This window comes from Borostomias antarcticus (genome assembly GCF_949987555.1).
Source record: "Borostomias antarcticus genome assembly, chromosome: 9".
Classification (NCBI taxonomy): Eukaryota; Metazoa; Chordata; class Actinopteri; order Stomiiformes; family Stomiidae; genus Borostomias; species Borostomias antarcticus.
In genome coordinates, this window is record NC_140242.1 from 18126004 (window position 1) to 18270182 (window position 144179).

General features: G+C 46.5%; 2 protein-coding genes and 1 long non-coding RNA gene across 3 annotated transcripts; 1 reads left to right on the forward strand and 2 right to left on the reverse strand.

Annotated features, from left to right (window-relative positions):
- Positions 1 to 45035: 45035 nt before the first annotated feature.
- LOC311313143 lies at positions 45036 to 46298 on the reverse strand. Its single transcript, XR_014630597.1, has 4 exons — positions 46211 to 46298; positions 45782 to 46110; positions 45235 to 45446; positions 45036 to 45155 (listed from the first exon to the last, which is right to left on the reverse strand). It is a non-coding gene; the product is annotated as an uncharacterized lncRNA (long non-coding RNA).
- An 8874-nt stretch (positions 46299 to 55172) lies between these two features.
- On the reverse strand, positions 55173 to 113805 carry LOC311313554 (hemicentin-1-like). Its single transcript, XM_084443702.1, has 11 exons — positions 113717 to 113805; positions 97340 to 97468; positions 94622 to 94927; positions 92917 to 93010; positions 86007 to 86155; positions 77810 to 78178; positions 76802 to 77105; positions 75380 to 75473; positions 56459 to 56564; positions 56131 to 56149; positions 55173 to 55848 (listed from the first exon to the last, which is right to left on the reverse strand). Exons 3-8 carry the CDS (start codon positions 94914 to 94916, stop codon positions 75446 to 75448), a joined length of 1239 nt encoding a protein of 412 aa, XP_084299828.1. The 5' UTR covers positions 94917 to 94927; positions 97340 to 97468; positions 113717 to 113805; the 3' UTR covers positions 55173 to 55848; positions 56131 to 56149; positions 56459 to 56564; positions 75380 to 75445.
- Positions 113806 to 122841: 9036 nt separating this feature from the next.
- LOC311312859 (NAD(P)H dehydrogenase [quinone] 1-like) lies at positions 122842 to 126957 on the forward strand (the record flags this gene model as incomplete). Its single annotated transcript, XM_084442866.1, has 6 exons — positions 122842 to 122863; positions 124467 to 124634; positions 124800 to 124930; positions 125083 to 125196; positions 125414 to 125515; positions 126658 to 126957. 6 exons carry the CDS (start codon positions 122842 to 122844, stop codon positions 126955 to 126957), a joined length of 837 nt encoding a protein of 278 aa, XP_084298992.1.
- Positions 126958 to 144179: the final 17222 nt, after the last annotated feature.

A 144179-nucleotide genomic window follows, 5' to 3' on the forward strand; every position in this document is an offset into this window, starting at 1 on the left:
GCCGGTCTCCTTTTTATCCTAATCTGAAATTGCAGGAAACAGTAGGTTGTATAAGACAGTTAAGAGGGCTTTTATTTTGAAATGCCACATCTAAATGTCGTGAAAATCACTGTGTGACACCTTGAGGTGGTCTACTAGTACTCTGACATGGAAGTGTTGAGGCATTATGGGCGGTCTCCTTTTAATCCTCATCTGAAATTGCAGGAAACAGTAGGTCATATTGCACAGTTTAGAGGGCCTTTATTTTGAAATGCCACATCAGAATGTCCTGGAAATAACTGGGTGACACCCTGAGGTGGTCTACTAGTACTGTGAAGTGGAAGTGTTGATGCATTATGGGCGGTCTCTTTTTAATCCTAATCTGAAATTTCAGGAAACAGTAGGTCATATAGCACAGTTTAGAGGGCCTTTATTTTAAAATCCCACATCAGAATGTCGTGAAAATCACTTTGTGACACCCTGAGGTGGTCTACTAGTACTCTGATGTGGAAGTGTTGATGCATTATGGGCGGTCTCCTTTTAATCCTAATATGAAATTGCAGGAAACAGTAGGTCGTATAGCACAGTTTAGAGGGCCTTTATTTTGAAATGCCACATCAGAATGTCCTGAACATCACTGGGTGACACCCTGAGGTGGTCTACTAGTACTGTGACGTGGAAGTGTTGATGCATTATAAGCGGTCTCCTTTTAATCCTAATCTGAAATTGCAGGAAACAGTAGGTTGTATAGGACAGTTAAGAGAGCCTTTATTTTGAAATGCCACATCAGAATGTCATATAAATCACAGGGTAACACCCTGAGATGGTCTACTAGTACTGTGAAGTGGAAGTGTTGATGCATTATGGATGGTCTCCTTTCAATCCTAATCTGAAATTGCAGGAAACAGTAAGTCGTATAGGACAGTTTAGAGGGCCTTTATTTTGAAATGCCACATCAGAATGTCCTGAAGATCACTGGGTGACACCCTGAGGTGGTCTACTAGTACTGTCAAGTGGAAGTGTTCATGCATTATGGGCGGTCTCCTTTTAATCCTAATCTGAAATTGCAGGAAACAGTAGGTCGTATAGGACAGTTTAGAGGGCCTTTATTTTAAAATGCCACATCAGAATGTCCTGAAAATCACTGGGTGACATCCTCAGGTTGTCTACTAGTACTGTGAAGTGGAAGTGTTGATGCATTATGGGCGGTCTCCTTTTAATCCTAACCTGAAATTGCAGGAAACAGTAGGTTGTATAGAACAGTTTAGAGAGCCTTTATTCTGAAATGCCACATCAGAATGTCCTGAAAATCACTGGGATATACCCAGAGCCAGGGGTGGTCTGCTAGCTCTCTGGATTGGAGTAGGTGCCGCATTATGGGCGATTTCCTTTTATTTCCAATCTGAATATTAAGGAAATTGTTATGACAATTTAGAGGTCCTTTATTTTGAAATGCCACACCACAACCGCCTTTCACTTCTTTAATCAAACCATAGTTATTTGACTTCACTACTTGTCGGTGAATGCGACGGTGGTAAGTCCTTACAAGAGAAATAACGATGTACCGTAATGACGCTAATGTTTGCGCAAAGGGGAATTGGCTGTGGCCCACATGACTTGTATTTCCAAATTGAAGGCTGGCTTGACCGCAGTAATAAAAGCCACATTACGTTGATAACACAACACGACAGGAGCCTATAGGCTTATCATAGTAATGATTCCGTATGTCGATGGCCTACAACTATAATAAGGCCTATACCGCACCAAACAAATGTTGCATTCGGCGTTGAAGTATATTTATTCAGTTAATCATTTATTTAGTTAATTATTCGTATGTTTAATTATCCACCTATTCATTTGTTAATGTATTTATGTATTTATAGCCTATATTTGATTAGGCTTTTATGTAAACCCGAATCACCACTGCTCTCCGCTCGGCTCTGCAAATTGACCGACTGACGTCTGTTTTAATTTAATAATAATTAAAAAATTATGTTGGGTGGGATATGTTTGCAGCAAGTGGATTTCAAGATCAATGTTGTGTTATCGGCAAATGTCATAATTTATGTGTGATGCACTCGGATCATGACTCGGATGCACTCAAGCACTGTGTCACATGAGACGCGGTGGACTATGGGTATTTTCTGCTCCTAAGTCCGCGAAATTGTAATTAATTATACGAAAAATTCTTTTCGTACTTACTTAGCTAAGCAAACTTAGTTACGTGGATTCTACGCAACGTTTATAAATGAGGCCCCTGGACTATGCCGATGACATCAGCCTGATATCTAACCACGTGAAGCACAAGAGCTCCTGACCAGAGAGGAAAAGAATGTGCCAAGATGGGTCTTGGTCTGAGCGCCAAGGAAACTGAGGTCATCACCTCACTTGACCTAAAAAAAGTCACATAAATGTCACAGCCAGATATTTACACCATAGAGAATCCTGCATGAACATATTAGTAGGCCTACATACTGTGTTGAGAATGAGTTGTGGGACTGGACTGAGCATGGATTCACTGATTGACTGATTTGATTGGATTGAACACAGGTGGGACTGATTGAAATGTAGCTGACAAAAGACAAATTAAAAATATTGTTAAAAATCATGTCACACAGAACAATGGAGTATGCATTCACATTTTTATTCTGAATCCCCCTGGATTTGAACTCTTGTTGAGCTACCTGCCATGTGAGAAGCCATAGATAGTTTCACACTGACTTAAACATCACAATCACAAGGGTTGCATGTAAATATCACAGGGGCATGTAACATGGAGGTTTCAGCAATTTCCACAAAATGTTTATTAAAATTAAACCAAAACCAAAGACTAAACAATAAAACCAAGGTATACATTCAAGTGGAGAACAAAAGACAAAGCTTACCACACTTACAGGTTAGCAAAGGACAGCACCAGGGACAACGCACAGTTACAGCAAATAATGAACACACAAATAATAAACACACCAATAATGAAGACACTAATAATGAAGACAATAATGAACACACAAAAACAAGAGGGGAACATGTAGGCTATATACACAGACTAATCAGACAGGTGGAAACTAATCAAACAATCAGTGGCACAGGTGTCCTCTCAATCAAGTCAATTTAGCCAGTTGTAGTCCTAGGGTCCACTATTGGGGCAGGGTTGCCAACAACAACTTCTATGATTGGTGGAGACATTACCGTTGCACTATAGGATTGTGGGCAGTGTATTTTTTCCTGTATGAACAGCAGTAGTTTGAGGGGACAAATGTGGACAGACTTCAAAATACTGTCAAAAATACAGGCCAAACATTTGTTTTAGACCTAGGCTATTTGTTGTGCAGTAAAAGGAGACTTAAAGGAAAATGCTCGTTTTTGACAACCTGGACCTTATTTACGACATATTATAAGAAGTTTGACTCACCGAGATCACTTTGGTGTAGTTCGGAGGCCTGTAGAAGAAATTTAAAATCCAGCGCGAGCCAGTATATCCATGTAATGACGGTGGACGGGGCAACGAGAATGCTGTTTCTCAAAATCTATTTTCGGCCGCTAAACGGTTGTTTTCATCAATCAGATTGGATGAATCGACAGTTGAGATTCCTCAACGCGAGCCATTGTAGTGGTTTTCAAATACGGGGTCTTTAGCCTCTGTAATATGATCTTTACACGCCTTTCCCCACTTGCTCCAGCACGCATGCGCACAGGCCAGCGCGCAGACTGGCTATTCTCCGGCTCACATTCTCTGCGCTACGATCGTTGTTGGTGCCGAGAATATTGTCGTCGTCATTCGTCCGCAACAATCCGATCGTAGCGCAGAGAATGTGAGGGAGAATAGCCAGTCTGCGCGCTGGCCTGTGCGCATGCGTGCTGGAGCAAGTGGGGAAAGGCGTGTAAAGATCATATTACAGAGGCTAAAGACCCCGTATTTGAAAACCACTACAATGGCTCGCGTTGAGGAATCTCAACTGTCGATTCATCCAATCTGATTGATGAAAACAACCGTTTAGCGGCCGAAAATAGATTTTGAGAAACTGCATTCTCGTTGCCCCGTCCACCGTCATTACATGGATATACTGGCTCGCGCTGGATTTTACATTTCTTCTACAGGCCTCCGAACTACACCAAAGTGATCTCGGTGAGTCAAACTTCTTATAATATGTCGTAAATAAGGTCCAGGTTGTCAAAAACTAGCATTTTCCTTTAAGATTGATACAGCAGAGGGAAGAAGGCCAGGAACCCCTCTCCCCTCCGCTATGAGCCTAGCCTACAGCAAGGTTATTATAGTTAACGAAAACTAACTAAAAAACGAAAACTAGGTGTGAAAAAACATTTTAGTTAACTGAAATAAAAATAAAAACTAGACTTTACAAAAAAACGATAACTAACTAAAACTGTATTGTGTGTTTACAAAACTAACTAAAATAAACTAAAATGATTGAGAAAATGTCCTTAGTTTTAGTATTTTTCATTTCATACATAAGCCTAGTATTTTGGGTGGATATGAGATCTATCCTCCATTTTCTTTAGCTGTGCTCCTGCGCAGAAGTAACCTGACGTGCGCCAGATGGTTTGTTTCACACGGAGTGAAACAACATGAGCTCACGAGATCAGGATGGTCTCACAAGGCTAGCACAGAAGAATAAAAAACTAAAACTAATACTGAAACTAATAAAAACGAAACTAAAACTAAGCATTTAAAAAAACTAAAAACTAAACTAAACTAGCAAACCTGCTTTAAAACTAATCAAAACTAAACTGAAATTGAAAACAAAAAGTTAAAACGATATAAAAATAAAAACTAATGTAAAAAGCAAAACTATTATAACCTTGGCCTACAGTGAGGCAGAAATCACATGTGCATTTCATATACAGAATATCTATTATCTACTGTATACCACAAAACGGCTTTCCTAGATCAATTGTATTAACTGAGATATCCGCTGGAAAAATGTGAATTTTTCCCCCGTAGTCAGATTGAGCTCTTATGTCCACAAAGATGCTTCAGTGACCGCAAAAACATTTCCTTGTTTACTGCTGCCCAACACTCAGCAAAGAAAGGAAAGAGTTCAATACCCAAAAGAGTTCCTCACGAAACTGGCGGATGTTGGTAAGAATAAGTTAAAATTATAATTTGTCTCATGAGGTTCACCTGTTTGTAAATTTCCACGTGATTTACAGGTGGCTGTTCTTGTGCATGTCTATTTTGGTCATACAGGTTACATGATGGAGAAGTGTGTTTGCAGCAAAAAAGGTCCCCAAAATGTAGAGAGAGTGAGTGAATGCGCACTTCACTTAATTCCACAAATTGCACAGAATTTGAGAATGTTGGCATTGTCAGTGTTCTATTTCGTGGATCTCCGCCCCATAGGGCTAGCTCCTATTGGCTAGTGAAACCTTGCTAGCTTCAATTGACTGAAGAAAAAAAACGATACACGCACCTGTGTTCAACCAGGTAGGCTACACCTGTAGGTTGTCGCTAATCGGTCTGTGTGAAAAGAACAAGAACGTCCTCTTTGACCCTCCGGTAAGTGAATCTGGTTGTTTGGTTCAGCTGTTACATGTCTAAATAGAACATAACATGCCCTAACAACCGGCTACGTGGGTCCAGTTTGAGCTGCAGAAGTCCTCCCTGCGGAAACAGCATACGTGACGACCGCAGGCCTCGCCGGTAGTGAGTATGACGGCAAAAAGGACTCCAGTCCCATCGGAAAACTGTGATGAGCTCTAATCGAGCTGTGATGTCTTTTCCTGCTAAAATACCAGACCTGCAGACCGCACTGCGATGAGTCCGGCTCGAGCCGCGGAGTCTTCCCTGCGGAAACGGCAGATGTGACAACCGCAGGTCTCGCCGGTATTGTACTAAATTGCCTGTTAACGAGTACGACAGGACCGGGCCGGCCAGGGCTCCGGTCCCATAGGAAAACTCTGAGGGGTCCGGCACGAGCCACAGAGTCTTCCCTGCTGTTACAGCAGACGTGACAACTGTAGGTCTTGCTGGTGAGCCGGTTTCACTTCTGAGGGACAGCCAGTGTGAGAGGGGAGAATTGATGGCAGCCTCGCCTAGACATGTCAACATCAGCAGGTTCCGCTCCGCTCCTTGGGTGTTTTTTTGGAAAACTGACGCTCAGCCTTATCAACAGTAGGCCTGTTGTGTGTGGCGGTGTTCTCGCTCTATTTCACAAATGCACGAGTCGCCTAGCTCATGCTTAGCAGCTCTGCATGATGCATAAGATGGGGAGGTTTTCCCATGAAGCATCAGGAATGCTCATACTCTTGTCTGACTCTCTCATGCGTCACTGAATCTGACGGGAGCCACAGTCTCAGCTAGATAGCAAATGAGAGGACAAGTTTCCCAGAATTATCGAGAATGAATGTGGCTCTCTCTCTCTCTCTCTCAGCATGCATGCTCCGGCTAGCTCGCACGCTGCCGGTATGCAGAGCTTCTGTGAACTGTCTGGATGTGTAACTCGACTCGAGCGGCAGAGTCTTTCCCCGTTTTTTTGGGCAGGTAGAGCGGCTAGATGCCGGTCGTGCGTGACTGTCTTTTGCCCTACCCACCACGCTCTCGTAAGAGCAGCGGTGGCAATGTTTCCATGCGAGGCGACAATCAAATACAGTTGATTGTATGTAATATTAGTTTTCATGCGCTTGCTTGTGATAATGTACAGTTTGCACCTCATGTTGAGTTTAGGGTAGCTGACACATGGCGGAGCCGTGCTGTAGCTCCTTTGCACAATGGGAGAGGGAGGGGGTGGGGGCTGTGAGTATGACAGGACCGGGCCGCTCAGAGGAAAACTCTGAACTCTGTGTCCGGTTCGAGCCGCGGTGTCTTCCTCTACTGTCAAACTAGCAGATGTAACAACCACTGGCCCCAACCGTGGCGTTCAACTAGAATCGTTGATCAACCGTTGCCTTGTTTGAATGTTGTAGCCTATCCTCGGTTTGGGCGGCAACATGCTTTTCTGTTCCTACGGCAGCTAAAACATTTACGCTTGCCGACGGGGACAGAGTGGGAAAGTGTCTCACGGCATGCATGACTCAACTAGCTAACGCTCAGTTACTCTGCGTGTCGTTGTCGACACTCTGGTTCTTATTCAAATGAGATGATAAGTTTCCCCGAAAATGTCGAGAATAAAAGCGGCGCTTTCTTTCTCTCTCACAACACACATGCGCCGGCTAGCCCGCACCCTGCCGTTGAGCATAGCATTTGTGAACTGTCTGGGCCCCATTACTTTCTGCCTTCTCTAGCAGCGTAGAGCGCTGAGCACACGAAGGCTGGATATGCTAATGTTTTGACGAGATTCCCTGAACTACGAGGCTCTGTCGCTTTGTCTGAATGGGCAAATCGACAGCGGGTTGTCAGTAATGCGGACCCTGTAGATTCACCTCCTCATTTTATGAATGAAGTGCTTCTCGGCAGGAATGCCATTCACCCTCAGTGTGTAAAGCTGCGGCGCCGCTTTGGGATTTGCTCTTGGTTCTGAACCAAAGACATATTACCGAACGGGCCTACCGGGCCCAGGCCCAGAGGCCCAAGACCTCAGGGGGCCCTTTGCATTTCTTGTTGCAGGGACACCGATAGAAATTTAGGGTAAGATTCCTTACACAAACATTAATATTTTGAACAGTTTATAGGGGCCCACGTCTTATAAAAAAAGAGAGAAGCTTGTGTCAGCTAAATATTTTCTATAGCCTACTCGTTAATCTAATGGGTGGGAATGTAGGCTACCTTTCCATAGATAAGCTTTAAAGCTAGTCTATAGAGGGCACTATTAAAGTTTGTGAACTCGAGACAGATCACACAGGTGCAGGTCACAAGGTCAATTGATTCAATCTGTTTTATCTTGACAAAGAACCGTACATGTAAAATGGAGCACCGTCAGCAGCAAAACAAAAGATTTGAAAAGAAAAAGAGGCAGTAAGATGCTTTAAAGCAGGTTCCCTGCATTTCCAGTTTTTTAAAGAAAACAAACTGAGAACAACAGTGTTGCGGCGGAGGCTTTATGGGGGGTGGGGGAGCTGGTGGGGAGGGGGGCCCCTCTACACGTCCAGACGCAGGGGCCCATTTTTTCATGATCCGTCTATGTTCTGAACGCAGTATGTTAAATGGAAGTTTGAACCAATGGAGCAAGTCTCTTTCCAGTGGCTCTCTGTGAAGACCGCGCTGCTCCTTGCGCTGACATCGGGCAAGTAGGTCAGTGATTTGAGAGCGCTGACCGTTTCTCTCATCACGGGTGATGGGAGCAAAGCTGTTTTGCGCACGGATCCATCCAGCGAGGAGGAGGCCCGCTTACATTTATTGTGTCCTGTGTGTGCGCTGACAATGTTCAGCACACGGCTGCGGTCAGTACTACCACCCCCCCCCCCAGCTGTTGGTTTGCCACGGCCCGGAGAAGGTGGGTTCACTGCTGTCTAAACAGCATCTCTCCCAGTGGATTTGTGAGGGCATCTCTGAGTCTTAGGAGACTACGGGTCGCCCTCTGCCTGGGGCTGTTCGGGCACACTCTATGAGGGGCGTGGCCACGTCGGTTGCCCTATTCAGTGGTGTGTCTGTGGAGGACTTTTGTGCGGCGGCGACTTGGTCGTCTCCGTCTCCTTTTGTCCTTATTATCTTTTATCCATGTCCTCTGTCTCTGTGGCGTCGTCGGTGCTAGGCACAGCCGCCAGCACGGGTCAGCATTAGACATGGTGTCCCAGGGCGAGACCGTCAGGTAAGTGATGGTCCGCTCCTGTCTGTGGGTGAGGCTAGGACGGGTTATGTTACGCTGTAACCGCTTCCGGTCCGGCTCTCCCCTCACATACCGGCCTCCTCCCCCGAATACATTTTTAGTGATTTTAATATGCAAATTATGCTTTTTGGAGCGTTTTGAAACTAGAATTTCTGTGTGCGAGTAGATACATGGCTCTTGCGAGGCGCATAATATATCCATCCCAATTACAACCCCAAATACAATTATGTAAATATCCAGATTCACAGTGGAAACATTTTTATCAGAATTTCAATGTTTCTTTTTCCCTACAGATATCTCATAAAAAGTTAGTTATTTACTTAAGCAACCAAACAATTATTTTTTTACACTTTATTCTCCCTGTTGCCTCTCAAAAAAAGACAACCAACCTCCATTGCCTGAAATGCAGGTAAGAATGAGACAGGGAGACATGATAGCTTTTAGGGATGCTCCGATCTGAATTTTTTAGGCCGTTACCAATCACCGATTATTTTCCTCAGGATCGGCTGATACAGATACCGATTTATAAAAAAACACACACAAAAAACGACTTCTCCTCTTAGAATGGTCTTAGCCATATTATTGTATCGATATGATGACACTGTCTTTGCTTGCATATTTTTAGATTAAGGTTGCCCATTATTATCACTTATTAACTGATGAATAGGCCCTCCAAATATTACTCTGTATATATCAGATTCAATAGACTTCACACTTCAGTATACAGTATACCATTCGGACCAATGCCAAGTGATTAAAACCAGGCCAGGTCAAGCCTGGTTTATGTGTGTTGGCTGGCTTGTTTCTGTGCGGGACTGGTTGGACGGTAATGTTTGATAAATAAAGATAGGTCTTGTCACCTGGACACATCAGTTCCAATACTTCCAATGCTAATCCAGTACAATAAGAGCGGGATAGCCAGTTAGCTCATGGTCTCACAACAACTAGCAGCAGCTTCCATAACATTAATGGTAGCGGTCAGTGGCGAAAGCAGTTACACTGATGATAACATAAAGTCATCCCCACCAGGAAGCCCGGTCTCCTGGGTGGGAGTCCAATGCTTTCACCACTACTCTACTTGTGCAGTGGAGATCGGCGGGTGGGTTTTGGTGTCCTTCTTCCAGTCCCTAGTGTGGGTTGGGGTTAGAATATGGGTTGGGGTTGGGAAAGGATCTGATCTATAAGGCAAGGGGTAAAGGTTGGAGTGAAAGGATGAACATGTGGAGGTTTGGGGTATAGTCCCATAAAGTCATCCCCACCGGGTCTTCAACCCCAGTCTCCAGGGTGGGAGTCCAATGCTCTCACCACTACTCTACTTGTGCAGTGTAGAAGGTAGGTTGATTTTGGTGTCCTTCTTGATTTTGGTGTGCTGGGACTACTGCCTCTTGTGGTGCCAACAGAGAAATGCAGGCCAACATTGTCCGCAGTAACGGAGGGGAGGGAGGGAGGGAGGGAGTGATGACCGGACGAACGCTATACTAGGTGCGCTGGCACTGTAAGTCATGCACAAAAAAGCATCAATACATTAAGCTAATTTCTCCATCACCACCTAAAGCTGTGCCAGTCAACAGTCAGTCTAATCACTGAAAATAAACCACATAGGCGTAGAGCGACTGGTGCATCACATCCTATACAAAAATTAATTACTATAGGATTTGAAGTGTCCTACTCCTATTGTAATGAGGACTGTCTGTCTATAATGCAGTAGCGTACCGTGGGGTCTTGCACAGGGTCTTCTCCGACATTGTTATTACTCCCAATGCCCCCCAACCCCCCCCCCCCCCTGCACACCCCGTACACACACGCAGATAGGGAGAGAAACTATGCATGTAGGGGTCAGTGGAGTCTTTTGGCTTTGATGTTCTGGGACTACTGCCTCTTGTGGTAGCAGCAATGGAATTGCAGGTCAACAACAGACCGCAAGACGCACGGACAAAAAGGATTCCCTCTCCTTGGTGTGTCGGCTTACAGCCAACACACACAAAAAAGAAAGTTGTGTTTTTTGTTGTGTAATTGTTTTCCGTGACTTTTATTTTGGAATTCCTTGAAAGAAAGCTCCCGGACATAAGTTTAGTTTCTGCTTGAGGGGCAACTATTAGTGTCCTCTATCCTAATTTTAAACCGCAAAAATATCCAAACTACAGCTGATCATAGACCTGGTCCAGGGCGATATCCTACGGATAACTCCCTGTTACTCTCAATGCAATTTGCCTATGAAAGCGCTCCATCGGCCCGGTCGTCCGAGTCTACAGACAAAACCGTTTCGTTACTCACCAAAGTAAACACATCGTTGGAAAGATGAACGCCTTTTCTCCTAAGTCGCTACAGTTTGTAGTCCCCCACCTTTCAAATAAAAGGCAAATTTGTACACTTAAATGTTTTGTATCCACAGCGCATCGACTGTCTTCTTCTACCGGTGAATCGGCGCTCTCCGCTTTGTTTAGCCTACTCACTGCTGCCGCCCATGTCGGGGATGATGCATTACATCTTAAATGGTGTTGAGAGACTTTAAGACGTAATGATCAGAGATTTCGTTAACAAGTGCAAGCAGCAGCAGCTTTGGAGATATTTGGGCTGTATGAAAAAACGCTGTATGAGGAGATCCTGGGAGAAAACTCGCGCAATTGGAATGGATGTTGGACGCTGTTGACATGACGTTTACGTTATTCAACTGGAGATCAAGCAACGTTACATCCAACAACAGGAGCTGTATTTATACCCTCGTCTGCTGAGGTTAGTCACCATTTCACGTTCTGAATTGACCCACCACCCAACATTTAGCTTGTAGCATCCAAGTTTGTACTTATATCTATGCCAAGCTAACCAGTTAGTATTATCCAATAAGGTTTATTCTAGCCTGAACATCAAACGCAGTCACTCTCACCCCCCCCCCTACCCCCTCCCTTTTTGGAAAACTCCCCGGATCTGCACGATTCATATGAATGACCCAATTGACAAAAAAAACGGCGATTGTAGCCGAAAGGCGACTAGTTTGCAGGTATGAAGTATTGTCCAGTTGATACTTTTTCATGTGGTGGAAAAATGACATAAGTTTGTTTGCAGCATTCACATACGTGAGTGGTATCCAGCAGAAGTGCCGGGTCTTGCGCGGCCTTATATTCAAGCAATGCACAGGTATGACGCTTCCAGGGATGTGATTGGCTAACCCATTGTGCACGTCATATTAAATGGCAGGCATCATCAACAGTGGTCGAGAATACAGACACGTGACATGAGAAAAGGCGGTAAATCTTGCAGGGACAATGGGACAAAGGATGGTTATTCTGGAGCAGACAACGTCTAGGTGTGTTGACCTCCTGGAGGTCATCCTGTCATAAATTAGATTAGCACAGCTATGTGAAAGGTTGAGGGAGTTGGTGAGGTGGTGAAACTACAATTTCTATGACAATTCCCCCGTTTGTACCTAACCAGGCACATAAAAATATAGAAATATCAAATATAAAATCCAAACACAAAGTGTAAACATTCAGCTATGCTATACATGTGGAAAGGAAGTAATAGGCTAGCAGCAAGTCCTCCCAAGTTAGTTTTCGAGATACCCCTACCCGAGTTAGAACAAAACACAACCATGCTTTTTCATATCCCCTATGTGTCCCATTAATGAGATGGATGGTTGTGGAACTTTAGTTTTGTGGAAAATAAGTTTTTGGGGCTATTCTTTAGACCTACCCCAATATCTGAAAAAGAGCCAAATTAAGCCTGTCCGATTAGGGGTGAGGTGACAAAAAAAAACATAATTTGATAATACTCACTCAGATTTTTTTTGCTGTGGTATGAAGTAGGTACCTGCCCAATATAACCAGAGAGTCAAATTTGTATTTTTATATAAATAAATACTGATATAAGCTCATGTAAACATAGCTTTAACTTAGGCGGAAATTGTATTTTTGTGGATAGGACAAGAGCACTCCTTAACTTTTCTCTTATTCATCGGGAAAACAGATTCCCATTGGATATACTGTTACTGGTTGGCCTAGGGTGCTGTTGAACTAAAAACAGATGGTTGTGTGGATATATATTTTGTTTTTTCTTGCAAACAATGCGACTTAAAGACCTACTACTTCTCTGGAACCAAACAAATTAGATGATTACAAAATGCTCATATTTGGAGAGGGAAAGGCCAGGTGCTGTAGGCTACACCAAACAGTCAAAGTGTGAGTGTATAACCCAATAAAGCTTATTAAAATTACAAACATAAAGATCCAAGGTGTAGGTAGAATCATTTTTTTTTAAATAATCCATTTAATTAAGAACCAAGAACCTACCATACAAAAATAGAACAGATGCATAAAATAAAGTGTGTGTGTGTGTTTGTGTGAGTGTGGAGCAAATGCTACTACTCCAGCCTGTTGCTAAAGTATCTCCCCAGTGCCTCAGTCTTGCTGCCCCTAGAGTATCTCCCCAGTGCCTCAGTCCAGCGGTCCCTAGCTCATATTCTCTGTGTCCTGCGCTGACGTCCACTCCCCTCATGCCCGGGTGGCCTTCTCCCCCTCACTCCTTGATTGTTCTCCTTTTGAAGCTTCCATGTTTCCCTGTGTCTTTGCCCAGTCCTTTTTTGCTCCATGCTTTTTGTGATCCCCAGCTTTCTCCAGTATTTTAGTCCCTGTGTTTGTCCAGTCCCTGTGGTTCCTCTGTGCTTCTGTTCCTTGTTCGCCATGCTCCAGTCTTCCTGTGTGTAAGTCTGGTTTGTCTTATTGACACGTCTTTGTTTGTTTTCCCTTTGTTTGTTGGTTGTCCATTTGTCCTCTCCCCTAGTTCAGTGTTCCCCATTGACTTTCCAGGATGTTCATTGAAAATGAGCCTGTCTCCATAATTTTGGACCAACTTTTCTTTGAGTTTCCATGACTTGTATACTGTAGCTGATTCTTCCACTTTACTACATAGCTCTCAGTTACAGCACTCAGTGTTGTGACAGTCATATTATCTGAAAAGACTGTCTCATTTAACTTTATAAATTAGCTATAAAATAAGTAGCTACTGTAGACTATTAGTTACCATTACAAAAAAAGCCTGCAGGAAGTCTAGCTTTTTTATTTTTTATTTTATTTAACCTTTATTTAACCAGATAAGTCAATTGAAAACCAATTCGCATTTGTAATGACGACCTGGCCAAGAGGCAAAACAGAAAGCAAGTCTATACATAAAACATAAGTAAAATACGTAATAAATAATCAAGTAATTAAACAACAAGGATCAGGTTTAAAAACATCACAACATCCCAAAATATACAATATCTAAACAAAGTATAGAAACCACATAGGTCAGTTTAAAAACATGACAACGTTTCGGCAAAACTGTGCCATAGACCAGGGAGGTTATTTCAAAAACAGGTACAGTGATCAGAGATTATTTCAAATAAAGAGTTGTTAAAGGAGGGTAATGAAATGAAGGTGTGGAGTTTTAGTGACTTTTGTAACTCGTTCCAGTCGGTAGGGGCAGCAGACTGGAAAGAGTGACGGCCAAAGGAGGTGCGGACTTTGGGGATAACCAAGGTGATGAGTTTGCAGGAGCGTAGAGTGCGTGTACTGGTGGAAATGTTCAGTAGTGAGTGGAGGTATAGGGGGGTATTACCGTTGATGGATTTGTAAATGAGCTGGTACCAGTGTATTTGTCGTCTGGTGTGGAGTGATGGCCATTCGATAGATAAGGTTAGCCAGCTAAAATCTCTGCCTTATGGCTACTATTCATTAAGTCATTATATTACTAATTAACATTGAACACATAATACACAATTGACTCATCCTTCCAATATCAGCTTTTTATAAATAACCTAGGTCTGGCAGCAGTAACGTTAGCACTCCTGGGCACAAGCTGCAGCTGTGCGGCGCTGCGGATGTCAGGGACGGGCCGCCGGTTGCAGCATTGTCGATATAAGTTCAGTACCCTGACGATTTTGGAATTTTGCTCAGGAGTTCAGCTTCTCAAACTTCTTTTTCTTTATTTTCTTTTAATGTTTGACATCCACTGAACATAGCGTCTGCTACTAGGCTAATAGTTCTGCGTTAGATCAGAACCGCAGATGGCTCAGCAGATCAGAAGCCAGATCCCGCCCAGAACTAAACTGTTGCTGCCAACCTACTTAACCGGCCAACCTTAAATTTAAAGGGGTCCACGTTTGCAAAACTAACTTTTTCATTGTTTTTGCATATACATTTGAGTCTCTGATGGGCCTACTAACACACAAAGTATGAAGTGAAACAGTCATTTTGTTGTGGTCAGCCGAAATGAAAACGGGAAAAAGTAAGTCCCAGCAAGCCATTCAAATCTCCCTTGTCAAATTACGTCACAGTCTTGAAACTCATTATAATAATCCCGCCCCTATTTGAATACCTCCAATCATCTGTGTTAGTTTACCTGGCTATAAAGGCTGACATTATTTGCAGGTCCTGCTAGCTAGTATAATGTCCAGAACCGATGTTGATGTTTGTTTTCTAAGCGCACCGCCTACAGTATGATGCTAGAAGCTAGACTCTCAAAAAATAGATAACTGAATCAATTTGCAGCCCAAAAAGGCTGCTAAAGATAATACTTATTTACATAATAAATCACTACTCCTACTCCCAATTCCTCCCTTCTCCCTGACGATTTCACCAACTTCTTTGACAAGAAAGTTAACGATGTCAGATCCTCTTTCCCCCCTCCCCCGGTCAACACTCCGTGCACCAACCTCACCTCCCCGCCCCCACCCTCTCTTCCCTCTCTGCTCCCCCCCTCCTCTCCACGCCCCACCTTATCTCACTTTTCTCCCCTCTCCCCCAACGAGGTCCTCAACCTTGTAACATCTAACCGCCCCACCCATGGGCAATTTTATAGGGGGGGCAAGGGGAGGCAATTGCCCCCCCTGATTGGCAAGGAAGCTAGCACCAGCAGGCAGTTGCAGTTTGATGTTGTGATGTTAAGCTTTCAAATCAAAGCTTATTTGTACAATGCATTTCATACACAGAGGCAACACAATGCACTTTACAGAGAACTAGGTGGGCATAGGTCCCACCCCTATATATTCCAGAGGGAAGCAAAAAAAACAGTATCACCCGGGGGCCAGAAAAGTGAGCTGTAAAAATTCTTCCCTGACCCCTCTCAACAAGATGATCGAGCAAGCTCCTGGAGTATGTTTGTCTAACGGCTAAGAACATTTATTAAGCAATAAATTACATAAAATTGCATTTTCAGAGTAAGAAAGGCAAAAAAACATCATAGGAGAGGCATGGCAAACACTGGTGTATGTCTGTGTGCGCGTGAGTGTGAATGGGCCCAGATAGAGGCGAATATAATAATCAAATATAATATCTGAAAAATATTAAAGAGAGAAGGTCAAATATCATTTCTGAGCTCAGTTGACAGCCATAGCGCCCACAGAGCCACAAAATGCATTCATGGGGCTCTGTGCTCTCAGTTGTACTTGAGTTGGGGTGTCCTCACACCCCTCATTTCATAACTTTCTCCTTCCTCTTCTGGGTTTTGTGTAAGTTGTGTGTCTGACACTACTGAGTAAAGAAACCAGGCACTTCCCCTTTCCACCCCAATCCCACAACTCTCACATCCCCTGCAACTCATTGGGAGAATTGCTCAACTTCCTGCTTGGAAGAGCACAGCTCAGCGGAACACTACGGAGCGCTCTCCTCACAAGGCCACATGTAGGGTCTGTCCCTAGACGCACTCAGCTTCAGCTGCATCGTCTGGCTGAATCCCGGACCACCCCCAAATAAGGATGTGACACTATACTGTTACTGAAACACCAAACCTTTCTTTTCTTTTTTACAAAGCAAAATATACTTGGCAGTGCAGAAAAGTCAATTGTGGCGAGTGCCCCCAGGCTCTGGTACAATTTCATCGGGTGTGGGACAATGAGGCTGATGTCTACTGTACTTGTCATGGTCACAACACAGCAGCGTGTAAATGTCTGCTTACAGCATACTCTCGATCTCAATCAATACTGTAGGTGAAAAAAGCACTGGTGGAGAAAGGAGCGTGGCTATAATGTAGATATACTGTATGTACTGTACAGTACAGTATATCAAAACATCACTGACTGGACTGATCCGGCTTAAAAAGTGGCCTGACTGGGGCTACATTTCCCGGCCTGAATTGTTTCCCCATTCTGCCCCTGATGTTGAGTATGGCCTAGTGCTCGGTCATAAAGTCATATTGACATGCTCGTGATGTCTAGATGAAGTTTGACATCTCGGAGTGGATGACGACACATCACCTCAAGCTCAATCTGGACAAGACTGAGCTGCTGTTCCTCCTGGGGAAGGGCTGCCCGCACCGGGACCTGGCCATCACCATTGAAGACACAGTGGTGACCCCGACTCGGTCTGCGAGGAATCTGGGTGTGACCTTGGATGACCAATGGTCGTTCTACGCACATATCACATCTGTCACACGCTCCTTCAGATTCATGCTCTACAACATCAGGAGGATTTGCCCTTTCATCCTCACTGATGAAATGGCGCAGGTGCTCATCCAGGCCCTGGTTTTCTCCCACTTGGACTACTGCAACTCCCTCCTTGCTGGGGCCCCGACGTGACAACGTCAGCCATTAAACCCCTGGAACTTGTCTAGAAAGCTGCTGCTCATCTGGTGTTCAACCACCCCAAGTTCTCCCACACAATTTCCCTTCTCCATTCCCTATACTGGCTCCCTGTAGTGGCTCGCATCCAGTTCAAAACTCTGGCGCTAGCCTACAGGGCAATGAAAGGAACAGCCCCTTCCTACCTCCAGGCCATGGTCAAACCCTACACATCCTCCCGACCGCTACGCTCTGCTACTTCGGGGCGACTGGTTGCCCCGTCACTCCCAGGCCCCTGCGGCCGATCGACACGGTCACGGCACTTCTCTGTCCTGGCCCCACAATGGTTGAACGAACTGCCCACTGACATCAGGACAGCTGTCGCTGCCCATCTTTCGTTGTAGGCTCAAAACCCATCTCTTCAAGAAGTACTACCACGATCCTCCCTCTTAAGCACCTATTGTATTTGAGATTGCTATTCTATACTTTGCCTTCAGCACTAGAGTACGCTTTTAGTCACTTGTTTTAGAAAGGAGATGCACTTGTGAGTTCTGGCAAGTAGTAGTACATTAGCTTTTCCTACGTTAAATGCAATTATTGTTAGTCACTTTGGATAAAAGTGTCTGCTAAATGACTGTAATGTAATGTAATGTAACATAATGTAATGGCGAGGTTAATGTAATGGCATCACTACCTATCACACCGACAAAAACGACCAAAGAACATGTGAGATGCAAGCGATGCACGACACAAGAAAGAAACTCACGACGTGGACTTTTAGCCTATCTATCCGGAGATGACACTTGTGCAGGTCCATTAGAATGAAATAGAAAGTTTATTTGCATAGGTACATTGAAATTGTTATTGTTATCGCTTGTCCTTTCCGTGTCTTATCAGCACTTATCAATTCATCATTCCAGTCCTAGGTACGCAACTAAACATTAAACTTCTTGCTCTGAAATGGCCAGTGGATGCCCCATTGTCACCAGCAGACTACCCAGAGTCCGATAGATACCCCGGGTCTGCTGTGGATGTCGTAGAATTTAGTAAACACACACACACACACACACACACACAGACATACACCAGTCCACTTCCGGCTTTAGGCCTTGACCTGGGCCCAGTCCCCCTTCCCCTCACCCTAACCTGGGTCCGTATCCTTTTCCTACCCCCACCCTACCCCCGACCCCTGCCTCTACCTGGACCCATGCACACTCGCAGACACACAGACATAGACCAGTGTTTTCCATGTCTCTCCTATGATGTTTGTAGCCCTTCTTACTCTGAAAATGCAATTTAATGTAATTTTTGCTTTATAAATCTTCTTAGCCGTTAGACAAACATACTCCAGGAGCTTGCTCGATCGCCCCTTTGAGAGGGGTCAGGGAAGAATTTTTACAGCACACTTTTCTGGCCCCTGGGTGATACTGTTTTTTGCTTCCCTCTGGAATATGTAGGGGTAGGACCTAATCCCACCTCCCTTGTTCTCTGTAAAGCGCATTGTGTTACCTCTGTGTATGAAATGCGCTATACAAATAAAGCTTTGATTGATTTATAAAGGATCCAAAACTGGCAATTTACTATCTTAGTCTAGCAGTCTAATCCTCATCTACAGTAGCCTTCTTATCCCATCTGATCACGGATGACAGTGTCTGTGTCGGCAGTGCAATTAAATAGGCTAATATTCAAGTATACAGTCATGCGGCGTCATTTGTTGTCTATTGTATAGGCAAAATCAATTGTTATTGTCTTTCGTACAGGCAAAGTGTTCAATTCCACCTCTGAAGGTCATGCCTGCATGTTATGTTGTGTTGATGGTAGATAGCAGTTTACCTGATGTCCATTGGAAAAAAAACCTCTCAAGGCCACTTCAGGTTATGATAACGAGATAATTTGCATGTTGATGAGATCCCCATTACAATCCTCAGTTATACTATTAAGTTGTGGTTAATAAGTAGATCACAATGGGACACATACGTCTACTTTGTTGTAGATAACAATGAGACATGCTGAGTTGGATTTTTGCTTTATTAATCCCCTTTGGGAAATTGGCTGTCCACCCCAGCTCACAAAAGACAAATGTACACAGACACAGAGAAAACAATGTTTTTTAGTTCAATTTAATTCTATTTGCAACATCCTGTAAAATCACAGAGCCAGCTGTGTGGGCTGTCTGTATGATACTTATACAACATGTTTTATACTTCCATGTGAAAATAACATGAGAAAATAATAACATCTATCTAAAAAATCTAATTCATAATTAGATTCATGTTCTTCACCTAAAACAAGTGGACCAATATTATTGTCTTCCCCCTGTCCTCTCTTCTCTCAGGGTCCTCTCCTGCGCTCTGGGTCCTGCTGGGGGTGGTAATAACTCTCTGTCTGGTTGCTGCTGCTGCTGGCCTGGTGTGGTACTGGAGGAAACATGGAACTCTGCCCTGGTAAACTCAGACTTCTACTTCTCTCTCGATATCAACTTCATGGTAAACTCAGACTTCTACTATCAACTTCATGGTAAACTCAACTACATGGTAAACTCAGATGTCTACTTCTCTCAGTATCAACTGTAAGGAAGTGACATCATTACACCTGGTCGTACCTGACTGCAGGTGCAAGAGAAATTGTGTGAAAAGTGCAAGGAAAATATATAAAGAGAGAGAGAGAGAGAGAGAGAGATTGGTGTTTGCATTGTAATCTATTGGTTTTAATTTCTAAGGCATCTAATGTGTTATTTTCCCCTGTTCTTCTGCTCCGGAGCTTGGACATGGCATCACAGGTTAGTGACTAGTTAATGTGTATCTAGGCCTATCTAGCTAGCTAATTCATCATAGTTCTGTGTTGAAAGTATCCATCCATGCTACAGGTACCTCATTTCAAAATAGCACACACACCACTCCTGTGTATGAGATGTCTGTGAGAAACCATGTCTGTCTCAACACACACCACTCCTGTCTATGAGATGTGTGTCAGCAACCATGTCTCTCTGAACACAGGGTGGACCTTCTTCAGCCAGACATAAGGAGGAGGAGGAGGAGGAAACATCGATGCCCCTAGAAGAGGTTGTAGGGACCCTCTGAAGAGAATTAAGCATCATGACATAAGATCAATCACTGAGCTATGAATATATTTTAATTAAGCAATAACACACTCTAAGATGTGCTATATCATGAATCTCGGAACAGCTCTGTTGCGATCGTTGATTTTAGTGAACTCTGCCAAGAAAATTATTTCCTAAAACTCTCTTGTTGCTATGGAGTTTGAAATGGTGATCACAAATGTGCCATGTAATAGGAAATTCAAATCTGTTTATTCTCTGATCAAAATGTGATAGGGTGATGCACGCACATTCGAACGGATAGTTACAGGTGCTCGACTAAAACATGACATGAGTAAAGAATAGAAGTCTGCACACTGTCTTAATGCTCCCAAGGGTGAATTTAATGGCACAACGTTTCGGCCGATGTGGCCTTTGTCAGGTGCAATTGCACCTGTGGTGACAGCTAGCGACAGTATGTCATGTGTTGTGCTTGTGGCTCTGCGTCTCTCTGATCCAGGAGAAAGTATGTCATGTTTTGCGCTGGCGCCTGTCTGTTGTGGTGGAAAGTCGGTGTGTGGTGGAGATAGTTTGACACGCATTAAGAATGCATTGCCTCAAACACAATGCATGTCCTACCTGTGTTGTGGTGGTGTATCATGTGTAATTCTTGCCGGTATGTTGGTCTCTCTCTCTATTGAGGAGGTATGTGCTATATGATGTGTTTGGCTTGTAATAGATAAATTCAAACAAGATATTGTCATAGGAAATCTTTAATTCTCTAATTTGACTCCTGTGTGTTATACAGTGATGCAGCTGTCTCCCGCTTCCCCAGGCCTTAAGTCTTATGGGAGGAGCCTCCCCCAGGGGTCTCTGTTAATGCACAGTTCAGCTGTTGACCCTCAGACCTAGCCTACTCACTGATAACTGGTTAGTGAAGTTTTGCATATGCATGTATGGGTTGTACCCACAGTGTTTATAAAGTTCTGTTTTGAGGATAATATTTTCTCTTGGTGGATTTTCCTTTCTCTAAGAGCCCGGTTTTGCAAATTCGTTAACCATTTGGAATAAAAGGAACCAGCTTGGACTTGCAAAGATGAACCTTGGCATTCTCAACTACTCTTTTCTTAATTATTAGAATAAACCCACGACAGTGAGGCCTACAGCCACCGGGCGGTCTGAACAGCAGCAGTAATGGAAGTACAATTATATAATTTTTCCACAGCCTCAGCTTCTGAAACGTGAAAGGCTGTGCCCTGATTGGTCAGATACTCCCAAGTGGAAATAGAAGGTCCTTACCTGTGACACTATCAAGTAAAGGATGACTTCAACATCTGTTAGGCATTGGGTCAAGTCAGGTGATGAAAGGCGGAAGTAGAATTATATAATTTTTCCACAGCCTCAGCTTCTGCAAAAATATCCTTGCAAACGAACATAAATGAGGAACGGATCTTTCACCAGTAGGACATGGGTTAGACATAAGTCATCAACACAATAATAGTCAGGCGAGTGTGAGGAACGACTGGCTCAGGTACAGGGCTGGCTCAAAGTATTTGGGGGCCCTAAACAAGGTATTTGGGGGGCCCTTTTTTGTGTGAGTGTGTGTATGTGTGCGCAAGCACAAAGTGTGGCTTACGGGGGGCTTCTTCTGCCGGCACCAGATGGGCTAAAACCTACTGTACCAGTACACAATTATGCACCAGTTTTGTACCAATCAATCAATCAATCAATCAATCAATCAATCAATCAAAGCTTTATTTGTATAGCGCATTTCATACCCAGAGGCAACACAATATGCTTTACAGAGAACAAGGGAGGTGGGTATACGACCCACCCCTACATATTCGGATGCAATACCATGTACCATTACAATTGTGCACAATATTGAGCAGGGGCAATGTCTGTTTATCATAGACTACATAATTTAAGAAAGAATGAAAACACTTAGGCCTATTGAGCATAAACTTTTAATAGCCCTATCTGTTTGTGTGTAAAACCACCCAAGCCCCAGACAGCACCAATAGAAATATATTTAGATTAATGAAGAGGGGGAAAGCATTGTTTTTTTTAGGAACATGTTTATTTAAGGGGAGACACCCCAGGTGAATAGGAAAAAAAAAATCCTTAATAGGTATCACCATCAAACTCCCCCAGTTTGTTAGGTACATTAAGGAGCATCTTTTTTGTATTAGTTTTCTGAAATCTTATGGATTAATATGCAAATTAGGCATTATATGCGCTAAGTATGCGCTAATTTGCATAATTTTGGGACATCAATTTTTTTAATTGATTTTTGATATCTCTTTTCTTCACTTCAGAAATCAGAAAATACTGTCAACAGTCATAAATAGGACCAATTTTCGCCATGTTTTAGGGATAAACTGTTATATAAATCAGGCTATTAATTAAATTTAAAAAATCCCCCTTGGCCAAACCCTTCAGAATATGGATTGGAACAAAACTGGAAAGTAAGGTGTATGTAGGTGCTACTCAAGTGGTGGTTTTGATGTCCCAAAGATGAGAAATAACTCATTTTGAGAAAACAGGCTTTGAAAATTTGTATTGTAAAAAACCATACATTTGCATTGTAAACCAATATTTACAAACACAATATCCAATCACATCATTAGTAACAACATTACACAACATCTGAAAACACATAGAAACTGAAAACTGAATAACACAGCATGTTGTGGATTCAAAATAGTCCAGGAGTAGACATTTTGTATAGAGAAGCAAGACCTGTTTAGTTGGAAGCCCACTCACCACGTCAAGGAACAGCCCACGAGTGGGGTGTTAGTAAGACGAGACTAGAGACGAGACAATGTTAGTAGGGAAGAGAACATTCCCTTTTAGAAAGCTTGTATTATTTTGTTAAACAGATCATGGACAAAGATAGACACATTTGACGAGGACATGCATGAGAAAACAGATTTTCTAACTTTTTGTGTTTTTTTAAGCGTTTTACATGGAGAAAACATGAATGAATGAATGAATGAATGAACATGAAGAGTAAGCTGATTCATAAATACACAGGACAAGATGTGGTAAACAATGCAGGGTAAACACCAATAGAAGCTAAATATAGATTGCCAAACAAAGAAGTGATATAACCATCGTCAAAAGCAACACCATAGGAGACATCAAGCTACGCCGTCATAGGTCTACAGAGTCACTCCTCAGATGGCACCACACTAGCTATCCACAAAACTGTTCTAGGCAGCTAGTTTGTAGAACCCACTCAGCTGCAGTTCACAAAACTGTTCTAAGCAGCTGGTCTGTAGAACCCACTCAGCTGCAGTCCACAAAACTGTCCTAAAACCACAATATGTTCCTGGTGCGCATGGGGTTGTCATCAGTGAAGCAGACTACCCCATATTGCCGCCTTCATGTTGTCCACTGAACGCTGGTTATGCGTTCACGTTTCAATAGACTACCTGTCACCCTCTTGTCATGTTTCTGATACGTTTTCAGATGAAGCCCTGGGATCCAACACTTTACTAATCTTTTGGAGAGCTGCATACCCCAACCCTAACTCGTGCGCTAAGAGGACCATTCTTACATTTACATCAAATGCAACATCATTCCTAGTTGTATCATGAAGCCGAGTCGATGTGTAGACACTTTTGCGATAGTCATTTCTCACTAAGAGCTAAGTACTACAGAACCCACTATTCTGAGGATCTATGTTAATTTTAAGACCAGTCCCTGCACAATTAGGACAAATCAACCTAGTTATCAGCTCATTAAAACGCGCCGCATCTCTCTGCTGCTCACTGGACATGCTAACGCTAGCCTCATCTCCGTGCTGCTCACTGGACATGCTAGCACCGGCTAATGACAACTTGCGCGAATAGGCACTTAATATCTCATCAATGTAAACCTTTCCATTTAGTTTCTCTTGTTTTCTGTTCAACCTTGCGGGCAAACACCGTTGTCGTTGTTGCTTATTACGTTTAGAACGCTTTACAGACGGCATTGTTTGGATTAGATATAAGGAAGTGGAAACGTGTCACATGACGTGCTGAACCAATCACGTTCTCAGAAATCAACAACAGCCAATGAGATTTCACGCTTAGCATCAAACCCGCCTTTGTATTTCCACGATTGGTTGCTGATAGAAATGAAACTATCAGGTTTGGTTGCGATAACATTGTGCTAGAGAGCCAGAGCTTTCCAATGATACCTCACATGAGCGGATCCAAAAGAGGGCCGCGGTCTGGTTCGTTGCGAAAAAATGCTAACTTTTGGTGATTTTAGGAAGAATCTACAGACGCAAACAGACTAAATGAAGTAAAATAAACATCTAAATGCGTATTTTTGATGTTTTATTTCCACTAGTATGAAAGAAGACATGTTATGGAAGCAAACTAGCACAAAATCTCAAATTTGACCAGGGTGTTGAAAAACTATGTTTTCACCTACCGTGTCTCCCCTTAAAACTATATATATTAAAACAACTGAACATGAATTAAATTCTCAAAATTTGTATAGTGCAAAACTGCCAGGAAAATTTCAAATCAATTAAAAATTGTACCCTGATATATATATATATATATATATATATAATGTGTCCGGGAAGATTAGACTTTTACGGACAAACTGGAGAAATTCCAGTCATTATATTATAATATAATATTAGGCCTATTATAAGTGTTTGTCGCGGTGATTGGCCGTTGTGTAGCTTATATATGTCATTTATTGTCTTATTTTGCATCCGTATGATTAAATGTGTGATAGGCTGTCATGATTACATGCGCTAGGCCTATATGTAATTGCACAGCCACAAAAATAGTCACCTTTGTATTGTGACTGTAGGCTAGAACATGAATGTTTATTTCAATTGCATATATCGGATTTGAGGATGTAGGCTAATTGGTTTGGGATACGGACAGTAATATGTGTTTACTAATTTCTCTTTCCAGTTTTAGCATACCCTTTTGATCAATAAAACAGCGTCATTATAACCACGTACATCGCAGTAGGCTATGAGGATGAGGAGGACATAACTGTTGAGAAACAACTGATAGGCGGGCTGGGCTAAATGAAGAAATGCCACAATGTATGTCTAGATATATAACATTTTTATTTAAACGTGCAAGAGGTTAGGCAACATGTAGGCTTCTCGTAACATTTTAATTTAAGGCCTACGGCTGCGCTGATTGGATTTCATAGGCTAGGCCTATAGCCTAATTTCGGCCTTTTATCAGATAGGCTAAAATAGAACAAAACTCTTTGAAAATAAATATAGCCTACTTAAATAAAGTGTAAGAACTTAGAACGTGCATAGGCTAATTTCCATTCGATATTAATAGGCCTATGCATTTTCGCCTCAAGCTCCGTACCTCGATCGGGCTCCCTCTCGCTTGCTATGGTGGCCCGCTAGCCTATAGGCAGGTTTATCTTACGGCTGTTATTTCATTGCATAGGCAGTAGCCTACACATTAACAGAACAAAATGTATATATATATATCAGTGGAGGCTCGTCCATTAAGGCAGGGGAATACAGTCCTCCTCAGTTTTTGGAGAGAAGAGAGGAATTAAAATATAAATATATTAATTTATTTATTCATAATTAATATTATCTCAGTTTTGTTCATAAAGCAGGTTTTCCCTATGGATAAAAACCCATTATTGAAATTCTAAAGCTCCAACAGTGACATCTATAACATGCAGCTGGAGGACCCATAGATCAGTGGTTCTCAAACTTTTTCTGCCCAAGGCACACCAAAGGGCAAGCCACTGTTAATTTTTATTTAATGCCTATTTGCTAATGCCAAACAATACAAACATCTATATAACTCAAAATATTTATTAACAAAATAATTCAAGAATTAATTTAAAGCTTTATAGATTTAAATCAAAGCAGTAATACACTCATTTAACCAGACAGGTCACAACATTAAAGTGAGCTCATGGAACTTAAGAGGAAGAGACAGAAGTGCGTGTGTGTGTGTGTGAGCGAGAGAGAGAGAAGGAGAGAGAGAGAGAGGAGGAGTAGATCTGGCCTGAGACAGCAGTAGGCTTATCCCTGGTGTACAGTATTCACTCTTTACAGAGAGAAGGCCTGAGAATGAAAACTAATTTGTATAATAGGAACTACGTCTAAAATTGTGTGGTGAGTGTGCAGGTGAGGCAAGCAGGATGAACTGAAATGGGATCCTGGAAGCACAGCACAAAAGCACAGAAAAGACTATTAATCTTTTAGAAAGTTTCAGAAATATATCTTATTATCTATTCATCATTTATATGTATATACACCTTGATGATTATTTAATTATTAATGAATAGTTATTGAAATGAGGCTACCAGATCCTTATTATAATGTGTTACCAAATTTTAGGCCTAATTACCCTATAATGTGTTAAAGAAATTCTAAATGTAATTTAAAATTGAATCAGTAATTTTTTTTTGCCTACTTACAAGTGTAGTATATTATTACATCAATACATTTGTATTACTCTCATGTAGTAATTGTAATGGAAATTACTGATCTAGTAAAAAAGGATTTACCAAGATTCGCTCAAAAGGTTAAGTCTGGTTTATTGTGAAAACATACGAGCGCAAGGACTTCCCGAACAACCCAACAGAGTGGTTTATTCAGCGAAGTGCCTGCTCTGTCTTTTGCTGTGCCTTATATGCAGTCAAACCACAGGTAAGGTGCTTCCAGGATGTGATTGGCTACTCCATTGTACGTCATATGAAATGGCAGGCGTGGCCAAGAGTACAGACATGTGACATGAGAAAAAGGCGGCAATTGGGGACAAAGGATGACAAAGGATGGTTATTCTGTTGTAGACAGATGGCCTTCTGGAAGCCATTTTGTATGTTAGCACAGCTATGTGAATATTTGGGGGAGGTGATGAATTACAAAAGGAGTGAGAGGACAAAGGTTTAAGGTGTTTGGATGTAAATTCCACAACATAATCATTTTATTAAGAATAATGAATAAACTTCACTTCAGGTAGAACTGTGTTAATTAAGGAGTTTAACATGTGGGTTACAACAGATGTCCTGTCCTGAGTAAGCATTCCTTTGTCCCTGAGTCAATAAGATAACACCTTTGAAGTCAGTTAGCCTACAGTTGTAACATGATCCCAGGAAGGACCCAGCAGCCTCGTGTCCGAAGAGGGGGGCAAAGACCAGCTGACACCATTGATCATTTAGAACATCAGTTGACCGTTTGTGACCATGTTTATATCTCTTGTATGCAAATTTGTTTGTCATGTGATTCCTGGCCTGGAGCCAGATATAAATTCGCCGCCTCGTCAGAGGAACTTTAGTAATTTGATCCGTGTTAAGGCTTGCTCAATAAATTGTTGATTCGACCGCATTTTTCTCCTGAAGTACTTTTTTACTCAAAGTTGTGCATTTAAAATATACGACACAAGCTAGTGATACACATGTGCCTGTCGCTGGCCGCAGATTTTCTAAATCCTTGGTGGTACTGAAGAGAGGGCCACTCGCAAGTCCTGTTCAACAGAGAGGTGCGACCTGCTCTTGTTCTTCATATACACCAGTGTAGAGAACGCCAGCTCACACAGGTAGGTAGTGGGGAACTGAAGAAGTTGCTCAATAGCGTGGCTGGAGATGGTCGGGTACTCTGATGCAGAAGCCAACCAAAACTGATCCAGAGGGAGCTCTCTCAATTTGAGTTTCAGTGTGCGGTCCATACGGAGCTCTGCGCATTCCTCTCTCTCTCTCTCTCTCAAAGTGAGATTTTCTGTTGATGCTTCCTGGTTGAATGGGTCATAGTCCTCGATGTCGTCCACACGTGGGAAGTAGCGCTCAAACCTCTCTTTTAATGTCTTAAGGTGCGCGGCAAATACAGCGCGCTCTCTGTCTGCCTGGGGCGCGGCTGATGTCAGTGGGAACATTTTGAATTCGATTATGAACTATTCCAGCCAATCCGAATCGAATATTTACCCAGGCCATGAACTTATAATATAAAAATAAATAACCATTATAATAATTATTTATTTATTATTATTATTTTACATAAATTGTCACAAAATTGCACGCCACACCCGGACTTGCCTCACGGCACACCAGTGTGCCGCGGCACACCGTTTGGGAACCACTGCCATAGATGTCTATGGAAGGGAGGCTAGCCTCCCTTAGGGAGGGTTATTTTCTCTTAAATCAATGTACATAATGCCTTTTTTCTTGCTAATTTGTGATTGGCCAAAACGCTGAAAAATTACCAAGGGAGGACAGGCCCTGTCTGAACAGGATTCAGATATTGACATTTTGTTAGTCAAATCACATTCCAGATTACAGATTTACCACAGTGAAGGCCGATTGGGTCGGCATTGATGTCTGTGTTTCTCTTCCCTGTGCCATTGGAGACTTTTTGTGTGTTTGTAACAACATAATATAATACATCCAAAAGTATTATGGGACATATTATACATCAAACTGTCTATTTGTCTTGATTCTAGCCATCTAAATATCTAAGCTGACATAAATACTTTTTGAGCTAGAGCTGTCTGAACACGACAGTTCCACTGGCTGGCTATAGCCGGTAACGTTAGCTACGAGGTGCACGTCAGGCTACAGCATAGGCAGGCGCGCAGATTGGCTGGAGGCGCAAACTGTCGGCAACTCGTCCAAAACATTTCTAGAGACTGGGTCACAACACCGGATCGGAGAAATCCACAGCCTGTCTCCTGCTTGCGTGAAAATTGATCGCTTTGCTGTGCTTATTCCTCATCCAGTGATGGATGGGTGCAGCGCCGTTGTTTAGCGGTGAAAGGGGATGATGATTATAAGGGCCCACAAGCAAGCAGGGCCCACAAAAAAACAAGAGGTCCCTCTTTCTATGACGAAATTACTCTGCATGTAGATCACTCACACTAATGCTGCATCAGAATTCAAATTAAGCCACAAATAATGCAATACAGATGAAAAAAGTTTTAATTTTCTGAGCAATATCCCCCTTCTTAAATGGTTTGGTCCATGGCATGGTTCATGCTGGTAAGTCTCACCTCTTTTGACATTTAACGTCACTATACCTGCGGGCTGTCAAATACTAGCACTAGCCTAACGTTAATTCATAAGCACCAGAAAAGAGTGGAGAGAGAGGCCAGGAGAAAGGGCAGCAGAGCGGGAGCCCGGCATAAGAAAGGTGAGAGTAGCTATGTTAAGACGGTCGGTCAGTTGCCCGCGGTCTCACATTAACGGAACTAATGGAACGAATGAATGAAGTTCTACTCTGTCAAGAATTGCGGAAGTAGTCTAAGTTTGCTGCGCTCGCCAGCTCTCCCAAAGTGTATTGTTTTATCCAGTTTTCTCCACTTGTATACCATATCTCTGCGTTTAAAATCGCGCACTTCCATTGGCTGTACCCTATAATTCGATTTTTTGGATCCGACGTTTGGACCTCGATCCCCAAGTCTAGATCAAACAGCTATGTTGCTGCAGCTAGCCGCGGCTAGCCAGCCCTAGCCAGCTTCTGACTGGGATAGCCCATTAGCCAACAGGGGACAGCCGTCCTCTGCCTTTCCAGTACCAACCCAACACACCGGAGGCCTTGCCCTGCTCCCAGTAGATCGCGTGAGTATTACCAGCACTACTAGGTAATTAGCCCCCACTCTCCCGGCTAGCACTGCTAGGTAAGCAGCCCCCACTCCCCCTGCTAGCACGGCTAAGTAAGTAGCCCTACCTCCCCGTTAGCATTACTACGTAAATAGCACTCCCTCTCCCCGCTAGCATCGCAGGTTCATTGCTATTTTCCAGTTTTATCCACCTGCATACCATACCTCCGTGATCAAAGTCGCGCATAAACATTGGTGGTACCTGAGAGTCCGACGTCTGGATCTCGAGGTCTGTTGTCTTTGGTTTTCGTTTGTTTTACAGTTTGCTGAGCGGGATTTACAAGCCAGCAGCTGAGCCTTGCTTTTAGCAAGTAGACTAAGTTTGTTGTCTTCTGGTTTTCGTTTGTTTACAGTTTGATGAGCGGGATTTACAAGCCAGCAGCTGAGCCTTGCTTTTAGCAAGTAGACTAAGTTTGTTGTCCTCTGGTTTAATTTGTTTACAGTTTGCTGAGCGGGATTTACAAGCCAGCAGCTGAGCCTTGCTTTTAGCAAGTAGATTGGGTTGTTTGTCTTCTGGTTTTCGTTTGTCTTACAGCTTGCTGAGCGTTGTTTTGCTCAAGCCAGAAGCTGAGCCCTGCTTTTAGCAAATAGATTGGTGGTTCTTATCCTCTTATTTTAATTCCGCAATCATTTTAACGAGTCTTGCGATGGCTCCACACCCTGCTGCCCCTAACTGCTCGGGTTGCCTCCAGCGTAGCCAAATAATCTCAGAGTTGGAAGGTAGGATCTCTACTCTACAATCTATACATCAAGCCGAACATTTCCTGGACTCACTGCTACCCGACCCAGACGTCGGCGTCCAGCCTCCCACTGCTCCACCGTCGGCGGCACCCGGGGGTGGGGATGTGGATTTTGTTTTTCTCCTGAGTGAGGAATCCTGGCCCATACTCGAAGCCAGACCCAAGCATTTAAGCTCCACTCCTTGGACCACTGTTGGGAGGAAACGAGAAAGGGAAACCTCCAGGGTCCTCTCCCAACCATTCCGACGATGACACCCTCCAGCTGAGGAATAGCTTTGCTCCGCTGGCCGAGCCTGTATCCAAGAGGTCCAAGGATACTAGCAGCATCAGCTCCTCGGTCTGGCTCCCTGCTGCTGGGGCTCATTTCACACCTTGCTCTACTCAGTACCATACCCATACTCCGCAGCCCACCCACACCTCTCTGGTTGGTGAGCGGCATAATAGCCAGGCTAATCAGCCTGCTCCCCGGCCTGAGCACAGTCCAGTCCACCGAGGGGACCCCCGGCTCCCACCCTCTGCCACTTGGCCTTCAGGTGTGAGGCAGCAAAGGAGGCCCCCTAAGCCCAGTGGGCCCGCCACTGATCCCGCCCTCCCATCTGTGCTCGTCATCGGATCATCCATGGTGCGCCATGTAGTGGTCCCGAAAGCCCGGACCTGCTGCTTCCCAGGAGCTAAGGTCTCGGACATCAGGACTGTTGTCCCATCACTCCTCGCGGATTATCCCCTGGCCTCATCCATCATCATCCATGTCGGAACAAATGACATCAAGCTCCAGCAGTCTGAGCGGCTGAAGGAGGATTTCAAGGCCCTGATCTCCACTGCTCAGGCCTCAGGAAAGACCTGCATCATCTCTGGCCCGTTCTCCTCTCCCCGATATGGTGATGCCAAATATAGTAGGATCCGTCAGCTCCACATCTGGCTGAAAGGCTACTGCTGCCAGTTGAAGCTTCCTATCATAGATAATTTCACCACTTTCTTGAACCGCTCTGACCTCTTCGCCAGGGACGGCCTTCAGGTGCCCGTCTGCTCAGTCTGAATATGTGATTTTTCAGTTTATTACAGATTATGAAAGTGCACATTGTAAGCTTTCAAATGAGGTCTCGTACATTGAAATCTGAACATAATTGAAGAAGATATGCTTATTTGAATGCTAGTACTGCCAAATCAACTTAGCTGAGAAATCTCCCTCCAAAGTTGTCCAACATTTTCACACCTCTGACTGCCAGGTAATGGGCGTGAACAATAGCCTGTTAACCCCACCCCCAGCCACTCCCCCACTGGACGATCTGTCATTATCTGTCAGAGTGGCTGTCAACTTGGGGTATTAACTGAGAGTGGCAGCCAAGTGGGGTGCTCTCTCACTGATGACCCCACACTCTTTGAGTCAGTATTAATCTTGTGTTGTGAATGCAGTTAAGAACAATATAAGATGAAGTTCAAATTTAACGTTCTTTATTGTCACATACATGATATAAAGTACAAGCATAAGTAGTTAAGTGTACAAAAAAAGGCAACAGTCTAAGTGTTAAAGTGTACAGTCAGTTGTCTGTTTTATAGACAAGGTGCATAGTGTTCATTGTGATCAAGTGTACAACAAAGTAATAACAGTCCCCAGCTCAATACTCAAGGTAATAACAACAGTACTCAGCTCAGTATTCAATATTCTAACAATGCAGTCTGTGCAAGTGTGGGCAAGTCTGTGCAAGAGAACAAGCAACGCTTCAGTATACAAACAGAAAAAGGCTGTGGCCTTTCTCCTGCAGTGCTGTCTGTCCTGATGATCTGCAGTGAATCTACAAGCGGACAGTCTTGTTCTGAGCTGCTGTGGAGTTTGGCGGGGGACATGTGACGTCTCGTCCCTCATCAGAGCAGAACTCTCTGATCTTGTCAAAGAGATACGTCTGTCTGGCCATGTCCAGTCCGGGTGGGGCTTGCACAAGAAGACCTTCTCTGGGGGGCAGGACATCAGGCTTGCGCAGCAGCTGAAACTTGACTGCCGGTGCATCACGGTGTTCTCTGGCCACAACCATGCCAGGTCTCTCAGCATCAAAACTGCAATAGAATAGAAGGAGGAAAGTACATTAAACTATTGCCCACAGTACTGGCACTCCATATAGATAAAATAGTACCAGAATGTGTTGATTAAATAGACTAGCTGGCTAGTTTAGGAACAAAGGGCTAGCTCACTAGCATGTTAGCTAACGTTAGCTAGCTAGCCTTTGTTAGTTAGTGCTAGTGCCTTTGTTATGCTAGCTAGACTTAGTCACTTGTTTAGAAAGGAGCTTCTGCTAAACGACTAACGTTAATGTAATATAAACAGCACAGATAGTATAAAGATCAGCTTACCCCAAAGCAAAGCAGAATGCTTGGCGGTGGTGTGAATCTGGTACGTCGTTCGACGCAACTCTGCGCTTGGTAGCAACTTGCTTTGTTGATACAGTCATCAAGAATAAAACTCCGTGTACGAACGAGTCCTGCTCTGCTGGAGTTTTAGCTGCTCTTAAAACTCTTTCCATGTCCTGGATGCCATCCCCGTCTTCTCTTTAGCAAAAGCTGTAGCATTCATGGTTGAACTTGGGACTGAATGTAAACAAAGCCGGCGTGTTGGGGAAGGGTGGGGGGCGGAGAACCCGGAAGCAATAGCCAATGAAAACAAATCATGCTAATCGATCTGCCCGCCCCCAAGCCCGGCTCGAAATCAGCTAAAAACGAGCTTAGTTTGCAGACTAATTATACGTATTTCGTGAACCTAAAACTGTTGTCTGTTATAGTAAGTGGGTTCTTCACAACTTCAACTTTGGTAATACAAAATAAAACAAAAAACGAAAAAAAAACGTTTTTTAATTTATTTTGCCCTCTAGCGCATTTCGGGGTTTGCCGAGTTGCGGACCAAATCACCAGCCGCTGTCACATATGGACCTGACGCTGAGATCTTCCAGCGTCTGATGTGGGGTTAGCCTGACCCGTCTCAACCACCCTACTGCCAAACATAAACCTCCTGTACCCACGGGTCGGGCTACACAAGCTCCATCTCACCAGCGCCCTATCACCATAGACCTTGATTCCCTGCCCCTCACTGAGACCTGGCATAGCGACGTTTATATTTCTATAAACAAATTTTGCCCACCTGAATATGCCATTCAGCGAATTATCTCCCACCGCACCCCTATTACCATAATGAAAGTCAGGTGGATCTAATATGAAAAACCTGATATCCGTTCCAGTGAATATACCATCCAGGCCTACTAGTCAGGCGAGCCAGCCCTTTTCTCCGGAAGCTATTTCAATGGTGATCCTGAATGTCAGGTCCCTACCAAGCAAAACTTTTCTCATTAATGATCTTATATGTGAACGTAAATTAGACTGTATGTTCCTAACTGAAACCTGGCTAAATATAAATGGACCAGCAGCCCTCATTGAAGCCTCTCCTCCTAACTACAGCTTTTTTCAATCTATCAGAAGTGGGAAAAAAGGTGGAGGAACAGCCACCATAGCTACAGATGCCCTCAGCTGCAGGACCATCTCCTTTGATGATTTCGCCTCTTTTGAATACCACGCTATTGTCTTAAAATGCCAGCCCCCAGTTCTGGCAGTAACCGTGTATAGGCCTCCCAAACAATGCCCTGCCTTCTCTACAGAATTTTCAGAACTCCTGTCCATCATCCATACAAATTATGATAAGATTATCATCATTGGAGATTTCAACATACACGTAGACACTGAGGCGGACTCGAAAGCTAGGGACTTTATCAACCTTCTTAACTCCATGGATTTTACTCAACATATCACTGAGCCAACCCACAACCGCGGCCACACCCTTGATCTAGTTATTATTAAGGGCCTGACTATCACTGTCTCATCTATTAGTGACCTCGCTCTCTCCGACCATTTCTGTATCTTCTTCACTGCACTGGTTCCTAAAGTCAAAAGTAGTACTGAGCGCTTTATCAAGAAACGTTATCTTACCTCCGCAGTAGCCGATAGTTTTAGAGAAATAATGACCACAAACAATTTATCAACTCCAGAAGTGGGGCCGTTAGGAACTATTGAAGACTTGGCAACCACCTTTAACACCAGAGTAAGGGCAGCCTTGGATTCTGTAGCACCTATTAAACTGAAAAGGATCACAACCAATAACAAAGCTCCATGGCGAAATGAGGAAACATATCAACTAAAGAGAACCTGCAGAAGTTCTGAGCGTATATGGCGAAAAACCAAGCTACAGGTCCACCATGATATTCTCAAAGAACATCTCTCTGCTTTTAATAAAGCAATAAGAAATGCAAGGAAAGACCACTTCTCAAAATTGATATCTATCAACCTAAATAATTCAAGAGTGCTCTTCTCAACAATTGATAGCCTAATAAACCCTGCCGTAAAAACACCTGATAACCTGCTCTCTACCTCCAAATGTGAGGAATTTGCAGCTTACTTGAAAGGCCATGCATCCCGTTCACAGATCCTCTCCCTCCATGTAATGGACATATGTGACCGCCGCTGGTAATTTGGTCCTCAACTAGGCATTTTCATTTTTCAGTTTTTTACAGATTATGAAAGTGCAGATTGTAAGCTTTCAAATGAGGTCTCATACATTGAAATCTGAACATATTTGAAGAAGATATGCTTATTTGAATGCTAGTACTGCCAAATCAACTTAGCTGAGAAATCTCCCTCCAAAGTTCTCCAACATTTTCACACCTCTGACTGCCAGGTAATGGGCGTGAACAATAGCCTGGTAACCGCACCCCCAGCCACTCCCCCACTGGACGATCTGTCATTATCTGTCAGAGTGGCTGTCAACTTGGGGTATTACCTGAGAGTGGCTGCCAAGTGAGGTGCTCTCTCACTGATGATCCCACACTCTTTGAGTCAGTATTAATCTTGTGTTGTGAATGCAGTTAAGAACAATATAAGATGAAGTTCAAATTTAACGTTCTTTATTGTCACATACATGATATACATTACAAGCATAAGTAGTAAAGTGTACAAAAAAAGGCAACAGTCTAAGTGTTAAAGTGTACAGTCAGTTGTCTGTTGTATAGACAAGGTGCATAGTGTTCATTGTGATCAAGTGCACAACAAAGTAATAAGGTGCATAGTGTTCAATGTGATCAAGTGCACAACAAAGTAATAACAAGGTGCATAGTGTTCATTGTGATCAAGTGTACAACAAAGTAATAACAGTCCCCAGCTCAATACTCAAGGTAATAACAGTACTCGGCTCAGTATTCAATATTCGAACAATGCAGTCTGTGCAAGTGTGCGCAAGTCTGTGCAAGAGAACAAGCAATGCTTCAGTATACAAACAGGAAAAGGCTGTGGCCTTTCTCCTGCAGTGCTGTCCATCCTGATGATCTGCAGTGAATCTACAAGCGGACAGTCTTGTTCTGAGCTGCTGTGGAGTTTGGCAGGGGACATGTGATGTCTCGTCCCTCATCAGAACAGAACTCTCTGATCTTGTTAAAGAGATATGTCTGTCTGGCCATGTCCAGTCCGGGTGGGGCTTGCACAGGAAGACCTTCTCTGGGGGGCAGGACATCAGGCTTGCGCAGCAGCTGAAACTCAACTGCTGGTGCATCACGGTGTTCTCTGGCCACAACCATGCCAGGTCTCTCTGCATCAAAACTGCAATAGAATAGAAGGAAGAAAGTACATTAAACTATTGCCCACAGTACTGGCACTCCATATACATAAAATAGTACCAGAAAGTGTTGATTAAATAGACTAGCTAATGCATGATAATTACCTGAAGTGCTGGTAACTCGAAATCTGTGGGAGTGCCCGGAAGTAGGGTTTCAGATGCTCTTGCCAGTTGTAGCATTCAACAAGCACAGTGCCGTCTTCCAAGCTGGGGGATGTTGACGTGCTTCACAGGAGAGCTGTCCCTGACGACTCCAGCAATGGCAGACAGAGTGTCCACTCTGGTCTTCCTGAAGCTCTGCTTGACCAGGCCGAAGCACCAGTCAGGGCCAAACTGTAACCAAAACAAAAAACAAAGGTGTCAGACTAACATACCTCTCATGCTCTCTCATTCTGTTTCTCTCTGTAATAGCTACCTAGCTAGCTAGCTAGCTAGATATTAGCTGCCTCGCTGGCTAGTTTAGGAACAAAGGGCTAGCTCAGCTAACTAGCATGTTAGCTAACGTTAGCTAGCTAGCCTTTGTTAGTTAGTGCTAGATTTGTTATACTAGCTAGACTCAGTCACTTGTTTAGAAAGGAGCTACTGCTAAACGACTAACGTTAATGTAAACAGCACAGATAGTATAAAGATAGCTTACCCTATAGAAAAGCAGAAAGCTTGGCGGCAGACAACCGTCGTGTGAATCTGGTACGTCGTTCGCCGCAACTTTCTTCACTACCACATTCCGAGTTTGTACCATCGTCAACATCCATGTAGTCCTTTAGGTACGAATCCATAAGTTCTCCATTGTCGAATCGTCGAGCGGCGTTGAGCAGATCTTTGTTCAGAGCTTTCGCAAAAGCTGTAGCATCCATGGTTAAACTTGGAACTGAATGTAAACAAAGACGGCGTGCTGTTGTTATGGGCCCGCCCCCAAACCCGGCTCGAAATCAGCTAAAAACGAGCTTAGTTTGCAGACTAATTAAACGTATTTCGTGAACCTAAAACTGTTGTCTGTTATAGTAAGTAGGTTCTTCACAACTTCAACTTTGGTAATACGCAAAAAAACAAAAAAATTTTTTTTTTAGCTATTTTGCCCTCTAGCGCATTTCGGGGTTTGCCGAGTTGCGGACCAAATCACCAGCCGCTGTCACATATGAGCCTGTTTACACTGATGGACACAGAAATGTTGAGAAAAGTAGTATCCAAACTTAAATCCTCCACATGCCTGCTGGATCCCATCCCCACCGATTTTTTTTTAACTATTTTTGACTCTGTATCCTATGACATTTTATCCATTGTTAAATACTCCCTATCTACAGGTGTCTTCCCACCAATACTTAAAACTGCTTTGGTGAGACCCGTACTGAAGAAAAACAACTTAGACACTTCAGTTCTTAGCAATTTTAGACCAATCTCCAACCTTCCCTTTTTGAGTAAAATTCTGGAAAAAATTGTTTTCAAACAGATTAATGAGTTCCTAGCTACAAGTTGTACCCTTGACCTTTTCCAGTCCGGCTTTCGTGCCCATCATAGCACAGAGACGGCATTAGTCAAAGTTGTAAATGACCTCAGAATGAATGCTGACTCCAAAGAGCTTTCTGTTCTCGTCCTCCTGGACCTGAGTGCAGCCTTCGATACTATAGATCATGCAATCCTCATCGAAAGACTGGAAAAGTGGGTTGGCCTCTCTGGTCCAGTCCTAAATTGGCTTAAGACCTATCTAACCGGTCGTGATTTCTTCGTTGCCCTCGGTGAATATGTGACAGCGGCTGGTGATTTGGTCCGCAACTCGGCAAACCCCGAAATGCGCTAGGGGGAAAATAAATAAAAAACCTTTTTTTTTTTTTTTTTGTATTACCAAAGTTGAAGTTGTGAAGAACCCACTTACTATAACAGACAACAGTTTTAGGTTCACGAAATACGTATAATTAGTCTGCAAACTAAGCTTGTTTTTAGCTGATTTCGAGTCGGGTTTGGGGGCGGGCAGATCGATTAGCATGATTTGGTTTCATTGGCTATTGCTTCCGGGTTCTCCGCCCCCCACCCTTTCCCAACACGCGGCTTAGTTTACATTCAGTCCCAAGTTTAACCATGGATGCTACAGCTTTTGCTAAAGAGAAGACGGAGATGGCATCCAGGACATGGAAAGAGTTTTAAGAGCAGCTAAAACTCCAGCAGAGCAGGACTCGTTCGTACACAGAGTTTTATTCTTGATGACCTGTGATACAGAGATGACTGTATCAACAAAGCAAGTTGCTACCAAGCGAAAGTTCCAGATTCACACCACTGTTGTCTGCCGCCAAGCATTCTGCTTTGCTTTGGGGTAAGCTGATCTTTATACTATCTGTGCTGTGTACATTACATTAACGTTAGTCGTTTAGCAGTAGCTCCTTTCTAAGTGACTAAGTCTAGCTAGCATAACAAAGGCACTAGCACTAACTAACAAAGGCTAGCTAGCTAACGTTAGCTAACATGCTAGTTAGCTGAGCTGTCCCTTCGTTCCTAAACTAGCCAGCTGCCTAGCACAGGGACATGGCTATAGCTAGTGAGCTAGCCCTTTGTTCCTAAACTAGCTGGCAAGGCAGCTAATATCCAGCCAGCTGCCTAGCACAGGGACATGGCTATAGTTAGTGAGCTAGCCCTTTGTTCCTAAACTAGCCAGCGAGGCAGCTAATATCTAGCTAGGTAGCTATATTATAGAGAGAAACAGAATGAGAGAGCATGAGAGGTCTGACACCTTTGTTTTTTGTTTTGGTTACAGGATGAGCAAAAAGTGAGGATTTGCAGCTCTCCCTTGGCCCCTCCATACCAGCCAGCAAGAAGATCACTATGCACTACAGCTTTGATTTTGCACAACAGGTGAGAATACGTTCATCCTATCATGCATTAGCTAGTCTATTTAATCAACACATTCTGGTACTATTTTATCTATTTGGAGTGCAAGTACTGTGGGCAATAGTTTAATGTACTTTCTTCCTTCTATGCTATTGCAGTTTTGATGCTGAGAGACCTGGCATGGTTGTGGCCAGAGAACACCGTGATGCACCGGCAGTCGAGTTTCAGCTGCTGCGCAAGCCTGATGTCCTGCCCCCCAGAGAAGGTCTTCTTGTGCAAGCCCCACCCGGACTGGACATGGCCAGACAGACGTATCTCTTTGACAAGATCAGAGAGTTCTGTTCTGATGAGGGACGAGAGGTCACATGTCCCCCACCAAACTCCACAGCAGCTCAGAACAAGACTGTCCGCTTGTAGATTCACTGCAGATCATCAGGACGGACAGCACTGCAGGAGAAAGGCCACAGCCTTTTCCTGTTTGTATACTGAAGCGTTACTTGTTCTCTTGCACAGACTTGCCCACACTTGCACAGACTGCATTGTCAGAATATTGAATACTGAGCTGAGTACTGTTGTTATTACCTTGAGTATTGAGCTGGGGACTGTTATTACTTTGTTGTACACTTGATCACAATGAACACTATGCACCTTGTCTATAAAACAGACAACTGACTGTACACTTTAACACTTAGACTGTTGCCTTTTTTTGTACACTTTACTACTTATGCTTGTACTTTATATCATGTATGTGACAATAAAGAACGTTAAATTTGAACTTCATCTTATATTGTGTTGTGAATGCAGTTAAGAACAAGATTAATACTGACTCAAAGAGTGTGGGTTCATCAGTGAGAGAGCACCCCACTTGGCAGCCACTCTCAGTTAATACCCCAAGTTGACAGCCACTCTGACAGATAATGACAGATCGTCCAGTGGGGGAGTGGCTGGGGGTGCGGTTACCAGGCTATTGTTCACGCCCATTACCTGGCAGTCAGAGGTGTGAAAATGTTGGAGAACTTTGGAGGAGGAATTCTCAGCTAAGTTGATTTGGCAGTACTAGCATTCAAATAAGCATATCTTCAACTATGTTCAGATTTCAATGTATGAGACCTCATTTGAAAGCTTACAATCTGCACTTTCATAATCTGTAAAAAAATGAAAAATGACCTTTGCCTAGTTGAGGACCAAATTACCAGCGGCGGTCACATATAGCTCAGGAAAGATCCCTATGACCTGTGGGGTGCCCCAAGGATCGATCCTAGGACCTCTACTCTTCAGCCTGTACATGCTGCCCCTTGGCAGTGTCATCAGGAGGTACAACATTAGCTACCATAGTTACGCAGATGATACCCAACTCTATATTTCCGTAACACCCAGTAACTACAGCTTGGTTGACTGCCTTGTCAAGTGTATTACAGATATAAATGTATGGATGTCACATAATTTCCTCCAACTAAACCAGGACAAAACAGAAGTACTGATCATTGGAGAAAAAGCTGAAAGAGAGAAACTAGCTGCACACTTAAAATCTCTGGAAATTGACACCAATTGCCAGGCTAAAAACCTAGGTGTCATACTTGACTCAGATCTTAATTTCGAAAACCACATCAAGAATATTACAAAGACATCCTTTTACCACCTAAGGAACATTGCCAAGGTGCAACCCTTTCTCTCTCAGGCTGACACCGAAAGATTAATGCATGCTTTCATCACAAGCAGGCTGGACTACTGCAATGCTCTACTATCAGGCCTACCAAAGAAAGCAATCTCTAAGCTACAAATGATACAGAATGCTGCAGCACGAGTCCTCACTAAGACTAGACGAAGGGCACACATCACATCAGCCTTAAAATCACTACACTGGTTACCAGTCAATTCTAGAATAGACTTTAAAATACTATTACTAGTCTATAAATCTCTCCACAGTCACTCACCAGAATATATTTCAGACATGCTTGTTAAGTACATGCCCAACAGACCACTCAGATCCTCAGGTACTGAACTTTTAGTTCCAAAAGCCAGGACCAAGAAACACGGAGAGGCAGCTTTTAGTTTCTATGCCCCCAACCTCTGGAACACCCTACCGGAGTGCCTAAGAAGGGCCGAAACAACGGAGGTCTTCAAGCGAGACCTCAAGACGTACCTTTTCGACCTAGCCTACAATCACTAGCTAGGACCTTGAGACACAGAAAGGCAGCCTCAAACCTACCTGTGAATCCTCTGTATACATTGGTATTTATCCTGCTATGCACTGTATGTATATCAAGTAGTGTACAGAAGCTGCTTATCCTGAAACAGGCTTGTTCTGTTCTGACAGCTGTGTTGCTTCAATGGCTCAGTGTGCTACTAACTGTTTTCTGCCTCCCCTAGTGCCTCTCTCTCTCCCTCCTATCCTCTAACCAGGTCCAGTGTCAGCTGTGGAGCTGTGGATATCGTAGTATTTAGTACACACACACACACACGTACACACAGACACACATCAGTCCACATCCGGCTTAGGCCTGGACCTGATGCTCTTAGCCTTTCTTGCTCTGAAAATTTTATTTAATGTAATTTATTGTTCTTTAAATGTTCTTAGCCATTAGACAAATATATTCCAGGAGCTTGCCCCAGGTTGCCTGTTTCAATATCTGTGTGGTCTGTATGGCTCCTTGTGCTACTAACCCTGTTCTGCCTTCCCTTTCCCTAGTGCCTCTCTCTCTCCCTCCTATCTTCTAACCAGGCCCAGTGGATGCCCCACTGTCACCAGCAGACCTCCCGGAGTCCGATAGATACCCCGTGTCTGCTGTGGATGTCATAGCATGTCCGTAGAATGTTCTCTCTCCTATGATGCTTTTTAGCCTCTCTTACTCTGAAATGTAATTTAATGTAATGTATTGCTTTATAAATGTTCTTAGCCGGTAGACAAACATACTCCTGGAGCTTGCTCGATCGCCATGTTGAGAGGGGCCAGGGAAGAATTCTTACAGCTCACTTATCTGGCCCCCGGGTAATTACTGTTTTTTTGCTTCCCTCTGGAATATGTAGAGAGTGGGTCGTATGCCCACCTCCCTTGTTCTCTGTAAAGCACATTGTGTTGCCTCTGGGTATGAAATGCGCTATACAAATAAAGCTTTGATTGATTGATTGATAACCATGACAACGAGAGCCGTTAGCCTAGTGTGTGAAGAAAGTGCTAAGCTAGGTAGCTAACGTTAGCTAGTAAGCTTACATTCTGGTAACAACTCGATCTGGTTAACTAGCTGCTAGCTAACGTTAGCTACCATTAACTAGACAGCTAGCTACAGTGCTATCAACCAGCCAACTACTGTTCTGGTAAGCTACTGTAGCTGCTAGATAACGTTAGGTACCATTAACTAGACAGCTAGCTACAGTACTAGCAACCAGCCAACTACTGTTCTAGTAAGCTAGCTGCTAGATAACGTTAGTTACCATTAACTAGACAGCTACTACAGTTCTAGTAAGCTAGCTTTCCCTCAACCACTGCACTGTTCTAGTGAGGTGGCTATTGTTAGCTAGTTTGCCAGCTGGCACACTTGCAAATACTTCCTGTCCAAATAAATACTTAAAAATCCAGTAGCAGCAGCCAGGACACATATTTCCATTTTCATGAATGCTTAAATTATAATGTGCTATGCTAGCTAGCCGGTCCTGTTGACATGTCTTTTTAAAAGCTTTATGTGCTGCTACTCACAGAATCAGATGTGGCCCCCTCTGATTTAGACACCCACCCCCAGAAGATGCTTTAGATAAGGGTGTCAAACTCAAATACACAGTGGGACAAAATTTAAAACTTTAACAAAGTCGCGGGCCAACATTGAACAAATGTAAATTTGAATATGGACCCAAACAAGTTTTGCTTTAACATTGAATACAGATTGGTGGCAAGATCACATGTGCGATCAGCTACTGTGTTTCTGCTCAGGCTCATGTTTGAAAAAGCTTGCTTTTTCTCTGGGCACACGAGGTCACAAACTTTCATCATGCACTTTTTTACAAACTCTCCCTCATTCAAGGGCCGGGCTGATTTTGCGATCTCTGCTGCCACAGTATAACTAGCCTTTACAGCAGCCTCACTTTGTGATGTGGCTTTTTTGAACATATTCTGTTGTGAAACCAAACTTATTTTCATCTCCTCTACTTTCTGGCTCCTTTGAGTCATGTCCAGGTCCTTGAACTTGTCGTGGTGTTTTGTTTCATAGTGTCGTCTAATGTTGTACTCCTTAGTTATAGCCACGTTGGCTCCACAAACAAGGCAAACAGGTCTATCTTTTACATATGTAAACAGATATTCTGCCTCCCACCTGTCCAGAAAGCTTCTGTTTTCTGCCTTTCTTTTTGCCATTTTTAAGAAGGGGCAACACGGCCACAGTTGTAGTATGAGATTGCTATGACTACTGTCACAGAAGAGGGCGTTTCTGGGTCCTGTCTTGATTGACGCGCCAAAACAACAGCAGAGCATTATGGGATTTGTAGTATTAGCGGTGAATGCGCTGTATAATACTGGCGGGCCAGCTCTAGTAGTCATTTGGTATTGCCTCGCGGGCCAAATATAATTACTCTGCGGGCCGCTTAAGGCCGGAGCACAGAGAGACAGCGAAAAATGCCGATCATATATAGGCTGCGATCTGCGGATAACTTGCAAGGTGAGTCTATGGGAAGATCTGGCGACGAGTGGAAGGAAAACCGGGGTTCTTGTACCCTACTAACACAATCAGGTTGCAGCAATGTTGCAGAAACGTGCAATTTAGACTTTTGTATGGTCCACTCAACGTCAAGTTAAACGTGCATGCAACGCAAACGCGGTATCTGCACACAAGTTGCTGCAACGTGCAGGTCCAACGTGTCTGCAACGTGCCTGCAATGTGTACACAACGTTATGATTTCCGTGATGATTTCGATGTATATTGCTGCAACGTTGTATACACGTTTATATATTACTTTGTTACGTTGCTGCAACGTGGTCTACACTTCCGTTGGCTACATATATAATTTGCATTACAAAACAAATCAGCTCCTTGCGCAAGCTCCACTACTTCCTGAAACTCTACAGGCATATTTCTTTACCGTCCTATACTATTGGATGGCAATTGTGATGAATCCGGTGTGCAGCACACCTGATCAATCACTTCCATCCACTAGTATAGGACAGGAAAGAAATACGCCTGTAGAGTGTCAGGAAGTAGTGGAGCTTGTGCAAAGAGCCTATTAATGTCATAGTCAATGCAGCAAGCAAAATTATGGTACAAAAGTTATGACACAACACCATTCAGTCAAGAACAATTTATTTTATTAAAAAAGTACACAATGTCTGGCCTGCAACATGATAAACAAGTTTAAAAACAAAAAGGATTAAAAAAAAAATACAAAAACAGTTATTTACAAAAAAAAGTTATTTACAAAAAAAATGGCAGGCTGTGCTCAGATAGGCTGGCGGGGGGGGGGGGGGCTGTGCTCAGATGGGCTGCGGGTGGGCGTCAGATGGGCTGGGGGGGGGGGCTGTGCTCAGATGGGCTGGGGGGCAGCTAGGAAGGGAAGTCTTCCTCATCAGAATGCTGGGGAGTGCTCAGATGGACTGTTCTTGGATGGGCTGTGCTCAGGCGGACTTCTGCAGATACCTAAAGACACAATGAAATGGCCGTAAATACACAACGCACATACATGCACAAAAAAGTGGTACACAATCTTTGGAACCATGCAGTCACACTGGGTAGGAGAAACCAAAAAAAAAGACATCACTTACCCTTCTGCATTTAGCAGGGGCATGTTTCAATGTCTCCTGCAGCTGGGCGGCCACCTCCGCCATCGTAGCCTTTGGCATGGAGACCATCACTGCACCTTTAAGTTATCAAGAAAGGTAATGGTTTCAATTCACATCGGTCATGGAACAAAGACGATGTATTAAAAAATATTCAAAATATGAACCATTTCTTACATGTTAGAACATTGAAGAGTGTCATACTCTTCAGTGGCTTCTTCCCCTTCTTCCCGTGCACACTGTAGGCGCTCCACACCGCATGTGTGGCTACAGCTGACAGCACCCGCCGGACTGTGTCCGCCAAGTCTCTGCCACCAATGGCACCTAGGTATTGTGTCTGCAAAACAAAGAGTCATTTACTGTACCCTTCCCTGCACTGCAAAAATAAGACAAAGTTCCGCCCTGCAGACACTCACCATCTTCCTCTGATGTTCCCGGTCCTTCAACCTGGCCTCACAGACCTGCAGCTCCTCGTCCGTTTGGGCAGGGTTCAGTACATCCAGCACTTCTCCCTGGGCTCCAGACTCCACAGGCCGCGTGCTCTGGGCCAGTTCCCTCACAGTCCGTGCAAGCTCACGGAGTTGCTCCCGCATCTCTGAGAACTGCTGATGTACAGACCTCTGGAAATCTAGATAAACACAGATGTGGCTATAAGTACATTGACATAAAACTAAATGAAACTCAAAATATATCCCTGCATGCAACATGAAGTAGTCCCATACCAGCATCTGCAGAGCAGCATCGATTAGGTAGAGGGGTACATGGAGTCAATGGTGCTGGAGCCGTTTTATTGGGCGACGGCATCACAGACCTAACTGAAAAACAAAAGGGATAAAGGAAAGGGATGAGCAGGAAACTGTATGGTGTTGGCAGCATGCTTTGGCTTCTGGCATTTGAAGGAAAATAAATTAAGACATTAACAGGTAGACATCACAACACCACAGCAGTACATGCCACTCTTACCTGGTCTGGCTGGGGTGCTATACATGAAGCCTGGGCTCGCATGGTTTTCGCTCACAGGGGATGAGCTCGGAAAATCTGCAAGATGAGTAAATGGTATTCAATCTAAAAAAGCCAATCACAGAGCTAACTGAATGGGATTAGCAGGAAACTTTATGGTGTTGGCTTTGGCTTCTGGCATTTGGAGGGAAACTAAATAAAGACAAGACAGGTAGACACCACAGCAGTACATGCCACTCTTACCTGGTCTGGCTGGGTGCTGTATGATCTGGCTGGGGTGCTATAAATGGGGCCTGGGCCCCGCTCGCCCACATGGGACAAGCTTGGAAAATCTGCAAGATGAGTAAAATGGTATTCAAAATAAATAAAAAATAGTCCAACTATCAGTGTGCAGTAGGCATAGACATTTCATTTCAACACAAACATGCATACCTGGATTGTACAGCACACGTGGATTGTACTGGACCGCTGGCAGAGGCCTTTCAACTCCGGCACCTGGTCTTTGGCCTGCATAGTGGGGACCAATGGCTGCCCGGGGCTTGGAATATCTAGTGGAATATCAGTAAATTAGCTCAGACTACTCGATTTCAAAAGTACTACTCTTTTGGGACTGTTGAATGCACTTTAGTATATTACCTTCGTCACTGGAGTGATAGCGCGTGTTGCTCCGTCTCTTTCTAACGTCCTGGCACTCGTCATCGACGACTGCTGCTCAAAGACTTTTGCCATGAGCCTGGCACCTTCGTAATGATCTGTGTGCATAAAGTACCATAATCAATACATTTCAGCCATCCTGTTTCCTCAGAATAATGAGTCATGATCTTTTTCCCCCCCGCCAGTATTTTTTAACAGCTTAAAATGCAAACAGTACCAGTTGTGGACTTGGGGAAAACCCGGACTCTGTGGAGCGCCCAGCCAGGGTTAGGTTCCACGCAGCTCTTTATCCGTTGGCTGAATTTGTTCATCGGCGAGGAACACATCTGCAACTGTGAGTGAAACCATGTTAGTACCCGCTTCCCTGTACTATTGAAAAGTAGCACCAATCAGAAACATTGTTCACACAAACATGTTCTTACCCCATCCTTTTTGGAGAGCCAGGATACTGGGACAACCGACAGTGTCCTCCCCCAGAAACTCCACACTGCAATACAGTCTGCCCAATAAACAAAAAAAATTCAGGTTGTAAACACAAGGACCCTATGGGAAAGTAGGCAGAGGGGAAGAAGCGACTAAAACAACAATTCAACAAGTCATTACAGCCGATAAGTAATTAGTGACACGCCACTATTCTATCCTTTTTTTTATTTATTTTTTATTCTCTGCCGGCATCTGACCAGGACAGATGCGGTCAATGGCGGCTAATCATCAGTGTGGGAAACAACAGCTAGTTTAGGCACCGCGATTACCTCGTGGGTGGCAGTCTCCCACTTTACAGACAAATGGCAAATATATAAAGCATTATCTTGGCTTCGCCTTCACCTTTGCCTATGTAAAATTAACCTAAGATTCGTGATGGCCTTAGAAAGCCTGACACTAGCGAGCTCCCAATGTCTCAAATTCAGCAGAGTCAAACAAACAAACCATTCACATGTCCAGCGGCCATTTTAGAGTAAGGTTAACTAACACAAACTACCAGCTCAGACCGTTCGCTTATGTTTCTGAAAATGTTCGCGGCGAACACAAAGCCAGCAGTAACAGAAAAAAGATTTGCAATAGTTTGTCGGAGTATTTTCAATATTGTCTAAACGTTAGTCAAGTTCGGGCCTCGACTTAGCTAGCATTAGGTAGCGTGTTAGCTAGCATTAGGTAGCGTGTTAGCTAGCATTAGGTAGCGTGTTAGCTAGCATTAGGTAGCGTGTTAGCTAGCATTAGGTAGCGTGTTAGCTAGCATTAGGTAGCGTGTTAGCTAGCATTAGCTAACGTTAGCTAGCTAGCATTGGGCTTCCAATTCCTGAACTTAGTTTAGCGTGCAGGTTATGAGTTACTTCTGTTTACTTAAATTATTACCGGTAAGTAAACAAATAAATAGCTAAACCAACAGTCAAATCAATGTAATTTGATGAGAAAAAACCCCGAGGTAACTGGTATAACTTACCAGAGATGAGTGCGCACCACACAAAAAAAGTGTTTTAGTCCCCAATCTGTTCTCTTTATGGCTTTAAACCACAGCTTTCGACGGTTCCTCTGAAAAGGGGGACATCTCAAGGGGATTCTGAAGAATCTGAGGCAATCATCTTGTCCTTTTCTGTTTGTACAGTTCACAGCAGCTTTGAGGCATAATTAGCTACACGAAACGGAGCTACTGTGGCTAGCGAGTTCGTTCCTCGTTCGCTCGTTCCTTTTTCCCAAAGAGGCTGCGTGCGCACCCCGCTGTGACGTAGCGGCGAACCCATCTATAGGGAGGGAAAGTGATCTCATCGCCCCCTAGTGGAAGTGTTCCATAATGCCGAGAGAATGAATGGGATTTCTCGACACGTCTTTTGAAAAATGATATCTTGGTCGACACCGAAACGTTAGTTTTAATTAATGAAAAAGCATTAAATGTTAACAAACAGGGAAATATACAATCAATAACATTTCTAAGATGAGTTATTCACCTCAACATAGTACAATATGAAGGATATAAGCGAAAATTTAAAAAAAGAACAAAAGACAGGAGCAGTTTGGCAAAGAATCCTGCCTACTTTAACTGTGAACCAGCAAGCAGTGACGTCACGGGATAGCCCGATTGCAATCCTAATGCTAGCCTAATAGGACTTTAATCCAACGTCACAGCAACGTTATTTAATGACGGGGACGCAGGGACCCATATTGCCAATGTTTCTGCAACGTTGCAGAAAAGTCTAATTAGACTTAGGAGGGTAAAGTTATTTTCGACCTTAGATGGACGTTGTCACAACATCGCCTGATGGTAACGTTGCAACTTACCTAAGTACAACTTATGTGCAACGTTGCTGCAACCCACTGTGTTAGTAGGGTAGGCAGCAGAGGAGGGTGATCAGTGGTGGCAGGTGTGCAGCGGCCTGGCCGTGAGCTCGTTCACTCGTCAGCACAACTGGTTGCAGCTGTGCGACGAAGCGCACGTTGTGCACGAGCAGAGGTGCTGGGTGCCGGCTCATCAGGGGCGTGCGCGGCAGGCGGGTCGGGGAGAGGAGGAGACCGTGGAGGCGCAGCCGTAACATGAAACAGTTACATTACATAAAGAAAATCATGGTTAATAAATAAATAGTGTTAAGTTAATTAATATAAATTCATATAGAGTTGATTTCTTTTTAAAAACCTTTATGTCCTGCTACTCACAGAATCAGCTGTGGCCTCGTCTGACCTAGACACCCACCTCCAGCCCCCAGAAGATGCTTTAGATGGTGAGTGAGTGAGATAGACACTGGTTGGCTAGTTAAACTTATTACTGAACTACTGTACTGAATATGTAGATGTAATCCAGGTTAAAGGACAATGCTCGTTTTTGACAACCTGGACCATATTTACGACAAAGCCTATTATAAGACGTTTGACTCACCGAGATCACTTTGGTGTAGTTCGGAGGCATGTAGAAGAAATGTAAAATCCAGCGCGAGCCAGTATATCTGTTACGGTCAATGTGAGAAAACGGGGAATGTGAGCTTTTCCCGGTTATTGCGCACATTGGAGAAACGTGCGTTTCTCACATCTCCCGGGTAATGTGCACATTCCCCGACCTTGCGGGAGATGTGAGAAATTGGTTAGTATTTCTCACATCTCCCGCAAGGTCGGGGATTGTGCACATTAATCGGGAAATGCTTACAATTCCCGACCTTGCGGTAAATCTAGCAAAGTCCAACCGTATGCAAAACCTCTGCGCAGCCGGGTGGTGGGAGAGGGCTCGTGCGCTTAGAATGAGAGGCGCTTGACATTTTGCCCATGGTTTTCGAATACATAGCATCAATTGCATTAATGGAAACATTAAATTGGGTCTAATTATACATGTGTTGAAAGTTAAGATAATTAGCCTACAAGCCGCGAGGCTACGCAACACAATAAGCAAAACAATCTCACTGTTTCACTCGTCCCTTTCCTCTGTTTCACTCGCCCCGCACGGCAGGGACAAGAGAAACAATGCACATCTTCTGTTCTCGGCCGTCTTGAATTGATCCGTTACACCACAGAACGAAACCTACAACTAATAGGTTAGTAAAGGACATGTACAAGTTGTTTGTCATAATTTTTTTTTATCTCCATCTTTATTAATTTCTGTGTTGATCAAACCAAAACGTGTTTCATTCGTCCCGGTCCTCCCCTACAGTTAATAACAGTCTGTGGTCTACCTTGAACAGTAATATAGCCTATGCTGCACACAGTGTAAGTAGTATTAGGAGGATAGGCCTACACTGGTGATCAAGTTAACAAACGCAAAAGGAACATTGCAACAACAGGAAGGTGGGAACCTCCAAAGGAACCCTACACGTTAGCTAGCCGAAAGACAGACGAAAAGACGAAAAATCTCTCACAGGTGTGCGCCAGTAACGTTAGCCCAACTACCGTGGGTGCCTCTTATGGTGCACGCCATCTGAGGCGTCACATAAGCCCTCTCCCACCACCCGGCTGCGCAGAAGTTTTGCATACGGTTGCGCTTTCCTAGATTTACCGCAAGGTCGGGAATTGTAAGCATTTCCCGGTTAATGTGCACAATCTCCGACCGTACGGGAGATGTGAGAAATACTAACCAATTTCTCACATCTCCCGCAAGGTCGGGGAATGTGCACATTACCCGGGAGATGTGAGAAACGCACGTTTCTCCTACATTCCCCGCGAGGTCGGGGAATGTGTGCAATAACCGGGAAAAGCTCACATTCCCCGTTTTCTCACATTGACTGTAACATATCCATGTAATGGCGGTGGTGGGGGCACCGAGAATGCAGTTTCTAAAAATCTATTTTCTGCCGCAAAACGGTTGTTTTCATCAATCTGTCTTTATGAATCGCTAGTTGTGCTTACATAGAGCGTAGGCCTGTTGTGGTTGTTCACATGCCTCTGTAATATGATCTTAAGAAACGTCTTTCGAAACGAAATAGCTTCCCCACTTGCTCCAGCACGCATGCACACAGCGCGCAATCGTTGCTCCAGCACACTGTGCGCATGCGTGCTGGAGCAAGTGAGGAAGCTATTTCGTGTCTAAAGATGTTTCTAAAGATCATATTACAGAGGCATGCCAGTCCACTTAGGCGCTCCTGACCCATGGATGACCTCAGGTAAGTCTTTATTAATTTCAACTTTGAAAAGCTTCTCTCTGCAGATGCAACAGAGACAGGAAGAGTGCATACTATCCTCAGTGCTAACCAGAGGTTTGGGTATAATTCAGATAGCTCTTTTTCATGGATAAAGGAAAGCAGCTCCGTTGCTGTTATTTTGGGTTTGGGAAGGTCTGGAAGACTCTGGATTTCCTTCGCTAGCTCTCTCCCATCAATGCCACATGTGAGGGTTTCCTCAAGTTGGATGACTATGCTTGCAAGCTTACCTTATTCCTTTTTTTCTTTAGTTATTTTGTCCTCTTCAATCTGTTTCTTCTTTCTTTTTGTTGCTCCTGATGGTGGATATGTTCGTTTCATTCTGTAAATGCGCTAGCTACTGCCGGTTACCACTCGGTGAGCGAGGCATGTTATGCAGTGCCGGATCGGTGAATTGCGAGCTTCTGGGGCCCCGAGCTCAATCAGCCCCCCCAATCCACACATTTTTATTACTAGACCTCCAGACAGCCGGAAACCAGGGGAGAGTTTGACCAGCAGGCCGTTTATTAACTAATAGGGGAAATAACTGTTGCCACAAAACAAAGGGGGAGGTGAAACAGTGGGGGGAATGTATGGTGCCATGTGTGTAGTGTAATGGCGTGTGTTCTTCAGCAGGGGGTGTCTGTGTGCGTGTCTGCGAGTGGGAATGAGAGAGGTGTGTGTGGAAATGTGCGTGCGAAGGGAGAGGGGCTGGTGGTAGCGTGGTCTGGGGACCAGGGCGAGAATAGGCGAGGTGGAGAGGCAGGAACCAGGGAGGGGCGAGGAGGCGAGGGGACGTGGAGCAGATGGGCAGGCGAAGCACCAGGAGCGAGGGGTCGGCGTGGAAGCCCGAGGAACCAGGGAGGGACGAGGGAGAGAGGAGACGCGGAAGCCGGGGAGAGGGGGGAGTAGGCGTGACAAAGGTCCCGGGAGAGACAGGGTCGGGTCTCGAAAAAAAAAACTGGAAAAAGGAATTAGCTCAGCGGACAAATAAACGAGGAAGGGTAAAAAACAACGGCAGGTCACAAATACGGTTTTCTGTATAGTCAGCGACAGCTTGTAGTTTACCACAATAGCAAGAGTTAAAATATCAATCTTAATGTGTTTTCTTAATAATGATTATGACACTTTTTAATAAATCATCAGTTGATCAATAAAATCCATTACAGTAGCTATCGTTCCAATACTACAGGCCCCAGTGTTAGTGATCAAAGAGTGTGTAATCAGAAAAGAATCAATACTGGAATGAGTGTCTATTGGAGAAGAATGTATAATCACAATTAGTCGGATTAATCAACCTCCATACATCAAGTTGGCCGCTACCTTTACAGAGGGATTTAATTGCTGTCTGGGTTCTGGAAGGTCTGGTTATTCCGGATTTGGACTTGTCTATAAAAGTGTCAAGAGGGTGGTGAAAATCCCCACCCAGGATAACTGGGAAGAATTGTCTTAGTTCCCTTATATCCCCATTTGGCCGGAAAAATTTACCAAAAGCATACATATGTATGTTTGGAAAATAGGATAGAACCCCTGTAGTGTGTTTTGGGGTTAGAGCTATGACTATGACCGGTCTAATTTATGATTATACCACGGTTATCACCAATATGAAGGAAAATAGATTTTATCAACTCGTATGGGGCACCACCCTGTTTTGTACAGGGAAACAAGATAACCTTTATCAATAGTCTTAATTATTCATCAATATCATTCTTTAGGCAGAGTCCTTGACTCAATCAAGTGACTTAAGATAATGTGATGGCACTTGGACGTAGTCAAAAGTTAATGTTTATTGAAGTTAAACTAATCAATTATTAAAATAATATTATAACACAATTCAAATAACAGATGGAAAAACACGTGGCAATATGAAAACACAGCAGAAATGAAAAGAATTATGTCAGAGATTATCACAGCCTATCCTAAATCTTCTAAGCTTAAACAACACTTTGGCATCTCACACCACAATCATAGGCGACTGTTGGATACAACCTTAGTAGCGGTGTGTGATTGCGCGTTGTCCGGGCGGTGTTGACTGGCTCGAAGCAAGGAGGAGGCATGTGACTGAAGGTCGCTCGGTTTGATGAAAGGAGGCAGCGCGCCTGCGCTCCCGTTGAAACTGATAGTAGTGATCTTATCAACCGGCACAAACTTAGTTACTGGAGAGTTGAGAGCACACAAGAGTGGGAAAACAAGAGAGAGCTGCACGAGTGTGAAAAACAAGAGAGAACAATGGCGTCTCACAGCTTAAATACCTGCGGCTTGTCGGGGGGTGGGTGCTTGTGACCCCAGTTCGGTGATTGGCCAGTTGATTCGTGACCCCTCCTTTGGGGGGGTCTGAGAATTAAACAGCAATTTTCAGGATATGTTTTAATCTGATCTCATTACCAACACATTGGAAGGACGTTAGTAAAAATTACATTATCATATTCAGTACATTGGCTGGAACATTTAGAATCCAAACACTTGCATCTTTAAATCACACCCACACGTTGGATTCACAATTTTAATACTGCTCTGAGCCCGTTCGCTCCCCAAACCCCGTTTATTCACAGATATGTCCCCCATTGAAGAATAAACACTGGCACTGGGAGCATGACTCAATTTCATGGCTAGGATGGCAGTTTTCTTATGAATGCAGGCTCTGGAATCCTCCAGACACTATTGTGTACTGCAGTTGGTGAGAGAGAGAGAGGGGAGAGAGGCAGAGAGGAAGTGAGAGGGTCGTAAAGTTTGGCCTGTTCCGGCCGAGTCCTTTGAGGTGGAACCAAGACGTTGGTGTGAACAGCCCCAGTTCTACTTTTTGCTTACACCGGCCCCCTTACAACAAAGGGAGCTTGTGGATGAAGTGTAATCCGACCCTGTAATCCGACCCCACTTAGCCTAGTCAAATTAAAAGTCATATTTTATTAAAGGTTTTGAAATAATTTGTTCCAATCCAAAGGTGCAAAAGAGATTATCCACAAGATGAGGTTTGACACCGCGCCTGCCACGAGGAGGAGCCATCTGCACCCCCAGCTGAAAAGCCATCCCGTTCCACAGATTGGGAAGATGATGCGGCCTCCTCCGTGTCAGAGCCAAAGTCTGCCGAAGATGAAAAAGCAGAGAAGCCACACCCAGACAACGTGCCTAAATGGTGGAAGTTCAACAGAGCGATAGTATCATGTGGGCGTGTCCTGGAAGGCACGAGCCTGGCACCAGAGTCAATCAACAACCTCCTCTTCCTCCATAGCAATCTTAGAAAGCCAAAGAAGGAGAAGGCTAAGACAAATTAGTTTTGTTCATTTTGTAGGCCTATAATTGCCTGTTTTGTGAGTCATAGGCACGGCAACCAACGTTACGCTTATATAGACTAGCCTATAATTCTGTAAAAGTGGAGATATTTTTGTTTAAGGGTATTGCTGTTTTATTCTACAGAATGGACCTTTGTTTTGGGTGTCATTCACTTCTTTTCGTTTGTTACTGTTCATTTTGCAACAATGTCAGGGTCAACGGTCTAATGCCCAAAGCTCCGTGACGTGATCGGGGATGAGAATGTGTTGATAATGCGCGGCGCACGGACACCTGCCTTAGGCTATATGCCTAGTTTTTGCAACATTACTCCTGTTATTACTGTTGTTTGCTGTGATTTTCTATTTTATTTTAATCACTGATCAGGAGTGGGTTGGTAGGCCTAGGCCTACGCTATGTCATTAACAATGCTTTAATTATATTATCAGCATCTTCCTTTTAATCGGGAAGTCTCTTACAAAAAGTTAGAACTCTGCAAGTCTGCATCGAATAGCGATGGCCTATTTTTTTTTCTATTTTAGGCCTAAGTTTTAAGTGAAGAAAATGGAACTTGTGCGTTATTTTATTCAAGTGAAAATAAATAGCCTACATAACTTATCAGCTTTTGATGGGAGGGAAAACAACTAAATCACTTAGGCCTACCCATAATCACGGTAGCCTACTATTACAGGCCTACCCTGTTGGCTACAAAATCAAATAGGCTACAAAATGAACAGCATGTTTCTCAAGCGAATAACATTAGGAATATTTTCCACAACTTTATTCAAAACATTAGTTGCCCAATAATTAACAAACATGATCATAGCAAAAATGAAGAATAAAAAAGCACAATTAACTCGACTGTACAGTTTAAGCTTCTGGCTTTCTGCTCCTCTCCTGACGCTCCGTGGCAGCGCGGGACCTGTCAGAACTCGGGAACGGGTGGGACTGGGAATGAAAAATTCCTCGTGCACAGGGCTCTACCGCGCCACCGTTCTCCTGGATCAGAGAGACGTGGAGCCACAAGCACAACACATGACATACTGTCGCTAGCTGTCACCACAGGTGCAATTGCACCTGACGAAGGCCACATTGGCCGAAACGTTGTTCCATTAAATTCACCCTTGGGAGCATTAAGACAGTGTGCAGACTTCTATTCTTTACTCATGTCATGTTTTAGTCGAGCACCTGTAACTATCCGTTTGAATTTGCGTGCATCACCCTATCACATTTTGATCAGAAAATAAACAGATTTGAATTTCCTATTACATGGCACATTTGTGATCACCATTTCAAACTCCATAGCAACAAGAGAGTTTTAGGAAATAATTTTCTTGGCAGAGTTCACTAAAATCAACGACCGCAACACAGCTATTCCGAGATTCATGATATAGCACAGCTTAGAGTGTGTTATTGCTTAATTAAAATATATTCATAGCTCAGTGATTGATCTTATGTCATGATGCTTAATTCTCTTCAGAGGGTCCCTACAACCTCTTTGAGGGGTGTTGATGTTTCCTCCTCCTCCTCCTCCTTATGTCTGGCTGAAGAAGGTCCACCCTGTGTTCAGAGAGACATGGTTATAGACAGGAGTGGTGTGTGTTGAGACAGACATGGTTTCTCACAGACATCTCATACACAGGAGTGGTGTGTGTGCTATTTTGAAAATGAGGTACCTGTAGCATGGATGGATACTTTCAACACAGAACTATGATGAATTAGCTAGATAGGCCTACTGTAGTAGACGCTGAAGTCACTGTTGTCTGCACAGTCCATTTAATAAATAAGGCAAATGTTCATCAGATGGAGGTGAAGGTGATGACACACTAACTAGTCACTAACCTGTGATGCCATGTCCAAGCTCCGGAGCAGAAGAACAGGGGAAAGTAATACATTAGATGCCTTGGAAATTAAAACCAATAGATTCCAATGCAAACGTGATTCTCTCCCTCTCTCTCTCTCTCTCTTTTGTATATTCCTCACACTTTTCACACAATTTCTCTTGCACCTGCAGTCAGGTACGACCATGTGTAATGATGTAATTTCTTTACAGTTGATACTGAGAGAAGTAGACGTCTGAGTTTACCATGCAGTTGATACTGAGTGGGAGGTTGATGTCTGAGTTTACCATGAAGTTGATACTGAGAGAGAAGTAGAAGTCTGAGTTTACCAGGGCAGAGTTCCATGTTTCCTCCAGTACCACACCAGGCCAGCAGCAGCAACCAGACAGAGAGTTATTACCACCCCCAGCAGGACCCAGAGCGCAGGAGAGGTCCCTGAGAGAAGGAGGGAAGACAATGAGGGGGAAGACAATAATATTGGTCCACTTGAATTTTAGGTGAAGAACATGAATATAATTATCAATTTGATTTTTTTTAAATATTAGTATTTTCTCATGTTATTTTCACATGGAAGTATAAAACATGTTGTATAAGTATCATACAGACAGCCCACACAGCTGGCTCTGTGATTCTACAGGATGTTGCAAATAGAATTAAACTGAACTAAAAAACATTGTTTTGTCTGTGTACATTTGTCTTTTGTGAGCTGGGGTGGACAGCCATTTTCCCAAAGGGTATTAATAAAGCAAAAATCCAACTCAACATGTCTCATGTTATCTACTATGGTAACAAAGTAGACCTATATGTCCCATTGTGATCTGCTTATTAACCACAACTTAATAGTATAACTGAGGGTTGTAATGGGGATCTCATTAATATGCAAATTATCTTTTTATCATAACCTTAAGTGGCCTTGAGAGATGTATTTTTTCCACATCAGGTAACATCAGGTAAACTGCTATCTACCATCAACACAACATTACATGCAGGCATGACTTCCAGAGGTAGAATTGAACACTTTGCCTGTATGAAAGAAAATAACAATTGATTCTTGCCTATACAATAGACAACAACAAATGACTGGACGACTGTATACTCGAATATTAGCCTATTTAATTGCACTGCCGACACAGACACTGTCATCCATGATCGGATGGGATAAGTAGGCTAGATGAGGATTAGACTGCTAGACTACGATAGTAAATTGCCAGTTTGGGATCCTTTATCAATCAATCAAAGCTTTATTTGTATAGCGCATTTCATACACAGAGGTAACACAATGCACTTTACAGAGAACAAGGGAGGTGGGCATAGGTCCCACCCCTACATATTCCAGAGGAAAGCAAAAAAACAGTATCACCCAGGGGCCAGAAAAGTGAGCTGTAAAAATTCTTCCCTGACCCCTCTCAACGAGGCGATCAAGCAAGCTCCTGGAGTATGTTTGTCTAACGGCTAAGAACATTTATAAAGTAAAATGTACATTAAATTGCATTTTCAGAGTAGGAAGGGCTAAAATCATAGGAGAGACATGGCAAACACTGGTGTATGTCTGTGTGTGCGTGAGTGTGAATGTGCCTGGGCCCAGATAGAGGCAGGGGTTGGGGTAGGGTGGGGGTAGGAAAAGGATACGGACCCGGATTAGGGTGAGGGGATCTGAGTCCAGGACTGGTGTATGTCTGTGTGTGTACGTGAGTGTGCCTGGGGCCAGGTAGAGGCAGGTGTCGGGGGTAGGGTGGGGGTAGGAAAAGCATATGGACCCAGGTTAGGGTGAGGGGAAGGGGGACTGGGCCCAGGTCCAGGCCTAAAGCCGGAAGTGGACTGGTGTATGTCTGTGTGTACGTGTGTGTGTTAACTAAATGCTACGACATCCACAGCAGACACAGGGTATCTATTGGACTCTGGGTAGTCTGCTGGTGACAGTGGGGCATCCACTGGACATTTCAGAGCAAGAAGTTGAATGTTTAGCTACGTACCTACAGTAGGACTGGAATGATGAATTGATTAGTGCTGATAACAATAACAATTCCAATGTACCTATGCAAATAAACTTTCTATTTCATTCTAATGGACCTGCACAAGTGTCATCTCCGGATAGATAGGCTAAAAGTCCACGTCGTGAGTTTCTTTCTTGCGTCGTGCATCGCTTGCATCTCACATCTTCTTATGCCGTTTTTGTCGGTGTGATAGGTAGTGATGCCATTACATCAACCTTGCCATTACATTACAGTCATTTAGCATACGCTTTTATCCAAAGCGACTAACAATAATTGCATTTAACGTAGGAAAAGCCAATGTACTTGTGAGGGTTTGGTTTTGGGACCCAGGCGCAACAGGAAAGGAGGAGGCAAGGAACGGTAAAGCCCGGAGGGGCGATTTAATAAGATCAAAAAGGGGGATGTGGTAGTCGTACAGCCGATGGTCAGGCAGGAGCGTGGTAGTCGTACAGGCGATGGTCAGGCAGGAGCGGGGTTGTCGTACAGGCGATGGTCAGGCAGGAGCGGGGTTGTCGTACAGGCGATGGTCAGGCAGGAGCGGGGTTGTCGTACAGGCGATGTTCAGGCAGGAGCGGGGTTGTCGTACAGGCGATGGTCAGGCAGGAGCGTTGTCGTACAGGCGATGTTCAGGCAGGAGCGGGGTTGTCGTACAGGCGATGGTCAGGCAGGAGCGGGGTAATCGTACAGACGTGGGTCAGGCAGGAACTGGAGAGATGAGGAGGGGAGGCAGGGTGAGTGAGAGTAATCACAAACGGGGAACGGGAAAAAACACTACAAAATACGGGTAAGGAGATTGTAGGCTAGGCTATACTTTACCACAAGAGTATTATGGTAAGATCTGGCGATGAGTGGAGTGTAGACCAGGTTCTTGTAGAGGTTGAAGGTGATTGCAGAACGAGGGACAGGTGTGGTGATGATAATTGGAACCCGGTGAGTAGAGCCGCGCCAGCGTCATCGTCGGAGACGAGCGCGCCGTTCTTGTCTTTGCGCACGGGCCGATGTGCTGGGCATGTCGGGATCCGATTCTTCGTCACCGGAGAGGGAGGAGACTGCCGAGTCCGCGGAGCTGGCCGGAGACGGGGAACGCCCGGCAGTGGGGGGAAACTCCGGAGAGCCAGAGCGTTGTATGCCCGGGCTGATGCGACGTGCGGTAGAGCGCGTAGGACGCCCCGAGCGCGCAGCGGGCCCAGAGGGGAGAGAGGGAGACGGTTGTGGAGGCGAGGGCATGCGAGCCGTAACAGGACCCCCCCCCCGAGGGGAGCCACCTGGCGACCGACCGGGGGCGTCAGGATGTGCCCTGTAGAAGTCCCGGAGGAGAGACGGGTCCATAATGAGCTGCCTGGAGATCCAGCTGCACTCCTCGGGGCCGTACCCCTCCCAATCCACCAGGTATTGGAACCCCCGACCCCGGCGGCGCACCTTCAGCAGCCGCCGAACCGTCCACTGGGGATGCCCGTCGACCATCTGGGGAGGCGGAGGAGCTGGGGCAGAAGGCATTAGAGGACTCGAGGAGACAGGTTTGATCTTGGACACATGGAATACAGGGTGTACCCGCATGGAAGCAGGGAGCTTAAGACGTACCGCAGCCGGGTTCAGGACACGGTCGATCTCGAAGGGCCCAACGAAGCGCGGAGCCAGCTTCCTGGAGGGGACCTGGAGCGGAAGATCAGCAGTGGAGAGGTAGACACGTTGACCGGGCCGATACGCCGGAGCAGGAGTGCGGCGGCGGTTGGCACCGCGGCAGGAGCGCTCGTTGGAGCGGAGCAGGGCCCTGTGGACCTCCCTCCAGACACGGCGACAGCGGCTGAGGTGGGCCTGGACGGAGGGGACGGAGGCCTCCGACTCCTGGAGAGAGAACAGCGGGGGCTGGTACCCGAGGGATGACTCGAACGGAGACCTGCCAGTGGCAGCGCTGGTCAGGGCATTGAGGGAGTATTCGACCCAGGGCAGGTCCTTGCTCCAGGAGGTGGGGTGGAGAGCCGACACACAGCGGAGAGCGGACTCCAGGCTCTGGTTGGCCCGTTCGGCCTGGCCGTTGGTCTGCGGGTGGTAGCCAGAGGAGAGGCTGATGGTGGCGCCTATCTCCTTGCAGAAGGCCCTCCAGACTTGGGAGGTGAATTGAGGCCCACGGTCCGAGACAATGTCTCCGGGGAGACCGTGGAGCCGGTAGACATGCTGGACGAGGAGCTCAGCTGTCTCCGCAGAGGTCGGGAGCTTGGGGAGCGCCACCAGATGGACCGCCTTGGAGAACCGGTCCACCACGGTGAGGATGACCGTGTTGCCCCTGGAGGGGGGAAGACCGGTGATGAAGTCCAGGGCGATGTGGGACCAGGGACGGCTGGGGACCGGGAGAGGACGCAGGAGGCCAGCCGGGGGCTGGTGGGACGCCTTGCTGCGGGAGCAGACGGGACAGGCGACCACAAACTCCCGGACGTCGGACCTCATGGAGGGCCACCAGAACCGTCGGCTCAGGAAGGAGAGGGTGCGGTGAACCCCGGGATGGCACGCAAACCGGCTGGCATGGCCCCACTGGAGCACCCGGGACCGGACCGAGTCCGGCACGAAGAGCCGGCGAGGAGGAACGTTGGCCGGACTGGGTTGGGCGCGTTGGGCCTGCCTCACCACCGCCTCAATGTTCATAGTGATCACCCCTACGACACGCGAGGTCGGCAGGATGGTCTCAGGCTCCGCGGGGGGCGCCTCGGGCGCGTGGAGGCGGGACAGCGCATCGGCCTTGGCGTTGCGGGAGCCGGGCCGGAAGGTGAGGGTAAAGTCGAACCTCCCTAGGAACTGCGACCACCGCGCCTGGCGGGAGTTGAGGCGCTTGGCCGCCCGGATGAAGGTCAGGTTCTTGTGGTCCGACCAGACGAGGGTGGTGTGTTCCGCGCCCTCAAGCCAATGGCGCCACTCCTCCAAGGCCCCCACCACCGCCAACAACTCCCTGTTCCCGATGTCGTAATTCACCTCAGCCGGGGTGAACCGGCGGGAGAGGAAGGCACAGGGGTGCAACTTCTGGTCCTCCACTGACCGCTGGGACAGAACAGCACCGATGCCGGTGTCCGATGCGTCAACCTCGACCACGAACTGCCTGGAGGGGTCAGGATGGAGAAGGACCGGAGCGGTGGTGAAGCGCTCCTTGAGCGCAGAGAAGGCGGCGCTGGCAGCCGGTGTCCAGATGAACGGACGCAGGGATGAGGTGAGGTGGGTGAGGGGAGCTACTACCCGGCTGTAGTCCCGTATGAAACGGCGGTAAAAGTTAGCGAAGCCAAGGAAGCTCTGGAGTTGCCTCCGGGTAGAGGGTTGAGGCCATTCGACCACGGTCTTGATTTTGCGGGGGTCGGGTCGCGTCAGGCCTCCCTCCACAATGAGCCCCAGGAACTCCACTGACGCGGAGTGAAAGGTGCACTTCTCCGCCTTGATGTATAGGCGGTTCTCCCGGAGACGCTGGATTACCATGCGGACGTGTTGGACGTGCTCCTCAGCGCTCCTGGAGAACACAAGGATGTCGTCCAGGTAGAGAACCACAAATACGTCCAGCATGTCCCTGAGCACGTCGTTCATCAGGGCCTGGAAGACGGCGGGGGCGTTGGTGAGGCCGAAGGGCATGACGAGGTATTCGTAGTGGCCACGGGAGGTCTTGAAGGCGGTCTTCCATTCGTCCCCCTCACGGATACGCACCAGGTGATAAGCGTTTCTGAGGTCCAACTTGGTGAAGATGGTGGCACCGGTGAGGGGTTCAAAATTGGAGCTCATGAGGGGGAGTGGGTATTTATTCTTCACCGTGATGTTGTTGAGCAGCCTGTAGTCGATGCACGGCCTCAGGTCTCCACCCTTCTTCTTTACAAAGAAGAACCCCGCTGCCACCTGGGAACGAGATGGTCGGATGAGGCCCTCGGCCAAGCACTCGGAGATGTAGGTGTCCATGGCAGCTTTCTCCGGGAGGGAGAGGTTGTAGAGACGACTGGCTGGGAGAGGGGCGCCAGGGTGGAGCTCGATGGCGCAGTCGTAGGGTCGATGAGGGGGAAGTGTGCGGGCGCGCTCCTTACTGAAGGCCTCCCCGAGGTCGTGGTACATCAAAGGGACCGTGGAGAGGTCAGGAGGAGCGGGACGGGGCCGGTCAACCCGAGTGGAGGTCTGAGCAGCTCGGAGGCAGCGGGCGTGGCAGGTGGTGCTCCAGCTGAGGATGCGCCCCGAGCTCCAGCAGACATGAGGGGTATGGAGTTCCAGCCAGGGCCTCCCTAAGATGAACGGAGCGTCGGGAGAGTGGATGACGAAGGGGCGGACGTTCTCCACGTGGTTACCCGAGACTGTGAGAGTGAGGGGCAGGGTCCGGTGCGTGATGGGACCCATGGGATGGCCATCCAGGGCGAAAGCCGAGAGGGGCCTCTCCAGAGGGGAGAGAGGGAGCGCCGCTTTGTGGGCGAACTTGACGTCCACGAAGTTCTCGTCGGCACCGGAGTCGATGAGGACAGGGACGGAGAGCGTGTGCCCCTGCCAGGCGAGGGTGACAGTGAACCTGGCGGCACGGGTCCGGGATAGAGGATGGATGAGCCGGCTTACTCGGTACCCCCTGGCGAGTGAGCCTACTCTTTTTGCCGCCCTGGGAGGTGCAGAGGAACAGGAGTCGACGGCGTGCGCTGGGCTAGCGCAGTATATGCATAGTCCGTTCTGTTCCCGGTGCTCACGCTCTGCAGGGGTCAGTCGGGTCCAACCCAGTTGCATGGGTTCCTCTCCAGCGGTGTTTGGGGGGGCGAGGGAGGCCGGGGCAGGCCGAGAGAGACCGGCAGAGGGAGGCGGAGACGGTCTGGGTGCGCTGTGGTGTTGGTGCGCCCGCTCGCGCCTGCGTTCCCGGTGGCGCTCGTCTATGGCTATGGAGAGGGAGACGAGTTGGTTCAGGGTCGCTGGTCTGTCTCCTCCAGCCAGGCTGTCCTTCATGGCGTCCCCCAGACCCCGTCGGAAGGCGCTGTATAGGGCAGACTCGTTCCAGGAGCAACGGGCAGCGAGGATGCGGAACTCCGTGGCGTTGTCCGCTACTGAGCTGGAACCCTGGGTGAGGGCGGAGAGAGCAGCGTCCGCGTCCTGTCCGTGGACGTCGTGGTCGAACACAGTCCTGAATTCTGCCACGAAGGCAGTGTAGTCCTGCATGTAGGCAGCTGCGCCCTCGCGACCCGCCATGACCCAACGGCGAGCCCGTCCCGTGGTCAGGTTGGCAATGTAGGCTATCCGAGCCGACGCAGTGGAGTACATGCTTGGCTGGAGGTCAAACACGTACTCACACTGCATGAGGAACTCCCGGCAGAGGGTGAACGTCCCGTCGTAGAGGGCCGGGGAGGCGAGATGGGGCTCCCGGTTTGGTGGAGCGGTGGGGTTCAGGAACGGAGCCAGGCGGGCACTGACCGCGGTGACCTGGTCGGACAGGGTGCAGACCAGAGTAGCGAGGCCCCTCAGTCGCTCGTCCTGGGCGTGCTGTTGGGCGGATACCTGCTGCAGTTGCTCAGCTTGGGTCCGTGGGAGGGCTTGGAGTAGTCCGGGAGGTGCAGGTCTCTCCTCCATGTTGGCTGGGTCCAAACTGGCCAGATCTTACTGTGAGGGTTTGGTTTTGGGACCCAGGCGCAACAGGAAAGGAGGAGGCAAGGAACGGTAAAGCCCGGAGGGGCGATTTAATAAGATCAAAAAGGGGGATGTGGTAGTCGTACAGCCGATGGTCAGGCAGGAGCGTGGTAGTCGTACAGGCGATGGTCAGGCAGGAGCGGGGTTGTCGTACAGGCGATGGTCAGGCAGGAGCGGGGTTGTCGTACAGGCGATGGTCAGGCAGGAGCGGGGTTGTCGTACAGGCGATGTTCAGGCAGGAGCGGGGTTGTCGTACAGGCGATGGTCAGGCAGGAGCGTTGTCGTACAGGCGATGTTCAGGCAGGAGCGGGGTTGTCGTACAGGCGATGGTCAGGCAGGAGCGGGGTAATCGTACAGACGTGGGTCAGGCAGGAACTGGAGAGATGAGGAGGGGAGGCAGGGTGAGTGAGAGTAATCACAAACGGGGAACGGGAAAAAACACTACAAAATACGGGTAAGGAGATTGTAGGCTAGGCTATACTTTACCACAAGAGTATTATGGTAAGATCTGGCGATGAGTGGAGTGTAGACCAGGTTCTTGTAGAGGTTGAAGGTGATTGCAGAACGAGGGACAGGTGTGGTGATGATAATTGGAACCCGGTGAGTAGAGCCGCGCCAGCGTCATCGTCGGAGACGAGCGCGCCGTTCTTGTCTTTGCGCACGGGCCGATGTGCTGGGCATGTCGGGATCCGATTCTTCGTCACCGGAGAGGGAGGAGACTGCCGAGTCCGCGGAGCTGGCCGGAGACGGGGAACGCCCGGCAGTGGGGGGAAACTCCGGAGAGCCAGAGCGTTGTATGCCCGGGCTGATGCGACGTGCGGTAGAGCGCGTAGGACGCCCCGAGCGCGCAGCGGGCCCAGAGGGGAGAGAGGGAGACGGTTTTGGAGGCGAGGGCATGCGAGCCGTAACAGTACTACTACTTGCCAGAACTCACAAGTGCATCTCCTTTCTAAAACAAGTGACTAAGAGCATAATCTAGTGCTGAAAGCAAAGTGCAAGAATTGCAATCTCAAATACAATAGGTGCTTAAGAGGGAGGATCGTTGTAGTACTTCTTGAAGAGATGGGTTTTGAGCCTACAACGAAAGATGGGCAGTACTACAACGCTGCTGTCCTGACGTGAGTGGGCAGTTCGTTCCACCACTGTGGGGCCAGGACAGAGAAGAGCCGTGACTGTGTCCATCGACCGCAGGGGCCTCGGAGTGACGGGGCAACCAGTCGCCCCGAGGTAACAGAGCGTAGCGGTCGGGAGGATGTGTAGGGTTTGACCATGGCCTGGAGGTAGGAGGGGGCTGTTCCTTTCATTGCCCTGTAGGCTAGCGCCAGAGTTTTGAACTGGATGCGAGCCGCTACAGGGAGCCAGTGTAGGGAACAGAGAAGGGAAGTTGTGTGGGAAAACTTGGGGTGGTTGAACACTAGGCGAGCAGCAGCTTTCTAGACAAGTTCCAGGGGTTTAATGGCTGACGTCGGGGCCCCAGCAAGGAGAGAGTTGCAGTTGTCCAGGTGGTAGATGACCAGGGCCTGGATGAGCACCTGCGCCGTTTCATCAGTGAGTAAAGGGCGAATCCTCCTGATGTTGTAGAGCATGAATCTAAAGGAGCGTGTGACGGATGTGATAAGTGCGGAGAATGACAGTTGGTCATCCAGGGTCACATTCATATTCCTTGCAGTCCGTCGGCGTCACCACTGTGTCTTCAATGGTGATGTCCAGGTCCCAGTGCGGGCAGCCATTCCCCAGGAGGAACAGCAGCTCAGTCTTGTCCAGATTGAGCTTGAGGTGATATGTCATCATCCACTCCAAGATGTCAGCCAAGCACCCAGCTATGCGTATCGCCACTTGTGTATCAGAAAGGGGAAATGACAGGACCAGTTGGGTGTCATCGGCATAGCAGTGATAGTAGAAACCATGCGAGCGAATGACAGAGCCCAGTGGTGTAGTGTAGAGGGAAAAAAGGAGAGAGTTGAGGGAACAGGGTCTAGAGAGCACGTGTTGGGGCGGTTACATGTTACAAGGTTGAGGACCTCGTTGGGGGAGAGGGGAGAAAAGTGGGATAAGACTCCACAGATTTCCCAGGTCAGCGGTGGCCAAGTGGATAGTGCGCTGCCTATCACCACAAAGGTTGTGAGTTTAAACCTTGGTGTGGACATACCAAGGTACCATGACATTTTTTGTCAATGGATGTTGTAGAAGTTATGTAACGAGCGTGGGTCATATTTGTTAATTATAGACCCTTTTACAGCCTAGTCAGCACAAGTATGCGCGCACATTCTTGAAACAGTAGCAGAGGAAGACAGACGAAATCGCCATTATTAAGCGTATGGACCAATACATCCATGGTACGGACTGGACTGAGGACATCATCAAAAATGCTGCGTTTGCGGTGCCCATTTTATATCAGGTAACTTATTTTGACTACCTGGTTTCACTGGAATGTCTGGTTGAATGTAGCCCACTTACCTAAGCAAAAGTGTCTATTTTAACAAATGCTGGGTTGAAGCTTCAAAGCACCGCCACCACCACAGAAGAAGACTACCTCGGAAAATAATTTCACTCAGACAGAACGAGTCTAAATAAGTTATTTATCGGTAGCGCCGAGGCTTCAAAACCCAGCGAAGTGAAGTTTCATGTTTATCTGACACTTGTAAATATAAGCGCCTCTCCTAACTAGGCCGACACCGATTTATTTTGACGGCAAAGTGAATGGACCAGCAAAGGACTGTTGTCTGGCATGAGCAGGGTTGGGGAGTAACGGATTACATGTAACGCCGTTACGTAATCAGATTACAAAAAAACAGTAACTGTAATCTGTTACAGTACAATTTAAAATATGTAATCTAGATAACTGTTACATTTGCATAGTAACGGGGATTACAGGCGTGATTACAACCACCCCTCGCCTCCTCATCAGTTTTACAAAATAGCTTTAAAAAAAGAAGAAGAAAGAAGTAGGCTAGTAATACCAATTACACGCAGCGCACAAACAAGATTCCCACTGATGTGCTCGTTGGACCACAGCTGCCAGACAGACAGCAAGCAGCACGGGCATCATGGCAGAAATACCGCAATGTGCATTAAAATCCTGGAAATACCAGCATTTTTTTTATTTACCTGTCACAGAACCACAACAATATTACAGCACAGTGTAAACTATGCCTCCCAGCCAACAAAACCCTCTCGACGGCCAAGGACTCAATGTCCAACCTGAAAAAGCATTTGCCGGTAAGTTAACGTTAGCTAATGTCAAACGTTAGGGTAGCTAACGTTAACCTTACTTCCACTGACAGCTAAATTAGCTAGTAGTAGACTTCTACAGTAGAGCACTAATGTTCAACTAGAAAACCAGACCTAAGCGCCCATTCAGATTATTTTCACTCAATAGCGCCTGTCTGTGTTATTCAAGAGCTATAACTAACTGCCTGGGAAAACTGGTCAGTGGGTGCTTTATCCATAATATATAAGGCTGTGTCCACTGACAAGCTGTGTAGCTGAATAGTGTCAATCACAGCTGCTTAGAATGCATTAGAGCTGGAGTTTAGAGCTGGCTCCGACGTTTACATCTAACGTTAGCTACATTAGCAACGTCGTGTTTTGCAGACTGCAATTAACTAGCCAAGGCAAGATGACACGCACCCTAACCTCTTGGCATTAACACTTGCTCTAACTGGGCAGGCGCTGGGCAACTGCTGTTCTATGTTGTCAGCTCTAGAACACAGAAAAATTATAAATAATGTAGGATTTCTGGTGAAATACACAGTACATTTTATTTAAAGTAATCCAAAAGTAACTGAAAGTAATCCCTTACTTTACTTTTAAATTGTGGTAATCGGATTACGTTACTGACTACAATTTTTCACAAGTAACTTGTAACTGTAAGGGATTGCTTTTTAAAAGTAACCTTCCCAACCCTGGGCATGAGTGAGCGGAATGCGACAACGGGACTGAAAAGGGCTAGTTGAAATGTAGAGTAATATCTGAAGTAAACAGTAACCCATAACCTGGCTGCACGCTAAGCTAAAGCTAAGTTCAGGAAATGAAGCCCAATGATAGCTAGCTAACTTTAGCTAGTGCTAGCTAACACACTAGCTAGTGTTAGCTACCTAACTCAAGGCCCGAGGAGTTGGAGATACTGTGCACGTTCTCTCAAAGTGCTTTAGCTAAGGTTAGCTACTACAAGCAAGTTAGTCCTTGTCACCAACACTTGCCTCACAACGTACGTAGCTAAACTATTCACACAGCAAGCAACGTCAGCTGACTGGGACTGTCTCGTGAGTAGAATAACCAGTGTTGTGAAATACATTTAAAAACTGGTCAGTTGATATGTTGCACAGCAATCGAGCAGGACAATATCATTAGGGCTAGGTTAGGTAGCTAGCAAAGTCAGCTTGCCCAGCTGGTATCGTTATAGGCTCATTCCTATGGGATAGCTTAGTAGTTTGTGATTTAGCAATGGGTTGACTAATCACTAGATCAATATTTTCAGTTGGGGATAGGACTACAACACCACCTATGCTGTGGCACCAGGAATCTGCTCTGACCACTGTTTTTATTCACCACCATATCATGTTATTATGCAGATTAAATGTACTGTATGTCTACGCGACACAAAAAAGGCTTTTATATAAATGTTATTTTTGGCCAATATTTTAATGCACTATTTTAATTATTATATATTATTTTAATTTTTAATTTTAATTTTAATCTCCCTTCTGTTCTGTTGCAGCTTTGATGCTGGGATGCCTGGTGTGGTTGAGGCCAGAGAACAAAGAGCACAGCAAATATGCAGTATCCAACACTTCGTTCATGGCTAGCTAGCAATGGTACAGCAGTCTATGGGATTAGCTCATTTGGGTTGCTGTCAAAGCCGGTGCATTCATTTAGATCGGTAATTAAACTTCAGCCGAACTACATGTGCGTTTTAACACACGTCTGCTGGCCAATCAGAAAAGAGTATTAAGCCAGGCCATGGTATAATGTGTGTTTACCCGTTTTATTTAGGCTATTATTTTTAAGTAATAAAAATGAAATAGATCGGCCTTGAAATTAAATTGGATTGGCCGATACCGATCCAGCTGAAAAGGCCTAGATCGGCCCCGATCCGATTCGGGGATCGGTATCGGGACTTTCCTAATCAAGATCCTAGTAGATGTCCAAAATATCCCACTGTGTCCTGGGTCTACTTATTCACCACCTAATGGGAAGTGCAAAACAGCAAGTCATGACCTTTATCCAGAAACAAAAGTTGAACCCATTGCAGCAAAATAGCTAACATTACAGGAATCATCAGTGTAACTGCTTTAGCCACTGACCATTAATGTTATGGAAGCAGCTGCTAGTTGTTGTGAGCCCATGAGCTTACTGGCTATCCCGCTCTCATTGTGCTGGATTGGCATTGGAAGCATTGGAATTGATGTGTCCAGGTGACAAGACCCATCTTTATTTATCAGACATTACCATCCTACCAGTCCCGCAAAGAAACAAGCCAGCGCGCAACACACATAAGCCAGGCTTGATCCATTTTCATTTCGGCTGACCACAACAAAATGACTGGGTTGTTTCACTTCATACTTTGTGTGTTAGTAGGCCCATCAGAGACTCAAATGTATATGCAAAAACAATGGAAAAGTTAGTTTTGCAAACGTGGACCCCTTTAAATTTTAGTTTGGCTGGTTAAGTAGGTTGGCAGCAACAGTGTAGTTCTGGGCGGGAACTGGCTTCTGATCTGCTGAGCCATCTGCGGTTCTGATCTAACGCGGAACTATTCGCCTAGTAGCAGAAGCTATGTCCAGTGGATGTGAAACACTAAAAGAAAATAAAGAAAAATAAGTTTGAGAAGCTGAACTCCTGAGCAAAATTCCAAAATCGTTAGGGTACTGAACTTATATTGACAATGCTGCAACCGGCGGCCCGTCCCTGACATCCGCAGCGCCGCACAGCTGCAGCTTGTGCCCAGGAGTGCTAACGTTACTGCTGCCACATCTAGGTTATTTAAAAAGCTGATATTGGAAGGATTAGTCAATTGTCTATTATGTGTTCAATGTTAATAAGTAATATAATGACTCAATTCATAGTAGCCATAAGGCAGAGATTTTAGCTGGCGAACATTAGCTAGACTTCCTGCAGGCTTTTTTGTAAGGGTAACTAATAGTCTAGCTACTTATTTTATAGCTAATTTAGCTATGTTAGCAAGCAATGCATGGAACCTATATTGGCCATGGTTGGTAAGAATTCTGTGATGTTATTGCAGACCTGAAAAGCAAAAGCTTCTGTGGGTAAGCTCTTTTTTATCAAAGCTCACACCAACTGCTTAGAATGTGAATATCTTATGCTCATGCTACATGTTTAGGTCCGTTTGGTCGACCACTTGGATTTACATATTCCAAAGACAAAATTATAATTTGAGTAGACTAATAGGCTACTGTTAGTCTCAACGTCACACCCATGAGAGTTCTTTTGCTGTGCACTACGTAAGCTACGCTAACTACGTTACTGCATGCTGCAGATGTCTCTATGGGTCTGGGACATGTCATGCCAAAATCTGGTGCTCAAATCTTGGCAATTCATGGTTTCGCAGAAATCCCTGTGAAACCAATCAGTAATGACTTTCGCAATCAGGCGTTCCCACCCATAGATATGCCCCCCCCTCTAACCTGAGCTAATCTCTCATTTGCTGCTACGGCCTATCACTCTTTACATTTTGAACCGTCGATACGCCCTCAGAATACCAGCTTGAATGGTGAAGTGGCACAGACTCTATTATGTAGTGTGCAGAGCGCAGCGATTCAACGTAATATTTGAGTCTGGAGAGAGACTAGGCTACTGTATGATGCGGTGGTGTTATTTTGAGTAGCCTATGTAGCCGTGTTAATCGTTGGTGTGCGTGTATTGTGTGATGAGGGTAGGCCTACTTGTTAGAAATGGCACTGTCTGTGTTTTCTTCATGGCTATGTTGGAAGTGTGCATATGTTGAGAGCTTGTATGATGCCATTTAATGTAACCGACTGAATTTTATTTGAAAATAGGCCTATACAGTATACAGACAGACGGACTGTTCTGCCTTTTTCTGGATAACTGGATAAAATAAAGGCACTTTGTCTGGAGAAAATAAAAGCGAAACACTGTGACAGGTGTAGAGGCGCTAGACTACCTTGGTGAAATTACGTGTTTTTTTGGGGGGGGGGGGGGGAGTAGGTCCAAACTTGGTCAAAGACCCTGGGTCCACATTGTCTCAATCCGGCCTTGCTGGTATGACATCAGTGTCCCCTTATCAAAAACATTTTTCATATATCACCTAACCTCTCCAGCACCTCACCAATATCAATTCTTTTCTCTCTTTAGAGAAGAGTACAATCCATTACAACAACTATTGCTTACAATGTTTTATTGTTGTTTTGTAATATTTTTTCATGAATATGATAAATAAATGCTGCATGTAGTTAAAGAAAGTGTTATTCAGTTTTTCATTTGCTAAAATTGACTGTAAATCCACTTTAAAACTGATATTTCAAATAATAACTGACTGAGGGAAAGTGCCCCCCGGCGCCCATGGGCAGTTCGCCTCTCTTCCTCCTGTCCTCCTCAGTTTTTTGAGTCAACAGCCGCCACTGGTGAGCACTAGGGTTAAATATTTTTCCCTAAATTTGCATTTTTTTCCTCCCGGGATTTGTGTCTCTCTTTCCCGGTATTCCTGGGAGAAAATATATTCTCATTTTATGGTGTGGAGCGCACACAGTGCACACAACTCTAATAATTTTTACCTAGAATCTATATTGAGATAAAGTTTACATGCAGAATAGCTTGGACTCTAGAGGCGTGTTTGTGTGCTGTTTGCCATCTAAACAAACGCAGTTTAAATGGCAATAATAATTAGCAGCTTCTACTTCAGTAATGCTCGGATGTAGCCTACGTGATCCGACTGCAGGGAAGCACTAACAGCTGGCCTGGTTATACACAAACTTAAGACATTTCATTTGTTAAATTCACCATGAGGTCGCTGCTCCGAAATGATCACTCAATGCTCAATGTTTACAGAATATTTATTAAGCAGTCATTCGTAGAACAGTTCACCACAAATATCTTCATCTTTTTTATAAAGCGACTGGGACAGCCTTTGCAATTAAATGTCTCGAAAAATAAAAAAAACAGGTTTGCATGGCATCCATAATATGAGAAAAACAGAGGTAGGTATTTTTATAAAGTACGCCTAACAGTAGCCTGTGAAATTAAATAGGAAAAATAAAATCAGGCCCGCATAGTACTCAAAGGCCTAATAGCCTACTCATTAATGATAAGAAAACAGACTCGCGTGCAAAATAGATCATTTCAAGAACAGATCGAAATAGTTGGGCTAATCCTGTCTATAAAAATTAAATCTGGCCTGCGGTAGCCTACGGTACGTCGTGCAGAAAATAGACATGCACGTCACTACGCATGCACTGTGTGCAGAGATTGCAATAATATCATGCAGCTCATGATGATCATGCCAATGGGTTTTTGGTCAAATTATTAATTCAAATTATTATTGAAATTGCAATTCCCATTTTCCCGCTGTTCATTTCCCGGGAAATGAGAAATGGTTCCAAGGACGGGTCCCGGGAATACCGGTAGTACCGATTTAACTCTAGTGAGCACCGATATTAGACCATAGTGCAGCATCTCTTCTTAGATTCCAGCCAGCATAGTGTGTGTGTGTGTGTAGTATGGGCATGGAGAGATATCTCACCTGAGGCCAGGTAAACATAGAGAGAGGCTGTAGATGTTCCATAGAGGTTGGAAGCCTCACACACATATAGGCCGTTGAGATCAGAGGTGAGGTCGAGGGTCAGACTGTCTCCCTCTCTTACTGCAGAAGGCGGCCATGGATGACCCACTCTGCAGTAGAGGAGTGGGGTTACAGAAGAGATCAGTATGTGTGAGACAGAGAGAGAGAGAGAGAAAGAGATTGTGTGAGTGTGATCTGAAATGTTAAAGATTAAGGACACTGAATTTCATGTTTAGCCCTATTCCTGGCTTCCCTGGCATCTATCTGACTAGTACAGGTTAAAATATTTATGTTTTGTACAGTACAGAGTTCTGTGTCAATAATGTCAGCGCGCGCACCCTGGCTCGTCGCTAGCTATGGTCACACTATCAAAATCAAATCACTATCAAATATATATCAAAAAGTATGATAAATGTGGATTTCAAGTTCAGGAATTACATGGTTTATGCTTACCAATCTCTGAAGTCGTCCTGTAAACACCATAGGTCCTTTTGCCTCTACTTCGAAACAACAGTAACTTGTAAACAGTACTAATTTCACCGAACATACAACAGCAATCCCTTCACGCTGTAAACCTCCACGAAATTTGGATTCGGATGATTTTTTTTTTGTTGAGGTTTACAGCGTGAAGGGATGGCTGTTGTATGTTCGGTGAAATTAGTACTGTTTAACCTGTACTAGTCAGATACATGCCAGGGAAGCCAGGAATAGGGCTAAACATGAAATTCAGTGTCCTTATCCTTTAAGTCTACTTTCTTTACTTGCGCACCAAGTCTATGAACTACCAGCACAATAGAGATCATAAGCCATTCTCTGACTAAGCACAATACTAGGTAGGCAGGCAGGCCCTGCTTACAAACAATACAATAATACAGTAGCAGAGTACAGAAAAAAATGTATCATACACAAATAGAGAGAATCTAATCTAGCGCTAATTTAGTGTAGAACTGGTTTGTAGAACTGGTAAATGTGTGTGTGTGTGTGTTTCCACACTACAATACAATACGGATGACACAGAACTTGACCAGCAGTCTGATGGGTCAAGTCTGCTCTGTTTACTTCAACAACCCCCAAAACTACAGTTCCAGAGCAGCAGAAAACTACAGTTCCAGAGCAGCAGAAAACTACAGTTCCAGAGCAGCAGAAAACTACAGTTCCAGTGCAGCAGTAAACTACAGTTCCAGTGCAGCAGAAAACTACAGTTCCAGTGCAGTAGATGAGAACCCATACTACTTTGATTAAGCAAACTGACAGCGCCTAAAGTTATTTTACTTGTGCAAAGAGGTGCTAAGTGTTGCTAACCGGTTTGTGGAATTGTTAAATGTGTGAGAATGTGTTTGAGAGAAGAGTGTCAGTTACTCTACTTTTCCAAAAGCACACTGAGAAAGATGCTTAGTTAATGTACACATGGGTCAAAGACGTGGCTCTTGTTTTTTTGTGTCCCTTTGGTTATGTTTAAATTTTTTAGGTTAAAATTTGAAAATAAACGTAAAGAAAAAGTTTTAATTCATTTCGATAAAATTGAGTAAAAATGGCAAAAATGTCGTGTAACCATAAAAACTGAGTACAGAAAAATTTAAATTGCTCAAAAGAGCTTAAAGACTAAAAAACAACAACATATACAGTAAACTAGTTTGGCATAATCTTACATAAGAACTATTTTAAAGTTAATAAAAGAAGTGGAACAATATTGTTCTGGATATTATAAATAATCATAATAATAAAGTGTCTAGATGGTGTAACCACCATATAAGGAGTTTTTTTTTCTTTACAAGAAGACAATTTTGTTGGGGAATGTATCACAGAGAAGGACCCCTCTCTGCTCTTCATGGTTGCATGTCAAGGTAAGTAACTCTTAGAAATATTGAGATAATTTGACATTTTAGGGTATGATTAGGTTTGCATGTCAAATGGTATAACCAGTGGAAAATGGTGTAACCAGTGAAAAACATTGATTATTGATCTTTATCATAAAAACAAGTATTTACTTTAACAAGTATGTTCCAAAGTAGCTAGGTAAACTAGCTAGCTTTCATGGGTGTCCATGTAAATGCCCGACAAATTTGATTTTTAAAGTAAATGTCAAACAAGGACACACAAGGACAACTAGCCATCTTAAGAAGAAATGTTTAGTTTATTAGTCAGTTTTATTTATTTTCCAAGTATTCTTTTGAGAAAAGGGGAATTGTCATTTACATCATAGCCTACTTGTTATTTGGCCAGACATTCTATGTTGTGTTGAAACTCAGAGATGGCCTGCCTTATAAGTCAGATACTTGTCTGCCATTTCATCATTAATACAATATAATAAATGTTTTAAATGTGGATGGTTACACCAATTGACACTGGGTTGTGTCAAATGGTGTAACCCGTGTTTGTTCATGAAAATATGAAATTATACAGGAATATTAATTATATTCATATTCCTATTTAAGCATTATATTCTACTGTAGTGTAACAACATGTTTTAGCCATTTTGACATACATTTCCATAGATTATAACAAAAACCAAGGTGTTTTCAGCATACCATATGACCTGCTCGATGTTGCAAAACTGGTGAAATATAAAAAATTGAGATCACCCTGATAAAATCTATTCTTAGGTAACATGTTGCAATTGATTATTATTATGAGTACACCTACATACACTCTAGGTTGATAAAATATTGAATATTTACCACTTTTCTCTGGTTACACCACTTGATATTTTGAAACGCAAAGTGCAAATGCAATTTCAAATGACATAAAACCAACATAAATACAAAATACACATATTAACACACCTGATACATGCTTTTAAGTATTTTCCCCATTTTTTTTTTTTCTTCATCTTTCCCACCCTTATTTGTCACTGACCCACATACAGTACAGACAGAACTAGTTAGTACCTGTTCCAGGTGTAGAGGGGTGAGGGATTACCATCTGAAACACAGTTGAACACCTGTGGGGAAGTTTTACTGATGTTCACAGACAAAGGTGGATCTGAGAGGAACGAGAGAGAGAAAGAGAGAGAGAGAGGGCGGGGGGAAGGGGGCAGAGGGAGGGAGGAAGGGAGGGAGAGAGAGAGAGAGAGAGAGAGGGTGGAGAGTGAAAGAGAGAGAGAAAGAGATGCAGTTACATTATCAGAAACAGATAGTCATGCATACAGTATAGTAAGAGATTGCCGGAGTGTAACCCAAAACAGATGACTGCAAGGATGTTCTGAACCTTGCACACTGGAGCAAGTTTATGTTGCTTGATGTCATGGACAAACATTGTTTTAAGGAGCCTGACACAGGTCTATTTTTGACTCTTGATAGATAATTTAATTTGGTGTCTGGTGAAAAATTACAGCAAAGGCTGGAAATGCAGATACGGAATATGCATACATATCACTCAATATAACAAACACCAGTTTAAAGTTTACAATCTGTACTTTCATACAAAATAAATACAATGGGTCTCTGTTGTTAACTAAGAACATACCAGGGTTGCAAAGGGGAAGTTAAGCTCAGGAATTTTGGGAAGTTAAGCTCAGGAATTTTGGAAATGTTGACCTTTTTGTAGCCTAAAACAGCTTTTTTTCAACAACTTTTTATTTTATTTTATATATTTATTTTAGCTACACCGGAACACAATGCATTAGACCACTACACCACCATGGACCCCTATAACAGCGAACTTATATGTAGCCTAGTTGGGGAAAAAACATACAATGCAATTCTAGAGTTTGCAGAATGATCTTGGTTAAAACAACCTGATTTTATGAAAATTCATTTGAGTTTCATACTGTGCATTCATCCTTCACATGTGCAGTGCATTCTTCCATTCAATGCACAGCTAATTCCTAGCATCCTGCACACTAAGAGGCCTGTAGAATACATTCAAGTTCTACTCACAAATAGATTAAGCAAAAATTTTAATTTTTAATTTTTTTATTAGACATGTTTGCCTGCATGTCTGCTTATGACAAAACACAATGTTTATATTTATGTCTGTTTATGACAAGGTAAATACAGTTGGTATAAATAACCCCAAAATTCCCAGTTTATTCCCGTTAATTCCCATTAATTCCCATAAATTCCCGTTAATTGCCATGGAAACTTTCCAACTTTGAATATTCCTGGAATTTTTCAAACCTATAACATACTACTGCATGTTATAGCAGATGCATGTACTATGAAGTAGTATGTACTGTAATACTGACTGTTCATCTATGTGGTTGGGTAGCTACAGTAGTATGCACTAGTGTGTTATTGGTAAGGTGACAGTGAATCCGACTATAGAGTAATATGATGTTGGGTAATGTTAATCTAAAACTGAACACTCACATGCTATGTTTAGCTTGTAGGGCAGAGTCCTCTCTCTCCAGGGCAGACTGGGTGACCACACACTGTACCAGCTGCTGGTGGGCATCTCTGGTTGGCAGCCCCAGCAAGTGACTGATGACCGTTGTGGTACCGTTTTGATGCTGGGTGGAGTTGGTGACCGTCCTCAACCGAGGGCCCAACGCCCCCGTCTCCCACCTGACCTCAGCTGCAGGCTTGGCGTTTGCAGCCTCGCAGGTCGCCACGGTAACCTCCTTATGCCCCACGACAGGGGGGGCATCGACGGTAACACTCATGACCGGAGGCACTACGGGATGTAAACAAACATAAACACAGGTAACAAAGTGATAGGATTGCTCACTGGTCCTACATTTATGTTGCAGCCAAACGCTGCGCTTTAATATCTATGGTAACTATACACATAGTATACAGTAGGCATATGCACTGATTGAAAATAATTTTCGCTTGCAATTTGTTAAGCTAAAACTGTAGCTCTAAAGATTTGACATGATGAATCTTCAAGACTGCAGTTTTAGAACAGAGGACACTTCTTCAACCTTTATGTAGCGAGGTATACTGTATTTACACTGGTCAAACCTAGAGTTGTGTATTAGCAGAGTATAGGGTCACTGAGGGGACCAAATGCTTAAGCAGTCACATGGTTAACAGAAGCTGAAATAGTTTCTCAGCGGTTAACATTGAACATTTTCTACAGGGAACCTTTTGAGAAAGCCACTAAAGTAGACTAGTTATTGTGATTTAAAGAAATTACAAATGACCAGTTAATTCCCATGCATACAGTGTTGACAGTTATTGGTGTGGGTCCATAACAAGAGCCAAGCATGAGTCACCAGTCATCTGAGTATCATGGGAATTAACTGGTCACCCTCAGTACTTCCTTATTAGAGAACAAGCCAAACATATTACCCTTCACCTGACACACGCAAACACACACACACACACACACACACACACACACATACACACTTTAGACTAGACTTAAGTCCATACCTAGGACAGTCAAAGGTATCTCAGTCCTGTGTGGTCCACTGGGAAACAGAGTGAAGATACACGTGTAGGTCCCCTCATCAAGCAGTCTCACACGGCTTAACTGTATAAATCCATTGTTGTCTGCTAAGCTCCCAATAAACAGGAATTGATCTTGCCTCCCATTGACAGGCCTAGACCCAACTCTGGGTGAGATTAGGTAGAAGTTGTGGTTCACTGGGTCTTCACGGGTCTTCTTCTGCCAGGTGATTTGAGTCAGGTCCTCCTGGGAGTCCATCAGTTGGCAGGGAAGGTCCACATCCTGGCCCTCTACCACCGTCCTGTGCCCTCCGATCACCTGTATGGCTGAGGGGATCTGTATGCCTAGAATGCCTATAGAATAAAACATTTATTCGCCATGTGCAGGTAGATTGGAATTCTTGTTATCACTTGTCCTTACAATAGCAATAGCAAACAGCTGGCTCCTGTCTTCACAGACATCTTCAACACATCACTGACACAGCAGGTTGTCCCCATGTGCTTCAAGGTGACTACAATAGTGCCAGAACCCAAGAAAACCAGGGTGACCTACCTGAACCACTACCGGCCAGTGGCACTCACTCCCTGTTGTAATGCACTTTCAGCCACATTTCTATGAATAAAGTTTTACTTTTGTACGTACTTACTCCAGTGGTCATGAAGTGCCTGGAGAAGCTAGTGATAAAACACATCAATACCATTAAATCAGACTCACTAGACCCACACCAGTTCGCTTACAGAGCCAGCAGGTCTGTTGATGATGCCATCTCACTGGCCCTCCACTTGCATATCCACCTATGTCCACTAGGCTGGCTTCACAACCCTGATCACATGATCTCTCTAGACATAGAGAAACAGCATGTTTGATCACATGATTAGGGTCACAAGTGCAGACTAGTGGATACTATAATAACCGAGTGGATATTGGTGGATATGTGCTATTTAAGTGCAAAATTTTGCTTTTTTTTTGACAAAGGCTGCCCTCCCGATATTCTTCCGACTGTTGCTGGGAACCTCTAAACCATCACAGTGTTCCTGAAGGCTCATAGTTGACAAGGGAGTTAACAATGTAGCTTGGTCCTCGCCCATTTAGGGCTCTGTATATAAGGAGGACCTTAAAATCAACTCTAAATGTTAAGTGGGAGCCAGTGCAGAGCAGCTCAGACTGGACTAATGTGCTCTCTCCTCTTGATTTTTGTTAATAGTCAGACTGCAGAGTTTTGAATGAGCTGAAGTCTCTCAGTGGTTTTTGGGGGAGGCCAGTGAAGAGTGCATTACAGTAATCGAGTCGGCTTGAAATAAAAGCATGAATCAATTTTTCTGCATCTGTTTGATTTATAAATGGCCGTACTTTACTTACTTTAGCTATGCTTTTCAGGTGGAAAATTAGGTTTTCCTCACCTTGTTAATATGGGAAGCTTAGATCTGAACACCAAGACCTTTTCTTTTAGGGCTGATCAATAGAATTTCAGTTTTGTCCTCATTTAGCTTTAAGAAGTTATTGCTCATCCATTTATTTATTGCTAGAAGACAGGTAGTAATGGAGTTTATAGCTGCAGCATCATTTGGTTCAGCAGAGATGTATGGCCGTGTCTGAATGTCCATACTATGCATGTAGTACTTACTATATACAGTAGTACGCCACCAGGCACAATTTTGATGTAGCACGCTGCATCTGGCGTACTATATAGTATGTACTACATACATAGTATGGACATTCGGACATGGGTAGTTTGTTGTTGTGTGTAGGTGTGGCTTGATTAGGCTATACAGCTGTGTGGCTAGACATCCAACAACACAGTTGAATGTTAAACTGTGTATTTGCCGGGTCTACAGGGTCTAGAGAGCACGTGGTGGGGCAGTTAGATGGTACAAGGTTGAGGACCTTGTTGGGAGAGAGGGGAGAAAAGTGAGACGTGGAGAGGAGGGGAGGAGTGGAGAGGGAAGAGAGCGTGGGGGTGGAGAGGTGAGGTTGGTGCACGGAGTGTTGACCGGGGGAAGGGGGAAAGAGGATCTGATATCGTTAACTTTCTTGTCAAAGAAGTTGGCGAAATCGTCAGGGAGAAGGGAGGAATTGGGAGTAGGAGTAGCCTAGTGATTTTTTATGTAAATAGGTATTAGCTTTAGCAGCCTTTTTGGGCTGCTAATTGATTTAGTTATCTTTTTTCATTTTGAGAGTTTAGCTTCTAGCATCATAGGCGGCGCGCTTAGAAAACAAACATAAACGGTTCCGGTTCCGCTATAGACCGGGTAAACAACTGCGGACCTGTTAGCTCCGCCCAAAAGTCCAGCGAGGTGGAGCTTGACCTGTTACCTCCGCACACATGGTTCTGCAGCGAGGGCTGTTGATGGTGCGATGCTACCTCAAATATAGCTGGCTAGCCTGGACCATCCAAACTCAATACCACTGTGACAAATGTCACTGCCCTCTCTCCCTGACTAAACATGATAGTGCCCATGTTATTATCTCCACAGTTGCACGCTGGTACCTCTAGCTACATTTGCTATCTAGAGACCACTAGGCTACAGTATATGACACAATTCAACTACAAACAATGAAAGCTGGATTCTCTAGGCCGAGAGGAATCCAATGATGTCCACTTCTTAACATTTTATCACTTTTAATGACCACTAGATCAACTAGGAGTCTACAAATTTCATTCCACTAACGTTACTCTAATGCAGGGTTTCCCAACCTGGGGTCCGGGCCCCCCTTAGCCAACGATCGCAGGGGGGGCGCCAGGCCTCAGACAATTTGAGGCCTTAATAATATTAGCTAGACAAATGTTTGTCCAAGAATCATGTTATTGACATGGCACACAGTAATTTTAACCAAATGCATGATTATATCTGATGAAGGGCCAAAAAGCCTTGTATTTATGGAACTACAATACCATATAAATTCAACACATTTATCAGAGACTATGAATCGTGTCAACATTAATATTACTGCTACATTGGCGAAGCACTTCCATCCATCCATCCATCCATCCATCCATCCATTGTTCAGGAATTTACATCCAAACACCTTAAACCTTTGTCCTCTCTCTCCTTTTGTAATTCATCACCTCCCCCAAATATTCACATAGCTGTGCTAACATACAAAATGGCTTCCAGGAGGCCATCTGTCTACAACAGAATAACCATCCTTTGTCATCCTTTGTCCCCAATTGCCGCCTTTTTCTCATGTCACATGTCTGTACTCTTGGCCACGCCTGCCATTTCATATGACGTACAATGGAGTAGCCAATCACATCCTGGAAGCACCGTACCTTTGTTTTGATTGCATATAAGGCACAGCAAAACCCATAATCGGGACTTGGCTGAATAAACCACTCGTTGTTCAGGAAGTCCTTGCGCTCGTATGTTTTTCACAATAAACCAGACTTAACCTTTTGAGCGAATCTTGGTAAATCCTTTTGACTAGATCAGTTAAATTACGATCACAGTTGGCGACGCGGATGAAAATGGGAGGACTGCCTGCGTGTTGCTTCGGGATTCCAGTGGATGAACTGGTCGGCAGACGTGTCGGTCCATTATAGTGGGCGTTGGAAAGTCAATCTTCTCTCTTGCGCCAGAGCGCACGCCGAGATTATTTCCTCAGTTCTTTCACTGGATTCTTGAGGCTCACAGGTACGTTTAAACGAACCCTCTTATGGTTCTGAGTTGTATTTGCCTTGTTTTAGTTTCGGATTGTGATGGTCTGGCGTATTGTTGAAAGCAAAACTCCCCGGGGAAGGTGGTGGCGAAAGGCGTTGTTTTTAACAGTGGATATTGCATTGTTCTCTGACTTCGTCCTTGTTTAGGCTACCGGGGTTCTCTTCAGAAGAGGTGTAATTTTGGGTTTGGGACTCGCTCCCTTACAGTTGATGTAGACTACAGTTTAGATTGTTTGTCGGCTCTGCTGTAGTTAAGAAGTGAGAGTGCACTTCTAGGATAACGTTTTGGGTTGCTTTAGTTCGATGTTCCAGAATTAGCACAGAAGGGAACCTGTTGAAGTTCGCAGTGAGTGCGATTTCCAAATTGTTGAAGTTCGCAGATAGTGCGATTCCCACAGGGTTGAAGTTCGCAGATAGTGCGATTCCCACAGGGTTGAAGTTCGCAGATAGTGCGATTCCCACAGGGTTGAAGTTCGCAGTGAGTGCGATTTCCAAAACGCATAACCCTCTACAAGACCTCTCGAGGGACCCTGTCGTAAGCCTTCTCCAAGTCCACAAAACACATGTAGACAGGTTGGGCAAATTCCCAAGCCCCCTCCAAGATCCTCACGAGAGTGAAGAGCTGGTCGGTGGTTCCATGACCAGGACGAAATCCGCATTGTTCCTCTTCGATCTGAGGTTCGACTATCGGCCGGACCCTCCTTTCCAGCACCTGAGAGTACACTTTCCCTGGGAGGCTGAGTAATGTGATGCCTCTATAATTGGCACACACCCTCTGGTCCCCTTTTTTGAATATTGGGACCACCACCCCAGTCTGCCACTCCTTTGGCACTGACCCAGACTTCCACGCAATATTAAAGAGGCGTGTCAACCAAGACAGCCCCTCAACACCCAGCGCCTTTAACATTTCTGGACGGATCTCATCAGTCCCTGGGGCTTTGCCCCTCTCTTTACCCGAGTGTCCAAAACACATGGCCTCAGATCAGATGATACGATACCGAAATCGATCATCGACCTTCGGCCTAAGGTGTTCTGATGCCAGGTGTACTTGTGGGCATCCTTGTGTTCAAACATGGTGTTCGTTATGGACAAACCGTGACTAGCACAGAAGTCCAACAACAAAACACCACTCAGGTTCAGATCGTGGTGGCCATGCCTTCCAATCACACCCCTCCAAGTTTGTCCATCATTGCCCACATGTGCATTGAAGTCCCCCAAAAGGCAGTGGAGTCCCCTGCAGGAGCCCCAAATAGGACTCCACTTAGGGTCTGCAGGAAGGCCGAGTACTCCGAACGGCTGTTTGGTGCATAAGCACAAACCACAGTCAGAGCCCCCCCCCCCCACAGTCCTAAGGCGCAGGGAGGCGACCCTCTCGTCCACTGGGGTGAACTCCAGCACAGAGGCGCTCAGCTGGGGGCTAGCTAGTATAGCCACACCTGCCTTACGCCTCATACCGTGAGCAACTCCGGAGAAGAACAGGGTCCAACCCCTATCCAGGAGTTTGGTTCCGGCGCCGTGCATGGAGGTTAGCCCCACCAGGTGTAATTGGTATCGCTCCACCTCCCTCACAAGCTCCGGCTCCTTCCCCCCCAGTGAGGTCACGTTCCGTCCCCAGAGCCAGCCTTTGCCACCCGGGCCTGGTCCGTCAGTGCCCCCCGCCTTCACCGCCACCTAGTTGGCAGTGCACCCGACCCCGACAATTCCTCCCGCGGGTGGTGGGTCCACGGAACGATGGAGGAAGAGATGGTGTTGCCACGTTGCTTGTTCGGGCTGGGCCCGGCCGGGCTCCATGGTAAGCCCGGCCACCAGGCGCTCGCAGGGGGGCCCTCCGTCTGGGCCTGGCTCCAGACGAGGGCCCCCGGCTTCCTCCGGGCCGGGTCTCTCTTCCTTTTTGTTGTTCTGTCATCAGGGGTTGTTTCCTGTAACCCCAGGTAGGGGGGCTAGGAGGGTACTACCATTTGCCCAAGGTGGTCCCCCAGGCTAGTGGAGGGAACGAAGCGTCTTACTTCTCCATTCTAGTTTACTTACACCTGATGTAATTTGCGCACATATAAACATACACAGACTGGACGTTCACAGCGTTTTGGGGTTGGGCGCAAATTCCATCAGGTAGGGGGCTCTGGGGAAGAAAGGTTGGAAACCCCTGCTCTAATTTATATGAGATGAGCATAGGGGTTGAGGCAAAAGGGGAGTTTGTTCATGTTAGCTAGCAAGCTAGCATTAGTACTATATGCAAAGAAGCACATAGCATAATTACTTACAGTTTCTGCATGATTTACACAGACAGTTGGTATTGCTTGATCACTCAGAAAGAGTTTATCTGAAAATCCTGCATTGTACTGACCCAGGTTGGAAAAGCAATCGTGCAAAAAATGGCTAGCACATACTGCCAGTGTTTTGCCAATTTCAGCAGGAACGTTGCCATCAAAAATGTATCCACTCAGTTCTTCTGTCCTTTGAGCTTGGGAGACGAAGTAGCGATCTGTGCTGCTTAGAACATCCAAGAACAGAGCATTTTCCATGCGAAGACATTATGCTAGCTAGCAGGACCTGCAAATAATGTCAACCTTTATAGCCAGGTAAACAAACGCAGATGATTGGAGGTATTCAAATGGGGGCGGGATTATTTTAATGAGTTCCTGACTGTGACGTAATTTCGGCTGACCACAACAAAACAACTGGGTTGTTTCACTTCATACTTTGTGTGCTAGTAGGGCCCTCAGAGACTCAAATGTATATGCAAACACAATGAAAAAGTAAGTTTTGCAAACGTGGACCCCTTTAGATTTTAGTTTGGCTGGTTAATAGGTCGGCAGCAACAGTTTAGTGCTGGGCGGGAACTGGCTTCTGATTTGCTGAGCCATCTGCGGTTCTGATCTAATGCGGAACTATTCGCCTAGTAGCAAAAGCTATGTCCAGTGGATGTCAAACACTAAAAGAAAATAAAGAAAAAGAAGTTTGAGAAGCTGAACTCCTGAGTAAAATTCCAAAATCGTCAGGGTACTGAACTTATATCGACAATGCTGCAACCAGCGGCCCGTCCCTGACATCCGCAGCGCTGCACAGCTGCAGCTTGTGCCCAGGAGTGCTGCAACGTTACTGCTACCAGATCTAGGTTATTTACAACAAGCTGATATTGGAGGGATTACTCAATTGTCTATTATGTGTTCAATGTTAATCAGTAATATAATAAACTTAATGAATAAGGCAGAGATTTTATTTGCCTAACATTAGCTAGACTTCCTGCAGGCTTTTTTTGTAAGGGTAACTAATAGTCTAGCTACTTATTTTATAGCTAATTTAGCTATGTTAGCAAGCAATGCATGGAATCTATATTGGCCATGGTTGGTAAGAATTCAGTGTTGTTATTGTGGACCCAAAAAGCAAGAGCTTCTGTTCTGTGGGTAAGCTCTTTTTAATCAAAGCTCTCACCAACTGCTTTGAATGTGAATGTCTTATGCTCATGCTACATGTTTAGGTCTGTTTTGGTCGACCACTTGGATTTAAAAATTGCAAAGACGAAATTATAATTTGAGTAGGCTACTAGGCTACTGTTAGTCTCAACGCCACACCCATGAGAGTTCTTTTGCTGATACACTACGTAAGCTACGCTAACTACGTTATTGCATGCTGCAGATCTCTCTATGGGTCTGGGACACAAAAATCTGGAGCTCAAATCTTGGCAATTCATTGATTTCGCAGGAATCCCTGTGAAACCAATCAGTAATGACTTTCATGATCAGGCATTCCCACCCATAGATATGCCCCCCCCTCTAACCTGAGCTAGCGTCTCTCATTTGCTGCTACGGCCTGTCACTCTTTCAATTTTGAACCGTCGATACGCCCTCAGAATACCAGATTGAGTGGTGAAGTGGCACAGACTCTATTATGAAGTGTGCGGAGCGCAGCGATTCAACGTGATATTTGAGTCTGGAGAGAGACTAGGCTACTGTATGATGCGGTGGTGTTATTTTGAGTAGCCTATGTAGCCGTGTTAATCGTTGGTGTGCGTGTATTGTGTGATGAGGGTAGGCCTACTTGTTAGAAATGGCACTGTCTGTGTTTTCTTCATGGCTATGTTGAAAGTGTGCATATGTTGAGAGCTCGTATGATGCCATTTAATGTAACCGACTGAATTGTATTTGAAAATAGGCCTATACAGTATACAGACGGACTGTTCTGCCTTTTTCTGGATAACTGGATAAAATAAAGGCACTTTGTCTGGAGAAAATAAAAGCGAAAGACTGTGACAGGTGTAGAGGCGCTAGACTACCTGGGTGAAATTACATGTCTTTCTTGTTTTTGTTTTTTTTGGGGGGGGGAGTAGGTCCTTAATTTGGTCAAAGACCCTGGGTCCACATTGTCTTAATGTGGCTTACTGGTATTTGCTTTGCACCAGAGTGAATTTGGCTATCTAGTTTAAACAGGCTCGATATTAGACCATAGTGCAGTATCTCTTCTTAGATTCCAGCCAGCATAGTGTTTGTGTGTGTGTGTAGTATGGGCATGGAGAGATATCTCACCTGAGGCCAGGTAAACATAGAGAGAGGCTGTTGATGTTCCGTAGAGGTTGGAAGCCTCACACACGTAGAGGCCGTTGAGATCAGAGGTGGGGTCGAGGGTCAGACTGTCTCCCTCTCTTACTGCAGAGACCGGCCACGGTTGGTGCACTCTGCAGGAGAGGAGTGGGGTTACAGAAGAGAGATTGTGTACGTGTGATCTGAAATGTTAAGTCTGCTTTCTTTACTTGCTCACCAAGTCCATGAAGTACCAGCACAGCAGAGAGCCTGTTACGGCTCGCATGCCCTCGCCTCCACAACCGCCTCCCTCTCTCCCCTCTGGGCCCGCTGCGCGCTCGGGGCGTCCTACGCGCTCTACCGCACGTCGCATCGGCCCGGGCATACAACGCTCTGACTCTCCGGAGTTTCCCCCCACTGCCGGGCGTTCCCCGTCTCCGGCCAGCTCCGCGGACTCGGCAGTCTCCTCCCTCTCCGGTGACGAAGAGTCGGATCCCGACATGCCCAGCACATCGGCCCGTGCGCAAAGACAAGAACGGCGCGCTCGTCTCCGACGATGACGCGGGCGCGGCTCTACTCACCGGTTTCCATTTATCATCACCACACCTGTCCCTCGTTCTGCAATCACCTTCAACCTCTACAAGAACCTGGTCTACACTCCACTCATCGCCAGATCTTACCATAACCCACATGTGGTAAAGTATAGCCTAGCCTACAATCTCCTTACCCGTATTTTGTAGTGTTTTTTCCCGTTCCCCGTTTGTGATTACTATCACTCACCCTACCTCTCCTCCTCGTCTCTCCAGTTCCTGCCTGACCCACGCCTGTACGACAACCCTGCTCCTGCCTGACCCACGCCTGTACGACAACCACGCTCCTGCCTGACCATCGCCTGTACGACAACCCCGCTCCTGCCTGACCATCGCCTGTACGACTACCACGCTCCTGCCTGACCATCGGCTGTACGACTACCACGTCCCCCTTTGTGTTATCTCATTAAATCGCCCCTCCGGGCTTTACCGTCCCTTGCCTCCTCCTTACCTGTTGCGCCTGGGTCCCTAACCAAACCCTCACAGTAAGACCTGGCCAGTTTGGACCCAGCCAACATGGAGGAGAGACCTGCACCTCCCGGACTACTCCAAGCCCTCCCACAGACCCAAGCTGTGCAATTACAGCAGGTATCCGCCCAACAGCAAGCCCAGGACGAGCGACTGAGGGGCCTCGCTACTCTGGTCTGCACCCTGTCCGACCAGGTCACCGCGCTCAGTGCCCGCCTGGCTCCGTTCCTGAACCCCACCGCTCCACCAAACCGGGAGCCCCATCTCGCCTCCCCGGCCCCCTACGACGGGACGTTCACCCTCTGCCGGGAGTTCCTCATGCAGTGTGAGTACGTGTTTGACCTCCAGCCAAGTATGTACTCCACTGCGTCGGCTCGGATAGCCTACATCGCCAACCTAACCACGGGACGGGCTCGCCGTTGGGTCATGGCGGGTCGCGAGGGCGCAGCTGCCTACATGCAGGACTACACTGCCTTCGTGGCTGAATTCAGGACCGTGTTTGACCACGACGTCCACGGACAGGACGCGGACGCTGCTCTCTCCGCCCTCACCCAGGGTCCCAGTTCCGTAGCGGACTACGCCACGGAGTTCCGCATCCTCGCTGCCCGTTGCCCCTGGAACGAGTCTGCCCTGTACAGCGCTTTCCGACGGGGCCTAGGGGAGGCCATGAAGGACAGCCTGGCTGGAAGAGACAGACCAGCGACCCTGAACCAACTCGTCTCCCTCTCCATAGCCATTGACGAGCGCCACCGGGAACGCAGGCGCGAGCGGGCGCACCAACACCACAGCGCACCCAGACCGTCTCCACCTCCCTCTACCGGCCTCTCTCGGCCTGTCCCGGCCTCCCTCGCCCCCCCAAACACCGCTGGAGAGGAACCCATGCAACTGGGTTGGACCCGACTGACCCCTGCAGAGCGTGAGCACCGGAAACAGAACGGACTGTGCATATACTGCGCTAGCCCAGCGCACGCCGTCGACTCCTGTCCCTCTGCACCTCCCAGGGTGGCAAAAAGAGTAGGCTCACTCGCCAGGGGGTACCGAGTAAGCCGGCTCATCCATCCCCAATCCCGGACCCGTGCCGCCAGGTTCACTGTCACCCTCGCCTGGCAGGGGCACACGCTCTCCGTCCCTGCCCTCATCGACTCCGGTGCCGACGAGAGCTTCGTGGACGTCCAGTTCGCCCACAAAGCGGCGCTCCCTCTCTCCCCTCTGGAGAGGCCCCTCTCGGCTTTCGCCCTGGATGGCCATCCCATGGGCCCCATCACGCACCGGACCCTGCCCCTCACCCTCACAGTCTCGGGAAACCACGTGGAGGACGTCCGCCCCTTCGTCATCCACTCTCCCGACGCTCCATTCATCCTAGGGAGGCCCTGGCTGGAACTCCACACCCCTCATGTCTGCTGGAGCTCGGGGCACATCCTCGGCTGGAGCACCACCTGCCACGCCCGCTGCCTCCGAGCTGCTCAGACCTCCACTCGGGTTGACCGGTCCCGTCCCGCTCCTCCAGACCTCTCCACGGTCCCTTCGATGTACCACGACCTCGGAGAGGCCTTCAGTAAGGAGCGCGCCCGCACACTCCCCCCTCATCGACCCTACGACTGCGCCATCGAGCTCCACCCTGGCGCCCCTCTCCCAGCCAGTCGTCTCTACAACCTCTCCCTCCCGGAGAAAGCAGCCATGGACACCTACATCTCCGAGTGCTTGGCCGAGGGTCTCATCCGACCATCTCGATCCCAGGTGGCAGCGGGGTTCTTCTTCGTTAAGAAGAAGGGAGGAGATCTGAGGCCGTGCATCGACTACAGGCTGCTCAACAACATCACGGTCAAGAACAAATATCCACTCCCCCTCATGAGCTCCAACTTCGAACCCCTCATCGGTGCCACCATCTTCACCAAGTTGGACCTCAGGAACGCTTATCACCTGGTGCGTATCCGTGAGGGGGACGAATGGAAGACCGCCTTCAAGACCTCCCGTGGACACTACGAGTACCTCGTCATGCCCTTCGGCCTCACCAACGCCCCCGCCGTCTTCCAGGCGCTTATGAATGACGTGCTCAGGGACATGCTGGACGTTTTTGTGGTCCTCTACCTGGACGACATCCTGGTATTCTCCAGGAGCGCTGAGGAGCACGTCCAACACGTCCGCATGGTCATCCAGCGTCTCCGGGAGAACCGCCTGTATATTAAGGCGGAGAAGTGCACCTTTCACTCCTCATCAGTGGAGTTCCTGGGGCTCATTGTGGAGGGAGGCCTGACGCGACCCGACCCCCGCAAGATCAAGACCGTGGTCGAATGGCCTCCACCCACGACCCGGAGGCAACTTCAGAGCTTCCTTGGCTTCGCTAACTTTTACCGCCGTTTCATACGGGACTACAGCCGGGTAGCAGCTCCCCTCACCCACCTCACCTCATCCCTGCGTCCGTTCGTCTGGACACCGGCTGCCAGCGCTGCCTTCTCCGCGCTCAAGGAGTGCTTCACCACCGCCCCGGTCCTTCTCCATCCTGACCCCTCCAGGCAGTTCGTGGTCGAGGTGGACGCATCGGACACAGGCATCGGTGCTGTTCTGTCCCAGCGGTCAGTGGAGGACCAGAAGTTGCACCCCTGTGCCTTCCTCTCCCGCCGGTTCACCCCAGCTGAGGTGAATTACGACATCGGGAACAGGGAGTTGTTGGCGGTGGTGGGGGCCTTGGAGGAGTGGCGCCACTGGCTTGAGGGCGCCAAACACACCACCCTCGTCTGGTCAGACCACAAGAACCTGACCTTCATCCGGGCGGCCAAGCGCCTCAACTCCCGCCAGGCGCGGTGGTCCCAGTTCCTCGGGAGGTTTGATTTTACCCTCACCTTCCGGCCCGGCTCCCGCAACGCCAAGGCCGACGCGCTGTCCCGCCTCCACGCGCCCGAGGCGCCCCCCGCGGAGCCTGAGACCATCCTGCCGGTCTCGCATGTCATAGGGGTGGTCACCATGAACATCGAGGCAGTGGTGAGGCAGGCCCAACGCGCCCAACCCAGTCCGGCCAACGTTCCTCCTCGCCGGCTCTTCGTGCCTGACTCGGTCCGGTCCCGGGTGCTCCAGTGGGGCCATGCCAGCCGGTTTGCGTGCCATCCCGGGGTTCAACGCACCCTCTCCTTCCTGAGCCGACGGTTCTGGTGGCCCTCCATGAGGTCCGACGTCCGGGAGTTTGTGGTCGCCTGTCCCGTCTGCTCCCGCAGCAAGGCGTCCCACCAGCCCCCGGCTGGCCTCCTGCGTCCTCTCCCGGTCCCCAGCCGTCCCTGGTCCCACATCGCCCTGGACTTCATCACCGGTCTTCCCCCCTCCAGGGGCAACACGGTCATCCTCACCGTGGTGGACCGGTTCTCCAAGGCGGTCCATCTGGTGGCGCTCCCCAAGCTCCCGTCCTCTGCGGAGACAGCTGAGCTCCTCGTCCAGCATGTCTACCGGCTCCACGGTCTCCCCGGAGACATTGTCTCGGACCGTGGGCCTCAATTCACCTCCCAGGTCTGGAGGGCCTTCTGCAAGGAGATCGGCGCCACCATCAGCCTCTCCTCTGGCTACCACCCGCAGACCAACGGCCAGGCCGAACGGGCCAACCAGAGCCTGGAGTCCGCTCTCCGCTGTGTGTCGGCTCTCCACCCCACCTCCTGGAGCAAGGACCTGCCCTGGGTCGAATACTCCCTCAATGCCCTGACCAGCGCTGCCACTGGCAGGTCTCCGTTCGAGTCATCCCTCGGGTACCAGCCCCCGCTGTTCTCTCTCCAGGAGTCGGAGGCCTCCGTCCCCTCCGTCCAGGCCCACCTCAGCCGCTGTCGCCGTGTCTGGAGGGAGGTCCGCAGGGCCCTGCTCCGCTCCAACGAGCGCTCCTGCCGCGGGGCCAACCGCCGCCGCACTCCTGCTCCGGCGTATCGGCCCGGTCAACGTGTCTACCTCTCCACCGCTGATCTTCCGCTCCAGGTCCCCTCCAGGAAGCTGGCTCCGCGCTTCGTTGGGCCCTTCGAGATCGACCGTGTCCTGAACCCAGCTGCGGTACGCCTTAAGCTCCCTGCTTCCATGCGGGTACACCCTGTGTTCCACGTGTCCAAGGTCAAGCCTGTCTCCTCGAGTCCCCTCATGCCTTCTGCCCCGGCTCCTCCGCCTCCCCAGATGGTCGACGGGCATCCCCAGTGGACGGTTCGGCGGCTGCTGAAGGTGCGCCGCCGGGGTCGGGGTTTCCAATACCTGGCGGATTGGGAGGGGTACGGCCCCGAGGAGTGCAGCTGGATCTCCAGGCAGCTCATTATGGACCCGTCTCTCCTCCGGGACTTCTACCGGGCCCATCCTGATGCCCCCGGTCGGTCGCCAGGTGGCTCCCCTCGGGGGAGGGGTCCTGTTACGGCTCGCATGCCCTCGCCTCCACAACCGCCTCCCTCTCTCCCCTCTGGGCCCGCTGCGCGCTCGGGGCGTCCTACGCGCTCTACCGCACGTCGCATCGGCCCGGGCATACAACGCTCTGACTCTCCGGAGTTTCCCCCCACTGCCGGGCGTTCCCCGTCTCCGGCCAGCTCCGCGGACTCGGCAGTCTCCTCCCTCTCCGGTGACGAAGAGTCGGATCCCGACATGCCCAGCACATCGGCCCGTGCGCAAAGACAAGAACGGCGCGCTCGTCTCCGACGATGACGCGGGCGCGGCTCTACTCACCGGTTTCCATTTATCATCACCACACCTGTCCCTCGTTCTGCAATCACCTTCAACCTCTACAAGAACCTGGTCTACACTCCACTCATCGCCAGATCTTACCATAACCCACATGTGGTAAAGTATAGCCTAGCCTACAATCTCCTTACCCGTATTTTGTAGTGTTTTTTCCCGTTCCCCGTTTGTGATTACTATCACTCACCCTACCTCTCCTCCTCGTCTCTCCAGTTCCTGCCTGACCCACGCCTGTACGACAACCCTGCTCCTGCCTGACCCACGCCTGTACGACAACCACGCTCCTGCCTGACCATGGCCTGTACGACAACCCCGCTCCTGCCTGACCATCGCCTGTACGACTACCACGCTCCTGCCTGACCATCGGCTGTACGACTACCACGTCCCCCTTTGTGTTATCTCATTAAATCGCCCCTCCGGGCTTTACCGTCCCTTGCCTCCTCCTTTCCTGTTGCGCCTGGGTCCCTAACCAAACCCTCACAGAGCCTACGCCATGCTCTGACTAAGCACACTGGCCCTCATTTACTAGGTAGGCAGGCAGGCCCTGCTTACAAACAATACAGTAATACAGTAGCAGAGTACAGAAAAAAACATATCGTACACAAATAGAGAAAAGCAATTTAGCTCAAATGTAGTGGTAATTTAGTGTAGAACTGGTTTGTAGAACTGGTAAATGTGTGAGTGTGTGTGTGTGTGTTTGTTCCCACACTACAATACAACATGGAGGACACAGAACTTGACAAGCAGTCTGAAGGGACAAGTCTGCTCTGTTTAAAAAACTACAGTTCCAGTGCAGCAGTAAACTACAGTTCCAGTGCAGTACAGAGGATAACCCATACTACTTTGATTAAAGGATAATGTTCGTTTTTGACAACCTGGACCTTATTTACGGCATATTATAAGACGTTTAACTCACCAAGATAACTTTGGTGTAATTCGGAGGCCTGTAGAAGAAATTTAAAATCCAGCGCGAGCCAAGTATATCCATGTAATGGCGGCGGACGGGGCACTGAGATTTGCAAAGAGGTGCTAAGTGTTGCTAACCGGTTTGTGGAATTGTTAAGTGTGTGAAAGAGTATGTTTGAGAGAAGAGTGTCAGTTACTCTATTTTTCTAAAAACACACTGAGAAAGACACTTCATTTACACATACAGTACAGAAAGAACTATTTAGTACCTGTTCCAGGTGTAGAGGGGTGAGGGATTACCATCTGAAACACACTTTAACACTTGTGGGGAAGTTTTACTGATGTTCACAGACAAAGGTGGATCTGAGAGGAACGAGAGAGAGGGGGGGGGGCAGAGAGAGGGAGGGAGGAAGGGAAGGAGAGAGAGAGAGGGTGGAGAGTGAAAGAAAGAAAGAGATGCAGTTACATTATCAGAAACAGATAGTCATGCATACAGTATAGTAAGAGATTGCCGGAGTGTAACCCAATACAGATGACTGCAAGGATGTTCTGAACCTTGCACACTGGAGCAAGTTTCTGTTGCTTGATGTCATGGACAAACATTGTTTTAAGGAGCCTGACACAGGTCTATATTTGACTCTTGATAGATAATTTAATTTTGTGTCTGGTGAAAAATTACAGCAAAGGCTGGAAATGCAGATACGGAATATGCATACATATCACTCAATATAACAAACACCAGTTTAAAGTTTACAATCTGCACTTTCATACAAAAACCAGGCCAGGTCCAGCCTGGCTTATGTGCATGGCTGGCTTGTTTCTGTTCAGGACTGGTAGGATGGAAGCTAGTCATGCCACTGAAATAACTGTGAATTGAAATGACATGAAATGATGTCTGATAAATTAAAGGAGTAGTAAAGGCAAAATGCATGTTTAGCCCTGTTTAAGGTTACTTATGATCATATACAATGGTTCAGATCAAAACGTTGACAAAACTAGCATTTTTGAGAAAGTCTGATAATTGCTCTACCACTGTTTTGGTCATACAATAGATTTGGATGGGCACCGTGAAAAATAATTAAAAAAACATGTTAAACACTCAATTTCAATTTCCGCCCCCTCGCATCATATTGGTTCTATACTATAATAAATTAAATTCGCCTTATTCACCTCAGCTGCCATATTGGTCAGTATGACGTAATTAGGGGTGTGGATGCGGAAGTGCCTGTTGCCTTCAATGTTAAAAGTTCGCTGTAAAAACACCACTTCAAGAACCAAAATAGTTAAAATAACAGGCTGAATACACTATCGGGGTTACAAACTCATCATTACCAGACTCCGATTGAAAAACAATCAGAGTGTGGTAATGATGAGTTTGTAACCCCGATAGTGTATTCAGCCTCTTATTTTGACTATTTCGGTTCTTGAAGTGGTGTTTTTACAGTGAACTTTTAACACTGAAGTCAACGGGCACTTCGGCATCCGCACCCCAGACTGACCAATATGGCTGCCAGGTGAATAAGGCGAATAGCCTAACTTAAATACTCATTGAATTGCTGAAACTGAACAAGGAACACAGTCTATCTAAGCCTGTTGCTGCCCTCCCGTGGCCGAAAACTGTAAATGCAGTCTATCTGCCTCTTGTGGTAGCAACATAGAACTGCAGGTCAACAACGGGACGGAGGCAGCCAGGGAGGGACTGACAACCGGACATTTGCTATCCTAGGTGCGCTGGCTTACAGCTACGCACAAAAACACAACAGGTCTCTGTTTTTAAAGAACTGAGAACATACTACTGCATGTTATAGCAGATGCAGTACATACTATGAAGTAGTATGTACTGTAATACTGACTGTTCATCTAGGTGGTTGGGTAGCTACAGTATGCGTTAGTGTGTTATTGGTAAGTTGACAGTGAATCCAGCTATAGAGTAATATGATGTTGGGTAATGTAAATCTAAAACTGAACACTCACATGCTATGTTTAGCTTGTAGGGCAGAGTCCTCTCTGTCTCCAGGGAAGACTGGGTGACCACACACTGTACCAGCTGCTGGTGGGCATCTCTGGTTGGCACCCCCAGCAAGTGACTGATGACCGTTGTGGTACCGTTTTGATGCTGGGTGGAGTTGGTGACCGTCCTCAACCGAGGGCCCAATGCCCCCATCTCCCACCTGACCTGAGCTGCAGGCTTGGCGTTTGCAGCCTCGCAGGTCGCCACGGTAACCTCCTTATGCCCCACGACAGGGGGGGCATCGACGGTAACACTCATGACCGGAGGCACTACGGGATGTAAACAAACACAAACACAGGTAACAAAGTGAAAGGATCGCACACTGGTCCTACATTTATGTTGCAGCCAAACGCTGTGCTTCAACATCTATGGTAATAACTATACACATTGTATAGGCATATGCACTGATTGAAAATAGTTAGGGCCCGAGCACTGGCGGTGCGAGGCCCTATTGAAATAGGATTAAGGATTATTATTCTTCTCCCCAAACAAATGCCTTTTTGGCGGTCTAAACATCGATGAAAACGCATGAAACTTTTCCGATACGTCAGTCCTGGTGAAAAATGTGATATTTCATAGGTGACGGAAATGGGCGGGGCAAAACGGATCAAGAGCGCCCCCTGGAAATTTTAAAATGGCGAGCCCCACCTTTCAGTTTGATGTAGGCGAACGAAATTCGGTGGGCATATGTATTTCATCGAGACACACAAAAATGTCTCTCCTCCTACAGATTACATCCGATCAACTTCATATTCGGTTAAGAGTTTTCACCAAACACCCTTGCTGTGGCGCCCCACCAAATTTTGACGTCGCCATAAAACAGGAAGTCTTCATAACTCCTACATACATTATCCGATTTGCACCTAATTGCTCAAGCTTCATGAAGGTCGCATCCTGAACACATCTATGCATCGGTATTGAGTGAAACTTATAGCGCCACCTACTGGTGAAACCACAAATGCCTTTTTGGCGGCCTAAACATCCATGAAAACGCTTGAAACTTGGAAGATACATCAGTCCCTGTAAAAAAATTGGTATTTCATGAGTGCCGGAATTGGGCGTGGCAAAACGGCTCCAGAGCGCCCCCTGGAAAGTTTAAAATGGCGAGCCCCACCTTCCAGTTTTTCGTAGGCAAACGAAAATTGATAGACATAGCTAATTTATCCACACACACACAAAAAGTCTCTTGGAGCCATACCCTAAGTCCAACAAGAAGTCCGCCATTTTGCTCATTTTTGACATTTCCATCCCTCGTACTTTAACAAACTCCTCCTACAGATTTCATCCGATCGACTTCAATCAATCAATCAATCAATCAAAGCTTTATTTGTATAGCGCATTTCATACCCAGAGGCAACACAATGCGCTTTACAGAGAACAAGGGAGGACTTCACACTCGGTCTGCTTCATCTGAAGACCTTTCTGATTAAAAGTTATTAAAAAAAATTAAGTTTACTAAACACCCTTGCTGTGGCGCTGTGGCGAATTTTGACGTTTCGCCATAAAACAGGAAGTCCTCATAACTCCTCCATACATTATCCAATTTGTCCGATATTTCTCACGCTTCATGACGGTTCTGTCCTGAACACATCTATTTGTCAGTATTGCGTCATACTTATAGTGCCGCCTACAGGTCAAGCAGGAAGTCATCATAACTCCCACATACATTGTCCGAACATTTCTCACGCTTCATCAAGGTACCATCCTGAACACATCTATGCATCGGTATTGAGTCACGCTTAGAGCGCCACCTACCGGTGACAGGAAGTTTCTCTCAGTACTGCACACCGAAATAGCACACCCTTTAACGGCGCCACACCCCGACACGCGTGGGGTGCGAGGGCCCGCTCACTGCTGCTAGCAGCCCTAGTTTTTGCTTGCAATTTGTTAAGCTAAAACTGTAGCTTTAAAGATTTGACACGATGAATCTTCAAGACTGCAGTTTTAGAAAAGAGAACACTTCTTCAACCTTTATGTTGCGAGGTATATTTACACTGGTCAGACCTAAGTTGTGTATTAGCGGAGTATAGGGTCACTGAGGGGACCGAATGCTCAAGCGGTCACATGGTTAACAGAGGCTGAAATAGTTTCTCAGAGGGGAACATTGAACATTTTCTACAGGGAACCTTTTGAGAAAGCCACTAAAGTAGACTAGTTATTATGATTTAAAGAAATTGCAAATGACCAGTTAATGCCCATGCATACAGTGTTGACAGTTATTGGTGTGGGTCCATAACAAGAGCCAAGCATGAGTCACCAGTCATCTGAGTATCATGGGAATTAACTGGTCACCCTCAGGACTGCCTTATTTGAGAACAAGGCAAACATATTACACTTCACCTGACACACACACACACACACGCACGCACACACACACACATATATACACACACACACACACACACACACACACACACACACACACACACACACACACACTTTAGACTAGACTTAAGTCCATACCTAGGACAGTCAAAGGTATCTCAGTCCTGTGTGGTCCACTAGGAAACAGAGTGAAGACACACGTGTAGGTCCCCTCATCAAGCAGTCTCGCACGCCCTAACTGCATAGATCCATTGTTGTCTGCTAAGCTCCCAATAAACTGTAATCGATCTGCTGACTGCCCATTGAGAGGCCTAGGCCCAACTCTGGGTGAGATTAGGTAGAAGTTGTGGTTCTACCTGGGTGTTCTTGGGTCTTCCTCTGCCAGGTGATTTGAGTCAGGTCCTCCTGGGAGTCCACCAGTTGACAGGGAAGGTCCACATCCTGGCCCTCTACCACCGTCCTGCGCCCTCCGATCACCTGTATGGCTGAGAGGAGACAGAGGGGTATGAGCAGGATAAAGAATCGAATAAAAAGTTTATTCACCATATATAACCAGTACAGGTGCAGGCAGATTGGAATTCTTGTTATCACTTGTCCTTACAATAGCGATAGCAAACAGCTGGCTCCTGTCTTCACAGACATATTCAACGCATCACTGACACAGCAGGTTGTCCCCATGTGCTTCAAGGTGACTACAATAGTGCCAGAACCCAAGAAAACCAGGGTGACCTGCCTGAACCACTACCGGCCAGTGGCACTCACTCCCTGTTGTAATGCACTTTCAGCCACATTTCTATGAATAAAGTTTTACTTTTGTCTGTACTTACTCCAGTGGTCATGAAGTGCCTGGAGAAGCTAGTGATAAAACACATCAATACCATTATATCAGACTCACTAGACCCACACCAGTTCGCTTACAGAGCCAGCAGGTCTGTGGATGATGCCATCTCACTGGCCCTCCACTTGCATATCCACCTATGTCCACTAGGCTGGCTTCATAACCCTGATCACGTGATCTCTCTACACATCACAAGGCCAGACTAGTAGATACCATAATAGCTGAGTGGATATTGGTGGAGTGGATATGTGCTATTTAAGTGCAAAATCTTGCTTTTTTTGACAAAGGCTGCACTCCCGATATTCTTCCGACTGTTGCTTGGAACCTCTAGTAAACCAGCAGTGGATGATCACAGTGTTCCTGAAGGCTCATAGTTGACAAGGGAGTTAACAATGTAGCTTGGTCCTCGCCCATTTAGGGCTCTGTATATAAGGAGGACCTTAAAATCAACTCTAAATGTTACTGGGAGCCAGTGCAGAGCAGCTAAGACTGGACTAATGTGCTCTCTCCTCTTGATTTTTGTTAATAGTCGGACTGCAGGAGTTTTGAATGAGCTGAAGTCTCTCAGTGGTTTTTTGGGGGAGGCTAGTGAAGAGTGCATAACAATAATCGAGTCGGCTTGAAATAAAAGCATGAATCAATTTTTCTGCATCTGTTTGATTTATAAATGGCCGTACTTTAGCTATGCTGGAAAATTAGGTTTTCCTCACCTTGTTAATATGGGAAGCTTAGATCTGAACACCAAGACCTTTTCTTTTAGGGCTGATCAATAGGATTTCAGTTTTGTCCTCATTTAGCTTTAAGAAGTTATTGCTCATCCATTTATGTATTGCTAGAAGACAGGTAGTAATGGAGTTTATAGCTGCAGCATCATTTGGTTCAGCAAAGATGTACGGCCGTGTCCGAATGTCCATACTATGTATGTAGTACATACTATATAGTACGCCAGATGTAGCAGACACAATTTTGATGTAGCACGCTGCATCTGGCGTACTATATAGTATGTACTACATACATAGTATGGACATTCGGACATGGGTAGTTTGTTGTTGTGTGTAGGTGTGGCTTGATTAGGCTATACAGCTGTGTGGCTAGACATCCAACAACACAGTTGAATGTTAAACTGTGTATTTGCCTGCTATTCTTTGTTGCCCGCTAGTTTAGTCTGCCATATTTTTCATCCTTTATCTGACTGAGGTTTCAGCAAATTAAGGGTAAAATCCATGGTGCCGACCATGGTGCTGAAATAGCCAGTTGTCTTGCTTAAATATCAGCAGGCCACCATTTATTGATAAATCCATGGCAGTCCATGGTGCTGAAATAGAACTACTGTAATTGTAATCTGCATTTCTTTCCATTCGGTCTATGTAAGTAGGATCCGACTTGCATCTCCATACAGCCTATAGAGACCCACTATCATGGGCGATTTTATAGGGGGGGCAGGGGAGGCAATTGCCCCCCCTGATTGGCCAGCCCAACTCTGCTCAAATTCTTTAAAATTATTATTATTATTATTATTATTATTTTTTTACTAATTAACACAATTATTAAATACATAATTGTGGTTTGTACCAGTTTGTGTTAGGTCATCATTCATTTAAAAAGTGTATTTATTACTTAAACTAGGCTACCTTTAACAAAAAATATATCCACCAATGGCACAACTTGTCCGTCGACCTCAACTATTTCCGGTTCGATCTGTTACCGCAAAAAAATGAGATCTGACTGTAGCCTACTGCTCAGTGCTCAACAAGCTACAACTATAGCCAACCTGCTCACAATGGCGAAAAGTAAAATATTTCTTCTAAAACTGGCAATGCTAATGAAGAAGCTACCACTCAAAATGACACTTGTTTGCTCAATGACTCGATTGCAGGTGCAATCGAATGCAGAAGTGCTCCAGAGGCTATCGAAGCTAGCACTAGCACTAGCAACATCACCATCGGCAAGGAAGCTAGCACCAGCAGGCAGTTGCAGTTTGATGTTGTGATGTTAAGCTTTCAAATCGTTTCAAATTGTACAGTGCATTTCATACACAGAGGCAACACAATGCACTTTACAGAGAACTAGGTGGGCATAGGTCCCACCCCTATATATTCCAGAGGGAAGCAAAAAAAAAAACAGTATCACCCAGGGGCCAGAAAAGTGAGCTGTAAAAATTCTTCCCTAACCCCTCTCAACGAGATGATCGAGCAAGCTCCTGGAGTATGTTTGTCTAACGGCTAAGAACATTTATAAAGCAATAAATTACATTAAATTGCATTTTCAGAGTAAGAAAGGCTAAAAAACATCATAGGAGAGACATGGCAAACACTGGTGTGCGTGAGTGTGAATGTGCCTGGGCCCAGATAGAGGCGAATATAATAATCAAATATAATATCGGAAAATATTAAAGAGAGAAGGTTGAATATCATTTCTGAGCTCAGTTGACAGCCATAGCGCCCACAGAGCCACAAAATGCATTCATGGGGCTCTGTGCTCTCAGTTGTACTTGAGTTGGGGTATCCTCACACCCCTCATTTCATAACTTTCTCCTTCTTCTTCTGGGTTTTGTGTAAGTTGTGTGTCTGACACTACTGAGTAAAGAAACCAGGCACTTCCCTTTTCCACCCCAATCCCACAACTCTCACATCCCCTGCAACTCATTGGGAGAATTGCTCAACTTCCTGCTTGGAAGAGCACAGCTCAGTGGAACACTACGGAGCGCTCTCCACACAAGGCCACATGTAGGGTCTGGTCCCTAGACGCACTCAGCTTCAGCTGCATCGTCTGGCTGAATCCCGGACCAGCCCCAAATAAGGACGTGACACTATACTGTTACTGAGACACCAAACCTTTCTTTTCTTTTTTACAAAGCAAAATATACTTGGTAATGGAGAAAAGAGAATTGTGGCGAGTGCCCCCAGGTGGTGAGCTCTGGTACAATTTCATCGGGTGTGGGACAATGAGGCTGATGTCTACTGTACTTGTCATGGTCACAACACAGCAGCGTGTAAATGTCTGCTTACAGCGTACTCTCGATCTCAATCAATACTGTAGGTGAAAAAAGCACTGGTGGAGAAAGGAGCGTGGCTTTAATGTAGATATACTGTATGTACTGTACAGTATATCAAAACATCACTGACTGGACTGATCCGGCTTAAAAAGTGGCTTGACTGAGGCTACATTTCCCGGCCTGAATTATTTCCCCATTCCGCCCCTGATGTTGGGTATGGCCTAGTGCTCGGTCATAAAGTCATATTGACATGCTCGTGGTGTCTAGATGAAGTTTGATGCATTGTGCATATTGAATTGTCATACAGATTTCTTATTAGCATACTGTTCACAACTGGAATTCTTTGTAAATAGATGGGACGAGACGGGACGGCAGAACTGTTTTTTTTTCTCACATCAAAATGTTGCCCCCCCCTACTCTCAGAGGGTAAAATCACCTATGCCCACTATGAAGTCCCCGTCGCCTCTGTTAGCTCTGCCCCTTCCTCTATGTAACAACCAAACTCATTACACTGTCACACTGAATACACTCTTATTGTATATCAAACAAATACATTCTTACTATCAGTACTACACTAGTACATCTATCACAACTGTTTTGTTCACTAGTACATCTATCAACTGGCTGGCCTCTTCGATGTGGGACCTGAGACGAGGGCGTGGCTATACGCTACTGAGCTGGACATCTGATGATGACACACGAAAGAGACAACTGTTTTGAGCGCATAAACATTGGTGGTACCTGAGAGTCTGAGAGTCCGACGTATGGATCTCGAGGTCTGTTGTCTTTGGTTTTCGTTTGTTTTACAGTTTGCTGAGCGGGATTTACAAGCCAGCAGCTGAGCCTTGCTTTTAGCAAGTAGACTAAGTTCGTTGTCTTCTGGTTTTCATTTGTTTACAGTTTGCTGAGCGGGATTTACAAGCCAGCAGCTGAGCCTTGCGTTTAGCAAGTATATTGGGTTGGTTGTCTTCTGGTTTTCGTTTGTCTTACAGCTTGCTGAGCGTTGTTTTGCTCAAGCCAGCCGCTGAGCCTTGCTTTTAGCAAATAGATTGGTGGTTCTTATCCTCTTATTTTAATTCCGCAATTATTTTAACGTTCGGATGCCCTTTTACCATAAGGGGAAGCGTGTCCTGAGCTAGCTAGAGATAGCTACAGCTAGCCTACAGCCACCGGGCTTTCTCCCTCTTCGGCTCTGGGATTATTACATCTACAAGCAAACAGAGGGCTGTTCCTGCAGTTTGAAGCGTTTTCTCACCTGCGTGGACCAGTCTTGCAATGGCTCCACACCCTGCCGCCCCAAACTGCTCGGGTTGCCAGAGTTGGAAGGTAGGATCTCTACTCTACACTCTATACACCAAGACGTACATTTCCTGGACTCACTGGTACCCGACCCAGACGTCGGTGTCCTGCCTCCCACTGCTCCACCGTCGGCGGCATCCGGGGGTGGGGATGTGGATTTTGGTTCCCTCCTGGATGAGGAGTCCTGGCCCGCACTTGGAGCCAGACCCAAGCATTCAAGCTCCACTCCTTGGACCACTGTTAGGAGGAAACGAGGAAGGGAAACCTCCAGGGTCGTCTCCCAACCCTCCGACGACGACACCCTCCAGCTGAGGAATAGTTTTGCTCCGCTGGCCGAGCCTGTATCCAAGAGGTCCAAGGATACTAGCAGCATCAGCTCCTCGGTCTGGCTCCCTGCTGTTGGGGTTCATTTCACACCCTGCTCTACTCAGTACCTTAACAGTCCTCCGCAGCCCATCCACGCCTTTCTGGTTGGCGAGCAGCATAACAGCCAGGCTAATCAGCCTGCTCCCCGGCCTGAGCACAGTCCAGTCCACCGAGGGGACCCCCGGCCCCCACCCTCTGCCACTTGGCCTTCAGGTGTGAGGCAGCCAAGGAGGCCCCCTAAGCCCAGTGGGCCCGCCGCTGATCCCGCCCCCCCATCTGTGCTCGTTATCGGATCATCCATAGTGCGCCATGTAGTGGTCCCGAAAGCCCGGACCTGCTGCTTCCCAGGAGCTAAGGTCTCGGACATCAGGACTGTTGTCCCATCACTCCTCGCGGATTATCCCCTGGCCTCATCCATCATCATCCATGTCGGAACAAATGACATCAAGCTCCAGCAGTCTGAGCGGCTGAAGGAGGATTTCAAGGCCCTGATCTCCACTGCTCAGGCGTCAGGAAAGACCTGCATCATCTCTGGCCCGTTCTCCTCTCCCCGGTATGGTGATGTCAAATATAGTAGGATCCGTCATCTCCACATCTGGCTGAAAGGCTACAGCTGCCAGTTGAAGCTTCCCTTCCTAGATAATTTCACCACCTTCTTGAACCACTCTGACCTCTTCGCCAGGGACGGCCTTCATCCTAGCAGGTCAGGTGCCCATCTGCTCAGTATGAATATGGACCTGACGCTGAGATCATCCAGCGTCTGATGTGGGGTAAGCCCGATCCGTCTCAACCACCCTACTGCCAAACAAACCTCCTGTACCCACGGTTTGGGCTACACCAGCTCCATCTCACCAGCGCTCCATCACCATAGACCTGGATTCCCTGCCCCTCACTGAGACCTGGCCTAGCAACGTTTATATTTCTATAAACAAATTTTTCCCACCTGAATATGCCATTCAGCGAATTATCTCCCACCGCACCCCTATTACCATAAGGAAACAGTCAGGTGGATCTTATATGAAAAACCTGATATCCGTTCCAGTGAATATACCATCCAGGCCTACTAGTCAGGTGAGCCAGCCCTTTTCTCCGGAAGCTATTTCAATGGCGATCCTGAATGTCAGGTCCCTACCAAGCTAAACTTTTCTCATTAATGATCTTATATGTGAACGTAAATTAGACTGTATGTTCCTAACTGAAACCTGGCTAAATATAAATGGACCAGCAGCCTTCATCGAAGCCTCTCCTCCTAACTACAGCTTTTTTCAATCTATCAGAAGTGGGAAAAAAGGTGGAGGAACAGCCACCATAGCTACAGATGCCCTCAGCTGCAGGACCATCTCCTTTGATGATTTTACCTCTTTTGAATATCACGCAATTGTCTTAAAATGCCAGCCCCCAGATTTCAACATACACGTGGACACTGAGGCGGACTCGAAAGCCAGGGACTTTATCAACCTCCTCAACTCCATGGATTTTTGAACATATCACTGAGCCAACCCACAACCGCGGCCACACCCTTGATCTAGTGATTACTAAGGGCCTGACTATCACTGTCTCCTCTATTAGTGACCTCGCTCTCTCCGACCATTTCAGTATCTTCTTCACTGCATTGGTTCCTAAAGTCAAAAGTAGTACTGGGCGCTTTGTCAAGAAACGTTATCTTACCTCCGCAGTAGCCGATAGTTTTAGAGAAATAATGACCACAAACAATTTATCAACTCCAGAAGTGGGGCTGTTAGGAACTATTGAAGACTTAGCAACCACCTTTAACACCAGAGTAAGGGCAGCCTTGGATTCTGTAGCACCTATTAAACTGAAAAGGATCACAGCCAATCATAAAGCTCCATGGCGAAATGAGGAAACAAATAAACTAAAGAGAACCTGCAGAAGATCTGAGCGTATATGGCGAAAAACCAAGCTACAGGTCCACCATGATATTCTCAAAGAACATCTCTCTGCCTTTAATAAAGCAATAAGAAATGCAAGGAAAGACCACTTCTCAAAATTGATATCAACCGAAATAATTCAAGAGTGCTCTTCTCAACAATTAATAGCCTAATAAACCATGTGTCATGGCTCCACCGCGCCTGCCTCGCCGGTCCGTTTCCCCCGACTCTGTCTCTGGACCTGACCGTGCCTCTGGACCAGTGTCTGCCTCTGACCCTGCCCCTGCGTGTGAGCCTGGCCTCGGCGCAGAAGATGAGACCCCTAGCACCTCCCATAGGGCGCAGAGGGAACTGCGTGCCCATCGGCAACAGCGCACCCCCGACCAGCACCTGCAGTTCATCCTGGTGATTGCGCCTCTTCCAAATCTGCCACCGAGCGGTCCCACACCTGCAGATAATCAGCCAATCAGCACAAGGTTAAGAAGCCGCTCCACACAGCAGTCTGCGCCAGATCGTTGACCAACCTAGTGGGTATCACGACTCTAGCTGATTAGTTCTCCGTACTCGAGCCCTGTCTCACTGTTCTTGTTTTTCATTTATTCCTAGTTAACCTGCCTGACCCACGCCTGCCTGAGGACCACGAACCTGCCCGACCCACGCCTGTCTGACTACCACGCTCCTGCCCGACCCAAGCCTGTCTCAGTACCACGCTCCTGCCCGACCCACGCCTGTCTGACTACCACGTCCCTGCCTGACCCCCGCTTGCCTCTCCGACCTGATCCTGCCTGGCCATATTAAATAAACACGCCTCCGGGCTTCACCTCCAAGCCTTTTTGAGTCTGCTTTTGGGTCCTCCTCTGCTAGCCCTAACAGAACGATCTGGCCTCAAATGGACCCAGCGGACTCCCTTCGCCAAGCCATCACCAGCCAGGGCCTCATCGTTGGACAACATGAGAATGCTCTCCGTGAGACCCGAGCCGCCGTGGAACGGCTCGGTACGGGATGCAGACACTCTGAGCAGACCGCCCAGACAGAGCGCAACCTGCAGTCCATCGCCCAGACCCTAGCAACCCTCAGTGAGCAGGTGGGCTGGTTAGTCGTTCTCCCAGCCCCGGAAGACAACCCCGTTGCTGGCCTTGCCCCTGCCGCTGAACGTAATGCCCCAGGGGTATTACACCGGCGGGAGCCAAACCTCTCTAACCCCAAGCCCTATGACGGCGACATAGTGCAGTGCTCCACATTTCTCATGCAGTCTGATTTTATTTTTACTCACCAGCCCAGCATGTACTCCCAGGATTCCGAGAAGATCGCGTTTGTGTCCAGCCATCTCACTGGCCAGCCGCTTGGCTGGTTCGAGGCCACATGGAGGGCTAAGGCTTCCTGTCTGAATTCCTACAGCGCGTTCTGCTCCGAGTTCAGAAAGGTGTTTGACCATCCACTCCTGGGCCACGATTCCGCCTCTCGCCTTATGCGCATTCAGCAGGGAAGCCATAGTGTTGCCGAGTACTCTATCGAGTTCAGAATACTAGCAGCGGATAGCGGATGGAATGACGCGGCGCTACAGTCAGCCTTTCGTGCGGGTCTGTCTGAGTCTCTTAAAGATGAGTTGGCACTCAGAGATGAGCCGGCTTCTCTTGATCTCCTGATTTCCCTTGCTGTCAAGATAGACAACCGCCTTCGAGAGCGCAGGAAAGAGAGGAATCTCCGCGCTCCTACTCCCGCAGTTCGGGTCGCTAGTCAGCGCTTTCCCAGTCTACCGCCTCGAACTTCCCCGGGTCCTAACAATGAAACGGTCCCCTTTCAGCCGGCCTCGATATCCCCTGCCTCAGACGAACCCATGCAGTTAGGCGGAGCACGCCTAACCGAGGCGGAACGCGCCCGTAGGGTAAATGAGCGCCTCTGTTTTTACTGCGGCCAGCCCGGACACAGCCGCGTGTCCTGCCCCGTTCGGCCAAAAGCCCAAGCTCGCCAGTGAAAGTGGGATCGCTGGTGAGCGGTGCTTCGTCTCCCGCACCCCCTCCCAGGCAGTCTAGGACCGCCGGAGCCGGTTTCAATGAGATGTCCTCCGCCGATGCCCTGGGGCGCATGCACCTCGAGGCCACTATTATTGTTAATCGGCAGTCCTTCACTGTACCCGCTCTGGTTGATTCCGGGGCCGACGACTGCTTTATCGACTCTCAGTTGGTCCGTCAAGCTGGCATCACCACCATACCCCGTGACACCCCCATTGATGTCCATAACCTGAGTGGCGGGCTCTTAGCCAACGTTTCCCATGTCACCGAGCCTCTTGATGTGGTTCTGTCAGGTAACCACCATGAGTCCATGTCCCTCCTAGTCATCTCCTCGTCTCTAAGCCCCATTGTTCTGGGTCAGCCCTGGCTGAGACGTCACAACCCACACATTGACTGGATCGCTAATAAGGTGAGTGGCTGGAGCCCCTACTGCCACAACACCTGTCTCACATCGGCCCTGCCGCCTGCTGAGGGCGCCATCGCCCCATTTGGACCCCCAGACCTGTCCATAGTCCCTCCCGAGTACCATGACCTTGGGGAGGTGTTCAGTAAGCAGCGGGCCCTTACTCTGCCACCCCACCGCCCTTATGATTGCTCCATTGAACTCCTCCCTGGAGCCCCCTTGCCATCTGGGCGTTTGTTCAACCTGTCCAGGCCTGAACGGGAAGCTATGGAGACCTACATCCGTGACTCCCTGGCATCAGGCATCATCAAGCCCTCGTCCTCTCCGGTAGGTGCTGGATTCTTTTTTGTGGCCAAGAAGGACGGCACCTTGCGACCCTGCATCGACTACCGGCCCCTAATTAGCATAACAGTGAAGAACAAGTACTCTCTGCCCCTCCTCGCCTCTGCCTTTGAACCCCTCCAGGGAGCTACCATATTCTCCAAACTTGATCTTAGAAATGCGTATCACCTGGTCCATATCAGAGAGGGAGATGAATGGAAAACAGCGTTCAACACCCCGCTCGGACACTTCGAGTACCTTGTCATGCCATTTGGACTTACCAACGCCCCTGCAGTATTCCAGGCCCTGATAAATGACGTCCTCCGGGACTTCCTCCACCGCTGTGTTTTTGTCTATCTAGACGACATCCTAATTTTTTCTCGCTCCCTTGAGGAGCACATCACACATGTCAGACAGGTTCTCCAGAGGCTTCTGGAGAATAAGCTATTCGTGAAAGCTGAGAAGTGTGAATTCCACGTCACCTCTGTGCAGTTTCTGGGCTTCCTCATCGGCAGTGGCCAGGTGCAGGCTACCCCCGAGAAGATCAGGGCGGTGGTGAGCTGGCCTGTCCCCAAGAACCGTAAGGACCTCCAGAGGTTCCTAGGATTTGCCAATTTCTATAGGCGCTTCATCCGCAACTACAGCCAGGTGGCCGCTCCCATGACCGCGCTCACCTCCAAGAACGTCCCCTTCTTGTGGACCCCCGAGGCGGAGGCGGCCTTCGATGAGCTGAAGAGGCTCTTCACGTCTGCTCCGGTCCTCACCCAGCCTGATCCCTCTCCAGTTTATTGTGGAGGTCGACGCGTCGGAGTGGAGTGGGGGCAGTGCTGTCCCAGCGATCACCCACTGATGGTAAAGTCCACCCCTGTGCGTTCTTCTCCCGCCGGCTGGAGCCCACGGAGCGTAACTACGACGTGGGCAATAAGGAACTGCTTGCTGTCCAGCTAGCCCTTGAGGAGTGGAGGCACTGGTTGGAGGGAGCTGAGGTGCCTTTCATTGTGTGGACTGACCACAAGAATCTGACTTACATCGAGAATGCCAAGAGACTGAACCCGCGGCAAGCCAGGTGGGCTCTGTTTTTTGGTCGTTTTAATTTTACCATCACCTATCGTCCAGGATCCCGCAATGTCAAGCCTGACGCCCTGTCTCGCCAGTATGCTCCTCCCAACCAGGACCCTGACGAACCAGACACCATCCTTCCTCCCTCATGTGTGGTGGCCGCTGTTACTTGGGAGATCGAAGGATTGGTGAAGGAGGCCCAGAGGACCCAGCCTGACCCAGGTAACGGCCCTGTTAACTGCCTGTTTGTCCCTGACCATGTCCGTCCCCAGGTCCTCCAGTGGGTTCATGCCTCCCAGTTTGCCTGCCATCCGGGGTACAGCCGCACTCTAGCCCTCCTCAGGAGACGGTTCTGGTGGCCCTCCATGGCCCAGGACACCAGGGAGTACGTCCGGGCCTGCACGGTGTGTGCACAGAGCAAGGCCTCGCACCAACCCGCCTCCAGTCTGCTGCGCCCCCTGCCGGTCCCTGGTCGCCCGTGGAGCCACATAGGTCTGGACTTCGTGACTGGACTGCCCCCTTCCCAGGGTAACACCACCATACTGACTATTGTGGACCGTTTTTCCAAGTCCGTCCATTTTGTGCCTCTGCCCAAGCTCCCCTCTGCGTCTGAGACTGTTGACCTTCTGGTGACCCACGTGGTCCGGCTCCATGGCATCCCTGCAGACATCGTTTCTGACCGAGGTCCACAGTTCACTTCCCAGGTGTGGAGGGAGTTTTGTCGGGCCATTGGGGCTTCAGTGAGTCTGTCCTCAGGTTACCATCCCCAGACCAATGGGCAAGCCGAGCGAGCCAACCAATACATGGGGAACGCCCTGCGCTGTGTCACTGATCGTAACCCCGCTACCTGGAGCCGATACCTCCCCTGGGTGGAGTATGCCCATAACTCCCTTCCTAGCTCTTCCACTGGCTTGTCTCCGTTTGAATGCTCCCTGGGATATCTACCACCTCTATTCCCTGAGCAGGAGGAGGAGCTCGCCGAGCCCTCAGTCCAGGTCCATCTCCGCCGCTGCCACAAGGTGTGGAAGGATGCCCGAGCCGCGCTTGTTCGTTCCACCCGTCAGAGCCAGCACCAGGCAGACCGCCATCGGACCCCGGCCCCTGTCTACCAGCCCGGCCAGATGGTCTGGCTCTGCTCCAAGGACATCCCCCTGCGGACCTCGTCACGTAAGCTCACACCCCGCTACATTGGTCCTTACAAGATAGACAGTGTGGTTAACCCTTCTGCTGTCAAACTGCAGCTGCCCCCGTCCATGAGGATACATCCCACATTCCATGTCTCCTGTGTTAAGCCTGCTCCTGTCAGCCCTCTGTGCCCGCCAGGCAACACCCCGCCACCTGTCCGGATCATCGACGACCAGCCGGCCTGGACTGTCCGGCAGCTCCTGGGGGCCCGTCGGCGGGGTCGGGGGTTGCACTACCTTGTGGACTGGGAGGGCTATGGGCCCGAGGAGCGGTGCTGGGTGCCCCGTAGGTTCATCCTGGACCCCTCTCTTATCCGGGACTTCCACCGGGAGCACCCTGACCAGCCAGGTCGGTCGCCGGGTGGCGCCCGTAGGAGGGGGGGTCCTGTCACGGCTCCACCACGCCTGCCATGCCGGTCCGTTTCCCCCGACTCTGTCTCTGGACCTGACCGTGCCTCTGGACCAGTGTCTGCCTCTGACCCTGCGTGTGAGCCTGGCCTCGGTGCAGAAGATGAGACCCCTAGCACCTCCCATAGGGCGCAGAGGGAACTGCGTGCCTATCGGCAACAGCGCACCCCCGACCAGCACCTGCAGTTCATCCCGGTGATTGCGCCTCTTCCAAATCTGCCACGGAGCGGTCCCACACCTGCAGATAATCAGCCAATCAGCACAAGGTTAAGAAGCCGCTCCACACAGCAGTCTGCGCCAGATCGATGACCAACCTAGTGGGTATCACGACTCTAGCTGAGTCGAGTTCTCCGTACTCGAGCCCTGTCTCACCGTTCTTGTTTTTCATTTATTCCTAGTTAACCTGCCTGACCCACGCCTGCCTGAGGACCACGAACCTGCCTGACCCACGCCTGTCTGACTACCACGCTCCTGCCCGACCCAAGCCTGTCTGAGTACCACGCTCCTGCCCGACCCACGCCTGTCTGACTACCACGTCCCTGCCTGACCCCTGCTTGCCTCTCCGACCTGATCCTGCCTGGCCATATTAAATAAACACGCCTCCGGGCTTCACCTCCAAGCCTTTTTGAGTCTGCTTTTGGGTCCTCCTCCGCTAGCCCTAACACCATGCCATAAAAACACCTGATAACCTGCTCTCTACCTCCAAATGTGAGGAATTTGCAGCTTACTTCAGAGATAAGATTATGAATATTAGGAGGAATATCACCCAGGAAAGGCCATGCATCCCGTTCACAGATCCTCTCCCTCCATGTAATGGACATATGAGCTTGTTTACACTGATGGACACAGAAATGTTGAGAAAAGTAGTATCCAAACTCAAATCCTACACATGCCTGCTGGATCCCATCCCCACCGATTTTTTCAAAACTATTTTTGAATCTGTATCCTATGACATTTTATCCATTGTTAATGACTCCCTCTCTACAGGTGTCTTGCCACCAATACTTAAAACTGCTTTGGTGAGACCCGAGCTGAAGAAAAACAACTTAGACACTTCAGTTCTTAGCAATTTTAGACCAATCTCCAACCTTCCCTTTTTGAGTAAAATACTGGAAAAGATTGTTTTCAAACAGATTAATGATTTCCTAGCTACAAGTTGTACCCTTGACCTTTTCCAGTCCGGCTTTTGTGCCCATCATAGCACAGAGACGGCATTAGTCAAAGTTGTAAATGACCTCAGAATTAATGCTGACTCCAAAGAGCTCTCTGTTCTCGTCCTGCTGGACCTGAGTTCAGTCTTTGATACTGATCCTCATCGAAAGACTGGAGAAGTTGGTTGGCCTCTCTGGTCCAGTCCTTAATTGGCTTAGGACCTATCTTACCGGTTGTGATTTCCTCGTTGCCCTCGGTGACCATAGCTCAGGAAAGATCCCTATGACCTGTGGGGTGCCCCAAGGATCGATCCTAGGACTCTTCCGCCTGTACATGCTGCCCCTTGGCAGTGTCATCAGGAAGCACAACATTAGCTACCATAGCTACGCAGATGATACCCAACTCTATATTTCTGTAACACCCAGTAACTACAGCTTGGTTGACTGCCTTGTCAAGTGTATTACGGATATAAATGTATGGATGTCACATAATTTCCTCCAACTAAACCAGGACAAAACAGAAGTATTGATCATTGAAGAAAAAGCTGAAAGAGAGAAACTATCAGCACACTTAAAAACTCTGGAAATTGACACCAATTGCCAGGCTAAAAACCTAGGTGTCATACTTGACTCATATCTTAATTTCGAAAACCACATCAAGAATATTACAAAGACATCTTTTTACCACCTAAGGAACATTGCCAAGGTGCAACCCTTTCTCTCTCAGGCTGACACCGAAAGATTAATGCATGCTTTCATCACAAGCAGGCTGGACTACTGCAATGCTCTACTATCAGGCCTACCAAAGAAAGCAATCTCTAAGCTACAAATGATACAGAATGCTGCAGCACGAGTCCTAACTAAGACAAGACGAAGGGCACACATCACACCAGCCTTAAAATCACTACACTGGTTACCTGTCAACTCTAGAATAGACTTTAAAATACTATTACTAGTCTATAAATCTCTCCACAGTCACTCGCCAGAATATATTTCAGACATGCTTGTTAGGTACATGCCCAACAGACCACTCAGATCCTCAGGTACTGAACTTTTAACAGTTCCAAAAGCCAGGACCAAGAAACATGGAGAGGCAGCTTTTAGTTTCTATGCCCCCAACCTCGGGAACAGGTGCCTAAGAAGGACTGAAACAATGGAGGTCTTCAAGCGAGATCTCAAGACGTACCTTTTCGACCTAGCCTACAATCACTAGCCAGGACCTTGAGACACAGAAAGGCAGCCTCAAACCTACCTGTGAATCCTCTGTATATATTGGTATTTATCCTGCTATGCACTGTATATCAAGTAGTGTACAGAAGCTGGTTACCCTGAAACAGGCTTGTTCTGTTCTGACAGCTGTGTTGCTTCAATGGCTCAGTGTGCTACTAACCGTTTTCTGCCTCACCTAGTGCCTCTCTCTCTCCCTCCTACCTTCTAACCAGGTCCAGTGGATGCCCCACTGTCGCCCGCAGACCACCCTGAGTCCGATAGATACCCCTGTGTCAGCGGTGGATGTCGTAGTATTTAGTACACACACACACACACGTACACACAGACACACATCAGTCCACATCCGGCTTAGGCCTGGACCTGATGCTCTTAGCCTTTCTTGCTCTGAAAATTTAATTTAATGTAATTTATTGCTCTATAAATGTTCTTAGCCATTAGACAAATATATTCAGGGAGCTTGCTCCAGGTTGCCTGTTTTAAATATCTGTGTGGTTTTTATGGCTCTGTGTGCTACTAACCCTGTTCTGCCTTCCCTCTCCCTAGTGCCTCTCTCTCTCCCTCCTATCCTCTAACCAGGTCCAGTGGATGCCCCACTGTCACCAGCAGACCTCCCGGAGTCCGATAGATACCCAGTGTCTGCTGTAGATGTCGTAGCATTTAGTTAACACACACGTACACACAGACATACACCAGCCCACTTCTGGCTTTAGGCCTGGGCCATAGCAAACACACCAGTATTTGCCATGTCTCTCCTATGATGCTCTTTTAGCCTCTGACTGTACACACCAATGCGGATTTTCGGACGAATATCCGCACGGGATTCCGCAAGTCAATAAATACATGTGTTTTTATTAGTCTATACACACCAATACCGAAATTCGATGCGGCAGAAAATCTCCTCCGCAACTCTCTGGTTTGTTGCGAAAATCCGCATGTGAAGAAGATTATCTGACCAATCTGTGCCGGTGAACATATCCGGTAGGCTACGGATTCAATGTAGACTACCAGTCAAAGGGCATAAATTCCGGTCAAATAGGCTATTATGAGTTTGTCGCAGTGATTAGCTATATATATATATGCCATTTAGCCTATATCTATTCATTTCTCATCCAATACATTAGTAGCCAAGCCTTTCATGATTCGCTTTCATAATTCACTGATTCTAGTTTATCTTTTGGTAGGCCTATTTGAATAGACGATCAATGCATGGAGTTCCACATCTGAAGTCTGTTAATTTGTTTGGGATTCACGAGTAGGCCTAATGTGAGTTTTCTATTTTCTCCTTTCGGTTAATCAGTTGTAGGCTATCCTTTTGTGGCGGGGTGGGCTTGGAAGCACTGACACAGGTTTGTTATAACCTCTAGAGGAGTTGCCAGACAACGCCACCCTGGGAATTTCACCCGGGGAATCATTAACTTTATACTAGCACACAGGTTCGTTATACTCAGCAGGCCAGAGACGTGGTTCAATAATGAGCATGGAGTTTATTAATTCACAATATTAAAAACGCTAAAATAACACACACACACACACACACACTTCCACACAGTCACTCAGGGAAGGAAGGGGAGGGGGAACCTGATCAGGGCTGAGGCCAACTGGAGGAGGGTCAGAAGCCGGTGAGAAAGGGGCAGTCAATCCCAAAAGAATCACAGCAAGGCACCCAGACACGTGACAGACACACGATGGTAAAGTGGCTCAAATCCCCGGGGGGCACAACACAGCACACGAAGGAAGGGGAGGAGACGCCACCACCAGGTCACCAGCACTGCCACCACCACCACTGGCCGTCAGCAACTGAAAAGGATGGATAGTTTAATGGGGTTGCACGTAGAAGACAAACTGTAAATCAATGGACAAATGACAAATTATCAACCTAAACTAACAACTAATAATTGCCCAAAAGCAAAACAATAATATTTAATAGCGACAAAATAAACACAAGCTAACTAATACCAAGGATATGAAATTAACCACTGAGGTAAACTACACTTATACTCAATTGAAATCAGACATAACATAGGCAGTAAAGTAACTAAATAAAGTAACTAAATAAAGTAACTGAAACAGAATAAACAGAATCGTAGAAATCAAACAAAAATAGGAGGGGTGTAACCCCAGCACATTCAGTCGGTCATTCACAAGAATGGAGGGGGTTGAACCCCGTCCGTGGGTGTCCGTAGAGCCACGTGCCCCAAACAACCGGCACCAGTCCAGGTTACCGTCCAGGCTTATAGCCAACTTCCCACGCCGGCCGGGGTGTGCAAACGGGGCAGGCACAACACCCTGCCGACGGTAATCGTAATTTATTATAGCAGATTTGAGTGAGACAAAGCAGCAGCGGACTCCGTCAGCTGATCAGGAGGTTGCGTGTCTGTAACGGGGGGGGCTTGACCGGCTAACTACAGCTGCACCTAATAAAAGGGTAAACATTAGTATTTCTAAACTGTACGGGAAATTAGGCGGCTAGAAACTACATTAAAACCTACCTACCAGTTAACAGCAGCGGACACGCATCAACAGGAGGACGAGGGGAAACGCAGCTGCCAATGTCTACCTGTGACCACCACACTAGCGTTAGCCGCTACTAGCAAACACTCAACAATGCAAAGAGAAAGATGGGGGAGACACTTACCACTGCAGAGTAGGCAGCGCTCACACCACGCGGGAGAATTAAGCACCCGCAGTCGCTCTGCAGGAGAACAAAATGCCTAAGCACGTTTGTAACAGAAATTCCAAAAAGTGAATGAAGCAGCGAGCAGCCATACCTGCCAAGGATAACACCGCTAACCCGGAAGTGGAAGGATCAGGTGAGAGCGCAGAGAAACCGCAAGAGGGAGGAGGGCCTCTTATACCCCAGCTCGCCTCAGTGATTGGCTACCAGCGCAAGCACATAGAAATCCATATTTCTATGCTGCTACACTTTAATCAATAAAGGATAACAGGTCGTTTCCTGACTCGCTGACATAAATCCATAGCCTGCATCTCACATTCACCTGCTGTTCTGTCTACCTATTCTATGTAGGCTAACGTTATGCGAACTATTTAATTTGATTTTTAAATTGGTTTCTCTACAATTGTGTTGTGTTGCACTCCATATTGTTAGGCTAAATATAGTTTAGATAGGCCTAGCCTACATCTAGATTAAAAACACAGGCATTTAAACCCTAGACCCTAGACCTATAACCGCCACCGGGTAAAAATCTACCCGTATATAAAAATGCATTAATTTGAGCATTTTGAGATTGTCTCTCAATGAATAGGCCTAAGTGTGTTGGTGGAAATATACAGTATTATTATTATTATAAATATAACGGATTGTTGGTAGTGTATTATTAGTATTATTTCATATCATAATTATTGTTATGACTAAGCAACAACATAAGCATACTGTAATGCAGCGGCATTACAGTGTATAGGCTAGTCTATGCATGGAGTGTGTGCTCCTGCGATCGGAGAAAGATGGATCCAAAGAAAAAGAGATGGATGAATGGAAAACAAGCATTAGAGCTCTTGACTGAAATGAGTGTGTGCGAGTCTGATGGTGGGGCAGGACTGAGCGATGTGTCCTGGGTTGGCTCTTCATCCGAGGGGGGGTCATCTGACGGGTCGTCTCCAGAGCGTCAGAGGAAAGTGAGACAGACCGAGCCTCCACAAGCCAGGTCAACGGCAGGCCTGGATACCAGCCCCAGGTGCCCAAGCACCGTAGGTTAGCATGAATAAACTTTTTAGGCCATATCTATGTAGCCTATAGGAAATAGGCCTAGCCTACTGTAGGCTATGCCTACAGTAAATAAATATAAAGCTATAGCATAGTGGAAGTGTGTAACGCCCACTCTGAGGCACCAGCGTCATTAAAAACATAAATGTAGCCTATAAAATGTATAAATGTAGGCTATAAATGTATAGCCTACACTCACACTGCGGACGTTCCGCAACAGATTTTCCGGATTTTCCGCACCGCATTTTCGGTTCCCTTGTACAGACCAATGCGAACCGAAAATGCGGTGCGGAAAATCCGGAAAAATTATACTCTGAAATGTAATTTAATGTAATGTATTGCTTTATAAATGTTCATAGCCGGAAGACAAACATACTCCTGGAGCTTGCTCGATCGCCTTGTTAAGAGGGGTCAGGGAAGATTTTTACAGCTCACTTATCTGACCCCCGGGTGATTACTGTTTTTTTTGCTTCCCTCTGGAATATGTAGAGAGTGGGTCCCACCTCCCTTGTTCTCTGTAAAGCGCATTATGTTGCCTCTGGGTATGAAATGCGCTATACAAATAAAGCTTTGATTGATTGATTGATTGATTGAGTAAATCATTACCAACCCAGAGTAGGCAGGGCTTGACATACAGTTGAATTTGCCACTGGCCCGGATTTTCAAATTTACTGGGCCCAATGTTGTATCAGTGGTCCCAATGTTGTATCACTAGCCTGGAGGATATAGCCAAATTTTGCTAATTCTTAAGCAGGACATACACGGCAAGCATTTTATAATTGATCATTCATATTTTGACCCAACAGATTTGGTCACATTTTCAGAAGACCCATAATTAATTCATAAAAGAAACAAAATGCATAAAAGAACCAAACTTCATGTTTTTTTGTGACAAGAAGTATCTGCTCCAATCACTACAGAAAAATAAGAGTAGTAGAAATGTTATTATTTGAAACTCAAGACTGCCATGACATGTTCTTTACAAGTGTATGCAAAATTTTGACCACAACTGTTTATCACATAAGCAGCACACTTCTTTTTCATAGCAATAACTTTACCCATTTTCAAAACAACACCATCAGTATGTTCTGACCATGACATCACTTACCATGAGAAACCCCTGCTATTATCACCAACAGTACAAACACAGCCTCCATGTCCTCTCGAGATAAAATTCGTTTCAATGTGAAAATAAAATTCTGCCTGTGATAAGTCCAGAGTTTACTGGCTCTTCTCTGTCCTGGCCCCGCAGTGGTGGAATGAACTGCCCACTGATGTCAGGACAGCAACAAGTAGCCTACTACAACAATCCTCCCTCCTAAGCACTTATTGTATTGTATTGTATTGCACTGTAGCCTACTTTAGATTGCTATTCTTGCACTTTGCCTTCAGCATTATGCTCTTGGTCACTTGTTTTAGAAAGAAGATGCACTTGTGAGTTCTGGCAAGTAGTAGTAGGCCTACATTGGCTTTTCCTACGTTAAATGCAATTATTGTTAGTCGCTTTGGATAAAAGCGTCTGCTAAATGACTGTAATGTAAAATGACTGTAATGTAGGCTACTCTTTTTATGTTCTCCCCGTGTTCGCAAGGGTTTCCCTCGTAAAAATAACCCAATATGAAAAACATGCAGAAGAACAGATCGCTGTCATTGTTGTTTGATTTTGCTCTGTGTTGCACGTGGTGTGTGTCTGTGTGTCACTCACTCGCGCTCGCTCTCTCTCTCTCTCACACACACACACGCACACACACACACACACATACATTGAGGCACATATACAGTTAGCCTACACACTCAGAGGGAATTTATCTAGGCCACATGAAAGCTATCTGCAACCTAGAATAGCCTATATAGAATACACCACGTAATATTCCAACATTCCTGTACAGCAGATAAAATAGCCTATGGTGAAAGCTTTAGCTGGGCGGAAGCTGGCGCAAGCTCTGCTTCGACGGCACAGTCGGTGCTCTTACTGTTTGTAAAGTTTACGTTTGTAAAATGGACTTGCTACACGCTAAGTCCTTGTGTCCTTGAGTGTCCTTGCTCTGTGCAAGACGGCTGGACGGCTATGTCCCAGACGAGGAGGTTAGCCTCGATGGCTTCAGGATCATTCGGGCTGACAGATCTGAACACTCGGGGAAAGTTCTGGGCGGGGGTGTGTGTAGGCCTATGTTTGTCAACTCTCGATGGTGTAGGCTACAAACATCAAGATACAGAGCACGATCTGCAACCCGGATCTGGAGTTGCTCACCCTGTCGGCACTTATCTCCCCAGGGAGTTCTCCACTGTTGTGTTTAGCTGCGTGTAGGCTATGTTCCACCAAGTGCCAACAGGCAGCAGCCGAGCAAATAGCGGAAAACGCACACGCTAGCAGGTCAAGTCAGTTGATGAAAGGCAGAAGTAGAATTAGGCCTATATTATTTTTCCACAGCATCAGCTTCTGCAATAATCTTGCAAATAAAAATAGATGAGGAACTGATCTTTCACCAGTTCGGGCGTAGGATGGGTGGGTTAGACATCATGGTCTATCATGGGACATGGGTCACCAACACAATAAGGCGACAGATAAAATATCAATTTTGATGTGTTTTCTTAATCATGATTATGACACTTTTTCACCAATCATCAGTTGATCAATAAAATCATTTACAGTAGCTATCGTTCCAATACTACAGGCCCCAGTGTTAGTGATTAAAGAGTAGCCTATGTAATCAGAAAATAATCAATACTGGAATGAATGGAGTGTCTATTGGAGAAGAATGTATAATCACAATTAGTCGGATTAAGCAACCTCCATACATCATGTTGGCCGCCATCTTTACAGAGGGATTTAATTGATGTATGGGTTCTGGAAGGTCTGGTTATTCCAGATTTGGACTTGTCTATGAAAGTGTCAAGAGGCTGGTTAAAATCCCCACGCAGGATAACTGGGAAGAATTGTCTTAGTTCCCTAATATCCCCATTTGGCCGGAGAAATTAACCAAAAGCATGATAATTCTTTATCCACCTTTATATGTTTGGAAAATAGGATAGAACCCCCTTTGTTTTTTGTTGTAACAACTGTGGTAAGAGCAGCCTATCCATCTAACCCGCGTTCTAGGTGCACCTGTCTCTATAACAGGTGGGTTTCCTGGAGCATTATCACATCAGATTGTTTTTGCAGTTTTTGCCATGAAGGAAAAATACAAGGAATGACAGGCAGTAGGCTATAAATAAAAATACAATGAAATCATCCTAATAGCCTAGGCTACAACTACGCCCTATCAGCCTAGGCTTAATGAAATAAATAGCCTACTCAAATTAAAAGTCATATTTTATTCAAGGTTTCCAAAGGTGCAAAAGAGATTATCCACAAGATGAGGTTTGACACCGCGCCTGCCACGATCAGGAGCCATCTGCGCCCCCAGCTGAAAAGCCATCCCGTTCCACAGATTGGGAAGACGATGCGGCCTCCTCCGTGTCAGAGCCAAAGTCTGCCGAAGATGAAATAGCAGAGAAGCCACACCCAGACAACGTGCTTAAATGGTGGAAGTTCAACAGAGCGATAGTATCATATGTGCGCCTCCTGGAAGACAGACGCACGAGCCTGGCACCAGAGTCAATCAACAACCTCCTCTTCCTCCATAGCAGTCTTAGAAAGACAAAGAAGGAGAAGGCTAAGACAAATTAGTTTTGTTCATTTTGTAGGCCTATAATTGCCTTTTTTGTGAGTCATAGGCACGGCAACCAACGTTATAGACTAGCCTATAATTCCCTAAAAGTGGAGATATTTTTGTTTAAGTGTATTGCTGTTTTATTCTACAGAATGGACCTTTGTCAGACCAGTCTAGTGGGGTCTGTGGCGTGGACAGTGGCATGGTGGTGAGACTCCGCCCCCTCAGGTCAGAGCTGGTTGGGGACAGTGTACCCCTCTCCGGGCCACCTACTCGCCCACACTGGTGAAGACCATGTGTCTCTAGCCCACTCAGGGGCTGAGTTGTTGGGCCCGTGGCGTGGATAGTGGCGTGGTGGTGAGACTCCGCCCCCTCAGGTCAGAGCTGGTCGAGGACAGTGTACCCCTCTCCGGGCCACCTACCCGCCCGCACCGGTGAAGACCATGTGTCTCTAGCCCACTCAGGGGTTTAGTTGTGGGGCCCGTGGCGTGGATAGTGGCGTGGTGGTGAGACTCCACCCCCTCAGGTCAGAGCCAGTCGGGGACAGTGTACCCCTCTCCGGGCCACCTACCTGACTCCACCATGAAGACCTCCGGGCAGTCTCCTTGCACCCACTGGTGAAGACTGTGTGTCTCTAGCTCAGGGGTGGCCAACCAGTCAGAGACTAAGAGCCACAAAAATGACTGTGGTACCACCCAGAGCCACACCATATCAGCGTTTCTCAACCTTTGTTTCAGTCACCGCACCCTTCATAAGTACTTAAAATCCCAAGGCACCCCAGTCCAAAATAAGAAGAAAAACGTTATTGTCCATTAAATATACATTTAAAGTTAATTTATTTAAAATTAATACATACAACAAGATATTTTCTGACATAATATATTTTGCAAGCTAGCCCACCTAATTAACTCGACTGTACAGCTTAAGCTTCTGGCTTGCATGCTCCTCTCCTGACGCTCCGCTGGGAATGAAAAATTCCTCCCGCGCAGGGCTCTACCAGGTACTGCGCCACCATGCCGCATGTGAGTGATTTTGGGGTTCAGTGTCTTTCACAAGGCTGCTCAAGGCACCCTCTGGAAGCTGGGATCGAACCAGAGAACACTTGCTGATGTGGTCACTGATTAAATTTGTCCTCTGCCAGTTCAACCCATCGTTCAACCCAGAGCTAGTGCTGTCCTCCAGGGGCAGCCAGGAGCAGTGGGCAACCTCGCCAGTGGTGCCCTCACTGCCCTGGGACCAAGTCCAAGTGCACAGTCCAGGTCCTGGTCAGGGACAGAACTGAAGAGCATCAGTTCTTCTGCATGTTTTTCTATGTGGAGGGAACCCGAGTGAGCACATGCATACTCAAACAAGAAGAGTTGTTCAAACCATGTGACTACCATGTGAGGGTCTGCGGTCCACCAGAATCAAAACCTCATGACACAAAAACAGGTTCTTCCCAACTGCGGCTGGCCTCATCAGCAAGCCCTCTCTCTCAGTGCATCTGTCTCCATCTAGTGGTGAACAAGAGCCAGTGCAGTCTGGGAGGAACAGCCTTGTTTGGTGACGAGTAGCGCAGCGTGACTTCACTGGACTAGTTATGTGTGAGACAGCGGTATCGAAACTAGCACACTACAGACTGCCATCACTGATATTCAAGGATAAGTGATGTACACTCTGCTACAAACAAACAAACAAACATAAAACATCTTTATTCATCATGCAGTGAACAACACAGCACATGGTGTAGGGAGATGGCAACACCGAAACACACACGCGCACACACACACACACACACACACACACACACACACACACACACACACACACACGAATGACTGTAGCGTCCACCGATTAAATTATTCTCCTGCTCTTAATCCACTGGCTACCCAGAGTAGCCATGATCTACAGTAGGCTATAGCTATTCTTCCCAGTCTTCTCAGATGTAGAGATGCCGAGCTGAGGACTCCACCTGCCTGGTACCACAAGAAAACACTCAGTGCGTTTACATGCACTCAATAAACCTTTCTTAAACGGAATACTGACAATATTCCGGTTGCGTGCGGCCATGTAAACATCAATAAACCGTTTGAATAAACGGAATATGGGCATATTCCGAATATTAAAAAACCGAATAAGACCCCTGGTTTATTCCTTTTCCAAACCGAATATTGGGTCATGTAGCCTACAGCTACTGCGCATGTTTTATTCGCAAGGAATCTTGGTTCTAGATTGCTGAACTAACGTTAGCCATTCTCAAAATGCAATACAACACAAATCTATAGTATATAGGTAGGCCTACAGTTTATTTTATTCTGCAAAATCAATTCTGTAATCATGTCTATACAAACTAGTTTTGTACTGCCTATTCTATTTATTGCTGCTGTTTTGATTGTATTTATGCTTGTTATGTTCTCTCCTGTTCTGTGATTGTATTTATGTATTTCCCACCAATCCTGGCTGCGAATCTTCATCCAAAGGGCCCGGGGGGCTCTGGTGCGAGTGGCATATGAAAGAGAGCCACAGCACCGGCGTTTAACATTTCCTCTCGTTTTTTCCTTTCAGTAAGGAAGTGAATGAGGAGGAGTGTGAAGTGGTGTTGCTGGATGAGAGCAAGGCTATAGCGCACCACAAACATATTATTGCTATCGTTTCCATTCTTTGCTGTCTGGGGAGATAGGCTAAACAGGAAGAAGAAAAGCGCCGAAAAACTTTAATTGCAATGACGTTCTCCGTGCGTCGCTGATTTAAATTCGGAATATACCGAATGATTTCAATTACCATGTATACAGGAATATTCCTTTTTGCTTGCGCATGTAAACTCCTTATTCCTAATGTTTCAATAACCGGAATATGGACAATAAACCGAATATGGAGTTCATGTAAACGTAGTCACTGTGTGAGCCATCAGTAGGCTACTACGACCTTGGCCTGTCCATACTGCATCTCTGCCCAATGGCCAGCAGATGGCAATAATGTCTTTCTGTGCCCATCACTCTACTTCGCTTGTTTCAATCAATGTATTGAGTTTAGGAGTGTGTTTTCGTGTGTGTGTGTGTGTGTGTGTGTGTGTGTGTGTGTGTGTGTGTGTGTGTGTGTGTGTGTGTGTGTGTAAGGCTGATGTCTGGTCTGTGTGTGTATACTCTGTAAACAGCATGGTGTTGGTTATACAAGGTTAGCTCCTCAAGGTGGGACGCAGATGTTCCAGTACTGCTGCTGTTCAGACCGCCGGGAGTCTGTAGGCCTCACTGTCGTGACACTGAACCCTCAGGATCCCTGGAGCCAAACACATCATACGGCACATACCTCCTCACTAGAGAGAGAGACCAACATACCTGCAAGCATTACACATGATACACCACCACAACACAGGTAGGACATGCATTGTGTTTGAGGCAATGCATTCTCAATGCGTGTCATACTATCTCCACCACACACTGACTTTCCACCACAACAGACAGGCGCCAGCGCAAAACATGACATACTTTCTCCTGGATCAGAGAGACGCAGAGCCACAAGCACAACACATGACATACTGTCGCTAGCTGTCACCACACACTGGACTGTTCAGGATCAAAGACGGCTTCGGCTATTGGCGAAAACAGCCCTATGCCCTCACATTCATTGACTTTGACACACACGCACGCACACACATGCACACACAGACACACAAACACACACAGACACAAACCCCAACGCCCAACTGCTTATGACACTCTAAACACTAGCATTAAACATTTTCCAGGAGCTTGCTCGGTCGTCTCGTTGAGAGATGTCAGGGAAGAATATTTACAGCTCTCTTATTGTCTCAAATGGGTGAACGTTTTTTTTTTAGTGTAGGATCAGCATGTACACCCCACCCCCCTTTTCTCTGTAAAGCACATTGTGTTGCCATTGTGTATGAAATGCGATATATAAATGAAGTTTGATTTGATTTAGCTCAAACCAGAAAAAGAGTTGAGCATCTGAGAATGAATGAGTTGAGAGTAAGTGAAAAAGTTGACAAACTGTATCCATACGTCTTAGTCACTGTCTCATGCTGAGAGTTTGCACGCATGTGTGCCCGCGTACTAATGTGTAGCAGTTGTTGTGAATGTGTGGCCCCTCTACAGGGCCGGGGGGAAGACAGGGAGGCTGGGAGAGTGAGGATCTAGAGGGGCTGGGCTGGCTGGGCTGGGCTGGGCTGGGACGCAGATGTGTGCCAGGCTAGCCCGGCCTGGGTCTTTGAGGCCCATTCTCTCCTGGTCAAAGTTTCCTTTTACAAGTCTATCTTGGTGACCACAGAGCCACAAGTTCTGCACTGAGCTGGAGAGAGCACAACAGCAGTAGTACACACACACACACACACACACACGCACACGCACGCACCGAGTGACCCTAGGATGGGAATCCAGGGCAATTGCTTGGCTGGCCTTGAAAACAGTCAATGGTCACACGTTAGCCTCTTCAAGCGGATGCATTTATTACCCAGATCTAACAATGCTTGGCACGCTTCACTGTGTATCAGCGAGGTCATCCAGAACTGATATTACTGTAACTTGAGTTCAGGGCAGTAGTCTGCTGGTTCAGATGGAAGGGAGTGGCTGGGGACAGAGAACAATGATTGTAGGTCTTGACTGACTGATCACCAGTTTGATTGCTGATTGGCAGGCACCTGTGTGAGTGGTCGTGATTGGCACAGGTGTGAACAGATGAGCAGTATAAAAGCACTCTCTATACAACCTTCTTACTGGATATATGGACTAATATCTTAGATTATCAGTACTAGTACACACTGAATTCAAAAATGAGTGAGTGCTTTGATCAAAAATGTTTGTTTTCCCCAAATGTTGGATCATTTACAATGTTTGGTTTCGCTATAATTATAATAGCTTGAGCTGCCTGGTAATGGTGGTTACAAAAGTGATTTGATTCCAGGCCTTGGGATAGTTGAGAACTGATTTTGAGGTCTAACCTTGATTGTCTGTGTTCCCAGCAGCGAAAAATGTTCTGCTAGTGTACGCCCACCAGAGTGATGGCTCTTTCAATGCTGCGGCCAGAGATGTTGCAGTGGATGTCCTGACTGCCCAGGGCTGCAAAGTGGAGGTGTCTGACCTCTACAAGATGAAGTTTATTGCCGCTGCCACAGAACAGGATGTCACTGGTGAGAGGACAGAGGCTGGTTGTCTTCATTTTATTATGGAGGGAACTTTTCTGGTTCTTCCAAGAGCTTTACTTGGGTTAAAGTACAGGACACTATTGTGTAAATGAAACTGTGGGTGACGACTGTCATGTAACTGATCCTGGGTCTTCTAATGCTCTTGCCCAGGAGAGGTGAAGGACTCGAAGCACTTCCGCTATGCAGAGGAGACGGAGCTGGCCTGGAAGGAGGGAAGGCTCTCTGCTGACATCAGTGAGGAACACCGCAAACTCACCCAGGCTGACCTCGTCATCTTCCAGGTGGAGTTCCCATGGGTTACGTTTAGCCTCCAATCTGGTTGGTCTGGTCAATTGCTTAATTTCTGCCTTGGTTTGGTGAACCGGCTTGGGGTCCTCCTTGGTTCTCCGTTCCTCATGTACAGGTACTGACTTGATTCCTCCTTTTTCTTCAGTTCCCCATGTACTGGTTCTCTTTTCCTGCCATCCTGAAGGGCTGGATTGACCGTGTACTAACGCTGGGATATGCCTTCACGTCAGAGAAGAGGTACAGCCAGGGCATGTTCAAGGTAAAAGCCTCCAGACCTGGTTCAGACCTGTTCCAGACCTAGTTCAGCATTTATGCCGCATTCCTCCTAGTATTGCTGCACATTCTTCTGACCACTACAGATTTCTGCTTTAGTGTTTCCATGGTCTACCTGTTTGAGCAGAAAACAAGGGCTATTACTCTAGCCCCAGTATTGCCAGAAGAGTCTCCACTAATGTATCTCTTTATACCCTCTCCAGGAGAAGAAAGCCGTGCTGGCTTTCACCACGGGGTCTCAGGAATCCATGTTCAGTGCAAATGGCATCAATGGAGACATGAACGTCACCCTGTGGCCACTGCAGGTGGCTCCCTCTAGATGCTCCAGCCTGCATGGCTTTTCTTGGGAGAAATTATTTGTTCAGATTTAATGTAGACTTCCCAGTGACTTAAGCTGTGAACTGAACCATACAGCATCGTACTTGACATCCCGCTCTGTCCTCCCTCTCTCCCTCCTCCCTCTTTGTCCTCCCTCTCTCCCTCCTCCCTCTTTGTCCTCCCTCTCTCCCTCCTCTCTCTCTGTCCTCCCTCTTCCCTCTCTCTGTCCTCCCTCTTCCCTCTCTGTCCTCCCTCTTCCCTCTCTGTCCTCCCTCTCTCTGTCCTCCCTCTCTGTCCTCCCTCTCTGTCCTCCCTCTCTGTCCTCCCTCTCTGTCCTCCCTCTCTGTCCTCCCTCTCTCTGTCCTCCCTCCCTCTGTCCTCTGTCCTCCCTCCCTCTGTCCTCTGTCCTCCCTCCCTCTGTCCGCTGTCCTCCCTCCCTCTGTCCTCCCTCCCTCCCTCTGTCCTCCGTCCTCCCTGCTCCCTCCCTCTGTCCTCCGTCCTCCCTCCTCCGTCCTCCCTGCTCCCTCCCTCTGTCCTCCCTCCCTCTCTCTTTCTGTCCTCCCTCCCTCTCTCTTTCTGTCCTCCCTCCCTCTCTCTTTCTGTCCTCCCTCCCTCTCTCTCTCTGTCCTCCCTCCCTCTCTCTCTCTGTCCTCCCTCCCTCTCTCTCTCTGTCCTCCCTCCCTCCCTCTCTCTGTCCTCCCTCCCTCTCTCTGTCCTCCCTCCCTCTCTCTCTCTCTGTCCTCCCTCCCTCTCTCTCTTTCTGTCCTCCCTCCCTCTCTCTCTCTCTCTCTGTCCTCCCTCCCTCTCTCTCTTTCTGTCCTCTCTCTCTCTGTCCTCCCTCTCTCTCTCTCTCTGTCCTCCCTCTCTCTCTCTCTCTGTCCTCCCTCCCTCTCTCTCTCTCTGTCCTCCCTCCCTCTCTCTCTCTCTGTCCTCCCTCCCTCTCTCTCTCTCTGTCCTCCCTCTCTCTCTCTCTCTCTCTGTCCTCCCTCCCTCTCTCTCTCTCTGTCCTCCCTCCCTCCCTCTCTCTCTGTCCTCCCTCCCTCCCTCTCTCTCTGTCCTCCCTCCCTCCCTCTCTCTCTCTCTCTGTCCTCCCTCCTCCCTCTCTCCGTCCTCCCTCCTCCCTCTGTAGAACGGTATCCTGTACTACTGCGGTTTCCAGGTCCTGGCCCCTCAGATCTTCTGGGCTCCGTCTCACGCTGTCCCCGAGGTGTGCGCCACCATGCTGGAGGGCTGGCGCGCGCGCCTGCAGGGGCTGCTGGGAGAAACGCCGCTATCCTTCGAACCTTTGGACAGCTTCGATGGCAAGAGCGGCTTCCAGCTCAAACCGGAGGTCCAGAAGAAGCAGGAAGCTCACAAGTACGGCCTGACGATCGGAACCCACATGGGCAAGCCCCTCCCTCCCAACAACCAGAGGCTGGCTGGGGTGTGAGGGCTGCCATTGCTGGTTTCTTGCTTTTATTGCATTTCAGTAATAAAATATTGGAAGAATCTCTCCCAAAATGCAAGCATTTCTTTGGTTGATGTCTTGTCTACTGGCTACATATGTGCAGTGGTAACTTTTGGATTGAGTCTTTCAACCCCCCCCCCCCCCCCTCCCTTTCTTGTATGAACATCTGTTTGACATGTGACACCTCGTCCAGGAAGGCACACAAACCTACAGTATCCCACGCAGCTCATGAAAATCACCCAGCCATAAGGCTGCTGTGAAGCCTTCAAGGATACGGAATGACTGCTCTATAAATTCCTTACTGGATGGAACAATAAAAGCTTGGTTAAAACGGTTAAGTTGTCTGGGCTTTGTTTGAGAGAACTTTGGTATTCGCATGGATTCCACGGTGCCTGTGAAGTTGAGGCCTGTTTCTATTGGAGCATGTAGTCTTGATGCATGTTGTCCAAGAAGTGCCTTCTATTTAACTCGTTGTGGGGTCTTCTGCCTTGAACGAAAATGTCCCAGACGCATGCAGATCCTCCCTGTTGGTCCCACATACCATCTGGCTCTGGGTAGTTCCAAGTGTGTCTCTGCCGTCGGCACAGACATGCAGGCGACGACTATGGAGCCCCCTGCTGTGCAGATTGGGCCATTCATAACCTGAAGTGGCTTCAGACCTGGATGCTCTCCCAGAGAAGAGGCTTTTGTTTGGATGGGCAGGAAGTGAGGCCCCACTCCAGCCTCTCCATCCCCTCTGTGCAGAGCAGAGGAAACTGCTATGAGCTTAGATCGTAGACAGACGTATGCACACAATCACAGCAGCGGAAACGTAGTACCCACAAGATAACGTCCCTCAGGGTCAATGTGAGGTTGACAAGTGCTGTGTTCAAATTCACATTTCATTCTTGGCACTATATGCCATTGGCTTCCGTTTCTTCCCCCTTCGTGGGTATCCTAGCTAAACTCTTTCAACGATCCAGAACAGTTTGAGCCCGAGGGGGCGGGATAAACCTGAACATTCCCAAGTGACCCAGTGGTTGCGGGGAATTTTTGGTGTGTAACAGGGCCTCTCTCGGTTCTACGCCTCCCGCGTGGCCTTGGGGGGGGGGGGGGGGGCTGAACACGCACCCCTAGCCACACGACCATCCGCGGTTCACTGGCAGATGAAGACAAGACGGTTAAATCCTCTGGGGTCGCAGTTACAGCAGGCCGTTCCAGAAGTATAGAGCATTTGAGCTGAGTGATCAAGGGGGTCATATTTATGGTGTTTTGTTGTGCATTTCTGTATCTCTAGCGCCTTACAGTCTGAGCCATGGATTCCAATATCGATGTCAGTCTCTAAGTCGAGGATATGGATCTACTGTGTGCGGTGGCTGGAGGGTCAGTGGGACTTGTGATTGATGCCACATGGTGCGTATTTGTTTGTGTGTGTGTGTTTGCGTGAGTGTGTGTGTGTGTGTGTGTGTGTGTGTTTGCCTGTGTGTGTGTGCTATCCTAGTCTCCGATCCTGTGCCTATCCTACTTTCCCATTGTCCTGTCCAGTTCTCTCACAGTGGCTGCTGGGAAGGCTATTCTCCAGCCAGTCAATTGCAGGAAGTTGGCACTCTTTTTTCCCAGGCCAGGAGCAGAAAAACTCTCAGGAAGACCGGCTCTGCTTCTCTCACACCCCCAATAGAGCCAGTTCAGAAATACGTTGCTAAATTAGCCTTCGGAGACAGAGCCAGAGAGACAGGTGTGCCATGAAGTGCAGACTCTGCCGCAGGGAAGTTTGTATTCACGAAAACGTCTTTATGAGAGATGGGACATCTAAAAGAGCAGCATCCACGACTACAAGCTTAAAATCTTCAAATAGCTACTAGTATAAGCATAGCATAATGCATTAGTGGAGAGGTGTATCTGTTTATTAGATAAAATAGCTATTTTTCCCTTGGCTGTCTGGTGTTTCGACAGGCTAGTAAATTAGTGTGTGTTTGGACCAGACGTGATAGGGTCAACGACAGGTCAGTCATTAAAATGAGGACCCACAGCAGGGTACCATCAGAGAGCAGGAGAGAGGCGGGGCTGGGATTGAGACATTGAAAGATAATAGGTAGATAAAGAGTGAGAGAGAGAAAGAGTGAGAGAAAGAGAGAGGGAAAGTGTGAGAGAGAGGGAGAAAGTGGGTGTGTGTGAGAGAGAGAAAAAGATAGAACGAGAGAGATTGGGGGTTAAGGGGTGAAGACTGAGGGAGATTAATAGCAGCCATGTGCTATCATTTCCCTCTGTCAGGGGCTACATTAAAATACAATCAATTATCTCTGAAAGCAAAACACAGGGGCCCAAATGTGTGTGTGGGGGAGAGTCTAAGTGTGTGTGTGTGTGTGTTGGGATAGAATAGAAAGCAGTACTATTGAGATTGACAGGCAGGAAAAAGTCTAGAATCAAACTAAAACGTATACCTTCCTTCTTACCCATGAATGCCTTGCCTCTTAACCCCCCCCAAACCTACAGTAAACTCTCACAGTACGTGCAGTGTGTGTTCCCCACCATTACACAACACTGGAATGCTCTCTCTCTCACACACGCACACACACAAGCTTGCACACACACACACACACACACACACACACACACACACACACACACACACACACAGGTTTCCATGATGTCTGAGCTCTCAGTCCTGCTCACATTGGGTTCCTGGTCGGTCAGATGAAGGGTCACAGTATAGACCGCAGGGCTCGGGGGGAACTCCTTATAGGAACATAAACCCAGGACTGTCTGTCCTTAACGTATGGAAGTGATTTGACTTCAGGTGCCAACCTGCCTGTGGTGCATGGAGCACACACACACACACACACACACACACACACACACACACACACACACACACACACACACACACACACACACACACACACACACACACACACACACACTTATGCAATGCACTGCGCTTGGCACTCAGCAAGATACTTTTTTATTAACTCATTTATCTTATGTCACATATTTAGTATGTGTTTGTGTATGTGTGTGTGTATGTGTGTGTGTGTGTGTGTGTGTGTGATTTACAAGGGGAAAGCAGCCACAGAGATGCTGTGGAGTGATGGGCACACACAGATGCATGCACGGGCACACACTCACACTCACACACACACACACACACACTGTGTGTGTGTGTGTGTATGGGGTGTGAAAAGTGCCATTTTATGGGGTGTGAAAAGTGCCCTTTGGTTGCGTGTTCAAGCTTACTTACAACGTGTATGTATGTGTGTGTGTATGTGTGTATGTATATACATACACACACACATACAGACATACACACACGTTCGTGTGAACAAGCAGAGCTCACTGCAAAACATGCGCACATGCGCGGTAGTTCGCTCGCGCTTTAAATGAATGGGGGAGCTCACGTGACCGAATGACTGTTTGCGTTGTGAGTTGTGAGCTCAGTGGCGCGTGTATGTGTGTATGTGTGTGTGTGTGTGTGTATGTATGAGATCGAACATAGCCTACATACATACACACACACACACACACACACACATACACGTTCGTTCCAACCAGCGCAGCTGTATGTGAAACTGCTTGCGCATACAAACGCGGCAGCCACCGCACTTCCGCGTGACGTCACCGAATGCTCTGCCGCTGTTTAGAGAAAAGCGTGTATGTGTGTATGTATGTATGTGTGTGTGTGTGTGTGTGTGTGTGTGTGTGTGTGTGTGTGTGTGTGTGTATGTATGTCTGTGTGTGTGTGTGTGTGTCTGTTTCGACTCGCTTAATGAAGGACTTCGATACATCGCTTCAGAGAATGAAGACGACTATGGTAAATATAGCACTAAAAATATTAATATCTGCGTGGTTAGATGACAAGACCATGCTTTGTGGGTAGATCGTATGCCAAATCAATTTGTTTTTTTGTTTAGATGGGGGAGAGCCGGGTCAAAAGTCGCGCAGGACAAAAGTCGCGTTCCCATTTTCTCCAGAATGACTGGACCTGCAAATATGTGGTTATACTTGCCTGCACATATTACCGTGTAGGAGCTCCCTTCAAATTTTGGGCGCGATCGCAGCATATTTGACAGAGATATCGATGGAAAACCACTTTTGCCCCATATAAGTAAAATCATGGTCTCATAAGCATTTTTCGATTTTAAATTTGTGTACACTTGTTTTAGTTTGCAAACATATGCAATTTTCTTAGCATATCTACTGGCTACATGATAACATAGCTTTCAAGTTTCGTTCGAGCAAGTCGTGCCTGCAAGCCAGGGAGAAATGACAGGAGACCGTGGCGGGACAAATGTCGCATCCCGTAGAGGGACAGAAGTCGCATTCTGAAGACTTAGAACCAGAGGGGTGCGCGAGTGACATTTGGGCAGAATGAACAGGTGAAATTAAAGCTCTCGAAGAGATCTTTCTAATGCTATTGGTCAGCTTTGTATGCAGTTTTAATGTGAAAGATACTGTTACGGCTCCACCTCCGCCTGGGCGCTCTCCAGCTCCCAGCAGTTTTAATGTGAAAGATACTGTTACGGCTCCACCTCCGCCTGTGCGCTCTCTAGCTCCCACCACCGTTCCCGCAGCGCGCGCGCCACGGCCTTCCACTTCAGCGCGCGCTCTGCGCGCCCTTCGACGTAATCACCCCGCACACCTGAACACGGTTCCGCTAACGAGCTCCGAGGGCGCGGCTCACCTGCTGCCACTACTCATCTAATCACCTCCCCTATAAGAACCCGGTCTTCCCAACGTTCTTCTCTAAGATTCGTTATGATTCCGGTTTGTTTGCTGCTCTTTTCCTGGACTGACACACGGCTTCCCCGACCCATTCTCCCCGGACCTCGACCACGGATTGGATTACGTTTTCTGGACATTGTTTGTTGATAGATTGACCCCTACCTGAACTTGACTACCCTTTGCCTTGCCTTCTGTACCTCCGCTTTGTATTAAACCGCCCTCTGGGCTTGGAACTGTCCGTCTGTGTCCGTGCGTTTGGGTCAGCTAGCCAACCAGCCCCCTTACAGATACATCTTAAATGCAGTCAAGACAAATTATTTTGCCTCTTAACTTTTGTCAAACCCCCTGGTTCAAGTCAATTGGATTATATAGGCTACTTTCGTTTACAATGACGTAACCTTATAAACACATAGCTTAACCCATAGGCCTACATAAACACAATAGCCTAAAACCATGTTTATTTAGGCCTACAATGTATTTTCTTTCATTGACAGCATGCCAAGAGTTAGGGTGAGGAAAACGACGCGCGGTCTCTTCAGCCCTGAGACCATCAGGCAGACAGCTCAGGAGGTCGTTGAAGGCTATATATTATTATGATATGTCTAATAATACATTCGTTTTGTGTTTGTCCCCACGCAGAGCAAATTATTTTGTTTACAACTATTTTGTTACCAAGGTGATTTGCTACCTAAATGATTGGTTTGAAGTGGTTCTCACGCGACTTCCTCGCGACCTAGCGAAACAATCATGATTTTATGACAAATCTGCAATAAACTAAAATGGGCAGGAAGAAATGCACAGCGAAACTAGAGAGAGAGAGAGAGAGAAATGTTCTTATGGAATGAATGAATTTATTTTTTAATGAAAGGATGAAAGAGCCGCAAGCCAACTTTTTTTTTATCAATGAATGGAGGAGCCGCACATTGACGGGCGTGGAGCCGCGGGTTGGCCACCCCTGCTCTACGGGATGCGACTTCCGCCACGGTCTCCTGTCATTTCTCCCTGGCTTGCAGGCACGACTTGCTCGAACGAAACTTGAAAGCTATGTTATCATGTAGCCAGTAGATATGCTAAGAAAATTGCATATGTTTGCAAACTAAAACAAGTGTACACAAATTTAAAATCGAAAAATGCTTATGAGACCATGATTTTACTTATATGGGGCAAAAGTGGTTTTCCATCGATATCTCTGTCAAATATGCTGCGATCGCGCCCAAAATTTGAAGGGAGCTCCTACACGGTAATATGTGCAGGCAAGTATAACCACATATTTGCAGGTCCAGTCATTCTGGAGAAAATGGGAACGCGACTTTTGTCCTGCGCGACTTTTGACCCGGCTCTCCCCCATCTAAACAAAAAAACAAATTGATTTGGCATACGATCTACCCACAAAGCATGGTCTTGTCATCTAACCACGCAGATATTAATATTTTTAGTGCTATATTTACCATAGTCGTCTTCATTCTCTGAAGCGATGTATCGAAGTCCTTCATTAAGCGAGTCGAAACAGACACACACACACACACACAGACATACATACACACACACACACACACACACACACACACACACACACACACACACACACACACACACATACATACACACATACACGCTTTTCTCTAAACAGCGGCAGAGCATTCGGTGACGTCACGCGGAAGTGCGGTGGCTGCCGCGTTTGTATGCGCAAGCAGTTTCACATACAGCTGCGCTGGTTGGAACGAACGTGTATGTGTGTGTGTGTGTGTGTGTGTATGTATGTAGGCTATGTTCGATCTCATACATACACACACACACACACACATACACACATACACGCGCCACTGAGCTCACAACTCACAACGCAAACAGTCATTCGGTCACGTGAGCTCCCCCATTCATTTAAAGCGCGAGCGAACTACCGCGCATGTGCGCATGTTTTGCAGTGAGCTCTGCTTGTTCACACGAACGTGTGTGTATGTCTGTATGTGTGTGTGTATGTATATACATACACACATACACACACACATACATACACGTTGTAAGTAAGCTTGAACACGCAACCAAAGGGCACTTTTCACACCCCATACCATTTTGGTTGCTTGTTCAAAGCTTACTTACAACGTGTATGTATGTATGTGTGTATGTGTGTATGTATATACATACACACACACATACATACATACACACACGTTCGCGTTAACCAGCACAGCTCACTACAAAACATGCGCACATGCGCGGTAGTTCGATCGCGCTTTAAGTGAATGGGGGAGCTCACGTGACCGAATGACTGTTTGCGTTGTGAGTTGTGAGCTCAGTGGTGCGTGTATGTATGTATGTGTGTCTGTGTGTCTGTCACGTGTACCACGAAGGGTTGCTTGTTCACACATTACAAGACCATGTGTGTATGTGTGTGTGTGTATGTGTGTATGTATGAGATCGAACATAGCCTACATACATACACACACTCATACATACATACACGTTCGCTCCAACCAGCGCAGCTGTATGTGAAACTGCTTGCGCAAGCGCGGTAGCCACCGTACTTCCGCGTGACGTCACCGAATGTGTTGCTGCTGTTTTCACTCCTGAGAAGTGCGTGTATGTATGTGTGTGTGTGTGTGTGTCTATGTTTCGACTCGCTTAATGAATGACTTTGATACATCGCTTCAGAGAATGAAGACGACTATGGTAAATATAGCACTAAAAATATTAATATCTGCGTGGTTAGATGACAAGACCATGCTTTGTGGGTAGATCGTATGCCAAATCAATTTGTTTTTTTGTTTAGATGTATCGGCTTTTACTGCAAGCTAGCTAGCTTCCCAGCTAACGTTACATCATTGCCTAGGCTAGCGAAGTGTCTACCAAGAGTGTGGGTAGCGTTAGATGGTCACGTTATGCGAATTCAACTCGGTATATTATGTACCTGTATCTAGCTAGCTCCATTACTTTACAGTTTGGCTAGAGAAGCCATCTATCAGGCTCTGATAATCACACATTATCCAAGCTGTGTTGTTTATTGCGATGGACTTGGATACATAATTGTGTTTTTCTGGCAAACCAGTCGTTGAAATGCTACAGTGTGATCATGGGTACCTTCCTTCATTACTAAGCGTTATTATACTATGTGACATAGTGTTAATATGTCTTTGACATAAACAAATGATAAGAAATGACATGTTCTACAATCTCTACTATTGCAATGCATCAGTCTGTGTAAAGCTGGCTTATGGTGTCGAGGTCCTGGCTACTAGCTGCCTATCGCCTCCCTCGGTCCTCACTCCAGCTCAGCTCCTCCCAGCAGGTAGAGCTGGACGTTCATCTGGCAACTCGGGACAACTCCACGACAGAAAACAAACTGCAATTCTCCTTCCTCCTCTGGGCTTGTTCCCTTAGGGGCATCACTTCTCCGACGCTGCAGCTGGATAGTACTTCCCTGAGCCATGACCATGAGGTTGTTGGAGTCAAATCTGAAGGCTGGTACACAGTCCATCTATAACATCAAAAACAATCTGTAGTTGGACCCAACAAGCACTGTGATAATAGCACCCCAAGTCATTACTGCAGAGCGTTCATGCACATGTATATGGCTAATGTAAATGTAAAATAATGTAATGTAAATGGGAGATAGTTACAAAACCTCTACTCTCGAATACAGCATATGGAAAATAATAATGTACCTCCATATTGCAATAGACACTTTATAACATTTGCAAACCATTAAGGCTAGAGGGAATAACGCGCTCCTCTCTGATCACAGGCATACACTATAACATTAATAATGGAGGCTGGTGCTGAATGAGTAACGTTACTGCACAGGGAATACAGTTGTGACGTGATTTTAAGCAAACTTGGCAGGCCTGAGTTTGACCGCGTTCAATACACCGGTCTTCTCTAGCCAAACTGTAAAGTAATGGAGCTAGCTAGATACAGGTACATAATATACCGAGTTGAATTCGCATAACGTGACCATCTAACCCTACCCACACTCTTGGTAGACACTTCGCTAGCCTAGGCAATGATGTAACGTTAGCTGGGCAGCTAGCTAGCTTGCAGTAAAAGCCGATACATCTAAACAAAAAAACTAATTGATTTGGCATACGATCTACCCACAAAGCATGGTCTTGTCATCTAACCACGCAGATATTAAGATTTTAAGTGCTATATTTACCATAGTCGTCTTCATTCTTTGAAGCGATGTATCGAAGTCATTCATTAAGCGAGTCGAAACATAGACACACACACACACATACATACATACACGCACTTCTCAGGAGTGAAAACAGCAGCAACACATTCGGTGACGTCACGCGGAAGTACGGTGGCTACCGCGCTTGCGCAAGCAGTTTCACATACAGCTGCGCTGGTTGGAGCGAACGTGTATGTATGTATGTATGTATGTGTGTGTGTATGTATGTAGGCTATGTTCGATCTCATACATACACACATACACACACACACACACACATACACACATGGTCTTGTAATGTGTGAACAAGCAACCCTCGTGGTACACGTGACAGACACACAGACACACATACATACAAACACGCACCACTGAGCTCACAACTCACAACGCAAACAGCCATTCGGTCACGTGAGCTCCCCCATCGACTTAAAGCGCGATCGAACTACCGCGCATGTGCGCATGTTTTGTAGTGAGCTGTGCTGGTTAACGCGAACGTGTGTGTATGTATGTATGTGTGTGTGTATGTATATACATACACACATACACACATACATACATACACGTTGTAAGTAAGCTTTGAACAAGCAACCAAAATGGCACTTTTCACACCCCATATGTGTGTGTCTGTGTGTGTGTGTGTGTGTGTGTGTGTGTGTGTGTGAGAGTGTGTGTGTGTGTGTGTGTGTGTGTGTGTGTGTGTGTGTGTGTGTGTGTGTGTGTGTGTGTGTAGAGGTAGAAATCCTGATTTCAAAGACCTGGAACAGTGGAAAATAACCTTCAGGGTTAAAACATACAGTAACAACAAACACCAGCTACTTCCTTCCTCTCTTCCCTCCAAAAAACACTGTGTCTTTCATCCCTCTGCTTCTTCCTCCTCTCGTCTTTCCTTGTTCCTTTGTGAAAATCCCTCTCTCTCTCTCCATCGTTCTATATAGAGTGCACAGGAAGCCATTGGAACTGAAAACCCAGGGACTTCCCAAACACCTTTGGCTCATTAGTCTTATGTTCAACATCCTGAACAGTATTTAGTCCTCTAATGGCTCACACATGGTCAGACAAGACTCCTGACCCAGACCCAGACCTGGATATGACCTGACCAGACCCAGACCAGATCTAGACCCAGACCCAGACCCAGACCAGACCCAGAACAGACCAGACCAGACCAGACCAGACCAGACCAGACCAGACCAGACCAGACCCAGACCCAGACCAGGCCAGACCAGACCAGACCAGACCCAGACCGAGACTGGGCCAGACCAGACCAGACCCAGACCAGACCAGACCCAGACCAGACCAGACCAGACCAGACCAGACCAGACCCAGACCAGACCAGACCAGACCAGACCAGACCAGACCAGACCAGACCAGACCAGACCAGACCCTTGGCCAGACCCAGACCCAGACTCTTGACCCAGAGTCCAGGCAGGTATTCTTACTGGCAGGATTCTGTCTGACAAAGCCCAGAAGCTGATGAGAAAGGCTGACAGGGCCCAGCAGAGGCCTGGTTCTTATAGAGGGGCCAGGGTGTGTGACGGAGGCTGGGATGGGGAGGCTGGGACTGGGAGGCTGAGGTAAGGCCTAGTGTGATGTCGGGAGGCTAAGAGAGGGTGGGGGTGTGAGGCTCTGAAGCCGGGGCTGGTGGAGTCAGGGCAGGGTTTGGACTGACAGGGCTGAGGCCGCAGGCTGCCATTAGGCCCCTCTCTCTCTCTCTCTGTGCCTTGGTCTGCCGTGATGAGGAACAGACCTCTATGTGTTCTGTGTGGTTCTCCACCACAGCCGGAGAGAGAACCACGTACGATACACGGAGAGCACTGCACACGCCCTCCAAACTCTCACTGACTACTCACTGCATTTAATATGAATTCAGTCTCTCTCAAATCAAATCAAATCAAAACAAAACAAATCAAATCAAATCAAATCAAATCAAATCAAATCAAATCAAATCAAATCAAATAAGCTTTATTGGCATGAATGGTATTAAACCGTTGTTGCCAAAGCAGAATAATAATACACAACTAGAAAGTACATTTCCTGGAGAAAATGTGAGGTGGACTAGCTGCTGCAGCTGTATGTAACAGCTACTGCTAGAACTACTATGGACCAGGCAATCTCCATGCACCCACCGGTGAAGACCGTGCGTCTCTAGCCCACTCAGGGGCAGAGTTGTGGGGTCTGTGGCGTGGACAGTGGCATGGTGGTGAGACTCCGCCCCCTCAGGTCAGAGCTGGTCGAGGACAGTGTACCCCTCTCCGGGCCACCTACCTGACTCAACCGGTGAAGACCGTGTGTCTCTAGACCACTCAGGGGCTGAGTTGTGGGGCCTGTGGCGGGGATAGTGGCGTGCTGGTTAGGCCCCGCCCCCTTGGGTCACAGCTAGTCGGGGACAGTACAGTGACCTCTGGGCAATTTCCATGCATCCACCAATGAAGACTGTCTCTAGCCCACTCAGGGGTTTAGTTGTGGGGCCCGTGGCGTGGATAGTGGCGTGGTGGTGAGACTCCACCCCCTCAGGTCAGAGCCAGTCGGGGACAGTGTACCCCTCTCCTTGCACCCACTGGTGAAGACTGTGTCTCTAGCTGAATCAGGGGCTGAGTTGTGGGGTTTGTGGCGTGGTGGTGAGACTCCGCACGCTTGGTTCAGAGCCAGGCGTGAACAGTGTAGGCCGCACCGGGCTATCCACCTGCCTTCACCAGTGAAGACCGTGTGTCTCCAGCCCACTCAAGGGCTGCGTTGTGGTGTCCGTAGCATGTTCAGTGGCGTGGTGGCGAGACTCCGCCCCCTTGAGTCAGAGCCATGGGGGGGATGGATGGAAGAAAGAAAGAAAGGATGGATGGATGGATGATGGATGAAAGAAAGAAAGAAAGAAGGATGGATGGATGGATGAAAGAATGGATGGATGGATGGATGGATGGATGGATGGATGGATGGATGAAAGAAAGAAAGAAAGAAAGAAAGAAAGAAAGAAAGAAAGAAAGAAAGAAAGAAAGAAAGAAAGAAAGAAAGAAAGAAAGAAAGAAAGAAGGATGGAAGGAAGGAATGAAGGATGGAAGGAAGGAAGGAAGGAAGGAAGGAAGGAAGGAAAGAAGGAAGGATGGAAGGAAGGAAGGAAGGAAAAAAGGAAGGAAGGAAGGAAAGAAGGAAGGATGGGAGGAAGGAAGGATGGAAGGAAGGAAAGGAAGAAAGGAAGGAAGGAAGGATGGAAGGAAGGAAGGAAGGAAGGAAGGAAGGATGGAAGGAAGGATGGAAGGATGGATGGAAGGAAGGAAAGAAAGAAAGGAAGGAAAGAAGGATGGAAGGATGGATGGAAGGAAGGAAAGGAAGGAAAGAAGGAAGGAAGGAAGGAAAGAAGGAAGCAAGGAAGGAAGGATGGAAGGAAGGAAGGAAAGAAAGAAAGAAAGAAAGAAAGAAAGAAAGAAAGAAAGAAAGAAAGAAAGAAAGAAAGGAAGGAAGGAAGGAAGGAAAGATGGATGGAAGGAAGGAAGGAAAGAAGGAAGGAATGAATGAATATGAATGCTACCACAGTAGTCATAAAAGGGTGCCTGTACAGAGAGCCTGCACGTGTCCCCAAATTCAAATCCCAACTGACACTGTGAGCATCCTCGCATTCACTTCAATGGAAAGGCATGTTGGCTTCAGACAGCTCTCTCTCAAAAAGTATAAAGGTCACAGCCTAGATATTGACACTGTAGGAATTCTGAGAAAATGCTGAACATTTTAGGCTTTGATATGTCCGTGTAGCTTAAAAACTGTAGGCATGGCGACGAGTTAGAAAAAGGGTAAAAATGCTAAATTAGCAGCTCAAAAGGTAGAGCATGGGCCCATATGTTTCAATGGAGAGCGCAGTTGCCAAACAAATCGTCATACAGCGAAAACTATAAGTCACACGGCTTAGATACTTACATTGTACAAATCAGCACAGTTATGGGAACTTTTCGATATATAATATGTGTATGAGATGTTAAAACTGTAGGCATAGCGACAAGTTAGAAAAAGAGTAAAAATGCAAAATTAGCAGCTCAAAAGCTAGAGTGCGTTGCCATACGTTTCAATGAGGAGCGCAGTTGCCGAACAAATCGTCATACAGCGAAAACTATAAGTCACACTGCTTAGATATTTACATTGTACGAATCAGCACAGTTGTGTGAACATTTTGATGTCTAATATGTGTGTGAGCTTTCAAAACTGTAGGAGTGCCAGCAGTTTACAAAATGTGTGAATATTTTCAAAGCAACTGCTGCCACCACTCTAAAAACATAAAGTTTCTGAACATTCCAAAAGCAGTTTCAAGCAGTTTCAATGGGACAAAAAATAGTTTAAAAAGTTAAATTTCTTAAAAACTATAACAAATATCAAAAATCTGAATGGATCCGTTCAAGAGCTAAACATTATGAACAGTTTGAATGAAGTTTCTACTTCAAAAAAGTGGGGAGAATAATAAGAAAGAAAGAAAGAAAGAAAGAAAGAAAGAAAGAAAGAAAGAAAGAAAGAAAGAAAGAAAGAAAGAAAGAGTGGGAATATCACAAGTTGGGCTAGCTTCTGCAAGCTAGCCCACCTAATTATGTACATATACATACATATGACATACACATATACACATTCATTACATAAAATTTGTTACATTTGCCAATGCAATCCAATGGAGTATTAACCGGAGAGATATGATATATACATTAAAATAATAAAATAAATAAATATACACACACACACATATATATATATATATATATATATATATACACACACATACACACATACATGTATATAAATATATAGATACAAAATAATATAATCAGATTATGTAATATATTAATTAACATTCATGTTTTTCTCTAATATCATGGCAGAGTGTTATATATTGTGCAGCTAAATGTGTGAATCTTCTCCTAGACAGAGTTTCAAAAGTTCATCACATCACGTTTTCCTCTGATATAATGAGTCTGCTGCTGTAACCTGTTGTAGGAAGGCCTCTCTGACAGGCAGGTATAGGGGGCAGAAGAGGAGAAAATGGACCTCTGTTTCTATTTCCCCTGAAGAACAGTGTTTGCAGATTCTCAGTTCTCTGGGTTTCCTCTCTCTCTCACTCTCTCTCTCTCACTCTCTCTCTCTCACTCTCTCTCCCTCTCTCTCCCTCTCATACAGAAGTATAAAGTATAAACACCAGACATCCTATATCCACAATGTATTCAGTGAGTGGTGAATACTGGATGTAGGCTGATCCACAGCGCTATCAGAGGGGAACCCTGGTAATGACTGAGGCCTTGTCCACACACCAGGTTTTTTCCTCCTTCATCCTTAAAAAAAATCTCTGTCCACATGAAAATGCAAAAACACGCTGCCTAGGCTGTCGCTGGCTCATTCTGTTCGATGGCGCCATGATAATGAGGCTATAAAGCTTTCAAGAGGACGACAAATAGGTCACTTACTGTCACATTCACTTTCAGACTTCTGCTCCACTCCAACATTGATTTATAGCCCTTTATTCGCCAGGAGAAAACACAAGAGGAACAGCAGGAGTTGTGTGGTTGAGTCCACACGGTTCTCATTACATTTTATGTAAAAAGAAGGTGACAGCGACATAAGAATAAGCCAAAAACGTTTTTCCTGCCCACACGACAACACTGTGAAAGTGGAGTTTATAAAAATGTTCACCCTGGACAGAGTTTTCAGAAATGGACCTAGAACGCCGTTTGTATATTGATGGAAGGCCAAACCGAGTGGAGTTTCAAAAACACCTGTGTTCGTGTGGACAGGACCTGAGACTAAAGGGATGATGGGAGACACAAAGAGACTGTGAGATGAAGGATGGACGAATGGCAGAGTGTTAGCTTTCCTACTACTACTACTACTACTACTACTGTACTACTACTACTACTACTACTACTACTACTACTACTACTACTACTACCACTACTACTACTACTACTACTACCTCACCAGGACTACTACTACTACTACTACCTCACCAGGACTACTACTACTACTACTACCTCACCAGGACTACTACTACTACTACTACTACTACCTCACCAGGACTACTACTACTACCTCACCAGGACTACTACTACTACTACTACCTCACCAGGACTACTACTACTACTACTACTACTACTACTACCTCACCAGGACTACTACTACTACTACCTCACCAGGACTACTACTACTACTACTACTACTACTGCTACCTCACCAGGACTACTACTACTACTACTACTACTACTGCCTCACCAGGACTACTACTACTTCTACTACCTCACCAGGACTACTACTACTATGACTACTACTACTACTACTACTACCTCACCAGGACTACTACTACTACTACTACTACTACTACTACTTCACCAGGACTACTACTACTACCTCACCAGGACTACTACTACTACTACTACTACTACTACCTCACCAGGACTACTACTACTACTACTACCTCACCAGGACTACTACTACTACTACCTCACCAGGACTACTACTACCACTACTACTACTACTACTACTACTACTACCTCACCAGGACTACTACTACTACTACTACTACTACCCTACCAGGACTACTACTACTACTACTACTACTACTACCTCACCAGGACTACTACTACTACTACTACCTCACCAGGACTACTACTACTACTACTACTACTACTACTACCTCACCAGGACTACTACTACTACTACTACTACTACTACTACTACTACTACTACCTCACCAGGACTACTACTACTACTACCTCACCAGGACTACTACTACTACTACTACTGCTACCTCACCAGGACTACTACTACTACTACTACTACTACTGCCTCACCAGGACTACTACTACTTCTACTACCTCACCAGGACTACTACTACTATGACTACTACTACTACTACTACTACTACTACTACCTCACCAGGACTACTACTACTACTACTACTACTACTACTACTACTACTACTACTACTACTACTTCACCAGGACTACTACTACTACTACTACTATCTCACCAGGACTACTACTACTACCTCACCAGGACTACTACTACTACTACTACTACCTCACCAGGACTACTACTACTACTACTACTACTACCTCACCAGGACTACTACTACTACTACCTCACCAGGACTACTACTACCACCACTACTACTACTACTACTACTACTACTACCTCACCAGGACTACTACTACTACTACTACCCTACCAGGACTACTACTACTACTACTACTACTACTACCTCACCAGGACTACTACTACTACTACCTCACCAGGACTACTACTACTACTACCTCACCAGGACTACTACTACTACTACTACCTCACCAGGACTACTACTGCTACTACTACTACCTCACCAGGACTACTACTACTACTACTACTACCTCACCAGGACTACTACTACTACTACTACTACTACTACTACTACTACCTCACCAGGACTACTACTACTACTACTACTACTTAACCAGGACTACTACTACTACTACTACTACTACTACCTCACCAGGACTACTACTACTACTACTACTACCTCACCAGGACTACTACTACTACTACTACTACTACTACCTCACCAGGACTACTACTACTACTACTACTACTACCTCACCAGGACTACTACTACTACTACTACTACCTCACCAGGACTACTACTACTACTCTACTACCTTACCAGGACTACTACTACTACTACTACTTCACCAGGACTACTACTACTACTACTACTACTACCTCACCAGGAACTCCAGGGCTCAGCTCCAGATGTCAGCGTCTACATGGGTTGCCACATCCTGGCCATAACCCCCCCCCCCCCTGTGGCGCCACGTTCCCTGGTGTGGTGTGCCACTGGAGGGCCGACCACCAATGGGAAACACCTGGAGAGAGGTAGAGAAGCAGCCAGCGGTAACTTTCCCTTGCTTGACGTCACCCTGGCAACAGAGATCCAGCACGCTTCGCCATTTAAGGATTAGGCTTACAGAAGGGTTCCATAAACTTTTTTTTTTCCTTTTGTCACAACAGAACTCTGAAAACTGAAAAGGCCTTTGAGAAACCTTTTTTTAATTCCTAGTGGAACCTTTTATTGTTAGATAATGCTTTGTTTAATGAAATGGTTCTACCTGAAAGCAGGTTCAAACGGAGGCAACCCACAAAGCCCTTTATGGCCTTGATTTTTCTAGCGTTCTCTGTCTCTCTACCATAGAGACGTACCCCCTCTTTCTTGTCCTGGGCGTGTACTGTATACGTTTCTATAGATTTATGTTTACTCTCTCAGTTGCTCCGATTGGGCCCTTTTAATCCTCATAGTCTATTACAGTTTCTGGTGTTTGTTCCCGTTCGTCCGATGTTTACGTCTCCTGCT

What these genes read in the sequence shown, in the direction of transcription:
- LOC311313554 (XM_084443702.1), bottom strand. Translation starts at nt 94,916, where the DNA reads ATGAGTGTTACCGTCGATGCCCCCCCTGTCGTGGGGCATAAGGAGGTT. An exon ending in CCCCTCTACACCTGGAACAG is followed by an intron (nt 86,156 to 92,916) that starts GTACTAAATAGT and finishes CCTCTCCTGCAG; the next exon opens with AGTGCACCAACCGTGGCCGG. An exon ending in CTACAAGCTAAACATAGCAT is followed by an intron (nt 75,474 to 76,801) that starts GTGAGTGTTCAG and finishes CGTTCCTCTCAG; the next exon opens with ATCCACCTTTGTCTGTGAAC.